This window comes from Neophocaena asiaeorientalis, unplaced genomic scaffold (genome assembly GCF_003031525.2).
Source record: "Neophocaena asiaeorientalis asiaeorientalis breed wild unplaced genomic scaffold, Neophocaena_asiaeorientalis_V1.1 scaffold123, whole genome shotgun sequence".
Lineage (NCBI taxonomy): Eukaryota > Metazoa > Chordata > Mammalia > Artiodactyla > Phocoenidae > Neophocaena > Neophocaena asiaeorientalis.
This window is the reverse complement of record NW_020173666.1, coordinates 8069210-8213388: the sequence shown is the minus strand read 5'-3', so window position 1 is coordinate 8213388 and position 144179 is coordinate 8069210. Positions and strand designations below refer to the sequence as shown.

General features: G+C 38.6%; 3 protein-coding genes and 1 pseudogene across 7 annotated transcripts in view; 3 read left to right on the top strand and 1 right to left on the bottom strand.

Annotated features, from left to right (window-relative positions):
• Positions 1-22867: 22867 nt before the first annotated feature.
• Positions 22868-24602, bottom strand: LOC112401574 (tigger transposable element-derived protein 1-like; annotated as a pseudogene).
• A 13857-nt stretch (positions 24603-38459) lies between these two features.
• RGS17 (regulator of G protein signaling 17) lies at positions 38460-123784 on the top strand. 3 transcript variants are annotated; one of them, XM_024747891.1, is made up of 5 exons: positions 38460-38606; positions 88502-88645; positions 106169-106246; positions 107703-107937; positions 116797-123783. In XM_024747891.1, exons 2-5 carry the CDS (start codon positions 88527-88529, stop codon positions 116983-116985), a joined length of 621 nt encoding a protein of 206 aa, XP_024603659.1. In that variant the 5' UTR covers positions 38460-38606; positions 88502-88526; the 3' UTR covers positions 116986-123783. The 3 variants fall into 3 exon arrangements, with proteins under 3 accessions (XP_024603659.1, XP_024603657.1, XP_024603658.1); XM_024747889.1 differs by having other exon boundaries at positions 38461-38606; positions 106157-106246; positions 116797-117663; XM_024747890.1 differs by having other exon boundaries at positions 38560-38691; positions 106157-106246; positions 116797-123784.
• A 243-nt stretch (positions 123785-124027) lies between these two features.
• MTRF1L (mitochondrial translation release factor 1 like) lies at positions 124028-138276 on the top strand. Of its 2 annotated transcripts, XM_024747887.1 has the most exons (7): positions 124034-125416; positions 128003-128082; positions 129912-130095; positions 130559-130722; positions 132284-132401; positions 133589-133725; positions 134475-138276. In XM_024747887.1, exons 1-7 carry the CDS (start codon positions 125164-125166, stop codon positions 134673-134675), a joined length of 1137 nt encoding a protein of 378 aa, XP_024603655.1. In that variant the 5' UTR covers positions 124034-125163; the 3' UTR covers positions 134676-138276. The 2 variants fall into 2 exon arrangements, with proteins under 2 accessions (XP_024603656.1, XP_024603655.1); XM_024747888.1 differs by lacking the exon at positions 134475-138276 and having other exon boundaries at positions 124028-125416; positions 133494-133719.
• A 3776-nt stretch (positions 138277-142052) lies between these two features.
• The window catches only part of FBXO5 (F-box protein 5), a 10445-nt gene continuing 8318 nt past the window's right edge, over positions 142053-144179 (top strand). The window contains exon 1 of one of the 2 annotated variants that reach the window (XM_024747961.1): positions 142053-142233. In XM_024747961.1, the coding sequence (XP_024603729.1) occupies positions 142131-142233 (103 nt within the window). In that variant the 5' untranslated portion in view covers positions 142053-142130. The remainder of the gene's footprint in view (positions 142234-144179) is intronic. The other variant, XM_024747958.1, reaches the window with a different exon arrangement.

Genomic DNA, 144179 nt, shown 5'->3' with positions numbered 1-144179 from the left:
GTGGGAAATACTGATTTGCATAAAAAAGTCTTCTCTCTTCCCTCCTTCCCTCTACATCCCACTCAAATTAACGTATTTCTACTTCCTCAAATGTGCCATATTTTCCTCACCTCTGGCCTTTGCATATGGTATTCACACAACCTAAAGTGCCCTCCCTCCTTTTTCCTACCCTTTACCTGGTTAGCAGTCACCTTTCAGCATCAGTCACGGTTCGGCCTCCCCAGGACGGCCAGAGGCGTCCTTCCTTGTCAGCTCCCATCATGGCACTTCATTCCCTAGCATATTTGCCTGTTTGCTCGGGGGCCACCCTATAAGCAAAGCAACAGTAGAGCCGGGGTCTCGTTCACAGCTACCTGTACCCCTAGCACCAAGCCTTATATTCAGCACCAAATGCTTATGGTTCTTCCTAAATGGTTCATTGCTAATTTCGTAGCAATTTATGTCACCTGGTATTCTAGGAATTAACCGTGTTCTTTTCTTCTGAGGGACAATTTCCTTTTGCATTAACACCATCAGTGGAGAATAAGGAAGTGTGCTGACAGGGCACGGCTTGTTCTTTCTTCACATCTTTGCTCGGAGCTCACCTTCCAGGTGAGAAATTCTATAAACACCATATTTAAAATCGCACCGCCCACAAGAACATCCCTTACTTTTCTCCATAGTACTTATTACCGCCTGAAACATCTTGTCTTATTTATTAATGTATTTATTATCCATTTATGCTCACTGGAATACAAATCCCGCAAGGGCAGTGTTTTTGTCTGCTTCGTTCACCACTGTCTCAGAACTTAGAGCTATGCCTGCCCCATAGTAGATGCTCAGTAAACATTTGCTTACTCTCTGAGAACTGAGCAAGCAGGTCCTAAAGATTAACTCCACGTTATTGAGCACACAGTCGGCAGCTGTAAATGGGCATCTGTGTAGATTTCCATGGGATAAACTGATTCTACACAGCAGAGCACCAAAGTGAGAATACAGACTTTTTTTTTTCTTCCGGTACGCGGGCCTCTCACTGTTGTGGTCTCTCCCGTTGCGGAGCACAGGCTCTGGATGCGCAGGCTCAGCGGCCATGGCTCACGGGCCCAGCCGCTCCGCGGCATGTGGGATCTTCCCGGACCGAGGCATGAACCCGCGTCCCCTGCATCGGCAGGCGGACTCTCAACCACTGCGCCACCAGGGAAGCCCCCATTGTGAAATTTTAAGAAGAATCACTGAACCCCTTGAATCTCAGATTCTTCACATGAGATGGAATAATGATAATAATAGTAATAGTAATAATACCTGCCTTCCAAGGTGGCTGTCAAGAGCAGAGACAGTGCAGGTGAGCACAGAGGCCAGTATATACACAGTGCTCACTAAATGGGAGCTATTGCAACTATCGTTATCACTGTTATTATTATTTTGGGGGTTGGAGTGAATGAGAATAACTTCTTGACATGGACGGAAACTCATTCTAAACCACCTGGAAACAGAGCAATTGTTCCCCACTTATTTTGTGTGAGTTGGGAAAATGTATTCTCCAGAAGAATTTTTGTTGTTTTGTGACCCAACAGAAATGTCGAAGACATGGAGCCAGGAGCACTCTATTTCTATCCTAGGTTCTCTAATCTGAGCAGTGAGGGCAGGAGTGGAGGATCCTTGACAGTTCACAGCTTTCTTTGGTTGCCTGGGTAACCAAAGCCACCTGGAAATCTCACCCATGAGAACCTGACCACACTGAGACTCTGGCACCATCCTGCCCACTCCTCCCTGCTGGATATTTAAGGGATCTTTACGACAGCTGAGGCTTTACTCCGCTGAATAAAGTGGAAGCCAGGAAAACTGTCACAAGCTTTAACAGGATAAACTGCTTTTAGTGAAACTATTGCATGCCAAAATCAAATCATTTTTATAACAGAGTAAAATATTACAAAGACCGAAAAGAAAGCCCGATGGCTTAAAAAAATAAATCTCTTCCATTAGTTTGGATATTTCTGACCAAACATTTAGTTGACCTCTTTTACATACTTCTCTTCATGAGAAACTGTGTGGGGACTTCCTTGGTGGCGCAGTGGTTGAGAGTCCTCCTGCCGATGCAGGGGACACAGGTTCGTGCCCCGGTCCGGGAAGATCTCACATGCCGCGGTGCGGCTGGGCCCGTGAGCCATGGCCGCTGAGCCTGCGCATCTGGAGCCTGTAAAGTAAGATCTTTCCTTCCCAAAGTAAGAGAGGATTATTAATAATGCATCAGAAAATGTTCTCGGGACAGTCCGTGTTTTCAAGATAAAGTTCTCTTTACTTGCCTGTACTTGGAGCACACTGGGTTTACATTTTAGCACCTGAGCCACTTCGGGCTTCATGGCAACAAGCACAGCCATGTGTGAGGGAACTTCATCCTCTACTAGAACATAATTGCCAAGAGGGTGAAACTTGCATTTAGTAGGAGAGAAGATGTGGATAAACAATGTGAATTCTGTGCACTGCTGTCATGGTCATTCACGGTTGCACCTTTTCTTACACTCTTAATAGGTGCTTTCATGATTCTACCCTGATCGAAAATAATTATTTTAGGAAGAAAATGTGTATTAGCAATGGCAACCAAATTTCAATCCTCAGAGCATTCTTTGTTCTGGACGATCTTTATCAAAATCCCTGAATCTTCTGCTCCAAGTTCGCCAGCAGTGTTCCCAATTTTGTTTGAAATCTCACCTAATGCAGCCACAGCCTCTGCCTCCCCTCCCACCCTCTCTGCCCTGTGACTTCTCCCTTCTGGAGTGACCACCGGGCCTTAACATCCCCATCCACACCGCAAGCTGGACACAATGCTGCTCCTGCCAGGGCCTCTGCCCTGAGGTGGGTGTGAATGCCTCTCCCCCAGGGTATGCAGCTTAGCATCCTAGAAAAGCTAGATTTATGATCCAGACATATTTTCCAAGACAGTTCGTTGTATTCCCCCCTCCCTTTCTACTCTCTGAATACTGCATCCCAAAGCAAATAATCTAGTTGAGATTATTTGCTGTCAAGTGAAGCTATGCATCTTTTGGTTCTACAAGAACCAAGTGGGCCTATCAACAGGTTACATGAGTTTATAGGTTAAACCGTATCCCATTTAATATAGAGATAGACATAGAGGAAAGGGAGAGAGAGTGATAGTGTATGTGACTATGACATAGTGACAGCAATTTACAAACTTCATCAAAACTCATTCTAATTTCTGTGTGTTTCTGTAGATGTCTACATTCCCATACTTCCTCTGTGTATGTGATGTGTATATGTGTATATGTCCATACGTTTGTATACATGGGTACTGTGCTGTGCTCTTCTTACCATAAATTCTCTCTCTGGCAACACCATCCATACTCATGCCCTCCATTACCACCTGTAAATGGTCACTCACAGGTGTATATCTCCATCCCAGATATCTCCTAGGCCTGTCTATTTGATATCTTCTCAAGCTGAACACATCATTTTATCATCTTCCTTCCTCTTCCCTTGGGGAAAGCTGGGATGAAGAGGAGGCTTGGTCCTCTTCCAGTGTTTCTCTCACTCCACCACTCACTGGGGAGTATAAAACATAAATCTGTGTTGCCTTCTTCCCTGTCTTCTCCTTCACCCTCAGTACCCAATCTGTCACCAAGTACTGTGTTATTTTATCATGCCTTTTGCTGGCCTAGCCATCATCTCCATTTCCTTTAACACCGTTATAGCCCAAGCCACACAAGAGTCCAAAAGAGATGGTTCCCATTGTAATAGATCAAAGCAGGAGCTAAAATTGGGAATATAAAGTAAAAATTACCGCACATTCTAAAGATACCAGAAGACGTGAGGTCCAGATACCTCCTCGGGGTTTATTAAGAAGAATTCAGACCTACAGCCATGATCTTAACTGTCTCCCTCCAGTCTACAAAAGCTGACGGCTATGGGGAGGGAGAGGATTCAAGGAGGATAGTATTGAAGAGAAGTCATGATAGAGGAGAGTTCTGCAGTTTGTGAATCACTGACCATCCCCCCAACACCATCACCACCCCCAGAAAGTCAGGTGAATGGATCAGAGGATGGCTTCTCCCTGGCTTCTCTTTTGCTGGTAGACTTGTTTATAGGCTACCTGTGACCATTTGAGTGAAGAGAAAAAAGAATCGGAAAGGGATGTCATTTCAGAGATGCAGCCACACTTGTTTTGAATTCCCACATTTATTAGAGTAAGGATGAGTAAGTGTCCCAGTGTCCAGTAAACACCACGGAAGGTACTTGGGTGTGAGTCATCTAGCCAGCACCTTATGCAGGAGGACTGGCTGCTGGGCAAGGAAAAGCCAGCAGCGCAAAGATGTGAGCGGGACATGAGAGGTGGAAGAAAGAAGAGTGAAGCAGCTAGGTAGCGAGGAGATGCTCAACATACCAAAGGGAGAAGGACTAACAGAAAGGGGAGACGGTGCGAAAGCACAGGGAGCCCCCCATCATTACTGAAAGTTCTTCAGGCCAAAGTCTGGGTGGTGTGGAGAGCAAGGGGCTAGGAGAGTCTGAAAGTGACAAGAGATTGAGGTGTTAAACGGGCCCAGCGTGAACTGGACCAAATGACTGAAAAGTGTCCAAAAGGTTTGCATCTGTTCTGATGTCATGAAGGGATGGAAAAACAAGATCTGACAGGGTTTAGTTGAAGAAAGTAACAGGAGAAAACAAAACTGTTATCTTTCATATTTATGCTTAATGGAGCATAGACCTTTTAATAAACTAGATGTGAAAGCTACCAACATCATTCAATTAGACCACTATATTAAATTACTGACAAGCCTACCTGCATCCACTCTGGTCTCCATCAAATGTGATCTTGCAAAAAAATAAAAGTGTATCTAACCACGTCACCCTCCCATGTCTAATTAAAACCCTTCCTTTTTTTTTTTTTTTTTTTTTGCAGTACGTGGGCCTCTCACTGCTGTGGCCTCTCCCGTTGCGGAGCACAGGCTCCGGACGCGCAGGCTCAGCGGCCATGGCTCACGGGCCCAGCCGCTCCACGGCATGTGGGATCTTCCCGGACTGGGGCACGAACCCATGTCCCCTGCATCGGCAGGCGGACGCTCAACCACTGCGCCACCAGGGAAGCCCAAAACACTTCCATTTTAATACCCATTATTTTGAAGACCAAGACAAAATGGTTTAGCTTGAACTATGAAGGCCTGCAATACCCAGATTCCATCTAACATGCCTTATTCCAGGTTCTTTTCTGTAGCTATTTATCCCTGCTTTCCTTCGATGCCTTCTACTTGCCATGCTCCCCATGCCACAGGACCTTTGCACCTGTACTTCTCTCTGAATTTGTCCCACATTTTGCCTGGTTAACTCCTAAGCTTCCTTCAGATTTCATCATTTTCTCAAAGCGTTTTTTCCTGTCCCTGCTAACTAGGTTACAAATACCTCTGGTATTTGTCAGAGGTGCACTTTTATAATAGTTTGTACTTTTTTAAGTTATGTCTCTCTCTGTGCTCTTCATCCACCTTAACCCCCAACATTATGCTGTGATGGCAAAGACCGTGTCTGTTAATACTCATTTTGTATCCCCACTGTCTAACACAGTGTTGGGCACATAGTATAAAGTAAGTCAAAGTTTAATGAATGAATAAATTATAAACTTTATGTATTATAATCATAAAAAATAATAGCTGCTAAATTAAAATCCTGGAGTTCATCAGCAGCTTTTCTCTTGGTTAATCTGGATTTTTTAATTGAATATGCCAGTGATTTTCAATATTTTCGCTAATTGGTCCAAAGCCATAATGATAACTTTAAAAGTTGATACTGATACCCCAGATGCAAATAAGATCTCAAGTTTCAAGCCATGTGTCTCAGGTCACAGCAATGCTGCTCCCTGAGCATCCTCAGGTTAGACCCGGGAAGCACTTGGATAAATCCACTGGTGAATGAAAGTAAAGGACAGAAAACGAAAATATACAGACCCCCTGACAGGATCTACCTCCCAATACGAAATGGAAGGGAAATTATACCAACAAAAGCACTACAACAGTGAGTACATAGTAAGGCCCCACTAAATGCTCGAGAGTTACTATAATTATTATAGATATATAACACTTTGCCAAGAAAGTGTGATCATGCCCAAAAGTTAATTGCAATTTTTTCATGTTTAATTTTTTTAAGTATAGTATTGTTTTTACAATTCCGACCAAACTATTTTTTCTATACTTTTAATAACCGACTTGTCAAAAGGTCCAAATTTTCTTACATTTTAATTTCTATTTTTCTTACATTTTTAAGGAATTCACGGTACACTGCTTGATTAGAATTCAGAGACAGTATTAAACTGACTTAATTCATTTTCTATTTCAATCTGAACAGAGTTGAATCTTACAGACATACAGCAGGCAACCTTCCCAGCACCAGGCATCACATGGAAAACTACTCAGATTTCTCTAAATTGTTGGTTAATAGAAACTGTCATGGCTCAGTAGTACTTTGTGTTTCTGATACTGAAGCAATGTTAGTCCTAGAGGAGGTTATTCTGAATGTGAAATTGGCTGCCCACCTCTGGGAATACCATTTGACAAATAACCTAATGTTTTTAGGGTTATTCTTAGAGCGATTAAATAATTTCCAAATGCCTCCTCCAGCCTGGAGAATTTTGTTCTTTCTAGAAAAACTTCACCAATTTTCCAACCCCAGTATGTCATCTTTAATCTGCAAAATAGATCATAAACTAAAACATTAAAGTAAAAAGCAAACCTTATATGTCCATCAAAGATTCAGCCTGTGCCAGAGAGTGACAAGCTTTAAAAAGGAAAGAAAGAAAAAAGCCAGCACTCTTTGGAATATAAGTGCTCTAATTCTTCACTAGAAACTCTTTGATTTAAACATGTGATCTGACCACTGTAGGCCCAGGAGTACCATATAATTAAAAACATATTTAAGGCAAGAGTTTCTAAAAGATATATTTATGTAATCCTCTATCTTACTTAATTTGAAAAGAATGTAGGTAATCTTATTTTATTTATTTCTTTTACTGAAGTATAGTTGGTGTACAATATTATAGCAACTTCAGGTGTGATCACGAAAACTACGGCTTAGCTCTGGCAGTGATGGTTTTTCATTAACTTTTGTTGAGACTAGCAAGGTTAATAAATTAGAATTTCATTGAAATGAAAATGGCTCACTGCTTCTCAGTCCTTTTCTTGAATTTCTGGGTAAGCAGTAATCCAAAATGACTATTCCATGCTATTATTCACCATTCTCCTATCTTATGAAGTTATCAGTATCATTTGTGTGTTGCTGTGGTTCCTGCTGTATAAAGCTATTAAATATCAATGCAAGTGAAAAAACATGATAAAAATGGCATGTTCTCTTTCTACAAGTGAAGTCTGCAAATGAATCCAAATAATACGAAGAGGGCTGGGACGGAGTGGGGTGGGTAGAGAAGTGGCTGAGACCCCTGCCCTTTGTATGAGAATATGATGTTCATGACTCATTGTCGGGAAACCATGCTCTTTAAATTTCAATAATGGTGATGGGCTTGTCCTGAGTCATCCACACTCTTGCCCAGATGTTTCTGTGACTCAGCGCTTAATTTCTAACAAGTGCCTTCCAGCAAAACAAACAGCACAAGATATTTATATTAATTGATAATGTTGATAAAAATCAACAATATATCAAATTACTATAATTTCTAAACCATCTCCTAGAAATATGTGCAGATTTGCTCCACGAAATGATTGCAGCCATCAATATTTTTGAGCACTAGTGATTAAACACTCTCCCTCTCTGGCTTCATCTCAGCAGGGACTCTAAGTCACCAAGAGCTACAAGGACAATGTCATAATACCAGTCACTGGGGTCATTTTACCATCGTTCCCAATCCATTTAGGACCACACAGATTTTTTTCCCCCTTCATTTCACAAGACAGGAAACAAAAAGGATTTTGCACCTGGCTGCACACTTAGAGAGAGTGTTGATGTAAGCTAAAGCCTTCTTTACACATTAGGTTGCATGGTTTCCCGTTAAAGGAAACATGTTCAAGGTTTGGGTCACGATCATGAGTACTTTTTCACTTTTTAGCAGTATGTTCTAACCAATGAAGCCACGAGATGGTGCATTAATTTGAAAAATAATCCCCAGATTACAATCCGTAGCTACAAAAGTCATACATTCTTTTATGAATACAAACTTTATAAATAAAACACTTCCTGAAAACAGACTAGCACTGTTTCCTTAGGTTGATGTGCAAAGGAATACAAACCAAGGCAGCAGAGTCTTTTGGCAGGGGGACGGGGACTGAGGCTTTAGGACAGAGGACAAGTCAGTGCTGTATAATTATGGACACTGAAATATTAGGCAAGCCTAGGCCACATCATTTTTGAAGGACTATTACAACCAAAAAAGGGCTGCCTCTTTTCTGAAATATACCCTGGGGAAACCCTAGCCACAGTCAATCTCTCTACAGATTTCACAGTTAGTGAAGAGAACTGTGGAAACTTCGGAAGGAGAAATAAAAAACCGCAGACATGGAAAACCAAGTGGGTCATCTCTGAAATCATTATGTTGCAAGAAAACTGGTATAAATTTTAGGAACCCTGTTGAAGACCATTCTCTAGAAGGCATAGGGGCATAAGCAAACTGACTTATTTTATTAATATCGAGTCTCTGAAGTCATCACATGAGATTCTCCTAAAATTCAAGAACTTTCTCATTTTGTCTCGCTCTCTTGACATGGATTGTGCAATAAGCAGAGATGGTATAAGATAAAAATCAAGATATGTTTAGCATAGTTGATCCCAGTAGTGACTTTGTAATAACCTGCATGTCCACCTGATTTTTCAAAATAATACCTTAAAATGAGTAAATTTAATTTTGGAAAGAAAGTGGCTTTATTTAGAGTGGTAGACACATCATGGATAGGTAATTCCTCTCCCTCCATTATTTTCCTATTACATTAAACAGAATACACCATTATAGAGATTCATAAAAATAATTTTAAACAGAGGGCATTATCACATCTGCATTTTGAAAAATCCTTTGGGGGAGGCAATACTGAATGTGGCTTCAAGAGTGAAGAGCACAAAATCAATTAAAAGCCTATTTCAGTGAACTCAGACAAGTAGGAGGCAAAGACTGGAGGCCCAGCTGTTTCATTTGTGCCCTAACCCACCACCACTCCTTACCCTTCCACCGCGCTAGACCCTAGCAGCGAGCACTTTTTATCAGGGCCATGAGAATATCCTGACTTCAGCGGCAGGTGGAAAAGAAGCTCTCAAGAAGAGAAGATTTAAAGAAGAGAACTTAAAAAGCCATAGTACAGACAAGCATTGATGCGGGCTGAAAGAATCGTTGCAAATCAAGGCAAATTTGAATAACTGATATACCATTCACTACAAAGCTAAGTATAAAATGATTCAGCACACAGGCATGGGATGGGAGAGCTGGGTGTCATACTTTTACTCGTCTCCATTATTTATTTACATTCCCAGACTGCCAGACCTACTCATATTCATAGGGAAATTCAGAAACACAATAACAAAGATAATTGATTTATGCGTTATCCATTTAGGATTATCTGTCCTATTACCTGCTCCAACTATGCAGATAATTTGAAATAGAGTAAATAGACTAAACCGTCCTTTCAACTCTTTCCAGTTTTTATATTTTGTAAATTTTCAAGTACTCACCAAGTATCAAATGTTTAGGATTTCATTACTACATAAATATTCTTTACTTTTAAAGTTACTAAAACTAGACTTTGTTGATGTAAGTTCTCACCATGATTTCTTCCTGATGTTGTAAGAATAATTTGGAAAGGGCAGGGATCCAGAACACTAAGCACAGCTTTAGGGATACATACTTTCATCTCATGTGAGACTATATTCAGATAGAATCCAGTTAAATATCTCAAAGAAATTTTTATGCTACATGTGAGAGTAGCATAGGAAAACATTATCGTATATAAGGAAGAACAGCATCTTCACAGAATTAAACCTCAAATGGGGTCAACCCTTTTTTTTTATCATTACTCTCCCATACTGTTTCCTTCTTTGAGAATGAACAAAAACAATACTCTGATTTAAACGTAAATGTAGCTAATTTATTTTAAATACTTTTATTGTGGTAAAACATATATATAACATAATATTTGCCATTAGAACCATTTTTAAATATACAATTCAGTGGCATTAAGTACATTCATAGTGCTGTACAACAATCACCACCCTCAAGTTCCAAAAAGTTTCCATCACACCAAATAGCACTCATTAGACAATAACTCCATTCCCCCCTCTTCCATCCCCTGGTAACCTCTAATCTGCTTTCTGTCTCTATCAAGTTGCCTAATCTAACTATTTCATACGAATGGAATCATACAATATGTTGTCATTTTGTGTCTGGTTAGTTTCACTTAGCATAATATTTCCAAGGTTCATCCCTGTTGTAGCGTGTATCAAGATTTCACTCATTTTTATGGCTGAATAATCCATTACATGTATGTATCATATTTTGTTTATCCATTCATCTATTGATGGACATTTGGCTTGTTTCCACCTTTGGGCTGCTGTGAACAATGCTGCAAAGAATATTGTCATTCAAGTATCTGAGTCCCCGTTTTCAAATTTTTGAAAGTGGAGTGGAATTGCTGGGTCATTTGATAAGTCTATGTTTAACTTTCTGAGGAACCACCAAATTTTTCCACAGTGGCAGCATCACTTTACATTCCCACCAACAATGTATGAGGGTTCTAATTTCGTGATAGTCTCACCAACACTTGGTATTTTCTCTTTTTTATTATTATTATTATAGTCATCCTACTAGGTGTGAAGTGATATTCTCATTATGATTTTGATTTGTATTATGACTAATGCCAATTTATTTTTAAAAGCCCCATTTAGTAAAATAATTAATATTTATGTTTCTAAATGTTCATTCTGGTATTTTATTTTACAAGGTGGTCTTTAAAACTTTGTATCATTTAATCAATATTTTAAAATGTGTTGTAAAAAAGAGAATAAACGTACTGACTTTTTTTCTATTTGTAATGTAATCTAGTATCAAATTCAGCAATGCTTGGATGGAAAAATATGGTCTTAATTTTTTAAGTACAAACATTCAGGGAGCATTTCAAACAAAACTGATAGCAGCAGAGAACACATTCAATGTCCAGATATTTTTAAACCCTTTAATAAACACTTCTTATTCATTTAATTTAAATAATCTATAACACTGTTCTAATTCTATGAGAGACTCTCTAACATATTATGTAAAGGACTTTTTCCTTGTATTATCTTTTTATCAAAGTACATGCCCACTTATTTAAAGATGTAGCTTTGTTTAAAATAACTTCAGAATGTTATCTGATCCACATGACTTTGTAAGACATAAATAAAAATATTTGCCTGTCTTCTTAATCCTCTTTCTAATTCATTCTTGTTTTCATATTCTTATTTTGTTTCTCAAAGTGTAAAAATTGAAATTTATTTTCTAAGTGCAGTTGGATATGACAACATAAGAATTATCATATGGTGATTCTAAAAATAATATAGGTAATTAACCTATAATTTAGATATCCAGTGGTTTTGAAGCATTAAATTCTGTACTCTGTGTAGACTTGCAGAATTTTCCTAATATTAAGTTCTTTCCAAATAATTTTTTTTATTTCACAATTTGTCTGCCATAAAAGTATGTATTAATTTGGCATTTCCTTCTCTAATTTCCTAACTCGCATTAGGGTACAGAGAAAAATGAGTAATGGATCAATGTACCTACTATGACTAAATTATATTCAATAGTCCAATGACTATTAAACAAATATTTCTCATTTCTAAATAATATTCCATTAAAAGTTATAAAATAAGGAGTAATAGAAGCTTTTCTATCTCCTCTTTTTAAATGAGAGTCATTTAGGAAAAGGATTGCCAATTTATCTTCTAAGTTTTTCTCTTATCTGTTTCCAACAAGCCATGCTCACCAACAAATGTCTCCCACTCAAAAGCATTGAAATAGACATGCTGAAAATGTGAGAAGGATACATATCTGTGATATGAAAACAGGAGTGGGTTGCTTCACTTTCATCTCCTTCTGGAGGATTAAGCTGATACTAATCCTGAAAAGTACGCAAAGAAAATCTCCTCTCCCAAAACATACGCTCACACGCAAGTCATTCTAGTAATAGGGGGAGGGATTCTAGAACAGCTCTAACTCTGAAAAAGGGGAGAGCAATTTTCAGTTAATAGTTTTCAATTAAAAGCTAAGTTATATTGTTATCTCAATATCAGTATTTAATTTAAAATTAATTAATAACGATTTTTAATTAATAGCTAAGATGATAGTTTAAAGCATAAATGATTATTGATAGGTTGGGAATATTCATTGTCCAGAAAACCCTAATAATGCCTTTTCTTAACAATTTTTTAAATAATACTAGAAGTAATTGACAGAACATTTACCAAAAAGACAGAAAATATGCAGAAATAGCTGGTGGAGAAAACTGACAAGCGTTGAACTCTTGTCTCAGCTAGACTTACTGCTACCAAGGAAGAGAAAATATATCTGAACAGTATGTAAACTTTTGAGTTCCTGGATAGCATATGTAGTCTTATTAACAACAATAAAAAATAAGCAACAAAAATGTAATCTTAGAGTAACGTTTGTCTTTGATCTTAAAAGAAATGTTTAAGTCATGTCTGAATCTGAGGGACTGAACCCACGAAATGGAATAATGGAACACAATACTGCCCTACACGCTCCCCTTAGGGTTCTTTTAAGGTCTGAGCACATGATGTACTGAGCAGAGTGCCCCCAACCATGCCCAAGAGAAGTATAACACTGACTGACCCCCAACACTCAAGTAGGGGTGTGTGTGCTCAGAAAGCTCCATCTCGTTTCTTTCTCTTAAGCATGACCACAAGTCCTGTGGAGCAAAAGCAGGAAACTCCCGAACAAGAGCTCTTCACTAATTCACTGCCTCTTAGTTGCAAAGAAAACATCTAAGTGATAAAGGGTCCTGCTCTCAGCTAAGTATGGGGGGTATCTGAGAAATCCTGAGGAATATGTGGGCACACGCACACACACACACACATCTTTCAAAAGCTCATCTGAGAGAAAGTGGCTGTGATAAGGAGTCAGCTCACTAGTAAATATTCAAACTGTTCTCTATCAAAGAGCAGTGCTTGAATTCTTTGATCAATTATAGTACATCACCTGGAGTTTCTCATTTGCCATAAATAAAGAAAATCAAAATAATGGTGTTTCTAAGCATTAATCATACACAAATACTTCTATCTTCTCTTGATAAATTGACATAGATACCTTGAACAAGAATGTACCTAAATGTATTTTGGGTTTTTAAGGCACAGCAAGGAGGGATATGTCTATTACCTAGGAAATCCTGCTGGGTCCCCCCCAGTGCATCCACATGCAGTGGTACAAGAGCAAGAAATAATTCAGAACCCGACTACAGGCAGGATCATCAAGAGTTCAAACCTCTCAGGAATAAAGTTCAAGTCACCTGTCAGCTAAAGAAACTGTCCAGTGAAGGTAATGGCTAAAAACAAAGGAAATATGAACTCAATAGTTAAGAAAATATTATATATCAAATATGACCTTGTGAACAGCTTTATAAATGAAGACCATAGTGTTGACCCTTATTTTTTCTTTGTTCTGGAATGTTCTTATTTGCATATGATTTTTTTTCTTTTCCACTCTCACTTTTATCTATGGTACTATACAGGTTGTGCTGGTAATGATACCTCAGTGCAGAGATCACAGGATATCAAGATGCTGCTGAGTTATGAACAAAAGGGGAATGAACATAAAGCAGAAATTAATGCAGGAACTGATGAGACTTTGTGCCATCACTTTCAGAGAGAAGATTTCTTTTTGTTAGTACAGGAACGAATACATTATGTTAGACAGTAGCAATTTGGAGTTACTATGAGGTTATTTGCAACTTTAAATATTAAAAGATGGGAAGAGGTTGAATGTTGAAAACCAAAGGGGTGTACCAGGCAAAGAATGATGCTCACTCAACACCCATTCCAGTCTCCCTTGATCTTGTCTTCCTGTATTGCAGTGATTGGAAGTAGAATTTGTATATTAACATACCAAAGGAGAAAAGAACATTATTTCAGTAGATGCAAAAATAACATTCTGTAAAAATCAACTTGTATTCATGATTGTTTCAAAGCTCTTAGCCAACAAGAAATAGAAGTTGACTTCCCCAACCTGATAAGAGAATTTGCCAACCACTGCAGGAAAAATCACCTCATGTTGAAATATAGGTGCATTCCTACTACCACTTATGATATTCCAAACTAACACAATATAACAGGAAAAAGAAATGAGGTGTAACTATAAAATAAAACAGAAAGGTGTGTCATTATTTGCAGGTGATAAGTTCATCTTCAAAAAAAATAGTAATGAAAACATTTATAATACTAACATTTATTAAGCCTTTATATACCAGCTACTTTTCTAAGCTGTTTGTTTACATAAAGTATCTTAATAAAGAGATTACTGACAAAAACTACATTCTTTACCAAAAAAATAGATTTTTTGGATAAAATATTGTAATTTTTTAAAGTCCAGCAAGCAGCTGGATACATGAATAACATACACAATGTACTAATGGTCCTGTAAATATTGAACTCTAAAAAAGAAAACATGGAATTTAAAAGTCTAGTCTCAGATATAAATGTATAAGTAGTCTAGGAACAACCAAATAAATAACATCTACATGGAGAAAATTGGAAAATATTATTAAAAGACATAAAAATATAAATAGATATGCAAATGTCCTAGAAGAGAGGATTCAATATGATTTATATTTCATTTCTCTACAAATTTATCTATAAATCAATGTAATTCAAATCAACATACTAATAGGACTTTTGCTAAAAATTGACAAGCTGATTTCAAAATGCACATGAAAAAGTAAATGTATGAAAAGCAAGAAATCAAAAAATAAACAGCAAAATGAGAAATCAGGATTTATTTTGAAACTATGGAAACTAAACATTTTATTCCACAGGGATAGATAAATATATCAACGGAAATAATTGGAAACAAAAAACTGCACATAAATGAAAACTTGATATATGGCAGAGGTGGCATCACAGATTAGGTCAGATGGAAAAATAAAACAATATATGACCCCAAGTGAATTTAAATAAGCAAGTATTAAAACAAACTAAATAATTTAGAGCTCTTTGAAAGAAACATAGCAGAATATCTTTATGACATCAAGAGAAGAAGAAATTTCTTAAGACGTAGGAAGTGCAAATCACAAAGAAAAATACACTACAAAAGTAATATATCCCATATGACAAAAGTAACCCTAAACAAGATCAAAAAGCAAACAATAGACTGAGGGGATGTTTGAAATATATATACAACATGCAATAAATTATTTATCAGAGTATATAAAGAGTTTCTACACATAAAAATTGAAAAAGTAATAAAGTGTTCAAACAGGATTTCACTAAAAAGAAACTAAAATGGGCAGCAGGTGAATTTTCCAGCTTGTGTGCATTTAAGGTGGGTCCATGTAACAGGTGGATGTGGGCAGAAGTGATGAATGCCACATGTGCTTCTGGGAAAAAAAGAAAATGAAATGGAGGAGGAGAAGGTGGAAGAATAAGAGGAAGAAGGCGAGATGGAAGATGAGAAAAAGGAGAAGCAGAAAGAATAGAAAGAAGTAGAAGGGGAGGAGGGGAGAAGGAGGAAGAGGAAAAGCAGAAGCAGCTGCCTCACCCCCTCTGTGAACCTCCAGCTAACTTCCCCCTCCTACGACCAAAGTTAAGTTGTCAGGGCTACAAGAAGAAGGAAGGCCACTTGCTATTATCTTATTTATTTTTCAAGAAATTGAGAGTTCAGTGTTCATTGCTGCAGCATAGCCTAATCTTAACCTATTATGACTCTCAACCCACTTTAGCCACAGTTTCTACATCCCAGTTAATGACAACTCCATCCCTCAAAATGTTCTACCTCCTTTTTTCCTTAATATCCAACATCCAATCCATCAGTGAATCTTATGGCTCTGCCTTCAGAAAATCTAACTTTGACAGTCATTTTCCAAGCGACCATCATTTATCACTAGGGTTATGCAGAGGTCTAAAAATTACTCTCCCTGCATCCTTATCATTCTCCTGTAGTCTGATCTCAACACAGCAATTGTGATTCTCTTGATATGTATGCCAGAATTTCTTAACATGATGATGTCAGCAATGCAGTTGTTTTAAATCTCCCAACCAGCTCCTGAAAACCAAACAGAAAAACCAGTATAGCTAAAGAGAAAGTAGATAACAGATCAGGAGATATGCTGGTGACAAAGCAGCAACAGGATGTGCACAAGATTAGCAGCTGTGTGACAAGGGGGTAAGAAGTGAAAGACAATGAACCATACCTTAAGCCAAAATTACTATATTTTGTAAATGAGGTGGGGGGGAGGGAATCCCTTTAGTATCCAGACAAAAGTAAATCAACTATACTTCAATAAAATTAAAATTTTTTAAAAAATCACTCATAAGTGGACAACTATCAGATTGATATGAGAATTCTCCAAAGGAAAGATTTTATTAGAAAAGGAATGTAAAAAATTTTAAAGGAAAGACAGTGTGAGATAAGGATTTTATGTACAGCCAAACTTTTCTTCAAAATAAAAGCCACAGGGCTTCCCTGGTGGCGCAGTGGTTGAGAGTCTGCCTGCCGATGCAGGGGACGTGGGATCGTGCCCCGGTGCGGGAAGATCCCACATGCCGCGGAGCGGCTGGGCCCGTGAACCATGGCCGCTGAGCCTGCGCGTCCGGAGCCTGTGCTCCGCAACGGGAGAGGCCACAACAGTGAGAGGCCCGCGTACTGCAAAAAAAAAAAAAAAAAAAATGTTCCAACTTTTTCTTCGTTTTCAAGATTGGTTTGTCTAGTCTAGCTCCTTTGTATTTTCATATAAAGTTTATAAAATTGCATTAGAAATACAATTACTTTTCCAAAAATGACTTTGTATCCTCAGACCTTGTCAAATACACTTACTAATTTAAATAGCTTTCTTTTCATTTTCCTTAAAGTTTACCATGTACACAATCCTGTCATCTGCATAGAAACGATATTGTTTCTTTCTTTCCAATCCTCATGCCTTTATATCTTTTTCATAACTTGTTGCTCTAGGTATAGGCCCTCCAGCGCAAGATTGAAAAGAACTGGTAATACTGAATTTCCTTGTCTATTCCTGATCTTAGGAGGAAAACTTTTAATATTTCACCATTAAGGATAATATTTGCAGTAAGTTTGTCATAGAATCTCCTATCAAACTGAGGAAATTATTTTTTTCTTCTTGGCCAGGAGGTTTGTTTTTTTTTAATGTATTTTTTTAACATCTTTACTGGAGTATAATTGCTTTACCATGGTGTGTTAGTTTCTGCTGTATAACAAAGTGAATCAGTTATACATATACATATGTCCCCGTATCTCTTCCCTCTTGCGTCTCCCTCCCATCCTCCCTATCCCACTCCTCTAGGTGGTCACAAAGCACCGAGCTGATCTCCCTGTGCTATGTGGCTGCTTCCCACTAGCTAGCTATTTTACAGTTGGTAGTGTATATATGCCCATGCCACTCTCTCACTTCGTCCCAGCTTACCCTTCCCCCTCCCCGTGTCCTCAAGTCCATTCTGGCTAAGAGTTTTTATCACGAACAGTGTTGCATTTTGTCAAATATTTTGTCTCAATTTATTTAGATGAGTATTTCTTTGTTCTTTTTTATTCTGTTACTGTGGTGAATTATATCAATTGATTTTTCTAATGTTAAACCAACTTCACATTCCTGAGCCAACTTTTGTGATGTGTGTATTTTTTTTATTGATTGGTAAATTAGATATATTAATAACTTTGCTGAGGATTTTTTGTTTATATTTAATGAGTGTTATTGGCATGTAATTGTATTTTTCTTAAATATAATTGTGGTCTTGTATCAAAGTAGGTTTACTTTAGCCAAATAAAATCCAGTTGGAAATAAAGGAAAATCTTCCTTTATTTTCTGAAAGCTTTAATACAAGTTTGGAATTTTTTGTTTCTTAAATATTTGTAAAATTCACCAGTGAAACCATCCAGGAAGATATTTTTAGTGTGGGGAAAATTCTAATTATGAATTAAATTTCTTCATGAATTATAGGAAGGTTCTGATTTTAAATTTCTTCTCATGTATGATTAGATATTTTGTGTCTTTCAAGGATTTTGTCCATTTCATCTAAGCTATCAAATTCATTGGAAAAAATCATGTATTATATTCCTTCATTATCCTTTTAATTGCTGTGCATCTGAAATGCTATCTCTGCTTTCCCTCTTAATTTTGATAATTGTGTTTTCTCTCATTTTTCATTGGTAAGACTTGATGGTAGAGGTTTATCAATATTATTGATGAATTCAAATTACTTGTCCTTGCCTTTGAGGGTCTTCTCTATTGCTTGTTTTCTCTTCCTTAGATTTTTCTCTCTAGACTTTATTGTTTCTTTCCTTTCTACTTTTGGTTTATTTTACTCTTTTTTTTTCTGGCTTTTTAAGTAGAAGCTTATTTCATTGCTTTTACAAATTTTCTTGGTCTGATAATGTTTCCTGACCATATCTACTGATTCCTTAGAAAAGAGAAGTTAGGACTGAAAGGCAGAAAGAACACATGCAACTTGGGACATTCTCACAATGCCTAGAACCTTAAGCACTGCAGAAAAGGTAAAAGCATGGCCAACTGACTGCACTACAACAAGATCAGGGAGATTAACCCTTCAGTGCAAGCTAGGGGATGGGCTAGTAGGGGATCATTCCAATGTTATTAAAGGTGGTTACCCCCCACACACACACTTTAGCTTCCAGACATAGGAAAGATCTCTCACTATCTGGAAAATATATCCAAAAAAGGTATAACTTAATCTCCACTATTATTTTATATACTTCTGATATGAAATCAAATATCATGAGACATGCAAAGAAGTAAGGAAAAAGAAGCTACCACATCAAAATATTATATCTAGCAGACAAGGACCTTGAAAATACTAATACAGATCAATTATAATAAAAGATTGAAAGAATGGGCAAACATATATGGATAATCTCAGCAAATCAATGGAAACTGCAAAAAAAGATACAATGAAAATCCTGAATCTGAAAAATACAATATCTGAAATCAAAAAGACATTAGATAAGTTTAACAGCCTACTGAACCCAACAGAAAAAATTAGTAGTGAACCTAAAGACAGGCTAACTGACATAAATTATCCAAAAATAGGGGAAATAAAATAATTGAAGAAACTTAATAGAAAATATAAGCAATGTTCATTAATCTTATATACATTAAATTGAATTTACAGAAGATTGGGGTGGGCAGGGTGAGACTAGTGGGGAGAAAAAGAGTTAAACAAATAGTGGCAGAAGTTTCACAAATTTGATGGTAAAAATCAACCCAGAGACACAACAAGCTCAGTGAAACCTAAATAAAATAAATACAAAGGAAGCTACACTTAGGCACATTACGGTCTATTTGATTAAAACAAAAAATAAAGAGAAATTCCAGAAAGTAGCCAGAGAACAAAGACACACTACTCATAATAACAACAACAACAAAAAATGACCTTCCTAATTTCTTATCATAAGCAAAGAGAGTCAGAAGACAATGAAATGACATTTTTAAAGGCTGGAAGAAAATTCTTTATGAACAAAAGATAATCTTCAAAATAGACTAAAATTGAAACATCTTTATATAAATGACAGCTGATAGACTTTATTAGAAAGCTGAACTACAAGAAATTCTTTCTATATTATACATAACTAGTATATAATATTAATTTATTGTTTTATTTTATACTGCAACATATTAAGAATATATGTTGTAGTTCCTAGAGAAACCACTGAAAAAATATAGAAATAAGAAATGAAAAGCCAGTAGAGGAAAATGGCAGAGTAAGAAAAAGTGAAATTTTGCCATTTCAAAAAGTAACCAAAAAATGACAAAAATTGTCAGAATCAATATTTTCAGAACTTGGCAATTAACCCAAGGCTTACAAAAAGCCAAGGAACACTTATTAAAGAAAAGTGGCTAAATTGGGGTAAGAGCAGTGAACTTTCTGACATGTTAACCTACGCTAGTATGATTCCCACTAACAAGTTCAGTGGTAGTCTTAAAAATAACAGTCTTTATTCCCAGAAACAGGGGAAACAGAATAGATCTTGAGTTCTTTCAATGCCTCCTTCCCAAGGGATTGTCATAATTTGACCTGCTTGTTGTTCTCTGGAAAAACCTACTCAAACAGCGTGTTTTGTTTTTGTCTCACCAAATAGAGATTAATGATAAAAGAAATAAACTATAAAAGGATATAAAAAATGAATTATGGAGTTGAAAGTACAATAGCAGTGCAAAACTCAGCACAGAATTTTAACAGGCAGAGGGAAGAGTTAGCAAATTTGAAGATAGAACAATTGAGATTATCTGATATGTGGAAGAAAAAGAAAAAAGAATAAGGACAAGTTGACAGAGCATTAGAAATTTTTGGAACACCATTAAATGTATCAACATACACATAATAAGACTCCAAAAAAGAGAGGAGAGAGGAAAGAGGCAGAAAAAAAAGATATGAAAAAATAAAGGCCATTAAAAAATAATAATAAATAAATAAAAATAAAGGCCAACATTTTTCAAATTTGAAGAAACCATTGATCTACATTACCAAGAAACTCAACAAACCCAAAGAGATTCACACCTATAACTAAAATGTCAAAAGATAAGACAGAGAAAGATTCTTCAAAGCAGCAAGAGAGAAGTGACTAATCATGCACAAGGGATCCCCAAGAAGATTGTCAGCTGATTTTTTTAATCAGAAACAATGAAAGCCAGAAGGCAGTGGAGTGAGATATTAAAAATGTTGGGAAGGGAGAGAAAAATCATCAGTGGAGAATTCTATATCTGACCAAATTATTCTTTAAAAATTAAGGAGAAATTTAAACATTCCAAAATAAATAAAACCACAGTTTGTCATTATCTGACCTGTCATTCAAGAAGTATTTACAGGAATCCCTCAGGCTGAAGTAAAAAAACAAGAAACAAAAAACAAAGATGGTAATTCAGATCAACATGAAGAAGTAAAGAGCACCAGTAAAGACAACTGCATAACTCAATAGTTATAAATCTATGTTTATAGGCGCACTAGTTATAATTATGTAATTTGTGACAATATAACATAAAGGAAGGGGTGGGTATAAATTATGTAGGAAAGATTTTGTATACTTTTGAAATACAATTGATATTAATCTGAACTAGATTGTTGTAGTTAAGATGCTAGTGGTAATCTGCAGGACAATCACCAATAACTCAATATTTACAATATATACAATACAATAACTCAAATTTACAATAACTATAGTAAAAGAAATGAAAAACAAATGGAAATGATACACTAGAAAGTATCTTTAACACAAGATAAAGACAGTAATGGAGAAATTAAGAAACAAAAAAGATATAAGGCATGTAGAAAACAAATATATACAATGGAATATTACTTGGCTATAAAAAGGAATGAAATTGTGCCATTTACAGAAATGTGGATGGAACTAGAGACTGTCATACAGAGTGAAGTAAGTCAGAAAGAGAAAAACAAATATTATATAATATCAATTGTATTTGGAATCTAGAAAACTGATACAGATGAACTTATTGCAAAGCAGAAATAGAGACACAGATGTAGAGAACAAACCTATGGATACCAAGAGAAGAAGGGAGGATGGGGTGAATTGGCAGGATTGATATTTATACACTACTATGTATAAGTAGATAACTAGTGAGAACCTACTGTACAGCACAGAGTACTCTAGTCAATGCTCTATGGTGACCTAAATGAGAAGGAAATCCAAAAAAGAGGGGATATATATATATATATATATATATATACATATAGCTGATTCACTTTGCTGTAGAGCAGAAACTAACACAACATTGTAAAGCAACTATACTCCAATAAAAATTAAGTAAAAAAAAGAAAACAAATAGTAAAATGGAAGATGTAAGCCCTAACATATCTGTAATTGCTTTAAATGTAAATGCATTAAACTCTCAAATTAAATGGCAGAGGATGGCAGAATAAATTTTTAAAAATAATCCAACTGTATGCTGTCTACAAGAAACAAATTTTTCAACATAAATAAGTTAAAAGTAAAAGGATGGAAAAATATATACTGTGTAAAGAATAACCAAAGAAACCCCAAAAACCCCACTGGTGTGTCTATAACATGAGAAAAATAGACTTTAAAACAAAACTTGTTGCTAGAGACAAAGAAAGACATTTTATAATGATATAATCAATACAGCAGCCTGGATAATATAAATTAGACATTATTTTTAAGAGCTGAAAGCAAAACTGAAAAATATTCAAAAAAGAGAAATAATATAGAAAACATTCTTTTATCATAAGGCAGTAAAGACAAAATTGATAACAATACTAGTAAACAAAAAGTCTTTTTCACCTATAAATTCTTTTTTCCAAGGGGAAATAGAAATTTAAATTACAATTGCTAGAAAAACATTGCATAATATAATGTTTGGGAAATATGTGCTCACACAAATCAGGGAATATTTATAAGAATATTCATATCAGCAATGTTTTTAAAAGCCCCCAACTTAAAAATACAGCTGGCCCTGTTTATCCAGTTACGCCTCTACAGTTGATTGACTCTGTGAGTGCAAATTTTACAGGCATAACTTGGAGATATTGTGTGTTTGGTTCTAGATTACCATGATAAAGTAAATACAGAAATAAACCGAGTCACATGAATTTTTTGGCTTCCCAGTGCACATAAAAGTTATATTTACATTGTATGTCTAAAAAATAATGTAATACTTTAAAAATACTTCATTGTTAAAAATTTTTAACCATCATTTGAGCCTTCAGCAAGTTGTAAACTTTTTGCTGGTGGAGGGTCTTACCTCGATGTTGTTGACTGATCAGGGTTGTGGTTGTTGAAGTTTGGGTGGCTGTGGAAATTTCTTAAAATAAGACAGTTATGAAGTCTGCCACATCAATTGATTCTTTCTATTTGGAACAATTTTCTGTAGCACTCAATGCCGTTTGATAGCTTTTTACTTCTTTCAGAACTTCTTTCAAAATTGGAGTCAACCCTCTAACCCTGTCACTACTTTATCAATTAAGTTTATGTCATCTTCTAAAGTCTGTGATGCCATTTCAACGATCTTCACAGCATCTTCACCAGGAGTAGTTTCCATCTCAATAAACCACTTTAATCATCCATAAGAAGAAACTCCATGTCCATTAAACTTTCACCATGAAATTGCATCAATTCAGTCACATCTTTAGGCTCCACTTCTAATTCTAGTTCTTTGCTATTTCCACCACATCCACAGTTATCTCCTCCACTGAAGTCCTGAACCCTCCAAAGTCACCCAGGAGGGTTGACTCATCTTCTTCCAAACTACTATTAATGTTGATATTTTGACCCCTTTCAATGAATCACAAATGTTCTTAATGGTATCTAGAATGGTGAATTCTTTCCAGAAGTTTTCAATTTACTTTGCCCACATCTATCAGAGGAATCACCATCCTATGGCAGCTATAGGGTTACAAAAAGTGTTTCTTAAATAATAAGACTTGAAAGTGGAAATTACTCTGACCCATGGGCTGCAGAATGGATATTGTGTTAGCAGACATGAAAACAACATTGATCTCATTGTACATCTCCATCAAAACTCTTGGGTGACCAGGTGCTTTGTCAGTGAGCAGTAATATTTTGAAAGTGATCTATTTTTCTGAGCAGTAGTTCTCATCAGTGGGATAAAAATATTCAGTAAATCATGTTGTAAACAGATGTGTTGTCATCCAGGCTTTGTTATTCCGTTTCTAGAGCACAAGCAGAGTAGAGTTAGCATAATTTTTAAGGGCCCAAGGATTTTTGGAATGGTAAATGGGCACTGGCTTAATTTAAAGTCACCAGCTGCATTAGTCCCTAACAAGAGAGTCAGCCTGTCCTTTAAAGCTTTGAAGCCAGGCATTGATTTCTTGCGTCTAGCTATGAAAGTCCTAGGTGGCATCTTCCAATAGAAGGCCATTTCATCCACATTGAAAATCTCTAATTTAGTGTAGCCTCCTTCATTGATTATCTGAGCTAGATCTTCTGGATAACTTGCTGCAGCTTCTCCATCAGCACTTGCTGCTTCTCCTTGCACTTTGATGTTATGGAGATGGCATCTTTCCTTAAATCTCATGAATCACCTCTGCTAGCTTCACACTTTTCTTCTGCAGCTTCCTCTCCTCTCTCGGCCTTCAGAGAATTGAAGAGAGTTAGGGACTGGCTCTGGATTTGGCTTTGGCTTAAGGGAATGTGGTGTCTGGTTTAATCTTCTATCCAGACCACTGAAACTTTCTCCATATCAGCAGTAAGGCTGTTTCACTTTTTTATCATTCGCGTGTTCACTGGAGTAGCACTTTTAATTTCCTCCAAGAACTTTTCCTTTGGATTCACATCTTGGCTTTTTGGCCCAGGAGGACTAGCTTTCAGCCTATCTCAGCATTAAAAATGCTTTCCTCGCTAAACTTATTTCTAGCTTTTGATTTAAAGTGAGAGGCATGTGACTCTTCCTTTCACTTAAACATTTAGAGGCCATGATAGGGTTATTAGTTGGCCTAATTTAAATACTGTTCTGTCACAGGGAATAGGGAGGCCTGAGGAGAGGGAGAGAGAAGGGGATGGCTGGTCAGTGGGTCAGTCAGAATACACACAACACTTACTAAGTTTGTCAGGTTCTATGGGCACAGTTTGTGGTGTCCCAAAACAATTACAACAGTAACACCAAAGATCACTGATCACAGATCACCATGACAAGTATAGTAATAATGAAAATATTTGGTATATTGCAAGAATTACCAAAATGTGACACAGAGACATGAAGTGAGCAAATACTGTTGGAAAAATGACACCGATAGACCTGCTTGATGCAATGCTGCCACAAACCTTTACTTGTAAAAAAATGCAACATCTGTGAAGTGCAATACATTGAAGCACAATAAAAAGAGGTATGCCTATCTACAAGGAACTTGAGCATCCCTGGATGTTGCTATCTATGGGCATCCTGAAATCCACAGCCCCATAGATACTGAGGGATGACTATACTAAAACGTCTATTAGCAGCAGAACAGATACATAAATGGTATATTATATTCATTGTATTATGGCATAGTATATTCTTACAATAGAATACTATACAGTAATGAAAATAAATCTACATCTCATGCGTCAACATGGATAAACTCAAAATCTAATATTACGTGAAAAAAGCAAGTCACAAAAGAATACACACTGTTTAATTCTGTCTGTATAAAGTGTGAAAACAGGCAAAACTATACAAAATGTTTTCAGCAGTACATATATGTGGTAAGTAGAATAATGCCCCCTCCAAAGATGTCCTCCAAGGATGTAATCCTCCAAAACTGTTAATATATATCTTACTTGGTAAAAGAGACTTGGAGGATGTGGTCAACTTAAGGACCTTGAAATGGGGCGATCATCCGGGTGGGTCCAATCCAATTACATGGATATTTAAAGGCAGAGAGTCTCTTCCAGCTGTGGTCAGAAGGAGACTAAGTGACATAGTCACTTAGGGGGAGACTAAGTGTGACCAAGGAAGAAGGGTCAGAGAGATGCAGCATTACTAATTTTAAAGATGGAAGAAGGGGCTTCCCTGGTGGTTGAGGGTCCGCCTGACGATGCAGGGGACAGGGGTTCGTGTCCCGGTCCGGGAGGATCCCACGTGCCGCGGAGCGGCTGGGCCCGTGAGCCATGGCCGCTGAGCCTGCGCATCCGGAGCCTGTGCTCCGCAGCGGGAGAGTCCACATCAGTGAGAGGCCCGCGTACCACAAAAAAAAAAAAGAAGATGTAAGAAGACGACGAGCCAAGGAATGTGGAGGTGTAATAGGGGCGGGGACCCTAGTGCAGCAGTTGGAGGTCCCTCTCTGCCAACTGTCAGCCTTGCAGGGGTCCTCAGGGCAGACAGTGTGGTGAGAGGCGGATCGGGGTTCCTCCCGGGGCCCTCCAGGCCCTCTGGCCTCGGGTTGGCGGGCGAGCTGGGGGACCCCGGGCACAGGCGGGAGGCTGTGTCCTGCAGGGCTCCGGAGGCCTGGCCACAGCAATCCACGGGCCGGGCCCAGGCCTTGAAGCAGCAGCGAACCTCTTCCCCAGCCCCAGCTCTGTGACCTGATGGTAGTGGCCGTCTCCATGGGTCTCAGTCCGTGCAACCCAGCCTGCATTTGGGCTACCCGAGAAGCCTTAGGGCCGGCGGGGTCCTGGGCGCCTGGCTCCCTCAGTGATGACGGCTGGGTAGAGTCTGGGGACCTGGCCCTGAGGGAGCCAGCAACTGAGATCTGCCTCTTCAGCTGGGCCTCAGCACTGGCGGGAGGATGCAGACTGGGTGCTGGATGACCTCTCCCGGGCAGGGTAACCGGCCCTTGCAGGGACCCCCTCTTCTTAGCCAGGACCTGGACCTTGGAGGGCGAGCCTTGGGACCTTGCCCTTTTTGTCAGAACAGAGAATAACATTTGTTTTGGTGGAGGTTTACAGGAACATCATGACTTGACCTTGACCTGACCTCAAGAACAAAGGATCTGACACCAAGAAGTCTGCAACAACTAATCACGCCCCTTCCTCACCTTTCCTGCAAAAGAGCTTTGCTGAAAGCTTTCGGAGAGTTCAGGGTTTCTAAGGCATGAGCCACTGTCTCCTTGCACGGGCCTGCAATAAACCTTTCTCTGCTCCAAACCCCAACGTTTTGGTTTCTTTGGCCTCACTGTGCGCTGGGCCCATGGACGTGCGTTTCGTAACAGCTGGTCTCTAGAAACTAGGCAAGAGAATGGACTCTCCCCTAGAGCATCTAGAAAGAAATGCAGTCCTATTAAAACTTTGATTTTAGAGTCAGTGAAATCCATGTCATAACCGAAACCTACAGAATTGTAAGATAATGTATTCGGTTTTTTTTGTTTTTTTTTTTTTTTTTTGCTGTACGCGGGCCTCTCACTGTTGTGACCTCTCCCATTGTGGAGCACAGGCTCCGGACGCACAGGCACATCGGCCATGGCTCACGGGCCCAGCCGCTCCGCGGCACGTGGGATCTTCCCGGACCGGGGCACAAACCCACGTCCCCTGCATCGGCAGGCGGACTCTCAACCACTGCGCCACCAGGGAAGCCCTATTCGTATTTTTTAAGCCTCGAGTTTGTGGTAATTTACTATGTCAGCAATAGAAAATGAACACAATATACAGGTGCTAGGAATTTCTTTTAATATATAAGAATGCATTAACACAAAATCCAGAATCAGAGAGCATACTCAGGGACAGCTGAGGTACTGGGAAATGTTTTAATTCTCAAAATGGTAAATGCATGGCAGTTACATTTTTATTATTGTTAATTAAATTGTGCATATATGTTATTATGAATGATATATTTTATGTATAAAAGTATTTTTAAAGGCAAAGCCATAGACTAAGGGTGATGCTGTAGGAGGAGCACCACCTTAGTACCCTGATTGGACATCTGCTAAGGTTGTAGATTTGCTCATCAACCCCATGACTAGATGGATGACAGAGAGTACGAGTGACAGGATACCTTTCTGCTCTCTCTACCCTTGGGGATAACAATATTGCGTGAATTTCTCATGATCGTGTGGACATCGTGAAACTTACCTATGTGGGAGCCAACTTGCTGGCATCCCAGCCAAGAGGACTTCCACTCAGTGAGAAGATTCCAGCCACAAGGGTCTGTGGGGAGACCATCAGTGGCAGGACCTGGTGTGAGAGGGGTTGTGGAAGTGCTGGAAGAGATATAAGGGAACTGTACAGTGGGTGTCCCTGCACGGCCCTCCTAAGAACCCACATGTGCTCACAGACAGCAGCATCTGGACCTGTGCCATCCAAATGAAAATGCCAGCCCATTCGTGTCTGTCTCCAAAGCACATACACCAACAAGGAGAGCACAGCAGCCAAGACCAGTTAAGTAAAGAGATGTGTGCCCTTTTCTCTACACTTCTCCTCCCTGACTCCTTCCAAGCCGGTGGCTCCTTGATAGGGGAGGTTGCGGACGGAGTGCCAGAGCAGACTGTGCCCAGTCTCCATTCCAAGTCTCTGGTGCCAAGAGCCTGTCCTGCCTGGGAAGAAAAAGGGTTTTGAAAAAGAGAAAAACTTAAACTGGGCTGGGTGAGTTTAATAATGGAAAGTGACCAGGTAATTATGGAATCTGCCCAAGATATCATCAAGGAATGGTAAAAAGGGATTTGACACAGAAAGGTCAAATAAAAAACTGTCAACCTAGTATTCTACCAAACTGATACTGCTTAAAAAAAAAAAAAAAAAGTAAATAGTGAAGTGTAGTGTTCAAGCTCAAAGCCAGTGGGGATTATAGACCCTGCATCAAGTGCTATAGTTCAGCCACTCTTTGACCCTAGATAATTTATCTAGGATTCTTTTTTTTTTTTACTCATCTGAAAATGTAGACTAAATCCCCCAAAAAGTATATCAGTTTTCTCAAATTCTATAAAAGATAATAGCACCTATTTTATAGAGTTTTGAGGGCTACATCAAATTATAGACATAAAGTAAACACCAGGGTGCTTGACAAACAGTGGGCACTCATTGAATGTGAACTCAGATGACTGCCTGAGAGTTAGGGAACTCAGAACTCGGGAAGACTTTCTGGAAAGGGTGACTTCTGGGCTACAGGATGAGTAATAGCCTGCAGAGAGGGGGCCCTGGGGGCCCTGGGGGGGTGCTGGTGAACAGGGGGAAGTGAGAACCACATAAGCCAAGAAACAAAGCAGGAAGCAGAAGCACTGTGATGTGTGAGGGGTGGGGAAGGGAACAAACATTTTCGTGTTCCTGGAGCATAAACTGTCAGTCAAGGAGAAAAGGCTGAAAAAGGGAAGTAAGGACAAGATCATGAAAAGCCTCAGGGGCCCCACTTCATATCCTTCCATGCTCTGCATACCATAAAAAAGTCCAAACGTTTCAGTCATTATATATACAAGGTCCTTTGGGATCTGGCTCTGCCCACTTTTCAAAATTCAAAAGCTTAGGCCATGCACAGATAGATAGAGATTCCAGCACACCTGAGATTCCCTGAATGCATCGGAGGTGCCCTGTCACAGAGCTCTGCTCACATCGTTCTCAATGCTTGAAGCAGTCTTATTCCTCTTTCATGTGGTAAATTCCTTCTTGCAAATTTAATGCAGTTGGCACCACCAATGGGAAGCCTTGTCATCCTTTTTTTTGTTTGCGGTACGCGGGTCTCTCACTGTTGTGGCCTCTCCCGTTGCGGAGCACAGGCTCCGGACGCACAGGCTCAGCGGCCATGGCTCACGGGCCCAGCCGCTCCGCGGCATGTGGGTTCTTCCCGGACCAGGGCACAAACCCGCGTCCCCTGCATCGGCAGGCGGACTCTCAACCACTGCGCCACCAAGGAAGCCCCATCCTTTTGTTTTAATTCAACAAATATTTACCGGTACTTCTTCATATGTGGCACTGAGCAAGATGCTGAGGAAGCCAAGTCCTTGCCCACGAGAAACGAAAGGCTCATGAGGGAGATGACCAAATAAATAGGCAATGACTAAACAATATTATGACTCAGATCAGTACAGGGCGCTCGGAGAGTCCTAGACATCTAACCCAAGCCCCTGAGATCAGAGAATGTCTCCCTCATGCCAAGGATTCTCTCCCTGGTTCCTATCACTGCCACTTAGTCTGCTAGGAGATGTAGGAGGGGGAAGAGAAGAAAGTGAAGGCGTGATAAAATTGATTGTGCTTTAGTATGTGTCAGAAGCTATGATAAAGCACTTTCCATGAACGTCTTATGTAATCCTCGCAACAATCCTATAAAACGTCTAGCTATTATTCCCATTTCAAAGATGAATACACTCAAGCTACAGAGGTAAATCAACTTGCCAGTGTCACCCAGCTAGTGAAGGGGAGAGCTGAAACTCTAGCCTCCATCAGATTAATTCCAATTCCCGGCCGTAAAACACTGCACCGTGCTCTTTGTATAGCAGCAAAATGTCTCCGTTTTTAAAAGATGATTGTAGATGGAGGGCGATGATCACAATTCACTGTAAATATGGTTTACGTGTCTGTCTTCCTCATTAGGCCACATCCTTCTAGACTCTGGGAGATTCTCTAGGACATAGGAAATAGAGCTTACGTATTATTCACCTATTACCTATGGTCTCCAACAGGTAGAGGACTCAGAGTTAGCCCTCAGTAAATGTTAATTTAATGCATGAATGCAGATATGAATGAATGAATCCTTGAATGAATTATCTTAAGAGCTGGAAAGACGTGAACACATGGGAAAAGCCACAGAGCTTTAGGGGATGGTCACAGCAGGGAACAGGCAAAGGTCCAGGCCAAGATGGCAAGTTGCTAGCGTCAGAGAGGTCCAACGGTAGACAACAGGCAGATGTCCTGGCTCCTAGGCAGATCTCGGTGTCAAGAACCTGGCAATAGGAAATAGATGGGCAAGCAGACTGGCAGGTGGTTGGCAGCAAGGGCTTTGGAAGCAGGTAGCAGGTAAGCAGCACGAAAGCAGGACCTCATTTCTTTTAAGAACTTGAGTAATAGAGTGACACTCCTATTCTAGACCGCCAAAGTAGGCATTCAGAGGCAAAAGGAGCAAAAACAAAAGGAGACGATCTGAAGCCAGGATTCAAGGTCAGAGCTGCACCAAGAGAGGCTATAGATGCAGAGCCAGCAGGCTCTGCCTACAGGTCTCTCAGTATTGCCTCTTTCCAGAAACCTCTTGCTCTTTGGACCAAGAGGCCCTGTTGGTTAAGCCTGTTTATAGTAATTTATTGGTCTCAGCTGTGGGGATAGGCGGGCTGTGGAAGAAGGATGTCCAGCACATCATTATTAAAGGAAAGTTTCAGTGATCAGGCCAAAACTAGCGGAGTCATCCTTGATTCCTCAAATTCTTTTATACCACACATCCAAACAGTCAGCAGATCCTGTAAACTCCACTTCGAAAGTGTATCAAGCGTCTGACTGCTCCTGAAGACTTCCGCTGGTCCGACTCTGGTCCACACCACCATCATCCCTCATGGAGTCAACTGCAATAGTCCCCTAACCCCGCTGCTGGCTTCTGCGCTTTCCCTCCTGCCCCAGGCCATAGCCAGAGCGGTCCTATTCTCATTTTGCCCCATTTTCTATTTGGTTGTTGTCTTTTTCTTATTGATAATTAGCAGTTTTTTAGGAAGTTGTGTTATATACACATTGCAAATAATCTTCTCAGAGGCTATGGCTTCCTTTGTGGCGCTCCTTTATTCAGAACCCTCTGATAGCTCTCCAATTCTCCAAAAGTATAAGCCAACATCCTGAGCTACGAGGCAGTACATGATTACCTTCTCTTTCTCTTTCTAACCTCATCTCATACAACTCCCCCCATGTGTTCATTGCTGTTGTGACTATGACAGACATACTCTCACCTCAGGGCCTTTGCACTGGCTGATACCTCTGCTGGAATGTTCTTTCTCCAGGTATCCACTAACTCAATTTCTTGCTTCCTTCGTATCTTTTCTCAAATATCACCTTCTCAGTGAGGCCTTTTTGCTACCCTATGTACAGTTTCGGAATCCTTTCCAACTCACATGCCCACACACAGTCCTCTTTTACTGATTTACTTTTCTCCCATATCACTTTTAATTATCTAACTTACTATACATTTTATTTATTTACCTTGATTTGTGTTTGTCTCTATTACTAGAATATAAGCTCCATATGGTTAGGGATTCCTATTTGTTTTGCTCCTTGCTTTGGAACTTGTCAAGGAGCTTTTCAGAGCCTTTAATATGCATTTATCAAATCCCACGAAAGAAATTCAGAGATCAATTTGCATTATCCCAGCTTATTTATCAAGTGAATTTATTGTTTCCAGAGTCCTGACTTTAAAGGGAAAACAACAGTTTGAGAGTTCTTCAAGAACTGTTGTCCTGAATATAGACAGTTCCCCCTTTTTCAAATTCCTTTGACTCCTAATTGACTAGAAGAGAGATTTCAAATACTAGACAAATATAAGATATCAGATATTGCTAATAATCACCATCATATTTCTTCCTAAATCTTAGATGTGGTCTCAGAATTCTACTGAACACAGTACTAGTAGTAGTTAATTAGAGTTGGTGTGGAGATGAAATGAATTTGCCATATCTGAGATTTTAACTCCTCTCCCACCGCAGTGTAGCCTCAACTGACATTTAGAACTTTATTACGTTATATAACTAAGCCACAGTAATCAAGTTTTCCTGTACATATCCTGTAACTCTCACTGAGCCAACACACAATCTCGATACCACAATGTGGTTTCCAACCCAAATGCCCTTCTGCACATCTCAGCGTATACAATCGGTCTCTATCCTTTGCCGGTCACTCAGAGGGCCACAGTCACTCATAAGCGCACGAGCGTGATCTCTCTGGACTCTATGCTACTCACCACTTCATTTCTTATGTCCTGATTCGTCTGCGCAACCCTCACAGAGCCCTGCATAACGCCTTGCACGTTGAAGGTGCTTAATATTTTCTAAGTAGCCGTCAACCAAAAGTATAACCGGTAACTTTCTATTTAAATATGTCATATGCTCAATCTCTCCTTTGAATTCTTATTGCAAATCTGCAAGCCATTCTAAACCGGTCCCGTGCAATACAAAGAAAGTTTTACGTGTGCAACTCCGTGGGCTGCTTTGATCCTGTGTCATTTCTATGTTGTGCAGTTGAGAGTTCTGACTGTAAAACATACAATTTCCTTTTTCATCCTTCTCTGGCCTACCTCCTGGAAAGAAAAGATAAAAGCGCATTATCTTACGTGTTCTCATTGATTTCCTCTGGCAACTTCATGTACGTAAAGCCTATCTCACTTGAATTATAAATTCTCAATGAAAGGTACAATATTTTCCACTGCATTTCTATTCCCCAGAATGTCAATACAGATGCTTTCTAAGAGCTTTGTAAGTGAATGGGTGAATGAATGAATGAAGAGATGGAAGAAACTCGAATAGGCAATCATTCAGGATTAGGTAAATGCTACTAATATTCAAATGTGAAGACAGGTGGGACTGTAAAGTATTTTCATATCGTATGTTAACATATTCACACTGTAAAACTAGTTCACAGAAAATCAAGAAATCATGGAGACATTAAGAAGCCTTTTGCAATGCGAGTATAGATTTCTCTGATCTGCAACTTATGTATATTTCAATATGGAACTCAAAAATTAGTCACCTGGGCCCTTCTGGATACTAGACATCTTTAGCAAGCTAGCCCTCTCCATACACATATATACAAAGATCTGTGTTGACTTTATGCACCTCTGACTTTATACTTGCTCTGCCATGAACCAAAACATAGTAAAGATGGTGAGAAATTAAACCACTGCCTGTCTCCCCTCTTCCTTCCATCCAGCTCTGGAAGTAGGTCTGACAAAGCAGAAGCCTATTCCATAATCCCACAACCGTCATTTACGGGCCTTTAAAACTCTCAAAATAATACAACATTGACCATTAAGTTCTGGAACTTTTCTCCATCCACAAAGAATCTGACTGTAATCATTGATCATCATCATATTCTCTAAGTGAGATAAACATTTCACTCTTTTTCCACGGAGGAGCAGAGGACTGTTGTCCAACATTGCATGATAGATCTGTTGTACCAAACAGAGCGTGAGTATGCAGAGTTCATCTACTGAGAACTTCTATAAAGTACTTAGTGTGACTCAAAAACAGCTCTATCTTGTCAAGGCATTGTGGGAATGGCTTGACGATATAGAATTTATGGTGTACAAAATTGGGCATAACTGATAAAAATCACATGAAGGTGTTTATATCTACTTCAGTGGACTCATTGAATTGAAATGTGAAAAATGCCAATTACCCTATAAAATCACTAATGCTATTCCGAAAGAATAATATTGAGCCCTTTAAGTTCAATGATGGTCAGTTAAACAATTAAGGAGACATTAATAACTAATGATGTATATATAAAATATGTAGCTCTAATTATATCTCATTTTATATATTTGGGAGGCAGACTGTCTTGTCTTTCTTTCCTTTCTCTCACCTTCTTCAAATGTTAATGAAGAAATACAAGTATTTGTTTTTTTGTCTCCTCTGATTCTGCACACTTCTTTTTTTTTTTATCACTTTTTAAAAATTGAAGTATAGTTGATTTACAACGTTGTGTTAGTGTCAGGTGTACAGCAAAGTGACTCAGTTTCCATCTAAATAATTTCCCTGAGAAGAGCCTGTCTCCAAAGTTTGAATGAAACTAGCTGAAGAAACATGAGGAGCCCCACTTACTAAAAATAAAGAAAAAGCATGTGTAAGTGGTCATATTTTAGCTATCCTTCCACACGTCACTCTGGAGAAGTCTGCCCAGATGGCGCAGTCAGTGTTTCCTACATTCAAATGAACTTCTCCCTTTTCCCTCCACTTTTCAAAGGTAAAGCAGATGTTTTTAAATAAATGAGCATGTGGGAAAAGAGAGAATAAAATGTAAAGATGTTACATAACTTCCTTCTGAAATAACCTTTGGAGGATACTGAACTAACTGAGGTAGATTCCATGTCTCCTAATGATGACAAATACCCTTAATTATGAGTAAATGTGCTATAAATATTATGATGCTCTGTGTTTTTCCAGTATCTCGTCTGCACATACTTTGTCTTCAAATCTTCTGTCTGCCTCCTATAGCAAAATCTGCTGCTGCATCCAGATTCTCTCTACTTGAAAAACACATTCGTAATATCATGGAAATATTCATGATCAAATGCTGCTTTTCATATCTACCGCACAGCTGTTTAGTGATGAGCTCTGAAATTCTGTATAAAGAGAAGAGAAGGCATCCCCATGGCCAAAATAAACTGAAATCCATTTCTGAGTCACTTATAATCATTTTATATAACATTTACGTTTTTTGCAAAAAACTTGAAGACATAATGCCAGGCTGTAGTAGACATTAATAAAGTTTATTGAGTTGAATTTTTGACCTATCCCTCATTTGATATCATTGGAACTCCAGATATTTCCTAAGACCCAGATATACACACGGAGGCTGCAAGTGAGGAAGGTCATTAAAGCAGTGGCTGGTTCCACCCATCTCTCTAATACTCAGAACATGTCGACGTGTCCAGTTCCTAGAGTGCTACCACTGAAGATTCTGGCTAATACACAAAGGATTACACAACAAGTTACAACTAGGAAAGAAAGTCACCAAGAGGTTACATTTGAATTCAGCAAGTAAATGAGTAGCAGAACAGCCAAGTTGTCATAGGTGCAAACAATTACCCCAACAGCCATTATTACAACGTAGGGAAGTTCACAGAAGTAAGATGTCTTTCTTATCAGGTATGTTTGTTTTAAAGTTGGTTCTAGGAACACTACTTTGGCATCTAGTTGAGATGTGTATCATTCCATGGAGCCGTCTTTGACAGGATGGGCAGGGGAAACAATATGGTCTACCTGCGCACTTCTGGGAACCAACAGATTCTGACAGGCAGTAGTGAGGTCCAAGAAGAAGTGTCAGGAAAAATAAAGAAAACTTTTTAAGTGTGTTATTTATTCATTCAGTCATGCATTCATTCACTAAATACTTACTGAGTATGCACGATGTGTCCAGTCCCATTCTGGGCATTAGAGATAAAACAATGAAAAATGTAGGGAACCCTCTTGAGAGACTCTATCATAGAGGGGGATGAGGAGATAATAAACAAGTAAACAAATGCAAGCTGATTCAGATAGTGAAAAATGTCTGGAAGAAAATAAAGCAAGGGGATCCAACAGAGAAGAACACTGGAGCAGATTACATTGGGTGGTTGGTTAGATAAGGCCTATCTGAGTAGGTGATATCTGAGCGGAGACCTGTGGGATATTTAGGAACCTACTATGGGGGATGGGGGGCGAGCAGAGGATTCCAGACAAAAAGAACAGCAAGTACTGTAAGTTAGACTTATTCAAGAAACACGCCGATGTGGATATAGAACACATAGACAGGGACAATATTAAATAGATACTTCTATGCTGTGCTAAGGATTAGGGTTTGTACTTAAAGTGCAATGAAATCTCATTGGGGAGTTTAAAGCTGAAGCATGACGTGATCTGGTTATGTTTTCAAAAGATCACACAGCTATTGCTTGGAGAACGTGTTGACAGAGGCTTAGACTAAGGTTATACCAATGGGAAGGGAGAAAAGTAGATGAATTGGGGCTACATTTTGGAGACAACATGACATGCTAATTAATTGGATGTATGGGTGAAAGAGACAAAGCAAGGATAACTTCTAAATTTTTGTCTGGAGTGACTGTGTGGAAACAGAAGAGAAATGGGTTTGGAGGGGTTAGATATTTGGAGTTCTGCTTTTGAGGTGCCTGTTAAACATAATAATACTATCTATCTTGTGGAGAAAACAAGAAATCTATGTGAAACATTTACCCCAGAACTTGGCACACAGTAATTGTTCAGTAAAAGCTATTATAATTATCTTCAAGTGAAGATGTAAAAGTAGTTGACATAAAAGAGCTCTGGAAGAGGTCAGGTGGAGATATAAATCTGGGAGTTATACAGAATTCAGTGATGCTCAAACCACTTTTTTTTTTTTTTTTTTTTTTTTTGCGGTACGCGGGCCTCTCACTGTTGTGGCCTCTCGCGTTGCGGAGCACAGGCTCCGAACGCGCAGGCTCAGCGACCATGGCTTATGGGCCCAGCCGCCCCGTGGCATGTGGGATCTTCCCGGACCGGGGCACAAACCCGTGTCCCCTGCGTCGGCAGGTGGATTCTCAACCACTGCGCCACCAGGGAAGCCCCTCAAACCATTTTTTTTTTTTTTTTTGCGGTACGCGGGCCTCTCACTGTTGTGGCCTCTCGGGGTGCGGAGCACAGGCTCCGGACGCGCAGGCTCAGCGGCCATGGCTCACGGGCCTAGCCGCTCCGCGGCATGGGGGATCTTCCCGCACCGGGGCACGAACCCGTGTCCCCTGCATCGACAGGGGGACTCTCAACCACTGCGCCACCAGGGAAGCCCCCTTAAACCATTTTTGATGAAGGACTTTTTTATTTTCAATGCACCGTGCGTGGACCAATACTTCTGTAAAATCCAACAAAAATGAGTTACTTTACAAATAAAATAAAACATACAAAGTCCAACTAGCTAATGTGCTTGGATGCCAAGGCAAAGCCAAACTGCTATAAAAGTTTCTAAGTCTTCCTCTCAATTTCTAAACATATCTCTCATTAGAGAGCAATAAAGAACAATTTGCAGACCAGCACAAGCCCGGGGAATACACTTTGAAGATCACTAGTACTCAGAAGCAGGGTGTAGCTAGAGAGGAAGGCCCTAGAGCAAGCAGAGACACAGTGCAGTCAAGTAGGGGTGGAGGTGGGGGAAGTCTAGGAGGGTGTTCAGTAAAGGAGCGTGAAATAATAACGCTGTTTGAATGCATAAGCACACAAGCATTGGGAAACCATATACATTTACAAGTAATCAGTTTTAAATAGGTATAAGAAAAAAAGCCTAATCATTCCTGCCAGGAACTCTATTCTCTTCCCACAGATGCCACATCTGAAGAGAAAGACACCCGCTTCCCTAATTCACGCTCACAGACACTTCAATCTAATCATCGGAGATGCAATCTAGCGCTGAGGATGCATTAAGCATCCAAAGCTCCTTCACTACCAAGCTGGGCTCCGCTTGGGAGCAGCACAATTATCAGACCTGATCGCTACGGAGCTGTCCGCGAAGGATGCTTCAGGCCCCAAGCATCAACATCTCTGTTAGTAAGTCACTACTCTTGCCCTGTCATCAGCATCTCTCACTCAAAACTCTGGCTCCAGGGGTCCTGACGTCTGAGACAGAACATATGCCCCAGACCCGAGAGCATCTGTGATCATTCTTAGGGAGAAGGGTCAGATTCTGGCTGAGGACTTCAATAAAGTAAAGAACCCTTGTTAAAGTCGAGTCTTCTGGTAAGCAACATTTGCTTAACTTCCTACTTCTTTGAACCCTCACGCAGGGACTGCCTCCACTGGGACCCCGCCGCTGCACCTGTTTTGTTCCTTAAAGACAAGATTCGGGTTTCAAACATTCGCCTGAAGCGCAGGGTAAAATAACGCGGGCTGCGGGTGAACGTGAAGTTGAATGAGCCTGGGCGCGAGAGCCTCTCTCATCAAGGGAGGTTCCCAGGTCTCCAAGGTGCCCGCGAAGCGGCGGACCCCCGGCGCCGGAGCCCGGAGCTGCAACCGAGCCCCTCCGCGCCGTGGGCGCCGAGCCGAGGCGAGCGCGCGTGGGCCTGGCGGCCAGGGAGGGGCGGAGGCGCGCCGTGACTCAAGCGGTCGCACCCCCAGGGAAGAAGCGGCACCTCTGGCCGAGCCGGGCGAGGGGCTGCGCCCGCCCGCGGGGCGCATGCGCGCTGCCGAGAGGCTCCCGCTCCCTCCTCCCCCTCCCCCACCACTCCCTCCTAGTCTCTCTTCCCTTCTCCTCGCCAGCGGGGAGCTGAAGTTGGGCGGATGGCAGCAAACCGGCTCCGCTAGAGGACCGAGCAGCTCAGCCTCGCGCCCCCGGACCCATCGGTGCACTGCCCACACCTCCAGGCGACTGGGTAAGATGTTGCCTCTGATACCGAGCGGTGCTAAGTAAATGACATCAAAATGTCTGCTCTGCACCGATGGATGAATCTTTTAAAGGTGTGTGGGGGGGTGCGGAGGTGAAGGAAAGAGGGGGCGGAGAGTGCAACTGCCTGTGCCCGGGCGGGGCAGTCAGCCGGCGCGGGGGTCTCGGCGCTGCCCGCGGCGCCGCGGGAGGAAGCCCGGGCCGCGCCGCTGGTTTGGGAAGTTGGATCCCGCGTTGCAGCCTCTGCGCGGTCCGCTCGTCGCCCTCCGGCTGCTGCGGACCAGCTGGGCGAGTGTCCTGCCGGCCCAGGGAACCTTCAGTCGGGTCCCCGGCGGAGAGCTGGGCGCCTTGGGGATCCGGCAGCGAGGGCCGGGGGCGGCGGGAGACCCCGCGGGGCGCGAGGACCTGCCGATTGGGGTGGCTGTTTGTTAGAAAACCGAATGTGAAATTAACAGTGTCCAATCGACCGATCACCTCGGGGTGCTATTTTCTCTTGCTTCACCTTTGGGAAAATGCAGGTGGTGAAGGTGTGAGCCAAAGGGGGTGCAAAAAATGCATACCTTGAGCATCGATAAAATATCGGAGGTGTGTGGGTAGGGGGCGGGGGCCTCTTTTGTTCTTTCCCCTCCTTCTGGTCGGAGGGAAGGGAGTTCTAGTGTGCACGGCTTGAGGTAGGTTTCACAGCCTTCGAGAGGGCGAGGAGGTGGAACGCCTGCCAACCCCCTAGCCGCTGCCCGGGTGGGTGTATCCGAGGCTCTCTTGCTAGAGGTGATGATGATTCTTTTCATTATCGATAGAATTACAGTTTAACAGCGGCTTACCCGCCAGCCTTCCTCCTCTCCCTCTTCTCGTGCTGCGGCAGAGGCTGGGTGCAGACACTCGGCCGTTTCCTCTACTCCCTACCTCCCTTTCTCTGTGAAAAATGTCGGAGGACTTGAGGATGGCGGAGAGACAGAGCTGGCCTCGGCAGCCGCGGAGGGGAGATGCTCCTGGCGAGCGGGAGGCTGCTGGCAGGGCGTCCCGGGCAGCCCGCGCAGCCTCAGGAGTCGCTGGGCTCCTGGAGACAGAGCAAGGGTCGCCCGGCCAAAAAGATGCCAGCCGTGCGGGGACCCGCCCTGCGCCCCGGGGCACCCACTCACCTGGGACAATCTCGGTCGCTCCTGGCTCCTGGCATAGTAGTTTTCCTAACCACTCTGACCCTTCGATAAACGTTTCCTTACTTAAAAGAGTCACTTGAAGGTTTGTCTAGAGAACTTTGCAATCTTCCCACAGTTGTTTCTTTTTCTTTTTAAAAATCGTTTTACAGCCAGACTATTTCCATCATGGGGTGGCTATCACAAACAATAGAGAGAAATCTTGTAGTTGGATTCCCATTTAGCATAAGCGTTTCTGAGACTGCCATCTGCATTTCCGGCGTTCATACATACTGGTTTTCCTGGTGATGAACCCTCTGAAAATCATTTAATTGGAGAAATGAGAAACAATTTTCACCCCTGTAATGAAAAATAATGTTTTTCTCTCGGTTTCATAGCTGCTAGCCATTATGTGTGTTTAATACTTTTGAAAGCTGTGGAACACTTTGGGTAAATTGTATTTGTTTCTAAAATCCTTTGTGGCAACAATAGCAGGTATCTATGAAATATACACTTTGCACTGATATCTAATGAAAAGGTGGTTTGTACTCATAAATTCAAATGAATGAGCAGTTTGACCTCCTCCAGTTAAGTTACTATTATTAAGCTGTTTCTTCTGTTAACAAGAGCTAAAACAGTAATTAGCACACTCATGGGAGAGGAGACTTATTCACTATTTTAATAATCTTAAAAACTATATTTAAAGACATCATGGTAGGGTAGTTTATTTACAATTTTTAGAAATGAGAAAACAAGTGTTTATCACTACAAAGGATTAGATGGTATCATTTATTAAATAAGATGAATCGCCATGGCAATGGCACCTGATCTCAGAGCCGTGGGCACTCATCCTTCCTCCTGAATTTGTAGTCTGAAAGATTAAGAGAACCACCTAATTTACAGAACAAACAACATAAGGTGTCTGTTGTGGCAGATTCTACCCTTTTTGCTCTGGTTCCTCAACTACTCCTTGGTGTTCAGTGGCCACAGAAGGGGATTAACAAGGAGGTTAATTTGCTCTTCCTGTTCATTAATAAGGCATCCATTTTCCTGCTCACATAGATATCTCTCTGCTTTTAGGGATCTTCCTACAGGGTCCTAATTTATTTGAACTCATAATGTTGAAAGTCTAAGTCATTATCATTTCTATGGACTTCGTATAATTTTTAATAATAATAATTTTTAAAAAAAACCAAAACATTCCTTAACATTTCTTACCACTAGGGCTAGGAGCTTTGAAGAAAAGGAGACATGTACGTATCCTCACCCACATGACATTATTATAACAGCCAAATCTAAAACTAAATTGATAAAAATTCTGGTTGACTCACAGACTAAAAAGCAAGAAAGCATTTACCTGTTAACTTACAGTTGTAGAGATAGTGGCCTTCCTAGTAGAAGCCCATTTGCTGCAAGGCATGGGCTTTTCTGGAAAAGTGAAAGGTGGACGTGGATAAGGAAATGTGGAGCGAAGATGGACGGGAACCCATCCAACGGCATTTCTGCTGAGAAGCTTTTTTCTGATAGTGCATCTCTGCTAACTTAACAAGGAAAATATTGCACCACCCAGCAGGGCAAATGCAAGGACCACTGTATACCCAGTGGAGGAGAATAATCCTATGTGATGTTAGAAAGCATTTTATTTCATCTGATTACTACAGGTAGAGTGTAAGCATGAATTCATTGTAGAGGCTTAAAACTGTATGACATTTCCAGGGGGTGTCCTGGATCCTCGGAAATATTATACGTTTTTATGGAAGGCTTAAAGAAATAAAAGTGTCCTTAGATGTAAGTAGCTAGGTCGTTGCTTTTTGTTTGTTTGTTTGTTTGTTTGTTTTTGCGGTACGCGGACCTCTCACTGTTGTGGCCTCTCCCGTTGCAGAGGACAGGATCCGGACTCTCCGGCTCAGCGGCCATGGTTCACGGGCCCAGCTGCTCCACAGGCATGTGGGATCTTCCCGGGCCGGGGCATGAACCCGTGTCCCCTGCATCGGCAGGTGGACTCTCAACCACTGCGCCACCAGGGAAGCCCTGCCAGGACGTTTGATATTAGATTGATAGATACTCTCAGCCTCACTATCTCTTCCCATCTCCACTTACCCCCCAAAGACTTCCCTAATATCCAAAGAAATTCCTTTATACTGTTATTCCTGCTGTGGTGCCGATACCTAGCACAATATCTGGCAAAAGGCAAGTGTTAAATAAGAACTTATTCAATTAATAAATTTTGCAGAACTGACATGGTTCACAGAAAACTTCCAAGATTTTTACATTTTTTTTTAGAAGCGTGATCATACTCATTACCAAATATACTACATCTTTGGAGGAAACCATTTTTAGAATTGTCACTTTGTGAATATGCATGTTTTTCCTATAATATTTCTATTGTTGATCTGTTTCCAGACAAAGTTTAAATTACCTGTGGGCAGGCATGGACATGATGAACATGAGCTTTGGGTCAAGTTGACCTTAGCTTTTGTCCTGGCTCCTCCATTGAATAGCTCTGTCGCCATGGTCAAGTTACTTACCAGCTCTGAGCCTCAGTTTCTTCAGATATAACAGCAGGGATAGAGACCCATTTCCTAAGATGTTTGCAAGCATAAATGTGGTGCAATGTGTATAAAGTGCTGAACATGGGCCTCGTGTGTTTCCCAATATCTAAAGAACCGCTATTGAACATATGGGGAAATTTACCACAGGTTCGTTTCCTATGAATAAGTGGGACATTTTTTAAAGAATTAGAATCATATTGTAGAGCTTCATACTTGCTTTTTTAAACAATTGACATTACTTTGTTGACGTTTCCCAAGAAATTGGAATTGGTATTTTTAATATAATTTAGTGACTGCAAAAGAATTCACCTTATAGCTGTCAATTTATTTGGCTATTCTTTCTTTTTTGAATGTTGACATTATTTACAATATTTCACTGTTTTAACTGATGTGCATGCTAAGGTGTAGGCTTTGTCTGCATATCTATGGCATTTTTTCCTTTAGGCTTGCTACTTAGAACATCTAGTTCTCACCAACAAAATATCATTTTTTAAAAACTCTTTGCTGGGCTTCCCTGGTGGCACAGTGGTTGAGAGTCCGCCTGCTGATGCAGGGGACACGGGTTCGTGCCCCGGTCCGAGAAGATCCCACATGTCGCGGAGCGGCTGGGCCCGTGAGCCATGGCCGCTGAGCCTGCGCGTCCGGAGCCTGTGCTCCGCAACGGGAGAGGCCACAACAGTGAGAGGCCCGCGTACCGCAAAAAAAAAGAACAAAAAAACCAAAAAAACCTCTTTGCTAAATCTAAATGCCAATGGACAGATGAATGGATAAAGAAGATATGATACATATATGTAATGGAATATTACTCAGCCATAAAAAGAAATGAAATTGGGTCATTGGTAGAGATGTGGACGGACCTAGAGTCTGTCATGCAGCGTGAAGTAAGTCAGAAAGAGAAAAACAAATATCGTATATTAACACATGTATGTGGAATGTAGAAAGATGAACCTATTTGCAGGGAAGGAATAGATACGCAGACATAGAGAACAGACATGTGGACATGGGTGGGGGGGAAGGGGAGTGTGGGATGAATTGGGAGATTAGGTTTGACATAAATACACTACCATGTGTAAAATAGATAGCTAGTGGGAACCTGCAGTATAACACAGGGAGCTCAGCTCCGTGCTCTGCGATGACCTAGATGGGTGGGATGGGGGGGAAGGGAGGGAGGTCCAAGAGGGAGGGGATATAGGTATACATATAGCTGATTCACTTCATTGTACGGCAGAAACTAACCCAACATTGTAAAGCAATTATATGCCAATAAAAAATAAATAAAAATTTAAAAATTGTGCTAACTTGATAGATGAAAATGATTTTTCAAATTTTTAATTCCTTGGTTACTAAGAATGCTGATAACTTTTTTGACACGCTTATAGCCATTTTTTTTTTTGTCTCAAAGATCGCTTGTTCAAGTCTTCTGCCCATTTTCCCATTGTATTCTGAATGATTTTATTATTTGAGTGCGAATGTTAATATTAAAAGACAAGGCAAAAGCAAAGAAAGGAAATGCTTAGTGACAAAGAAGACACGCGGCAAAGACTACAGAGATCTTTGTGGTTGAACGACTCTAGCTCAAATGGAGTGGCACAAACATTACCAAAGGCTGGAGATGGATCAGCCACAGCATTAGGGCTGCTATGTTGTCCATAACATACTGCCACCTGCCACCATGCTGGGGCCTTCCAAAGTGCACAGTTCCTTTTACTAGTTGAAGTCTGTCATTTTTCTGTTTGGCTACTATGCACACACACTCACACCTTACTAACAAGAAGCATGTACATCACATGACAAGCTCTCAGATTTTCATTGATTATTTCTGCCAGTTTTGAGTTTTCCTGAGATAAATGAGATTGAAAGGAAATATGGGAGTAGATGGAGGTCCTCTAGACCATTAATTGAAGTTTCTCATCAGAATGAAATCAATTAAGCTTCATTATAAGGCCATGTCATATTAGAATCCTGTCATCTCATTTTTAAACTGGAGGTGAAATTTAAATATTTAAAAGTTGAGACTAATCTAGTACCTTAATGAGTTCTGTATCTGTAGTGTTTCACACGATTCAGTGCTCTGATAAGTTCCCGGTTTTGAATTTTTAAATTCTGTGGCTGTTGACAAATTTGGTTTCAGAAGCTTAAATATTTAGCTTGGAAAATCTATAAAGTCCCTTAGATGTTAAACTACCTAGAAAGTGTAAAATTTTATAATTTTTGCTGGTTCCAGTTTATCAAATATAGTAAAGCCTCAGTAATTCAGAATCAGCGAACCTGGAATCTATAATGAACAGGAGGCCCCTGTAGGAGGAGCAGTGAGCTCTGGTGGAACAGAAAAGCTCGTTTCAAATAGGACTGGATTTGAGTTCTTGCTCTACTGTTTTCTAGATATGCAGGCTTTTTCATTGAATTATATAAATGCTTTATACTTGAAATTCTAGAATGAGTAATAAACATCTAAAATCTCTCTGAATTCCTTAAACTTTGTATTTTTCAAAAAAAATCTCTGTGTCAGTAAATATAACTTTATTATAAACAATGAATGTGGTTCACAAAGCAAATATTTACTTCCTTGGATTAGGTCACAGCCTTTTCACAGCACTTCTGATTGGCTATTGAAATACAAAGGTTTTAATTCAAGAGCCATGGCATTAAAAGAAAACAGACACAACCCAGGGGAAATTATGACATAAATGAAACGAGCAGGTAAGTGTTTATTTCATTTCTTTAATTATCTCGGGTCTTCCCAATGGCATCGTGAGTTAAATCCAGTGAGAACCTTTTGTGAAAGTTGACAACACTGTCTGTATCTCTAGTATCAATAAACGGTAGGGGCTTGTTTTTTTGGTGTATTATGACAGGCTATCTAGAGATTTTAGGAGTCCATTTTGTTTCTAGGAAAACTACCCCATGTCTCCACCCTGTTTCCCTCAACACTTCTACTTTTTTCAGGCTTCAATTAATCAAAATCAACAAATATTTGAAAGTCTGCTATAAGAAAAGTGGCAACTTACGCGATTTAATTTAGAGGGTGTGAAAAAGCATATGGAAAATTGCCCTTGAAAAAAAGAGACATTAGAAGCAGCTTATGCAATTTGGTAGAAAGAGTGCAAATTTTGGATTCAAATAACCAGAGATTTGGCCTTAACTTTGTTGAGCCTTAGTGTCATTATCTGTAAATTAAAGACCAATTGTACATACCTTAAAAATGTTGAGGGAGTAAGTGAAATTATGTCCATAATTTGTCATGTATTGACAACCACTATGCAACTGTTATATACTGTACTAGAATTAAATAATGAAAAACAAACCCAAGAATAATTAAAATAATAAATAAAATAATTAAAATTAACCCAAGAAACATCGTGTAGATAAGTGCTTGAAGGAATTTTCATTTCTTACCAGTATTTGTCTTAACTAATGGGTCCTTATTAATGTTGAGGCTGCTCTCCGTGTGTCTGCTGTGTAATTCTTTCCTGACCAACTTGTTTAACCAACCTGTTAAGTGAACACTCATTCATTCATAAAATTCTTGAGCACCTACTACCTGCCAGGCTCTGCAATATGATTTTGGATGCAGAAAAATGATAAACATGGCCCCTTTCCACAAGTTCACATAGAAGCTTCTTCGACTTAGTATTATTTTGCTTTCATCGGGTGAGCACTGGTCATTCTAAGTTTACAAGTCGTAACTAGATACGACATGGAAGTAATGAGCAAGGATCTCCTTCGGATTTAGGAATTTTAGGCCCGTTGACCTCAAAGTGTAGAAATATCTGCTCCTTCTACACTGGAGGTCAGTGAGCCTAAAAGCTGCTAAGCAGAGGCTCAGATAAGGGGAAGGGAGAACAGGAAGTGGCTCTGCTGGTGGATGATTTACCATCCACCACCATGTCCAAACAACAGAAGACTCGAGGCTCAGCCCTCCCCAACTCCCAATTCTCCCTCATTAAAGTGAACAAGTTGTCTGCATATATGTGCACTGTGCCTTTTTCCCCTTCACTTAAAGGCTACCCTGGGTAATCATCATCATATAATTTCAGGTATGCTAAAATGTTGGGTGAGGGTGTGAGCAAAGGGAGATAGCGAAAGTGATAGCCCCACCCTTCCTAAGGATCTGCATTTCCCATACAATAAAAATATTATAATTTTTTTATCCCGATATTATTGCAGTTCTTTCATTGATAACAATCTTTTTGTAATATAGTAAGTTGACCAGAAATCCAGAATAATCTTTTCAGATATGAAAAGAAAAACCACATTTGATTTTGAAGAAAACCATCTTCAGCACCTACTTGTTGAAATCACTAGAGTGATCTCGAAATCCAGCAACTGGATTTATCCTGATCTAGGATGATTTGATGCCATTTATAAAGTCAAAGTAAAGACTTCAAGTCCTTCCTAGCAAAATGTTGTGAACATACAGTTAAATTGCCTGTATATGGTGATGAAAGATATTGACATTATGAATGAATTAACTTGAAAGTAAGCTAAACCCTCATTTCAGCCACCAAATTTAACTCACTAATCATTAAACCTTTAATTAGGCTGTCAATAAGTAACTATATGTGCTAATTTGGGGTTTCAACCTATTTCTTTCTCAATTTATTTCACTCAGCACCACCATACAGCATTTTGCTGGTGACCTATGAGTTTAGCATGGTCAAGACTCACTAGATAAAAGCACAGGAAAAATGAATATCTTTTACTCCTGTGTGAATTGAAATATAAAATTTTTCCTTCCCTACTGTTTGGGTGGAATGTAACATTTCACTCCCCCATTTGTCTCTTACAGTGTTACTAGCAGCAGCAGTAGTAATAGTAGTAGAGATATTTCTACAGAGATAAATTGAAGAGGCAGGAATATAAACTCTTTTTTTTTTTTTTTTATATAAACTCTTTTTGTACATCAAACACTTTACAGAAAAATAGGTGTTTATGTTATTTTATTTAATTTTTGGGATAGTCACACAATTTTGTGCCTGAAATTTAAAACATATCAAGAACTCAAATGTTAAATCTGTCAGGGCAAAACACGAAAACAAAAAAAACCCTGCTGTTTTATTTCATTCTGCTAGTCAAGAATAAACTGGCCTACTGTTCCTATACTAATTCACTTGCTTCTCAGAATAATCCTATGAAGTAGGTTCTGTCATGTTGCTCTGTCCCTCTTCATTTTATAAACAAGGAAACTGAAGCAAAGAAAAGTTAAATAACTTGCCCAGAATTAGTCGCTATTAAGTGGCAGCCTGTGTCTTTAACTTCATTTCTGCAGATTCTAAGACTTGATCCTCAAGACCAGGGGTTGGCAAATCACAGCCAATGGGCAAACATCTGGCCCACTGCCTATTTTTGTTAATAAAGTTTTATTGGAACACACACACACACACACACACACACACAAGAATAAACTGGCCTGATTGTCATATCTCTGCTAGTTTATGAGTAAATGATGTTGGCAATTTTGATTCAAGCTATTAGAGCCCATGTTTTCTTCATCAGCTCATGTCCAGTAATCTGAATTTTTGCTGTTGAAGAAATATTTCAGACTAAATTACTTTTAGTAAATCCAGTGTTTAATGACCCACCTGTATTTATATAAATGATGGATTTAGTTGAAGGATATATTTATGTATAATTTTTAATGCTGAAAACCAAGGGCTAGAGAAATCCTTGTATACTGGAATTGTTGCCAAAATTTAATATTTTGAAAAGACGTTTTATGTGTCAATGTTTGAGAATATGGGTGTGTTTTCCCTTTTTGTTTATGGGTTGAGAGCAGGAAATAACTGACCTGATGCCTGTGCAATCATAGCCAAGCGCTGGGGAGGGGATGATACATACTTGAGAATCCAAGAGGAGACACCAGTGATGTAAGAAAGAAAATCAAGTAAAAAGCAGGAAGGCTGGACTCAGAAAACGAGACTATTAGCTAAAAACTTATTACATCTTAATGTATAATATCATTCAGTCATTATTATGTAACTCTGCTGTATTATGTAACCACCTCCAGTTTCATAAATTCGTGTGACTTAATCTTAAGATGGTAATTTTTTCCATTAATTCAGTAATTTCATTGACTGAACATCTGAGTAATACAAGTGGTGTTTCGTGAGGTAGAATTTCATTAAATAAATGTTAATTCCAGGAAGGAAAAAATGTACAGCACTTTTCTTGACCTGACTTAGGTTATGTTGAATAGTTACAAAATTCTTGTAGGTGATACCCCAATTCAACCACATTGATAAAAAGATCTGCTCCAAATTTTCTATTTAATGTAACTACTCCTAAATCCATCTTATATAAAATTAAATTTATTTTTGTGACATAAAGGGATCTTTACACTTTGCTTTATAATACCAGCAATGAATAAATGCACATGTGAAGCTTTGTTTTATTGAGCCGTGGGCAGTACAATGACTTAATGTCTAAACTATTTATTAAGACTTCGGGGGAGTGACAAGTGTGCTTGAAGGAGATTATTTTTAAGGACATGTGGATTTATGGCTTAGTAGGAACACTGAAAATACTTATTTAGTGAAGCTGCTTATTATAGCCAAAATCAGCGTTGGCACTGAGTGTACTGGCCTCTGACCACTAGCCCCAGGAAAGTCCCAGTCTGGTTAGATCTCAGGAAAAAAGAAGGAGGTCATGTGCTTGAAAGTAGAGCTCACAATCTAAAACGTTAAATTATGAACAGGCAGAAATGATGGAAAGAGAGAGTAGTTTTTTGGTGCACCTATAAATATGCCTGCGCGGGTCTGATTTTCAAAGTGTTTGCGTTCAATTCACAACTTGCCTTCATGTTCAGCTACTTATTCCTTTCACCCTTTTTGTTTCCTGCCTCCTTATTCACAATTAATGCAACTAACTAGAGCCTTACTCCGGAATTGGGAATAGTATAATTAAATAAATCATAGCCAAGCTAAAGGAAACTAAAGACTTGTTGAAGAAAGAAAATATGTATGTAAATTGGGATTACTGTTATATTCTAGGAGTGAAATAAAATGCTGTGAGGAACTTTAGATACATTTTAAATGGCCAGACCAGGATCTGGCAAAAGTTTTTTTGAGGTGGTAATATCTTCTCAAACTATTGAAAGTCGGAAAATTTTTTAAACATCTTTATTGAAGTATAATTGCTTTACAATGGTGTGTTAGTTTCTGCTGTATAACAAAGTGAATTAGCTATTCGTATTGTATATATGTGCCACATCTTCTTTATCCATTCATCTGTTGATGGACACTTAGGTTGTGAAAGATGGAAATTTGACAGCCAAAGAATGGCCTTCCAGACTCAAAGATAATGTAAAGGAAAAAAAGCACAGGACTAGGAAAAGTTGAAAAATACTTTGTGGCACAGTTTTCCAAAAATATATAGTACATGCAGGAAATCACAGGATAAAGCCAAGAAGGAGACAGATACTGGCAGGTGTTAATATCCAAGTGAAAAGCTAGCATTGTCCTCGACAGACCCAGAGTGCCATGGGCACCATATGAGTAGGGGATTACAGGGTGAGGATTGCGCATGTCAGGTCTGGACAGTGGGGAGGAGAAAGGCAGCAGGAAGACAGGTTCAGCTGTCCAAGCGAGAGAAGATGAGGCCTGAACTGGGAAACGGCCAAAGGCCAACCCAAGGCAGTAGGAAGATGATGTCATGAAATCACGTTCCGCTCAGAGCCTTCAGGATTTGGTCACCAATGAGATTTAGAAGATGTGAAAAGACCCTTAAAGCTGTTACAGAAGACTTGAGCCTGTGTATCTAGGTAATACAGATGCCATTAAGACCTGGAGAAACCAAACTGATGAAGAGGTTAGGGAGGAAACAAGCTGAGTTCAGCTTGGGGAAGGGTTTGCCACACCCATTAGAGTTCTAGCAGATGTTTCCCAGGCTGTGGATTAAAAGCCTGCTTGATTCAGTAGGAAGCAACAGGTCTGCTCTTAAGCTATGTCAATAGAGGCACAGAGTGTCTAGAATGAAGTTGATGACACTTCTGCAGTATTCTGCATTTTCCAAACCATAACTAGAATACTGTTGTGAACTTCTTTCCTCTGGACACCGTGGTTAGAGGTTTGCGATACAAAGCCAGTAATTCATGTGAGAAGTGACTATTGGAGGCATTTGTACTTTCTTAAGCTGGAATAGAGTGGTCCGCCTAGAGAATATGTGTGTTTCTCCATTTGGAGAAGAGCCATGTGAAATGATCAGACTCATTTTAAATTGCCCCAGTGACATAACGGGAATAATAAAACCATATGGCAGAGTTGTAAGCAGAGAATACGGGCAATGCCCTGGCACACATTTGGCATTTAATGTATCTTAGCTCCTACTGCTACTCTTAAAAATAGCATTAGAACCAGTGGGCACATGTCACTGAGATAGATTTTGCCATCCTGTTAGGAATAACTTTTTAAAAGTCAAGGCTGGCTTGGTAGATGGGCTGCCTTGAAAAGTGGTAAGTTTACTGTCAAATGCTCAGTGGACAAAACTGGCAGAGATGTTATAGAGGAGAGTTAAGGGGTTAGGAGGGGAAAACTGCAAAAGGCTTCATTCTGACTCCAAGGTGCAAATCGCTCCAGGGAATTTGGAATGCAAACTCAGGAGAGAGGCTAAAGCTAGAAATAAACCTTGAACATCTTTTCCTTAGAGGTGACAGTAGTAAGTGATTGCCAAAGGAAAACGTGTAGAGAGCAGTGAGAGCTTAGAATAGAATCCTGGAGGATATCTACATTGAATGAGCATGTGGGAAAAGAAGGAAACTAAAATACATACACACACACACACATATATATATATACATTCATACATAAGATGGTCAGAGTGAAAAAAGAAGTGTTAAAAAGAGAATGAAGACACTGTAGTATACCACGAAACCAAGGAAGTGGAATTGTTTTTAACCAATTTTCTTCATATTTATAGTAATCTTCTAAAAAGGTCGGAAAAAGGAGACAGTTTAAAGAAGGAAGAGCAGCTGAGTTATGTCATGTGGCAGAAAGGGTAAGTTCAGGACCAAGGCAACACGTTAGATTTTGCAACGAGGAAGTTACTTGTGATTGTCTGGAAAGCACTTGTGATTAATGATTTATACACTTTCTATTTCCAAAAGGTTTGAGGCAGCTTAAATAAAAGCACTTTCACAGAGGGCAATGAAAATTAAACAAAACAAAGATAAGAAGCCACAAAGAGAAATAAATGGGGGGAGGGGGTGAACGGCCACAAGACATGGGTAGGATTGTCATCATTACAGGAGCACTACATTTCAGCTCTGAGGTTCCAGCAGCCAAAATAAAAGGGTTTACAGGACAGGTTACCTAGAACCCGTTAATGAAAGAAAACAGTTTTTCAGGAGTTTTGGGTTCTTTTTCCCCCAGCACTAAGTTTTGTGAATTGTATATTCTGTGGATTCTTAGATAAGGAACTGTGACATATTAGACAGTGGGGTCAACAGTGGTTCTGCTGAATCAGGTGCAGGCTTGCTGTGAATTGCTGTTTCTTTTTTAAGCCCTTGAAGGTCGAGTATATAGTATTAAGATGAAGTCTGTAAAAGCCAGTAAGGCACTGATCATTTTAGACGAGCCGGACATCTGGATACTCCTGAGTCTGAAAAATCACATATAAAATAGCATTAGAGATGAGGGCATCCTAGACAGGAGATACGAGGACAGTTCCAGGTACGTGGCGGGGAGAGGGCACTATGTGCCTTGCGACCTCAGGTCCTTTGCACATCCCACCCCCTCTACCTAAACAACTGTCCTCCTGATCGTTCTCATCACCCACATTTCAGTTCAAATGTCACCTCTTTAAAGAGACCTTTTCTGTACTCTCTAATGTTGGCCCTTCTTTATTCCTTCCTTCATCTGTCACTTTTTAATAATAACCTGCTTTATTTAATTCATAGCACTTACTGCACTAAGTTATTTTATTTATTACCAGTCTCCCTCCTTCCAACAGAGAGGATGTAAATTAGTACACCAGACAATGCCAGGAACAGAGTAGGTGCACCATATGTGGAAGGAAGGAATGTTCTGTGGATGGGGGGGAACTCAGTTCAGTATCGATGTGATAAACTAAATGGATGGTAGTTCTGGCAGTGGAGTAAATTCTCCCTGAAGTGCTAGCTGAGAGGAGGAAGATGATTATGATCGTGACACATTTCGTACTGGGAATTTTAAGAACACTGGGGCTTGGGAGAAGAGCACAGATTCTCTGTACATTTTCCTTTCCACTCACGAAGAAGGGGTACTGATATGAATGGTACGTTCATGAACATTCATTCATTGATCAGGGTTCTAAGAGGAGGAGCTTAGGGAAGCATACAAAGGGCCCTACACTGTGGCAAATTCCCTTTTCTTCTACTTTTGGATAAGACTGTTTAACATTTCCCCCTTAACTTTTTTTTTTTTTTTTGCGCGGGCCTCTCACCGTCGCGGCCTCTCCCGTTGCGGAGCACAGGCTCCGGACGCGCAGGCTCAGCGGCCATGGCTCACACGGGCCCAGCCACTCCGCGGCATGTGGGATCTTCCCGGACCGGGGCACGAACCCGTGTCCCCTGCATCGGCAGGCGGACTCTCAACCACTGCGCCACCAGGGAAGGCCCCCCCAGTTAACTTTTGAAGAACATCTTTCAAAAATATCGTATGCTATTTTAGCATAAATAACAGTTGCAGGACTCTTTCTAAAAGTAAATAGCTATTAGGTGCCTCTCCTGTTATGATCCCTCCCGACAACGAACAATAAAACCCCTATTGTGTTAAGGAGTGTCATTGTTGGGGGAGGGGGCATGTGTATGTTGGCAGCCCAAGGAATGCATCAAAAGGTAAGGTAGATAGCTAGTGGGAAACAGCCACATAGCACAGGGAGATCAGCTCGGTGCTTTGTGACCACCTAGAGGGGTGGGATAGGGAGGGTGGGAGGGAGGGAGACGCAAGAGGGAAGAGATATGGGAACATATGTATATGTATAACTGATTCACTTTGTTAAAAAGCAGAAACTAACACACCATTGTAAAGCAATTATACTCCAATAAAGATGTAAAAAATATATATATGGCCTCAAGTATAAACCAAGTCTCTGACATACAAATAGGAAAGCAGAGGTGCCCGTTGAGAGAAGCTCCTGCATACTGGAGAGGAAACCGGACCCAACTGATGCAAGACTGAGGCCAGAATAGGAGGTGAGCCTGAGAACACATGGAGCATAGACTAGTTGTTTGAACGAACTATGGAGAGGAGAGGACTAAATAGAGACGAGGTCATGGCAGCTTGAGGTGGGCAGCAGAACCCAGGAAAACTTGTTTTCAACATTTATTTTAGGTTTGGAAAGGACTAGGGTTGTTGGCAGTGAGAAGCAAAATCATCAATGGAGAAGGTTTGGGGAGAATGCCATGAAATTTCTTGGAGCACCGATTTTATTCATTCCTGAGAAATGTAAAATGTTTCTATGTCAAAATAAAAACAAATATTAGGAAACAGCATATAATATTTATCATTCATTCATTCATTTAATGTTAGACCTAATGCTTAGAAGGAATTTTGATTATTTGAGCCCTATTTTGGGCTTTGCTTCCAGACTCAAAGGTACAAGTTTGGCATTTTAGAGGTAGTGGAATTTCCCCAAAGTTATGGACAGGCAAGGGATTTTAGAATCATAGAGCATAATAAGCTCAAAAGGCACCTTGAAACTATCTGAGTCCACAAAAATAATGGGTTCTTTTTTTCCATCATCTCCTCATCTCAAATATTTTAACTCATAGGCAGAAGAAAGATGTCGTGGGACAAATATTACAAATTATTTTTTTTTCCTAATGGCTTTACTGGAAGCATCCAAAATGACAAAAAGTGTTTTCAGCTTAGAAGAAGGCAGAATAGAAAAAATAATCTAGTTTTCCTTGCATACTGAATGAGGAATTTTGATCATAATATTAACTATATTACTTAGTCATTGACCAAATGTTTGGCTGTTAAAATAAACAAGTAAACAAAGAATTTCCTACTTATAGTTTGTTAAATTGTTCCACAAGGGGATGTTGATCTAACAAGTGTTGCCTTTGTGTAATGAGCAAAAGTAAATTACTGTAGTTTTGACCAGGTATGAATCCAAGTTTCAAAATGAAAATGAGTGTCCAGAGACGTCACAAATTCATTGGGAAAGCAGCTTTTTGAATGCAATATGAAATAAGGTTGATTTTCATATATGTTCATTCTCTTATTTGAAGGCACAGTAGTGAACTGTCATTCAAAAGTAGAGAGATAAACAGGAAATTGAAGTTCAGATAATAGAAATTAAAGGAAGAAATCAGTGTTTAACTGCAGCTCTTTCAGAAACCAAATTTGCCTTCTGTAATGTTTTGTGGTTGGTTGTTTCTAATGTCCCACTCCATTTGGCTTCTATAGGAAAATCTGTGAAGGAAGAACAAGTGATTTTGGAAAAAAGTTGTAAAGTAAAAGGAATTGATGCTGAATAAGAGGCAGAATTTTTACATATGGTTCATCCAGTGAAGTTTCTCTTTTAACAAATGCTTATTGAGCATCTACTATGTGCCAGGCTCTGTTCTTGGAGATTCAGATTTATTAGAGGACAAAACAGACAAAAATGCCTGCTTCCATGAAGCATATATGTTTGATCTTTGATTTTTTTAATTGACTGATAGAGGGAATCCTTTGTAAAAGCATTCAGGGTCCTTTGTGAAGCTGGGTTATCAAATATATGTACAGACAATGTATTACTAATAGTATATAGTATATGCGTATGTTATATATATATTTTTTCTTTTACTCCTCCATTAATTGCAAATAAATGAGGCTAAATGAGAGAGTACCAAAGGCATAGTGGCTGTATCAGACTGAAATATAATGGGAATTTTCTATATTTAATTCTTTAAGAAATGGACATGACATCAGTCCATTTCAAATCAATATATTGTACTACTCCAAATATATTAATTGCAGTTCAGAAGATACCAGAATGAGAGGTCAGAGGAAGGAGAGTCCACTATCCTGCCTTCTCTCATTCAAGGAAATATAGAGCTGATAACATCGCAAGTTCTGGGCACCAGGGGGAGAAGTGAGCTCATTTTTCTTAGACTAGAAATCTGACTTCCCTCCAGGAATTTCCCAGGAGTGAGCTGCCTATTTCATCCTTATCCCTTAGCTGTTTCTTGCATTTGCCTGCCAAACTTGCTTCCTAGTGTTCTGGGCTCTGAGGTATATTTCAGAGAATTTAGAGCATAATTCACTAATGTAGAATTTTGAGGAACATCAGAAAATTTAGATCACATTTAACAGAGGTAGAAAACCGAAAGGAATATGTTCCTGAAATGTGTATTTAGGCAATAAGATAGGAATGCAGTTTTACTGTGTCTGAGCTCTCGGGAAAAATTATATATGGAAGGAGCATAACGTGCAGAGCCAGAATGGGAGAGAAATGAATGAAAATGAATAAAGCTGTAAAAGAGAAGAGGCAGCTTAAAATTATGAGGAAGGATGTGGTCCTTTTTTTTTTTTTGACAGGTGTTTAGCAGATTGCCCTATAAATGAGTTTCCAATTATGTTATAGGAGAAACAATATTTTCTAAAAGAACTCACATGAAGCAATCTGACCTCCCCTTTTACCTGTGATTTGTTTTAGTTCATAATGACATATGCAGAATCACAGAATGGCTTTGTTTTCAAGGATGGCATTGAAGCAAGAACTGATGAACTATCAAGAGCTGTTAGGGATTTGATCGCTACCAAGGGGAAATGATGGAAAGATGTTAGGGATTTGATCGCTACCAAGAGGAAATGACGGAAAGATGTTAGGGATTTGATCGCTACCAAGGGGAAATGATGGAAAGATGTTAGGGATTTGATCGCTACCAAGAGGAAATGACGGAAAGATGTTAGGGATTTGATCGCTACCAAGGGGAAATGATGGAAAGATGTTAGGGACTTGATCGCTACCAAGGGGAAATGAGGGAAAGAAATCTGAATGTATTCCAAGAAAATAAGCACCTCATGCTCTGGTTGGTATTGTATTTGTTTTGCAATGATGGGCTTTACAAATTTACAAGTATTCCACCTCCACTTGCGATAATTTAAGGCTGAACACAGCAAGTGATATTTTTACAGCTGAAACTTTTAAATAATAATTTTTAAAGTTATGTATTTTTGGATGGCATTAAAATTTAATTATCATAGTGCCTGATATGATAGAAAATATAGTATAGACCTTAAGAAGTTTATTTTTACTAGTGATTGTTTTATACAATGTGAAAATTTTATTACAGAATTTATTTAGTTTAACTTAAAAGAACAAGTAAAGACTTCATAGTGAGATGAAATCAATTGAAAGTGTTAAACTTGTGTTGAACTTGTTTTTTGACACTTTACATATAACTATAATATTAGATGTTTGCAAAAACCTTGGTGCACCAGTGGTTCTGAGTATACTGCTAAAATGATGTTTAATCTTGAGACGGGATTTAGGAGAACCGAGTTCTGGCTATAGCTGTAGAGCTGCTCAGTGGACTTAAGAATCCTGGCATGACAAAGAACTGTAATATTCAGACAAGATCACTGTCGATGTCATCATGATATTTATGGTGCCTCTCACTAGTCACCTGGGATTGCTGATCAACAGTGGACCCTGATGCTTCACGAAGTAGTGAATTCTCTCTCCTAAAGGAAGATTTCAGATGCAGACTCTATATTGTTTGAGGATGAACCTCTCCATTCCCTTTCTTCCACCACTGTCCTACTTGCAAAGACTAATATACATACTTACCTCCAGAAAATGGTTTCTACTATGCCACTTCTGTGCCTTTGCTCAGACATTTTTTGCCTAGGATGCTGTACATGTGTCCCTTCACTTTTCTAAATCCGACCATCTTTAAAGGTCTAAGCTCAAGTCCTGAGACCTTCATAAATCCTTGTCTGGCCACCTCCAAGTGGCCTCTCACTCTACGGAAACTTTCTACATCATAACAACGACACCTGTATTCTTATCTTCTCCATGAGCAAAATCTTTCCCTTCCCATATTCTTATCAAAAGGTGGCACCTACACAGTCACCCATGCTGGAACACCAACAGTCAACCTTGACTGCCCCCCACACACCCTGCTCATATCTAACCTATCCCTAACCTAGGCTTAGTCTACCTCTTGGTTACTTCTTACCTCTGCCCCATTCTCCATTTTTGCTCTTCCAGTTAACCATCAGCATCTTGCCTGGACTACTGCAACAACCTCCTTGCCAACATTCTCACTTCTCTCCACCTGTCCTTCACACTGGCACCAGAATGACCAAACATGTCACTCCTGATGCTGCCTTATACTTAGGAAGCATGCACTGTCTCCCCATCATCTGTGGATAAAATTCAAATACTTTGCATGGCTCTGTTCCTGATTCCTCCCTCCCTGTCTGCCCCATTGCTCTTTTTTTTTTTTTTTTTTTTTTTTGCGGTACACAGGCCTCTCACTGTTGTGGCCTCTCCCGTTGCGGAGCACAGGCTCTGGACGCGCAGGCTCAGCGGCCATGGCTCACGGGCCTAGCCGCTCCGCAGCATGGGGGATCTTCCCAGACTGGGACACGAACCCATGTCCCCTGCATCGGCAGGCAGACTCTCAACCACTCAGCCACCAGGGAAGCCCCCCCTGTTGCTCTTTTATTCTCAGGTGCCTAATACCCCAGTCACATTGAATGAATGAACGAATCTATCTTTAAAAGGTAGGTCAAGCTATTGTAAGTCTCCTGGTTTTCGCTCATGTTGTTACGTCTAGATGGAATGTTTTACCTGCCTTTATGTACTTGGAAAATCTCACCTCACATATTGCTTTCAATAGAACTACCTCTGGCTACTGCAGGCATAAATCTGTGAAAACTTGATACAGACTTCTATGATCTCACAGCCAAGTCATAAGCTTATTGAAAGTAGGGATCATTTTTTTGGAGGGTTGCAGAAGCTTTTCTTAAAAAGCCCCACACAAATAATAGGTCTCTAATAAGTATTTATGTGTTAGCTCTCTGTGAAGCTGGAAGCTGACCTGTCAGCACTCTTTGAAATGTCATGCTTTATAACCCAGCAACAAAGGAGACACAAAGTAACATCTGTTTGCCAGGTAGCCCAAGATTAAATCGGCCTGATGCAGTAGGCATACCTGGGATGCCTAGGACGGAGTCACTGAAATTGACCAGATTCCGAATTCCATGAGGCTACTCTGCTTAAGATTATTATCTGGCTTTGCGTGAATCCCCACATCCTCATGCTGGCCTGCAAGGCCCCGTGTGATCTGTCCACACCTCCCTCTCCAACCTTCTATGCCTACCCCATACCTCTCCGGATCCATCACTTTCCATTCTCCCCACTTGCTACTTGGCCCAGACATACAGCTTCTTATCCGTTCATGCAGTGAGCCAGAGTATTCCCAACTCAGACCCTTTGTTCCTCCTGCCTGGAATGTTCTTCCCACAGACATCCATGTGGCTCACTCCCTTACCTCCTTTATCTTTCTTTGTTCAAATGTCACCTTTCAGGGACACCTTCCTTGACCACTGTTTAAAATTGCAAGCTGCTCCTCTCTTTCACCTTGTTTCTCTCAATAGTACTCAGAAGTTCTGTGTGATTGTTAGGTCTTTTATTCACTACTGTATCCCAGGTACCAAACAGAGCCTAGCTCAAAGTAGCCGTTCAATAAATATTGGTTTAATAAATCAATGAATCCATGTGACATTTGCAACAGCTCTTCCTATATATCCAACAGATATATTTCTCTTTGAATAAACTTTATGTCCATGATCCAATTTCAGGCCTGGTAGTTAGTTAATGTCTGACCTTAGTCAAACATGGTTTGGATTAAGAGTCATTTATCTTGGGTTTCACTCCTGGCTCTGTCACTTTCTAATTATGTGACGTTGAACAAGTCATTCCGTCTTCCTGGGTACGGTTTGTCTCATTTTTAAAACAGGGCTAATAATACCTAATGAATTACTAGGAATAGGACAAACTATAAACTTCTGTGAGCGTGTTAGTTGGTAACTGTTTTTATTTATTATCTGTGGGAGGAGCTGAAGAGGCAACATGGCATAATGAAGAGTTTGAACATAATAATCAAACAGATATGGATTTGAATTCTGTCTCCGGCACTTATTAACTGTATGACTCTGAGAAAATTTGCCTCCTTTTCTATAAATAGGGAAGATATTTTATTCATTTCAGAATGGATTGAAATACCAAATGAAGTAACATAGTATACCATGTTTCAACAGTTCTAAGATGCACATTTTTTCACATTTTAACATTTCAGAAATCAGTATGCACTTTACAACTGATGCTGTCTTCAGTGATGTGTGGTAGGTACTTCAAAACTTTCATATGTGAAGCATGATGGTAATTATAGCTCAGAATCTTTCAGGTCACTGACAATTTTAAGATATTTTCCTCTCTTCCTTTATTGGGAAAAAGTGGCCTTCAATGAATAATGATAAAGTGGTCAATTTTGTCTTAAAATATTTAATAGCCATTATTTTGACAGGTTGTCTTTAAACTTTGATTTTCTGATTTTACCCAAAAGAAATTATAAATTAACTTAAAGCATTAACCACTAAGTAATTTTCTCAATTTATTTCCTCTTAATAAGAGGAAGGCACTTTGTTTTTCTGTGTCCCTCTCCCTGTGTCTTCATCTCTAGTTCGGTTTATGCTTTCTCTCCCCTTCAGTTTGGTCATGAAGGGCAAGAATAGAAGAATACCCTGGCAACCCAGTGCCACACTGTAACATAATACGGTTGCTAGGAGAAGAGAGTAGCAGCTGCACTTGAAAAGAACACGTGGCTCTCTCATCCCAGAGGAGCCTGTGGGCTGTGGCTGAGACCCACAGATCGAGGCAGCCCTCTCCACCCCGCCTTCTGCAGAAGGGCATGGAAATATAACTCTCCTATCATGCCCTACATAAATGGCAGGAATATTTTATACCCCATTTTAAATCAAGTATAAATACGAAGGGAATAAAAAAGTTACTACTAACGATGTCATCATAAAGATATGTAACATTTCAGCCCATTATTCCTTATACACTCTTCTCTTAAACTGAAATGACTAATCCAGTTTTCTAGTCTAGCAGTAGGTCATTACTCAATGTTATATCATCCTATATACCTTGTGGCTTGTGTAGTGTCCTGGTTTTCAGTTAACAGAATTAGAAAAGAATGAAGGGTGCTATATGGGTTATTGCAAGAAATTCTGCACACATTAGCCATATTCTTTGTTCACTAAACTATATAAATTCTGAGATGGATGTAGTAAATTTCCATAATGACTTTCAATCGAGAAAGCTCATTGCACAATTCATTTTACTCATTCAGCAATTATGGTTGAAATTCTACCAAGTACCAGCCAGTAGGTGTCAGGGCTGCGGCTAAAATTAAATATTTTAGGATAGAACGCATAAAACAAGACACATACATGATGAAACTAGAATGCCTAATGTTTGCATTGTACTTTTCCTTTATGTGAGGAGGGCACCAAAATGTTTTGGGCTTATCCCTCATTAGCATTTGAAAGAAAGTTAATATTCAGAAAAATAAATATTTGGGGAACAATCCATATAAGCCAGCCCGCAGGTGGCGACTGTGATTAGATTCCTTCACATGCACAGGCCCTGGAGGCACTCTAAGGGGCACTGCTGTCTGTGACATTGGGTTACAGCCACAGGAGTGAGATGGGCTAAAGAAAGCCAATGAACTATCCCTGAATCATTTCAAGGAAACCTGGATAGTTGTCCAACGTAATGTTTTCATTATGTGCTTAATGGGCCTTGGACAAAGTCCAAACTCAAATGTACATCTATTAGATTCTATATCTACATTTTTTAGACTCAGGAACATCTGATTCTGTTCATCTATCTGCACGGCCTTTATAATTCAGCTACTTTCATTTTTCCTTTCTCTGAAGAATTTGTTAACCAGATCAACATGTAGGAAACCCTTCTAACTCATGAGCCGATGCCAACTGATTCTTTGATTCTTTTTTTCCCTTTGATCCGAACATTAAAAAATGAGAGCATTAGCTTCCATTTGGGTATGCTTCCATCCAAAATAAAAATGGAAATAGATTACAGAGTGATTGGGATATGACTTCAGCATGGAAACTAAAGACATTTTTTTTCTTTGATTAGGAAAGACTAAAGATTTATCCAATAATATCCAATAAAAAGTTCCAGTACAGCTCATTATTCTACTCCTTCAGAGCCCAAATCACATTTCTAGGAATGTAACAACTCTAGAACTGGTCTTTCTGTGTGTTCACATATGTTTGTACACACACACATTGTATTTGTAATTCTACTTCACTTGAGAGATGTCTGAGTTTTGCCAGTTTTACCCCTAGAAAATGACGGAGTGTGTCTCTGGTGTATTGCATTTCCTATCCTCCCTACTGGTGTCCCATCAGACCTTTCACAGCATCATCTCGTGTCTACTGTTAGGACTTAATGAAGGACTTAGGTGATAAGTCTTATCACTTCCCGTAATAGAAGGCTGCGAAGGAGCAAAATGTCTTCAAAGTACAAAGACAGGTCACTGCGTTGATGGAAAGCCAGACAACGAATTTGATCTTTCACTGGTAGTTACCACTTCACAACCACCCAACATAAATAATCACCAAGGGAGACATATACTGTTAACTGCTAAGGTCAATCCTACCCGTTTCCATTTCCATTTTATGAAGGGATTCTGCTGTATACAGCAATGACATCTGCCATTACTTTTTTTTTTTTTTTTTTTTTTTTGCGGTACGCGGGCCTCTCACTGCTGTGGCCTCTCCCGTTGCGGAGCACAGGCTCCGGACACGCAGGCTCAGCGGCCATGGCTCACGGGCCCAGCCGCTCCGCGGCATGTGGGATCCTCCCGAACCGGGGCGCGAACCCACGTCCCCTGCATAGGCAGGCGGACTCTCAACCATTGGGCCACCAGGGAAGCCCTGCCATTACTTTTAAATCAATAGCATACAACATAGTCACGAATAGAGTAGAATAAGCCTGAACTTTGAAATCTATAAGACTAGGTTCAAATATGAATTCCAGCGTTTAGAGCATGGGCAAATTTGCTTAGATTTTTTGAAGCTCAAATTTTCATTTGTAAAGTGGAGAGAATATGTACCTGATAGAATTATAAGGAATAAATTAGGCACGTTAAAACATTGAGCAATAACGTCCCATATGTATTAGTACTTAAACTATTGTTTCTAGAGAAACATTGATATGGAGAATTACATTAGAATATAAACAAGAAAGGACAGATAAACTGTGACAAATAGGAGCTTATTATGGCCTCTTAGAGAAAAAAAATAAAATAAAATGTATACAATGTGGCAGTGTATGACACACAAATAAAAATACTGTCTTTAAATACATAAATTGTCTGATACTACTTTCACATAAAATTTTGATTAATTAGAACACTCAGGAGACAGGAGCCTCTAGGTAAATGATCTGCCAGGTTAATTAAGGCTCAACAAGTTGCCTTTAATTTCATGGGGAAAAGTCCTGTCAAATTGAAAATGTGTTCGTTCACTTTTCTGCCCCCTCAAGGAGACTGTCCTGAATGTAGATTGAGTTGGGGGCTGGTAGCATCTCGAAAATACCATTATTAAAACTAGTTCTCGTTTAAAGGGTTATAGACTTAAAGAGAAGAAGCTGAAGGTGGAGTAGTCAAGTAACATTTGAGGAATGTTCCAAGCACTTCCAAGGGCCAAGTGCTATGACAAGTCCTTTTGTGAATATTTTCTCCTTGAATCCTCATAATAATACTCTGAGAGTATTATTCTCCTTGTGGAGTAATAACTGGACAGATGAGGAAACTGAAGTGTAGAGAATTTAGGTAATATGCTTACAGTTATTGAAGTAATGAGTGGTGTAAGCGGAATTTGAATCCAGGACTTCTGGTTCAAAAGCCTCATCTCTTTTTTTCCACCCACCCAATCCATTCTTTACTTTTCTTTATAAAGCTACTCATAAAATACAAAATCACCTGGATTCCAGCAAGCGAGAAACTTGATGTGGGCAGAATGCATATTTCCTCTAAGGACAGATACAGCTATTCTTTTTTATTTATAAATAAATTTTAGAAGAGTTTTTCTCATAATTATGCTTCTCTAATAATAGGGTAGAACCATAATTCAAATTAAGTCAGGATTATACCTATTTTAACTTCATCCCTCCCCACAGGTACTTAAAATTTAGTCCAAATCTTCTCCACTAACTGTTTAAAAAAATTAATTAAAAGTTCTGAAAGTACCTAAATGTAAATCAATAAATATTAAATATAAAGACAAAGTCACTTTTCACTAAACTCTGCTAGAAGAAAAGGAGAATGAAAGGTATTAAAGCCATGGCTTCATTTAAAAAGTGTGTACAAGGGAAAGGGTGGCTTAAACTTATTTCAGTTAAATGCCATGTGGATGTGTGTGTGTTCATCTTCATTCTGCAATCTACTGCGTCTCGATCATATCATAAAATTTATCATCCAACTCAGTTTCACTCTAGAAAGGCTGTCACCTTGAGCTAAGACATGTGAATATGGACAGTTCCACACAAATCAGAATGAATGGGCCCCCTAACAGTGACCCTAAGAAGCTTCCACTCTGGTATTTTGGGCCTTTCTTTCTCTCACTCCCTTGGTGCACCTCCTTATAACTCTTCCTAGGAACGTTATGCCTAGGTCATCCTTCTTGCTCACCATTGCCCCTTCCAGACCAGTCTCTCCCCGTCCTCCTCCGTAAAAATCTCCAAATTTGAAACTCATGTAATCAGATAATATCACCCTATACCACTCATTATTGCTGTCATCCACCTAATTCCTGTGTCACTCCCCCTCATTTCTCACCAATTTTCACTCTTGGTGTACTGTCACTCTCACAGCCTTACTTCTAATCTTAATAATTTTAGAGATTCATCCTAGGGTTCCTTGCCCTCCTTTTTTCCTGGTGATCCTGTTCTCCATCCTGTGCTAGACATTCACTCCCTTGTCATGCCTCCTTATACTGACACATGGCAACTTTCTGCAACTCCCCCATCATCTCAATATTGGGCATCAACTTCTCTGACCCCCCTGACTACATTACTCGCTCATTCTCCCAGATTTCAGCAATCCCTTGGTTAATTCACCATCCTTCATCCCCTTGATGCCTCTCACTCCTGGCTGCTGAAGCTTATTAAAAATTCATCTCTGGATCACTATTGTCTAAGTCCTACTAAATGCATAATAGTTGTTCAATAAACATCTGTTGAATTAAAGAAGAAGAAATGTGTGTAATGAACATTTAAACCCGCAGATCATTTTCCTTTGCTTTTGTTCCTAAGAAACTTTTGACCATTCCCTCATGCAGTTACAATGCATATTTTATCAAAAGCCACAAATTACAGCTGACTTGTTCACTGCTTTTTCCATGATTTGCCAAAGGAACAAATAAGTCAAAGTGCCCGTTAAGCTATTACATTTCATTCTTAAGTTACAATCCGACAAGATACTGAGTTGGAACAGCCACAAAACAAACAGATTCTAGATGGTTCTCCTGTCACCATTGTTATATCTAAGGAGACTCTCATAAAGGGACAGTCTATACATTTGGCCACGTTTTTCAGATGTTTTCTATCATCTTTCTGAAATCCTTCAAGAAAAGTGAGTTTATCTGAACTAAATATGAAAATCAGAGGTTTTCAGCTTTAGTCATTCAGACTGAAGACATGAAGGCCAATTTTTTTATCTGTCAAATTTGAATGTCAAAATTTTATAAAGGAAATTTTCTTTATAGAAACAATGTTTTAAGTTTTAGGTGTTAAATGAACTATTATTTACATGGCAGTGGCCATAGAGCTATGGTAACCTGTGACGTGGGAGAGACTAGAGGTCAATGTCTATCATCCAGTTTGATCTTTCTCCTGTTAAAGAAAAGGAAGGGGAAACCCAATGAGATTAAATGGCTGACTTACTGTGATAAGGAAATGAACCCAGGTTGACAGCCAGGATCTCCTGTTGGCAGCTGCCAAAGCTTATTGAGCGTGTAAGTGGGGAGCAAACACTTTGCCAGCATTTTACATGCATCACAAAATCCTCACAATAAGGTAGTGAGGTAAGTCTTATTATCGTCAAATCTGTTTTTCAAATGAGGAGACAGCCCAGAGAGGCTAAATAACATTTCGATATTACTCAGCAAGTGAGATTCAGCCTCACTGAACTCGTTTCCCTAACACTTTATGTCTTTCGTAACCCTGTGCCTTTGCATATGATGTTTCTTCTGCCTGGCAGTCCTGTTGGGTTAGCTCTATTTCCTCCATCCTTATCACCCAACTGAGATGTCTCTACTTTCACAATCCACTCCAGCCCTCTCCTCTGGGTTCCAGTTACACTTTGTTCACACCTCTATCAAAGCCCTTATTTTGTAGCATTATGAATTATCTATTCACGTGTCTTTCTTCTCACAAGACTATTAGCTCCTTAAAGACCCTGTCTTATTTTTCTCTTAGATTTCTTGGACTTAACAGTTATCTAAGACATAGAAAATGTCTAACAAGCGTTGGTTGGATGACTAAATTCTACGACAAACTATGTGTTTTAGAGACCTGAACTGATATATTAAAATTTTCAGGGCTGAAAGCAATTTGGATTTTAAGTATTGTTTGTAGTTATTTGCAAACCAAGCTACAAATATTTCTCATAGACTAAATAATCAAGTGCCTTCCCATATGGAGAGTCATGCATTTCCTTTTATGACTCAGCAAATATGACTAATATATAATTAGATCATTTTTCATAATCTTCCAATAAAATTGGAGAAGTGGCATTCTGGTAAAACCAATTTGAGATTCTTTCTCTTAAAATACTTATTTCAAAGAATCACTTGGAGTAGTTTTAGAAATTCAATTCTGCATATCTGTAGAATAGTGTGTATAACTCAAAAGCCTGCTGTACTACAGATTCAATTATTAAGTAGATAGATTTTCCTAGAGTAAATACATCTTATATTCAATTTCAAAATCATTTATTAAATGGCAGCATTTTTCCAGAACACAAAGTAGAAATATTTAAAATTATTACTATCACGATACCATTTCAGAAATGTGAAATGTTTCTCCTGTTTTATTCATGTCTTTTTTTGCTGCTTCTGTCTTGTTGTTGTTGTTTTGTAAATATCACATGGTGGCCAAGATATACCCCCTTAAATTCCTTTTAATAGACTCTTTAATATCAAAATATATTTCATTATCAAACATGATGATTTTCTCTCTCTGCTACTCAGGATCTCTAAATAATTTGCCAGTAATTGAACAAAACTGAATTTCATAAATATTGTTTTCCCTCAGAGAATAAGTCAGTTAAATTTCTATTTTCCCCAAATTATTTTAATTATTTTTCTTAAAAAATACAATAATTACTAGTAGTCAAAATTATAGAGGCAGAAAGTAAAATGGTATTTGCCAGGGGAAAGGGGGAACGAGAGAATGGAGAACAATTATTTAGGCACCGAGTTGCAGGTTTTCAAGATGAAAGAGTTCTGAAGGAGAATGGTGGTGAGGGTAGCACATTGTGAATATATTTAATACCACTGAACTGTACACTTGAAAATGGTTAAGATGGTAAATTTTATGTTTGTATATTTAACCACAATTTTAAAAATTGGGGAAAAAGATAAAGTTGTAATAGTCACCTGAAAGTTTGTTCACTTTGGAAAAAGTGTTAACATGAAATAAGAGTTGCTCAATGATATTTCCCCCAAATGTTGTCAGAACTTCATTGAAAACAATTCAAGATTATGGTGCTCTACTTTCAACCCTGTCATCATTAACTCAGTTTATTTATTGAACGCCCACCATATGTCCCGCTTTCTGCTTAGATCTTAGATGATAGTTTAATCAAAAAACATGTTAATTACCTCATTGACTTCACATTCCATGACAGACATATTACTAAGGACATAGGAAAGCATAAACAAAAATAAGTAGCGTATCCATGATGGATTAATAAAAATGATATGCATATTTTAAAAAATACAATGACTCTAAGAAATTCCCACAAAAACATACCTAACAAGTATCAAACTATTCATGAACACATCTGAGATACTGCATTATTATTAAAATTGTTATTTTTGGAGATATGTATTGTATTTCTTTTATTTATATAGATTATGTTAACCACAAAATTATATTCATCTGTGAATGTGGTAATTATTAAAAAGGTTAAAATTCTTTTTAATTGAACATCCTAATTCAAAAATATTTAACAGAGCTTTAACTGATAACACAACTGGATATTCTATTTGGGAGAAGGTATAAAAGTCCTCCACTAAAAATATATGACTGCGAGTAGATAAAGAATGGGAAAAGAAAATAAGAAGCCAGAAGATTATTTTGAGACTTCTGCCCTTCTCCCATAGATTGCTTATACAATTTTTAAGTTACCAATATACTGAAAACACCTCAAAGAGCTACAAAAAATATCTGACAAAGAATTAAAGTAATTAAGTTGAAGCTCATCTGTATTCTAGTAACACAGAGCCAGGCTTCCTAACTGTGTTCAGTGCTCTGAATTTTCTATATTTCATTTTCAAAGAATGAGTGTCATGATGAAAACATGGAAATTAGGTACAGAAGCGCAGAGAACTCAGAGTTGTTCCTAATACAATGGGGGTTTTCCCCTCTAATCATCAACTTTAAATGGGTATCACATAGATAGTTCAACATACCTACCTTAATTCATGAGTGTGTATAAGATTGTGGAAGAGCACATACAGGGAACCTCACCCCTTGATGAAACCAGATATAACATAATCATATTTATATAATGCATTTTCATACACATTGTGACATCTGGGCCTGAGAACAACCCTTCAGGTACTAGAGGATTTTGTTCTTGTTTCACAGACGGAGAAACTAAGGCTCAGCCACATTAAGTGACTTGTCAAATGTTACCCAGTGATTTAGTATAGGTAGGGCTGAAGCTCAAGTCTTCTGGTTCCAAGACCAATGATCTTTTTTTAGACCACTTTGAGTCCCCAGAAAGCTATAAATTGAAATTTGTTGTATATTTATCCCCTTATCTACTAAGTCAAGACTGCATTGGGTAGGTGCCCTTCTGGGTATCTCTCTGTTCTCCGCATCTCTATAGTCTCTGTAAAGTATATGCACCATGTACCCTACCCTTTGATGACCTTCTCACAATGTGTGCCAGTGTCCCTGCCACTTGTCCGCTTGTTTACCCCTCATCCTTGGAAAAAGCTGAGGAATGGTCATAATCAGGAGTTGGTAGTTAAGGAGTTTGTGGAAGATAAAGTGAGCTTTCTCCTGGGAGAGAAAGAAAGATGAGCAAAACCAATACTTGAATCATGCATGCTTTATTAACTTAGAAAAAGAATCACCATACTGTGTATCAGTGAGAAGACAAGCCTGGAGAAGAGTGAGTTTCAGAGATACAGAAGGAATCAGGTCAGATTACCCTGGTAATCTAAAATGCAGTTCATCTGCCTGTAGATAGCGTGAGGATACCATAGAAATATCCATTGTTGAAGGACACCAACCTCAAATCTGGAATCAAATGAGACACTACATGTGCAATAGTTTTAAAACTAAAAAGAAAAAAAAATGTCTCAAGAACATAGAACCTGGTAAGACTAATTAATTACTGTTGATAATAACATTTCCTAAGTAACATCTTCACATTTCTTCATTCCCCCGTGTTATCTGTTGTCATCTGTAGGGCTCTCTCCCCTGATAAAACGAGAGAGGAAATTTAGTACTCTGAAGCCCTGATAATGTCAGGAGTTAGCCAGTCCATTTCCCCCCCTTTTACTGGTTTTCAGATGAAAGCAAATCATACAGGGGAAATTGAGACCATAACTGCTTCTGTAACACTCTGTTCCTCAGGGGGTACTTGGACTAAAAGGAATGCACACCAGCAAAACACATTTAAGGTACAAGTTATGTGAGTCATCAGATGCAGTTTGTATAATTCCAAAACATTCAGGAGCTAAATTGTACTGGGATAATTTGTGAGCAATGTTCTGACCTGTAGCATTTCCAAGTCTCACTTGACTTTGTAGCTTAGCGGTATTTTTTTTTAAGAGGACTGCGTCACTTTAATTTTGTGACATCCCAAGCCCATTCTGCTCCAAGTCTTGTATAATTGTACATTTTTTATTCAAAAGGCAGAATGAGTAAAGATGGGGTTGAAGGTGAGTGAAGACAAGGAACACTTTATGACAAAACAACCAAACTAATGGGGCATTACTTTAGAATACTGACACCAAAATACTGTAATTTCTTGGAGAGATCTTAATAAAACAGATATTGATAAAAGCCTCATTGTCAAAAACCAAACAGCAAGACCCCTTTTAGCCGTCCTATAGAAATGTTACCTAACTCTTCAACTAGTGCCATGAAAATCATAAAGTTAAAAATTGCACTTTAATGTTTAGCTGTAACAACAAGGCAGCATTTTCTTCAAACAAAGGAGAATTTTCCAAAGTGAATAATCATATACCATGGGTTAAAAGAAGATGAATTGTGTCTGGACTTTTTAAAAGAAAAATATACAAAAAGTAAATCCAGTAAATTTTTGAAATTTTTTTAATGATTGGCTTAAATTAAGACTTTCTGTACTGTACTAGTAAATGTCAGTCTTAGGATATTTCCCGCTGAATTGGACATTATATTTCGACCAGTTTCCCTGACACACTCTTTCTTTTTCGTCTAAAACTCTCATAGCCTGATCTAAAAGAGTGTCTTGTCAAATACTGATTGAAAATTGATTTTCATTATTTTAATTGCCCCAAATTTACAGAATATTATTATTCCATGGAAACAGCGTTTTGAACTCAAATATTTGCATTTGAATCACTATACTTAATGTGTTGATTTTAAGTGTTGTGTCTTTGCATAATATGTAATTATGGGGATATTCACTCAACAACTATTAATAAAGATATTTTTCTCTGAAAATATTCATAGATTTACACTGGATAAAATCATATAAGACAGTTCTCCAGCTTTATTGAAGTGTAATTGATATATCAAAAAAGTACATTTCATGCATACAATTGGATGAGTTTGGATATATGCATATACTTGTGATATCATCACCTCAATCAAGGTATCAAGCATGTCCATAACCTCCAAAAGTTTCCTGTGCCACTTTTCTAAAATTAACTTTTATTGGAGTATAGTTGCTTTACAATGCTGTGTTAGTTTCTACTGTACAGCAAAGTGAATCAGCCATACGTATACATCTATCTCCTCTTTTTTGGATTTCCTTCCCATTTAGGTCACCACAGATCATTGAGTAGAGTTCTCTGAGCTATAGAGTAGGTTCTCATTTGTTATCTATTTTATACATAGTATCAATAGTGTATATATGTCAATCCCAATCTCCCAATTGATCCTACCCCTCCTTCTCCCCGTTGGTGTCCATACATTTGTTCTCTACATCTGTGTCTCTATTTCTGCTCTGCAAGTAAGATCATCTATACCATCTTGGTTATTTAGTAGTGTATTGTTTAGCCTCCGTGTGTTTGTAGTTTTTACATATTTTTTCTTGTAATTGATATTTAGTCTCATAGCATTGTGGTTGGAAAAGACACTTGATATGATTTCAATTTTCTTAAATTTACCAAGGCTTGATTTGTGACCCAAGGTATGAACTATCCTGGAGAATGTTCCATGAGCACTTGAGAAAAGAGTGTATTCTGTTGTTTTTGGATGGAATGTCCTATAAATATCAATTCAGTCCATCTTGTTTAATGCATCATTTAAAGCTTGTGTTTCCCTATTAATTTCATTTCGGATGATCTGTCCATTGGTGAAAGTGGGGTGTTAAAGTCCCCTACTATGATTGTGTTACTGTCGATTTCCCCTTTTATGGCTGTTAGCATTTGCCTTATGTATTGAGGTGCTCCTATGTTGGGTGCATAAATATTTACAGTTGTTATATCTTCTTCTTGGACTGATCCCTTGATCATTATGTAGTGTCCTTCTTTGTCTCTTGTAATAGTCTTTATTTTTAAAGTCTAAGTTGTCTGATATGAGAATTGGTACTCCAGCTTTCTTTTGATTTCCATTTGCATGGAATATCTTTTTCCATCCCCTCTCTTTCAGTCTGTATGTGTCCCTAGGTCTGAAGTGGGTCTCTTGTAGATAGCATATATACAGATCTGGTTTTTGTATCCATTAATCCACTCTGTGTCTTTGGTTGGAGCATTTAATCCATTCACATTTAAGGTAATTATCAATATATATATTCCTATTACCATCTTCGTAATTGTTTTGGGTTTGTTATTGTAGGTCTTTTCCTTCTCTTGTGTTTCCTGCCTAGAGAAGTTCCTTTAGCATTTGCTGTAAAGCTGGTTTGGTAGTGCTGAATTCTCTTAGCTTTTGCTTGTCTGTAAAGGTTTTAATTTCTCCATGGAATCTGAATGATATCCGTGCTGGGTAGAGTAAACTTGGTTGTAGGTTTTTCCCTTTCATCACTTTAAATATGTCCTGCCACCCCCTCATTTTCTCCTTTTTAAAAGAGCTTTTTATTTATCTGGAAACTAAACCTTTAAGCTACAAATTAAAATATTTTCTCCCACTTTGTCATTTGTCCATTGATTATGCTTATGATGGTGGTCTTTTTGTTTTGTTTTGTTTTTTGGCTTCACAAAGTCTCTTATTTTTTCTTAAATTTGATCATGGTTTGTAAGACTTTCCCTTCTCCCATGTCATAAAGGAATTCACCTATGTTTTCTTGTAATACTTGTATATTTTCAATTTTTGCATTTATGTCTGGAATATATTTAGAGTAGATTCTGATATGTAGTTTGAAGATTTAATTCATTTTATCTCTTTCCAAATGGTGATTCATTTCTTCTAATACTATTTAAAAGAATCCTTTTCACTTTTATTCTATATTAAATTTCAATTTTTTTCTCTGTAAATGGGATCAATGTTGACTTGCTTTACCTGTGAATGCCAAATAAGAACGAACTTTTACAAAATAACAAGTCAAATTATTTTCAGTTTATTTAAAGCTAAGTTACCTAATTTGATTTATGTAAACCTTTGTAAATACAGCACAGTATAAAATGTGTGAATTTATTTATATTGCTACTTACTCATCATTTTGTAAATTCATCTAGTTGAAATAATCAGCCCAGTTTTGCTCTCTATTCTGATCAGCATCCAGGGAGGGCTGCTCATGGTTTCATGCTGAATTGCACTAACAGGGAAGCAGACCATGGTCTCTGCCTCAGGAAGCTTTTTTTCTTAATAGTGTATTTCAAAAGTAAATCTCAAAGAATAGATTTTAGTTCTTTTCCCAACCTGAGGTTTCCATACGAAAGGCAATCACTCAGTCAATGAACAATCTATCTTTGATACAAACAATGGATGGCTGTATGTACAAAAATCCTTTTTAAAATACTACCAATACAATTAATGATGAGACTAAAGATGGCTGACGATATCCAATTAACTAAGCCTAAGGGGGAATTTCTAATAAACTGCATCGTGTTTATAACATCCATATACCTGGCAACTAGGAAGGCAGCCTTTTTCCTGACAATTACAGAATTAAGGAGACATTTTTTTTTCATTCTACTCCACAGTCATTTCAATATTGTCACTAGAGAACTTCAAATATTTCTGACATCCGTTCTGCTTTAACGGGGAGTTTTATTGTGAGGAAGCTGTTGAAAATGAACAGTGTTCTTAACATATTTTATGTTACTAGTTGAAAAAAAAGGCACAGAGCCAAACACAATGAAAGGGATGTATTATTAGGAGAAATGCTACTCATGTTGAATTAATTTTGTCTATGTGTTAAAACTCAGAAATACTGACTTGGGAGCAACAGAACACTGCTGACTTTTGGCTGTGCTGGCTGTGTGTGAATGAACAGCCAGGAGTAAATTGTTACACAATAAGCCATAGAAAATACTATCAGTTTTGGAAATGTAAGGAATTGTGTAAATTTGTCTTATACATAGAGGCAGCTCTTTTCTTGAGGATAGCAGAGTTCATTTCCTCCTCAAAAGTTTTTTTAATGCTGAAAAAAATGCCTTCTTTGTATATTTCAAGAATGACATGAAACACTTATCTTAATAGTAGCAAAATACATCTGAATTCTAGCACACCTCTTAAGGTATATCCAAGTTTCGTTCCCATCTTATATTAGGTCAGGGTATCATACTTAGCAACAATAAGTAAAGATAAGAACTCCTTTCAGTACATTCTGTCATCAGTCAATCAGTACACAGAATACACATGAAAATGGGCCAACAGAGCAATCCTCACCACTGGATAGCCATCATTTGCCCAATATCATCTCCCAACAAAGCTAGTTTTGACATTTGGTACAGACAGTAAGTGACAGAACATCACTACCCAATGTGTGGCCACATGCAATCCATGTGCTGATTTGCAAAACATTTCTTACTGGTTCACAACAAAGTAAGTAATGAAATGGAGAGGAAGCATCTAGAAATGTTCACAGCAATTTGAAAGAGTAAGTTTATGTCTATTAAATCTAATAGTAAAAACTAATTGGGGCTTGTACATTGCTTTTTTAAAATTTATTATTTATTTTTATTATATTTGACCAAAGTATTGCTCCAAGGCTGATTGGAAATTTAAAAATGAAGAACAAAAAAAACACACCCTGGTCCTTTACCATCAAGTGTGAGAGTCACTATTCTAAACCAGAGGATTAGTGAGCTGGGAAAGTGTCATAGATGAAGTAGGAATTATGATGGCAATCTGGCTAGCTAATGACACTTGACTGCCTACTATTGTGTCTATCATTGTGCTTAGTTTCTTTCTCTCTCTCTCTCCCCCTATATATATATATGTATCAATGTACATATGTGAATACATTTTACATACATATACATATACCATATAATGTACATATGTGGTATATAAGCATATATATATATATATATATATATATATATATATACAGCACCATATATATACACATATATGTATATATCTGTGTATAGAGTATTTAATATCTTCACAATAACCCTGAACTTTGAAGTCAATATATATCGTGCCCATTTGACCTGATTATGTCCTGGATATTACTGCCAATGTCCACTTCTCCCTCTAGGGTTATTCTTTGTTAAAAATTAAACCAACAGAGTTTCTTTCATTACCAACATTCTTCCACGAATTTATGAGGATGGAGAATAATTATGGTTCCCCACCCCCTCACCCCCCCAAAAAAAATAAAACCTGTTATTTCCTATCTCTTTTCTGTATTTCGGAGGGTACTTGGTGGGCAGCTGGGAATAGCTGTGTCAGTGGCTCCTGGGGAGAGCCTTTATTCCTTCATCATTGTACTCAGCTGCTGCCCACTCTTCCTGGAATGAGTAAAAATGTTTTCCTGTGTGAATGAAGAGAGCTGATTGAATTGATTCCATCACTGGTGCACTTCCTGGAGATTGGTGTGTTTATTAAAAAAAAAAAAAAAAAGGCTGAACTGGTATGAACTTTATAACAGCCACCAGTTTGCTGAGTGAAAGGAAGTAATTATTTTGATTAAATAGATATAATGTGCTGAAGGGAAAGATGACCATAACCCTCTCTGACAAATTTTCACCTTGAGTACAACAAGGGCTTTTGAACGGTTTACTGGTTACCTGATTGTCTCTTTAAATGTTCTTTTAAAGATGTCTATGAGTATAAGACAAAATATACAGAATGTAGCTTTGGAAAGAATAGGTAATATATTACCTCATATGCTGAATATGTCTGAGGAGTTGGCAAAGTAGAGCTGTAGTTCCATATAGACGTGTTATGAAATGCAACAGAGAATCAGAGATAACCCACACTGGCTTAGTTGCAGAAAAAGATTTGAATAACATACAGGGATACGACATTAAACACAAACATAAACGGGATATATTTTGTATGTTTTAGATCCTTTTGGGGATGCTTCCACATGGCATTATTCTCTTTATTCCCATTTAATGTGTTTATATAAACAGTGCTCTATGTTGAATTTCCATAGCAATTATCCCTGCTTGTGTAACTATCTTAAATAATTACATGAATAATTACTATTAGGAGAAACAGTCTCTGGCACACCCTTTTTCCAAATGTTGTGATTTTGTTTTCTCTACTGAATTCTTTTTCTTTTCACATTTTAAGTCTTTTTTTTCTTTCCTTATGTTAACTTGCTTATCTTCTTTATGTGAATTGAAATAATGAGCATGTCTGCTCTCTGCAAACCAGTTTGATGAATCTCAAAATGAGTATGTCACAGAGAAGAAAGTGCTATCAGTACTTTCCTAAGTAAATACATTATGACTGCTCATTAATCACTGGTATATTCTAGAATGGCACAATGACAGTAATAGACCATGCTAAGGAGTCTCATTGTCACCAGGCAGTGTTTATGACAAAATTGCTCTTACTGTAATGTAGTTTTGGTCCCATTTCTGAAACATTTACCTTAAGCTAATGCTACTGTTCTAAACTAAAGCAAAGCCTGAATGAATGAGGCAAAAATTGGATTTTTTTTTTTCTGGTACGTGGGCCTCTCACTGTTGTGGCGTCTCCTGTTGCGGAGCACAGGCTCTGGACGCGCAGGCTCAGTGGCCATGGCTCACGGGACCCAGCTTCTCGGCGCACACGCGGCACGTGGACTCTTCGCGGACCGGGACACGAACCCGTATGCCCTGCATCGGCAGGCGGACTCTCAACCACTGCGCCACCAGGGAAGCCCAAGATTGGATTTTTAAAAGTGCTACTTTATCTGTATTGGTCTTCTAGAATTTCTGAAATTACCAAGTAATTGAATAACCTTCCCCTTCATTTTAACTGTGCAAGTCTGGCCTCTGTCAGAGAATCTATCTACTCTCTCATGCTAGAAAAGCCTTCTCTTTCTCTGTTTCACTCATTTAACAAGTGTTGACTGACCTCACTGGTTCTCAAGCTTATGTATGTGGTGAAATTCCTGGAAAATATGGTGCTTTTTACCACCTATCATTTTGATGATATTAGCATCAAAATAACTAATTTTTACATTTATGTATGGAATTAAGTACTGGCTTATATTAGATTCCAAAATACACAAACATGAGTAGGTACCAACATTTTAAGAAGAAACAAAAGGGGGATAAACTTTATGAGAGAAATTTCTCCTCATTAAATTAACACTTTCCCTTGGAGCAAAATAGAGGGTTGTTTCTATGACCTGCTCCAGCTCACAAAGTATCAGTTCTTAGTGGAATCTTAACTGAAACACATAAGTATTATTTCATGTGTATCAAAAGTACCAAGGTAAATGGCCCAGACTCTGCCCTCAAAGAGCTCACAGTCTTGTAGGAAAAACTCACAAATGGAAAAGCTATAAAACAATATGGAATTACAGGTCAGAGAAGGTCAAGCAGTGCTGGGCACCTTCCCACAGGCTGGAAGGGTCTGCAAAGATTGCCGTGAGGAAGCATCTCCACCAGCTGCTGGGGATGCCAAAACAGGTGAGACTCTTTACGATGTCAGAGTCCGGTTCTAATATAAACAGGCTTGTACACAATCACAGCTCAAAGTGGAAGGTACACAGTACTGTGTGACACTGAGTGGGGAGAAAGGAGACAGAGAGAGGACGGCAAGTGAATGAACCTGACCGAGGAGCAGTTCAGCAAGCCTTCTGTGGTCTTTCCTTCCACCGGGTGCTTCCCTAGAATACACGATGTCTTTCCAACTCTCATGAATATACCTCCTCTACACACTGATCACGATGCCTCAAGTTCACAACTTAGCGTGGCCTGAACCGGCTTTAATGTATATCCATCACTTGTAAGTCCGTATTGTTCTGTATTGTTAAAATGCAAAATCAGATCCAGTACATCTGAGGTGGGACTTGACATCCTCATTCCTATGAACCTCCCAGGGAATGTGATGCTTCTGGCCCACAGCCCACATTTTGAATGGCAAGGGCCCAAGTTTTAACTCTTCATATGAGAACCTTGGCAACTGCCAAGTAAATCTATCATCTTTGCAATTATATTTAAAATGTCATCATACAATTTTGAAGAAAATCATCAGGTATTTTTTGGTAAATAAATATGAAGACAGGGGCTTCCCTGGTGGCGCAGTGGTTGAGAGTCCGCCTGCCGATGTAGGGGACACGGGTTTGTGTCCCGGTCCGGGAAGATCCCACATGCCGCGGAGCGGCTGGGCCCGTGAGCCATGGCCGCTGAGCCTGCGCGTCCGGAGCCTGTGCTCCGCAACGGGAGAGGCCACAGCAGTGAGAGGCCCGCGTACCGCACAAAAAAAAAAATATATATATATATATATATGAAGACAGGTCTAGAGGTAATAATAATAGGAACAATGATTGTGATTACAGATTATTGAGTGCTGTTTCCCTGGCACACTGCTAAAGTTAGTCGTTATAATAGCAATATATATGTTTTCTATCCTTACAACTACTGAGTGAAGTATCACTCCCCATTTTACAAAATGAGGCAGACGTTAAGTAACTTAATGCCTTGTGGCCAGTACAAGGCAGCCCTTTGTGACTCCAGTCCAGATCTCTCTTACTGCAACACTCTAAAAAACATGGTCAAAAGAAGAAAATAGGAAGTTGATAGAAGTGCAGAATCACAAGAGTAGAAATTGTGATGTTCTGTGGAATGGAAATGGCTGAATCTTCTGGGGACAAAACGTAGCAGCTGAGCTGCACAAGGTGCCCTTTGCAAACCGCCCTGTCAAATAATGCTTTTCAGCTTGTCCGACAGATGCTCAGGAGCCAAAACAGGAAGAGGACTGACGTGGCTCTGATTCTGTACTTTAATGATAGAGGAAAGCACAGGAGGAACGAATTTTTAGTCTTTTTATATATTTATATGTTATGATACATATTTATGTGTTTATAAATATGTATGAAAGTATCATGAACATGGAGAATTGCTGACTCAACATAATGTGGCATTTTTAGCAAGCTTCATGGATAACCAAGGGAAAGGAACTGCATGGATGTATTCACTGATGGAACCAGATTCTAACCACCAAAAGAGCGGACCAAGTCCTATTTTTAGTAATTATTTTCTCTTTATGCACTAAGAGTTTACTTCTTGAATTTTTCATAGTTTAATGTAATCATAAAATGGTGATTTTTGAAAACAGCACACTAAAAACTATCCCTCTCCGCAACCCCCCCCCGACAAAAAAAAAAGGAAAACTGGTTTGGATGCCACTCTTTTTAGTTCATCATCTTTTTAGATGAACAAGTCATGAGACAGGAAGTGACACTGAAAGCTTGCTCCGTGACATAGATATATGCTGGCTTAGCTGAAGCAGGGTAGTTATCAGACATTTTAAATTGAGGAGTGGATTGTTTTCCTTCACAGGGAAAATACGTCACAACTAAGAATAAATATCAGTACGTGGTGAATTGCTTCCTTGTCCATCCCAGTGCTAAAAAGGGCCTCACAAATTTGGCTTATTTAGCAAATACCTTTGGGGGGCTAAACACTGAATCAACAACTATATGACAAAACTGAATGCTTTCACTAAACATGACAAAATGGCTGCAATTATAATGAAGTGTGATTGTGGGGTAGGAGTTGATTGTGGATACTGTGAGTCACGTGAGACTCGGTTCATTTACACGTGATAAAAATTAGTGTTAGTGGTGAAATGAAAATCCAACCATTTTTCTTCACTGAATAAGCCTTTGTATAGATCCCTGAGCTAGAAAGAGTCTAACCAATGGACACAAAAACTGTACAACCCATCCTATAAGAGGTGAAATGAGCTCTCAGCAGGAAGAAAGTGTGGAAATCTTCAACATCTGTAGCCTGAAAACATTGTACCACACCAACTTTTGGGTGACATCATGAACAATGCTCTCCAGCATTACCTTGAGAGAGCTGTCACTATTAAGTACTTACTGTATGTACAAGGATTTTTTCCAAGTATTTTACATGTTCAATCCACTTAACCCTTATAGTAGTAACGGTGTACTGATGTGTCCTATTATAATCAATAATTATCTGCAGATAAGGACACTGGGACACAAAGAGATTAAATAACTAACCAAAGGGCATCCAGTTGATGATAGAGGCAAGATCTGGACACAGCCCAACTCCAGAAGTTGTTTAATCACCGTATTGTAGCGCAGCTTGGCGGTGGGGATGGAGGATATTGTCATTGGTGTATTTCTAAGTTTGAGTTCTAGAAATATTGTTACACCAAGAGTGAGATGATAAATCACTAATATTGAGTGCAGAGTCAGTTCTTTTCCAATTCAGCCTAATTTTCCAAAATTGGTAATCTCACAGCAGCAGCAACTTGACCATTAAGAAAGATGTAGGAATATCCTTTTTCTTCTAAAGTTAGGATATGTAAAATAATTAGTCTTATGTTTATGCATTAATATATCAAAATACCAAGCAAATTTTCTGTGGGTCTCTAAGATAAAGTATGAATGTTTCATCTAAGATAAAATGTAAATGTTCTCATTACAGTGGGCCATTCAGGCTTCAATTCTCTAGACGTCCTGAATATGAGTTTACTCCCATCCTCTGTGAAAGATGATTTGGGAAAGGACTTGGAGTCCTCTTGAAACTTAATAATGTGTCTTAGAGCTATAAGAATTTGTATGCAAATCTACCATATTTCTGCCCTAGGTAACTTCCGAAACTTCCCAAATTTCTGCCTTGGGAAAATAGATATTTTTAATAATCAGAGAAATCATTCGTACTCACCATCATCAATACTCAAAATTTATTGTGCATCTAATATTTTGTATTGAGGTATAGTTGATATACAATATCATGAGCATCTATTGACAGAAAACATTGCTAAATTGCAGGAAAACCAATATATGAGAAATATATTTTTTCTCTCCTTCCCCATTAGAGTTTTACAACCCACTTGGGAAACAATACGTAAACAAAAAAGATGAAGAAATACCAGGAAATACTCAAGGACTGACAATATGATCGACAAGAGTACAAATTGAAAAAATAACAGGGGTTCCTCATCTCCCTCCCAACTGTATTTTGAAGAGAGTTCTCAGCTTGGGCAGCCCATTTTAAGAACAGTAACTTCAGAACTAAGAACAGTTCTCTCAGTCTAACCATCCATGTAAATTTAAGACCCCTGTAGATCAACCTCTTTCCGAATGTCCAGCCTTGGCTTGAATGCTCAAGAAAGCTTGACTTGATACTAACCTCACAGGTAAATTAAGATCTTGCCTGAGTATTGGACAGACTTTCTATTTGTGAAAGCAAAACTCTCTCAGTTGCTTCTGTTTATAAAGCCATCTTCTAACATTTGGGATCTTACAAAGCAGACTGACATTGTCTTCTACTTGGTATCACTTCAAATGCTAGATTATTATGATTCTGATTATATGAATCTCCTTTAAACACTTTTGTTTCTAAGAGTAGTATTCTTATGAGATTTTCTTTTTAGTTTTGTTTTTTTTTAACTCTCCTTCTAGTTTTCTAAGCAAATTTCATTTTCGTTCTTAAATTATGGGGGCCAAAATTGAACATAATCATTTAACCAGCCCAGAGAAGACTTATCACCAGTTTGTTTTAGAAAACGTGTTTTTATTAATGCATTTTAAACTTCCATTAACTATTTTGTTTACATCATACTGTTGATTAATACTGAATTTATTGTCCAGTAAATCACCTAGATATGCTCCTATTAAGCCATGTTTCTCCCATCTTAGTCTTCTGCAGTTTTTTAAAATCTAAGTTCATATCCTTATATTTATCCTTTTAAATTTCATCTTGTTTTATTTGGCTCATTGCTCAAACTGTAAAGATTTTTTTTAATTGAGATATAATTGACGTATAACATTGTAAATTTAAGGTGTACAGTGTGTTGATCGGATACATTTATATGTTGCAATATGATTACCTCCGTAGTGTTAGCTGACACCTCTGTCCCATCACATAATTATCATTTCTTTTTTTGTGGTGAGAAAAGTTAAGATCAAGTCTCTTAGCAACTTCGAGATATACAATACAGTAGTGTTAACTATAACCACAATGCCATGCATTAGCTCTCCAGAACTTATTCATCCTCTTACTTCAAGTTTGTACCCTTTGACCAACATCCCCCCAATTCCCCCCCCCCCCCATTTTCTGGTAACTATGATTCTACTCTCTGTTTTTATGAATTCAGCTTTTTTGGATTCTACACATAAGTGATATCATACAGTATTTGTCTTTCTCTGTCTGCCTTATCACATTTAACATAATGCCCTCAAGGTTCATCCATGTTGTCGAAAATGGCAAGAAGTCCTTCTTTCTCGTGGCTGAATAATATTCCAGTGTGTGTGTGTGACACCTTCTTTATCCATACATCCGTTGATAGACACCTAGGTTGTTTCCATATCCTGGCTTTTGTGAATAATGCTGCAATAAACATAGGAGTGCAAATATCTTTTTCTTTTTTTTAACATCTTTATTGGAGTATAATTGCTTTACAATGTGGTGTTAGTTTCTGCTGTATAACAAAGTGAATTAGATATACATATACATGTATCCCTATATCCCCTCCCTGTTGTGTCTCCCTCCCACCCTCCCTATCCCACCCCTCTAAGTGGTCACAAAGCAACGAAGTGAGGGAGTGGTATTAACATATGTACACTACCAAATATCTTTTTGATATCATGTTTTCTTTTCCTTTGGACATATACTTAGAGGTGAGATTGCTGGATCATATGGTAGTTATGTTTTTAATTTTTTGAAGAATCTCCATACTGTTTTCTATAGTGGCTGAACCAATTTACATTCCTACCAATACTGCACAGTCGTTCCCTTTTCTCCACATTTTTGGACAACACGTTATCTCTCATCTTTTTTTGATGACAGCCATTCTAACAAGTGTGAGGTGATATCTCATTATGGTTTAGATTTGCATTTCCCTGATGATCAGTGATGTTGAGCATCTTTCCATCTGTTTGGTGGACATTTATGTGTCTTCTTTGGAAAAATGTCTCTTCAGTTCATCTGCTCAATTTTTAGCCAGATTGTTTGTCTTTTTGTTATTCAGTGGTATGAGTTCTTTGTGTATTTTGGAAATTAACCTCTTATCCATATATGGTTTGCAAATATTTCCCCCATTCTGTAGATTGACTTTTCATTTTGTCTATTTTTTTCTTTTGATGTGCAGAAGCTTTTTAGTTGGATGTAGTTCTGCGTGTTGATTCTTGCTTTTGTTGCATAAAGATGGTTTTGATCATTGCATCCAATCCTGAAAAAAGGGAAGAAGCCACGTGGGGTAAAATTGTGCACAACTGGAAGTGAGATCAGAATTTTCTCTTCATTTCTTGGAAGATACAATTAATTCACAACAGAAGGAAAACCCTCTCTGATCACTGTCTCATATAAAGCTATATTGTATGTGTGTGTGCATGTGTGTGTGTGTTTAGAAAAATATATATGTAAGTACAAAAGACAATAAAAAATACTCCTGCATCCAATACCCCAATTTAACAAATATTAGTATTTTGTTTTGCCTCAGATTTTTAAAAAAATTATCAGATAAAGTTAAAATTCTGTCTCCTCCAATCACCTTCCCATCATAATTCCCCAGTATCAACCAAAGTCATGGATCTTGTTCATGAGTTTTTATCACTTTGCTGTATATATTACCCAGAAAAAAAATACGATTTACATTTTGTATACTTATGAAAATTTTGTTAATGATACAGGCTATATCTAATTTTTGTTTTTAATTCTTTTTATTATTATTATTATTTTTTTTTTTTTTGCAGTACGCGGGCCTCTCACTGTTGTGGCCTCTCCCGTTGCGGAGCACAGGCTCCGGACGCGCAGGCTCAGCGGCCATGGCTCACGGGCCCAGCCGCTCCGCGGCATGTGGGATCTTCCCGGACCGGGGCACGAACCCGCGTCCCCTGCATCGGCAGGCGGACTCTCAACCACTGCGCCACCAGGGAAGACCTGTATCTAATATTTTGCAGCTATTTTTTCCATTCAACATTGTTTTACAGTCTTCCCAAATTGTTTCATATAGATTTAAATTATACATTTTAAGTGCTGTTTTATGTATCACCATACAGTGACTTCACCATTTTGTATTCATTCCTGAAAAGATGAAAATATAGATTGTTTCTAATTTAAGGTAATAAAAATACTGTAATTAGTGTCTTCATATGCATATGAAGACACTAATTACAGTATTTTTATTACCTTATACAGTTTCAAAGTATAAACATGAAAGTGGAATTTGTTATAAGTTATGTATATTGTTAACTACATAGTTACATAGTCAATGTTACTCTTCAAAATGATTGTATGAGAGCTTTTCATTACCCAAGTTCTCTCCCCAGATTGGTATTGTGTGCCTTTTTACCTGTCAGAAATTTGGATATGAAATAATTTTTTTAATTTAAATTTCCCTAGTCACTAGTTTTGACCATCTATTCATCTAATCTGGGGTATTTGTATTTTCCTCTTCTGTAAACTGTCTGCACATTTCCTTTGCCTATTTTTCTATTAGGTTATTTGTATTTTTAAACTGTGATGTGTTACGTATATGCTATAGATATTAGTCCTCTGTATTTTCCAGTCTGGTTCTCATTTTTTTTACTTTATGTTCTTTTATTTGTTCAAAGGTTTTTGATAAATCAGCTGTATCAAAAATCATCTTTTCCCTTTTGGCTTGGTTTTGTAAGAAATCCTTTTCCTGCTCTGAAGCTAGTAGTGCTTTCTTTATATTTTTTCCCCCAATAATTAGATTACATTTATTTTTAAAAACATTTTAAAATTGAAGCATAGTTGATTTACAGTGGTCTGTTAGATTCTGGTGTACAGAATGATTCAGTTATACGTGATTCAGCTATACATACAGTTATACAGTGACTCTGTTATGCATGTACATATATTCTTTTTCATACTCTTTTTCATCATAGGTTATTACAAGATATTGAATATAGTTCCCTGTGCTATACAGTAGGACCTAGTTGTTTATCTATTTTATATATAGTTTGTATCTGCTAATTCCAAACTCCTAATTTATCACCCCCCTTTTCCCCTTTGGTAACTGTAAGTTTGTCTTCTATGTCTGTGAGTCTCTCTGTTTTGTAAACAAGTCCATTTGTATCATATTTTAAATACCACATGTAAGTGATATCATATGATTTTTGTCTTTCTCTGTCTGACTTACTTCATTTAGTATGATAATCTCTAGGTTCATCCATGTTGCTGAAAATGGCATTGTTACATTCTTTTTCATGGCTGAGTAATATTCCGTTGTACATATATACCACATCTTTATCCATTCATCTGTTGATAGACATTTAGGTTGATTCCATGTCTTAGCTATTGTAAATAGTGCTGCTATGAATATTGGGGTGCATGTATCTTTTCAAATTAGAGTTTTGTCCAGATATATTCCCAGGAGTGGGGTTGCTGGATCATATGGTGACTCTATTTTTAGTTTTTTAAGGAACCTCCATACTGTTCTCCATAGTGGCTGTACCAATTACATTCCTACCAGGAGTGCAGAAGGGTTCCCTTCTCTACACACCCTCTCCAGCATATACTGTTTGTGGACTTTTTAATGATGGTTATTCTGATTGGTGTGAGGTGATACCTCACTGTAGCTTTGATTTGCATTTTTCTGACAATTAGCAATATTGAACACCATTTCATGTGCCTATTGGCCATCTGTATGTCTTCTTTGGAGAACTGCTTATTTAGGTCTTCTGCCCATTTTTCGATTGGATTTTTTGTTGTTGTTGTTTAGTTGTATGAGCTGTTTGTATATTTTGGAAGTTAAGCTCTTGTTGGTCGCATTGTTTGCAAATATTTTCTCCCATTCTGTAGGTTGTCTTTTTGGTTGTTTATGGTTTCCTTTGCTGTGCAAAAGCTTATAAGTTTGATTAGGTCCCATTTGTTCATTTTTGTGTTTATTTCTATTGCCTTGGGAGAACGACCTAAGAAAACATTGCTATGATTTATGTCAGAGAATATTTTGCCTATGTTCTCTTCCAGGAGTTTTATGGTGTCCTGTCTTCTATTTAAGTCTTTAAGCCATTTCAAGTTTATTTTTGTGTATAGTGTGAGAGTGTTCTAACTTCATCGATTTACATGCAGCTGTCCAGCTTTCCCACCACCACTTGGTGAAGAGAAAGTGGCCTTTCTCTTATATATCATTATATATCATTGCCTTCTTTGTTGAAGATTAATTGACCTTAGGTGTGTGGCTTTATTTCTGGGCTCTCTATTCTGTTCCATTGATCCATATGTCTGTTTTTGTGCCAGTGCCATACTGTTTTGATTACTGTAGCTTTGTAGTATTGTCTGAAGTCTGGGAGGGTTATGCCTCCAGCTTTGTTCTTTTTCCTCAGGACCGCTTTGGCAATTCTAGGTCTTTTGTGATTCCATATAAATTTTAGGATTATTTGTTTTAGTTCTGTGTAAAATGTCATGGGCAATTTGATAGGGATCACATTAAATCTGTAGATTGCTTTGGGTAGTATGACCATTTTAAGAATATTAATTCTTCCAATCCAAGATCATGGGATCGTTTTCCATTTCTTTAAATCATCTTCAGTTTCCTTTATCAATGTTTTATAGTTCTCAGCATATAAGTCTTTCACCTACTTGGTCAGATTTATTCCTAAGTATTTTATTTTATTTTTTTGATGTGATTTTAAAAGGGATTGTTTTTTATGTTCCCTTTCTGATATTTCATTGTTAGTGTAAAGAAATGCAACAGATTTCTGTGTGTTAATCTTGTATCCTGATACCTTGCTGAATTCATTTATTAGTTCTAGTAGTTTTTGTGTGGAGTCTTTAGGGTTTTCTATATACAGTATCGTGTCATCTGTATATAATGATAATTTTACCTCTTCCCTTCCAGTCTGGATAACTTTTATTTCTTTTTCTTGTCTGACTGCTGCACTATTTTGCTGTCAGTGCTTGTTACTCCTCTGTGGGTAATTCAGCTTATATCTTTATTTTGGAGTTCTGTGGTTCTATTTTTATGCATATATGTGTGGATTTACTTTTATTTTATAAATCCTGCTGAGCATGTGGTATGCTCTTTCAATGTAAGGCTTTTGTTTGTTTTTTCCTTCCAATTCTGGAAAGTTTCCAGCCAGTATCCTTGAATATACTTCCCATTAATATTCTCCGTTAATACTCTACTGATGATGAAAATCTTGTTGGACACATAGGGGAGTCTTTCAATGTTACTGCTATGCTTGTCTCAATTCCCTTTTTTATGTTTCATCTTTTTATCTCTTTTCACTGGATTCTGGGTACAGTCCTTGACACTTATTCTCTTGGGGGTGGCTTTGGGAAATTATTATTCCATCTGAATCTTTTCAATGGCTATGTGTTTTGTTTCTATATTTTCCATTTTTCATTCTGTCTATTCTTGTTTCATTTTTGCCTATATTTGTTCTTATAATTTCTTGTTCTCTTATATGAACAGTTTTTTCCTTTATCACATTGTTTATATTAAACATATGTTTATTACACTTATTTTGGATGATTCTGTTATTTGCATTTGCTCAGGAATATAGTCACTTCATGATTGTTGAGTTGGCTTTCTGTTTTTAGTGTTAATTGGACTTTTTGCTTTCAGGCAACACACTGAGTAAGAGGTGTATTTCTCACTCTCACTCTTTATAATGCTTCTCAGTTGTCTCCACTAGTCCCCCAAGACGTTCAGTCCCAAAGTAGCTCTTTCACTGGCATCTCAGGATTTCCTCCCATCCAGGAATGGCTTTAGAGACATCCTTGGCCCAGTCACAGAACCTGTGGGCTGTTTGGCTTAGGTCAGGTTTCATTGGCTCTCTATGCATCCCCTCTCTCCTGCAGCTAGGTACCATTGATGGTACAGATAGCTTTTTTAGCATCTTTTTATGAGTGGCAGAAACCCAGCCGCTGATTTTATTCAGGTAAAACTCCGGTCTGAACTGTGGTCTCCCACTACTCGTGGTGGAGCATTTTTTACCCCACTAGAGTTTTGAACCTTTGCACCTTTCTGTTCCCATAACTGAATTACAAAATGACTGTGACTTTACCCCCATTTATCTACCATTGTGGTTTTCTCATCTGTTTCTGGTCTAAAGAGATGTTTATCTTATTTTTAAGAATACAGTGTTTTTAAAAGTATCTATCATTGTATTCAGAACTGAAAATGTGTTTTTTAAAGCATGAGCTCACACTGCCAAAAAAGCTCAAAGTACTTTATGTTTTTAACAAGCATTGTTCTCAGTCACACATATGACAATATATATGTGTGATTTACATACATTGCGTATTTGTGAAAATATTATTCAGTAGAATTCATTCCTTTTTCTAAAAGTTCGTGCTAAATTTTATATTAGTCTACTAAATAAAACTTTATTTTTTTATCATCAACTAACTCCTAGATCAGTGTTGGTCTTATAAATCTGTAGCAACTCACTTGGCTGCATCTGTAAAGTCACAGGTAGGGCAGCCTGCACCTCAGTATTTTTCTTATCTGCCATGATATATAAATTCCACCAAAGTGATTCTCCTGGATTTGATAAATGTTTAGTCTTTCCACGGTTATCTACTAAATGAAAATAAATTTTGAGCAGTGCAGGACAGGGAGGTGATGCCTTTGCTACAGGGACACCTAACACAGAGTAAGGCATTTTGCCCATACTATCAAGAGAAGGCCCCTGGACGGTGAGCCAGAGTACCAAAAAGGAGACTGTATGTTTTAAAAGGAGATGAGAGAGGACCAAAAACAAACTATTCTTCACCATGTTGTAGAGTTAGAAACCTTGCAGCAATGATTTGTAAAGCTCAAATAGCTGTATTGTAAATAAGAACAGAGAAACGAGTTATTCATACCCCCATAACCATTTAAAGGTGTTCATAAAGGCAAGCAGGTGTAATCATCCTTGAGTACAGAAGGAAGTTAAAAATAAATTTTCAAACCTTATCATATTTACCTTGCCAACTGATTCTGATTACGTGGCAACACTTACCAAGATTGTATGTAGCAGATAATGGTAGAAGTTCGTTCCCAAAGTTTTTAGAATGTTCGCCTTAAAAATTTTCTGGGGAATTTTCAACTTGACTGCTAACACTTATTCATTTTTACCTTTTCTCAAACGATCTTTTCCTGACCCCTCAATTAAATTATGCTTCCTTCAGCACAGGCGACTTACCCTTATCATAATTTTTTCAGACCTTATGTTTTCTCTCTTCTTTCAGCCAACTGGGTACTGCAGTAGCTGAAATGCGAAAAAGGCAACAGTCACAGAATGAAGAAACACCTGCTGTGTCTCAAGCACCTGGAAACCAGAGGCCCAACAATACGTGTTGCTTTTGTTGGTGCTGTTGTTGCAGCTGCTCCTGGTATGTCTTCTTATCCGTGTGATACCACACCTGAGCTGGGTCATAACTGGCGTGAACCTGCACGTCAGCTCTCGGGACCATAGAAACTTCTCAATCTGTCCTTTTTTCTTCCTTTACAAGTAGGAATTACTGGAAACAATCGTTGGTTTAATGCACACATTTCCATAAGCAAAGTATCATATTTCCTCAAAATCTACAATGAAATTGGTAGTAAGGTAAAGAGTGAAAAATTGTTTTATATCATGGTTTTCTCCACCCGTGCTTCTTAAAGGTATGGGTAAAGATAAGATTATGGCTATATATTTACTGAACAGTAAACAACATTCTCCCATGTTACAGAAGGTACAAGAACATTAATATAATCTCTAGTAGTATTGTATGTAGTATTCAGGGTAGTGTTTTAGTTCTCTGCTATTCCACGTGGTGTTGATTGTTCTGTCACAGAGTTGGGTTGCAACTTCAGCCATAGACTCCTGAAAAGGACATTAAAAGAAGTGCCACAGACTCATGTCCACAGATCTAAAAGGCCAGGGGCTATGATGGGTATGAAGGCCAAGTCAGTTCATTCAAAACTCTGAACTTAGAGCCAGAGAACCTGCTTTCCATTGCGGTTTTGTCCCTGACAGGCTCTGGGACATCAGACAAAGTTGTAATCTCTGCTTTTTGGTTTTCTCACCGGCAAAGTGATGAAGAGCCAGACAAGCTGGTTTTCAAGGTCCTGTCTCGTACTAAATGTCCATGGTTCAGGCACCTTAGAAAACCTGCTTTAGTTCCAAATTCCCAAAGTCTTCAAATAAGAAAATCAGTGAGACCCAGAGTCCTGAGATTTACAAAGATGAGATTCCTTGGGGCGGGAGCGGGGGGGGGATGCTAGACTTAATGGAATTTCCATAGAACCACACGTTTCAGGGTACTGTAAGATCCAATTCACAGGTGGATCTTTTGGGTTAGCAGTGGTCTGTTGGATCTCCATGGCCTGTTTCAAAACCCTAAAGAAAGGCCCAGATGCTTGAGTCATCTTCTCACACATGATCTCTACACTTTCTCAATGTCCATATTATGATGGTTGGTGTTATGATATAGTGGCATAATGTTCTATCACAGTGGCCAAAAGAGAAGATGAAATATGTAATGCTCCAGTGGCAGCCTTGGTGTTGAACAAGCTCTGAGCTCTCTAGGAAACTTCATTTCCAGAAAAACCATCCGATACTGTAGCAATCTGGAACGTTTAAAGTAGTTTTTATAGATATCAAAATTGCTTCCCAGATGATGATTCTTTTTTGGGGAAAGTCATGTACGATTCCTTTTTCTTTCATTCTTAAGCCTCAAATTCAGCATTTCAGATGGAGGCAACACAGTCCTAGAGGAGAGAACTATTTCAATGCAACTGTGTCATATTTTTCTCTCTCATTCCTCAAGAGATCAGCTAGCTCTGGTCTTAATCTGTGCAATACGGGGTAGTGACTTAACATGGTGGTTCTGGAGTCAGACTGCCTGGGTTCCAGCTCTTCATCTTTCACTATTTGTTTGACCTTCAGCAAGTTGCTTAGTGTCTGCAGATTCCTCATCTATCAAATGACAGTAATAAGAATCCCTACCTCATAAGATTGCTTTAAACATTAAATGAAGTAAAACCCACACAAGCTGAGAACAGTGCCTGACCCATAGTATGCATTTAATAAGAGTTAGTTACTGGGCTATGGAACACTTCATATTGGGAAAATAAAATCTCTTTAAAGAAGATCTGGCTTCAAACCATGTATATTTTTTTAAAAAGATCAGCTTGTAGATACAATACAAAAAATTATCTTGGAAAGGAAAACTTTTATTTTAAAGTTCATATGAAAGGTCACAAATATATTGTTACATCGTGTTGAGGATTATATTTCTAGTTCTCACTTGCTCTGCGCCATGTTCCAGTAATTAGTATATGATTTTGTTTGCCTGCAAAAACGTATTTCTGAATTAATGCTTCAGGATTAACACACCAAACGCTGAAGGTTTTTTGTGCAATATTTGCTGTCAAACAGATGTGTAGTGAGATTTGCTTTTATCTGTCCTACAGATATTTAGCAAGACTTGCTTTTATTAATTCTTAAAGTACACATTAAATAACAAAATAGTCAACATGAGCTCGTGAGCATCAGATTGTCACAGAACACAGACTATGGATGGAGAACAAAACAGCTTTTGGAAGCTGCATTAACTCTCCACACGTCTAGGGCGACAGGTATTTGGACCCTAAACACGTGGTGCCTTGGATGCATGTTCTATTAGTTTTAGACGAGAGAGTATTTTTAAGAACTATGTTTGCTAATAATGAGTCATGGACACTCAAGTCCAGGCCATAAAACACAGAGTCTGTAAACGTATGCCTTCTTTACATGATAAATGATAGGTAAGGTAATTTCTAACGTAAGCAACTATTTTAAAAAACAAGAATGAAAGTGAAATTGCATTTTAATTGTAACTCTGTTATCTCAGTATAAATGGAGATGTCCTTTACACATGCATTTTTAGAGCATCATAATTTTTGCATTTTGAGTTTAGGGGGAAAAAATTGTAAAGTCTTATTAGAGTGGAAAAAAAAGAAAGAAAGAAAGCAATGTTCTTCAAATTTTCCAGGCTAGGGAAAAGGAGTATAACAAAAAGAAACACTAAAAAAATAATGTAATTTAGGGACAAAAAGTTAGAAATAAAAGTATGAAGTAACTGTCATTCGTAAATAGGAATAGTTACCATGTAGCTGATTTTACCTCCTTTTAAGGGAACAGAGTGCTAAGAAAATAAATTTCTATATCTAGTAATAAATATAAATACCTCACTCAAGCCTCACATGATGGGTTTTTAAAACAACTTAGTATTTTCCTCAAATTTGCATTTCTCATTCATATTTCATCATCAGCTCCTCTCTCATGTTTAAATTTATTCCTGCCTTTATAAAATTACCACTATGCTTCATTTTGGGTGGTGATACAGAGCATAAATACATAACTGCTGAATAGTTCCACAGTTTCCTTCAAAAATCTCAAAAGTTAGGATTACTTCACGAGGTCCTCTGTCCCTGTCAAGGAGCCACTTCCTTCCCCAAATCCATCTATCTCCCTTTTCTCCCCAGAGCCCTCCATTTCAAGAAGAGAAAGCAAAGGAATGGGGTTGAGACCGTTTAACCTGTGTTACACAAATAAGTCATGGATGCCCGAGTCTTGGCCATCAAGCAGACAGTCTGTAAGCTTGCAAGCCCTTCTACACATGGGACAAAGCTGTTCCCAACCAGGAGAGCTTTGTCAAGATCACGTGTCTAGAGATTCAGAATTGTCAAAACAATGTTCCCCTTATATCAGGATTCAAAGAGAATGACCTGCCTTTTCAGGTTGTTAACCCTCTTCCCTTTTCTTTATGAGAAAGAAACCTTTCAAAGATGTGGGATCCTTGCAAAACTGCCGACAGTGTGAATCCATGAGGTAGTTCAGACACCTGTGAAAGTGTGTCGGAAACCAGAAATTGCGTTGTGCTCACAAAACAAGGTGCCACAAAAAGGAGGTAGAAAGGGAGAGCTTCCAAAACGCATTGCGAGCTTAAAGCTAATTTCCAACTTGTCCCTTGAACCCTCCTCTCCTAACATCAGAGGTTAAACTAAAATAACTCAGAGTATTTTTTTCAAGGAAATCTCTAGGTGCTAATCCACTTCTGCTTTAATTCCTCATTGCTCCCAGGGGTGTCCTAGCAAGAAAAACAGATTGCTTTGTTTACTTATAAAAAATGAGAACTCAACAGACTTCAGACACCATGCCTCCAAAACGTTCCATTGGCTTCTCACGCTACTGCATGGTGGTGAGGGCATCACTCGGGTGGGGCAGCCTTAGGCTCGCCACCTGCAGTTTCCGAGGGAATGGGTTCTCTCTTTCGCTACTTTACTTACTAGATTAGTGTATAAGCTTTTGTTTGGAAGAAAAAAATGTCCTCACTTAAAAACTAATGTTCAGAAAACTCTGTGCCTCATTTTACAGATAAGGCAACTGAAGACTTGCCTACTGTCACTAAGCTCATTCACGACAGAAGTGGGACTAAAATGCAAGTCTCTTAACATCCCAGTCCATTGTTTTGTCCATTTTAAGAGAACACTTCCAAACTTTTCATTTCCAGGCTGGATATGAACTGATTCCAAAGCTTTTTACTTTGCAAACTCTTCAAGAATTATATTAAGCAACACTTTTCAAATGAAATTCACAGTCCCATGCACTACTATGTATTGCCTACAAGATTTCATCCACTGCATCGGATGGTCTCCATTCTTCTCGGGAGAAATTGGCCAGAACGTTACTACATTAAATAGTCCTGTGAAAGCTAAAATTATCTCCCTTTTGACACGTTAGTTTCCAGACCACGGAACAGATCTAAGTAAACTTTAAGCCCTTCATAAACATACTTTTGGTTGCCCCTCCCTCCATTTTTAACAAGTACCACAGCCTCTATAATTCAAAACAGTGCAAAAATAATGTCCTATTTTATCCTCTGACACTGTCACACTTTAGCTCTTTGCTAGTGGAAACACTAAAACGCATGCTTTAAAAGCCAAAGGATATTTTTTCAAAGGAAGAACAAAATCTGCGTCTGCTCCATGGTAAAGAAACCACCCCCTGGAAATAAATCTGCTCACACATGCAAGTTGAATCATTTCATCTAAGGCACCAGTGAACGAGCAGTCTTTTCTCTAGCTGTCACCCTCAGAGACCTGATTCATCTCACATGGGAGCACAACTTATCTGCATAGGATTTCCAAAGGACGTGTAACCAGACCATCAAAAATATCACTTACAAAGAATTCTAGTTTTGAAAACTCTATCTCACCATGTCATAGGTAAAATTTGTCAGTAGTTTCTATAACTTATACCATCTTTTAAAGGCACACAATCAGAAGACATGTACCAAAATGAACCCAGGTTTCCCAGGCCATATACACAAAACCAAAAAGTGGACGTTGGCACAATGGACCATCTCTGTGTCATGCACTTGTTTATTCACTCCTTTACAGCTGATTGAATGCTAATTATTGCCTGGTACTGTCGATGTCATTAGCTTTCACCAGACTCTCCCTGCCTCTACATTGACAGGGAACAAATGCTCAACAAGCAACTGAACCTGGACATGAACACTTGGTTTACTCCCTAGGTCACCCTCCAGAAAAGTTTAAGATTCAAGCTGCCTCTGCCAACAGAATGCCTCGACCCTTTTCCAAGGAAGGCACACCGTTCTTCTTTTTTAAATTTTATTGGAGTAGAGTTGATTTACAGTGTTGTGTTAGTTTCAGGTGTACAGCATAGTGATTCAGTTATACATATACATATATTCATTCTTTTTCAGATTCTTTTCCCATTTAGGTTATTACAGAATACTGAGTAGAGTTCTCTGTGCTCTACAGTAAGTCCTTGTTGGTTATCTGTTTTATATATAGTAGTGTTTGTATTTCATCCCAAGCTCCTAATTTATCCCTACCCCCTATGTTCCCCCTTTGGTAACCATAAGTTTGTTTTCAAAATCTGTATGTTTCTGTGTTGTAAATAAGTTCATTTATATCATTTATTTTAAAATTAGTTTCCACAAATGAGTTATATCATATAATACTTGTCTTTCTCTGACTTACTTCACTTAGTATGATAATCTCTAGGTCCATTCATGTTGCTGCAAATGGCATTATTTCGTTCTTTTTACGGCTGAGTAATATTCCATTGTAGATATGAACCACATCTTCTTTATCCCTTCCTTTTTGACTCTGTTTACTGTAAATGTACATTTTTTCTGAGTGTCACATTGCAGTGCTTAGACCATCAATGGAAAAATGGATGTGAAGAAAACAAAATACTAGATGAAAATATTATACCCAATTTCATTTAAGAGAGTAGAAAGAACCAAAACAGAATGGAGAAAGAAGATTAAATTAATTCCAGCTAGAAGAAAGCAAGAGCCAGCCCCCGCCTGGCCCTGTGGTGAGTGGAGAGGAGACGCCTCGGAAAGACGGAGTGCCAGGTGGGGCAGGGAGAGGACGTGGGCCTTACCAGGTCGAGATGTAGGAGAGTTCTGACATGGAAAGGGCGTTCCAAAGAAAACAAAGATGGGTCCTCAGGAGGGGAGAGGATGGATGGTGAGAGGAGCCTCGCTCTGTGAAGAAGCCCAGAATTCTAAAGTGACAGGAGGAAACAGACTGTAGGTGAAGAGACTGGGCAGCGCGTCCAAGGACAGCACTTGGCACCGAGACTTGAGTGCCGTCCGCGGGCCCACATACCCCAGTTGGCTTCGAGTCATTTCAGGGTCATATCCGGGGAGGATCTCTCAATCTCAGCTGACTGACTGTATGTTGTGGTGGGGTGGGTGAGGGCCATCTGGGTCTCAAAGGGCAGGATGTGGTGGAGCTTCTCAATGACCTTGGCAATGGGCCGATGCTGGTCATCCCCATGGCCACGCCTCCCTCTGCCCTGCACAAGGCTGCACACCTTGGGGGCTGGTCTGACGCCCAGCTCACTGTGCTGGTTTTCATACTAGTGACTCTTCTTCTGTTTGACATGCGTTTTTGTTTCCTAGGTGAAGGCCTTCAGTAAAATTATGCTATATGGATTTTATAGTGGAATTCACAGCCATTCATATCAGTCAGTTGGCACTGGGCCTTTTCCTAAACGTATACTAAAGTTTTAAAATAACTAAAAGTATATTTTGGCTTATAACATAGTATTTGGCACATAGTAGGTGTTTAATTAATAATAAGGTATTGAATGGTTGATGGAATTTGGATTTTCCAATTGAGTCTACTTTATAAAATATGGAAATTTGTATCACAGATTTTGTTTCTCAAAAATTACAGGTACATTCTCCTCTCATTAGCATAACGATGCAGCAGCTAACGCATGTTAGGGAACCACCAGATTTCTTCTTATGCACCATGTTCTTCATTGCCGTGTGTGTGTGTGTGTGTGTGTGTGTGTGTGTTAGTAGCAGTACTAGTACTAGTAGTAGTAGCAGTTAGTAGTAGAGAAAGGCCAGGATTCCAGGAGGGAGTGCTAAAATCTGGTTAGTACTACTGGGATATAAAGTCAAGAAGGACAAAATAGAAGACTAGAGACACAATGACAGGTAATAAAATGCCTTTTATGGCATATTAAGACGTTAAGACTTTACACCTTTTTTGGTTATGGGAAGTGACTGAACATGCTTAAGTGAGAAGGGGACAAAGTCCATTTTATGTTTGAAGTATATCCCTGTGGAGACAATGGAAAGTGTGTGGAAGGACAGGACAGAAACAGGAAGCATGTTAGAAGACTTCTGTAATAGTCTTGGTGAAAGATGCAAGGGGCTCAAAATGAAAGGTGATTAAAAGGAATGGAGAGATTCCAGTTTCAAGGAAAAGGAAGTACTGTCAAGAATTTGCAGTAGACGTAAAGGAGAAGTGAAGGATAACGCCATTGCTTTGCTTGAGGGGCCGGGTTGATGGTAAGCCCATCAGATGAGAGAACACTGGAACAGGAGGTGGTTTAGGCCAGGATAGGATGGTGGGTTGGGCTCGCTCCGTGTGTGGTACCCAAGGATTAGCTGTGGAAATGATTTTGAAGCTTGCAGGGCATGTCTTGATTAGATATAACAATCAGGGAGTCATCAGCATACAATATACAGGAGATAAAAAGGATGGCCCAGCATGAAGAGCAGTGAGCTACAGGCTGAAACCTCAAATGTAAATCCTTAAACCCACTACTGGGCATATATCCAGGGAAAACTATAATTCAAAAAGACACATGCACCCCAATGTTCATCACAGCTCTATTTACAATAGCCAGGACATGGAAGCAACCTAAACGTCCATCAACAGAGGAATGGCTAAAGAAGATGTCATACATATATACAATGGAATATTACTCAGCCATAAAAAGGGATGAAATTGGGTCATTTGTAAAGACATGGATGGACCTAGAGACTGTCATACAGAGTGAAGTAAGTCAGAAAGGGAAAAACAAATATCGTATATTAACACATATATGTGGAATCTAGAAAAATGGTATAGATGATCTTATTTGCAAAGCAGAAATAGAGACACAGACATAGAGAACAAATGTATGGATGGATACCAAGGGGGAAGCGGGGAGTGGGATGAATTGGGAGATGGGGATTGACATATATACACTATTGATACTAAGTATAAAATAGATAATTAATGAGAACCTACTGTATAGCACAGGGAACTCAGTGCTCTGCGGGGACCTAAATGGGAAGGAAATCCAAAAAAGAGGGGATATATGTATACATACAGCTGATTCACTTTGCTGTACAGTAGAAACTAACACAGTGTTGTAAAGCAATTATACTCCAATAAAAATAAAAATTTTTTAAAAGCCTTTAAAGAGAAAGCAGTGCAGCTCTGCAAACACGGAATGCAGAGACTAGACAGTCTGGAGGTAACATACAAAACACACCACTGCGCTGGCACAGAAGCCCAGACAGTAAAGACTTTCACACAGAAGGGAATGATGGATGTTGTAAACACACGAAGGAGGTCTGATGCGATAAGAATCATAAAACTTCTTGTCATCTGGCCTACCAGGAAGTTATCAGTGAACTCTGTGAGAAAGAAGCATCTCCTTAGGGTGCACGAGGAAGAAGAATTCGGAGAGAAAAGCTGCTGAGTGCAGCCCTTTTCAAAGGCGCTGAGACACCCTGATCTTTGTGGGGTGAAGAGTCAAGTTGAGGGAAGCCAGCGTTCCCTTTCTGATTTAATCAAAGCAAATTATTCAATTTCTAAAACAATGTGAAATCCAGCCCTTCTAAATCCTGGCCAAATATATTAGCTGTCCGGACAAAGGTTAAGAACTGCCCACCCATCCCAGCCTCTGCAAATCAATAATAATACAAAAACTGAGTTTATGACATTTTGCTCCCCCTAACCTATCTATAAAATGTCATAGTTGTGCTACATCTGATTGAAATTAATAATTTTCATCTCTCTCATTGGAACTCTTTTTTTTTTAGCATCTTTATTGCAGTATAATTGCTTTACAATGGTGTGTTCGTTTCTGCTGTATAACAAAGTGAATCAGTTATACATATACATATGTTCCCATGTCTCTTCCCTCTTGCGTCTCCCTCCCTCCCACCCTCCCTATCCCACCCCTCTAGGTGGTCACAAAGCACCGAGCTGATCTCCCTGTGCTATGTGGCTGCTTCCCACTAGCTATCTACCTTACGTTTGGTAGATACTCTTTATTAATCCTTTTAAGCCTAACGTATTTAGGTCTAGGCCAGGTAGACCTATTAAAATCTGCCTGATGTTTTAGGACATCACTCAAGAATTACTAATTACTTGTCAGATAAGACAATAAAATCCACTTCTAGGGCTTCCCTGGTGGCACAGTGGTTGAGAGTACACCTGCCGATGCAGGGGACACGGGTTCGTGCCCCGGTCCGGGACGATCCCACATGCCGCGGAGCGGCTGGGCCCGTGAGCCATGGCCGCTGAGCCTGAGCGTCTGGAGCCTGTGCTCCGCAACGGGAGAGGCCACAACAGTGAGAAGCCCACGTACCGCAAAAAAAAAAAAAAAAAAAAAATCCACTTCTAGCAAATACGAAGTTGACTGTATAATAATTCTGCTTCATTGGGTTTTATAAATATTATAATTTTCGATGCTATAAAATTCATATCTTTGTTTCAAATATCGATATACTATATATTAATGTACATTTCATGCCTGGGAACATGTGCTCCTAAGTAGAAAGCAAATTTCTGCCATTGCTACTTTTCTGTATACAGAAACGTAGCACAAAACCCTTTTAATTGACCAATTTCATAATAGTTGAATAATAACTTCATATGTTTCATTGTAAATAGATGTGGTCTTGCCATATTTAAAGATTACACACAAATTGTAATAACATGCCTTCCTCATATAAAGCCTACTTTCAAGAGGCAGCACTGGGGAGGGAAGAAAACCACACTGGAGTTAGACCTGGATGCATCTCAGTCTCATAACACATAACTGTGAAATGTCTGGCAAGCTGCTCAAGCTCTCTGAGCTTCAGCTTCTTCATCTGTAAGATGGGATTCACAACAGTTACTTTAGGGTGCAGTTTCTTTCAGGAACCCCTGAATAATCCTTTATTGATAGATATTATTTGCAAGTCTCAGGCTGAAAGGAAATTACCAGACTTTGGCCACTGTATGCTTAGCATGTTCTATTTCCATGTTGTCAGTTAATGTAACAGAACCTGTTTTCTGCATTCGGTATCCCTGGCCCTTTCTCCCCAACTCTCACATGAACCAGCACAGGTATAACTTGGCATTCCCGGAGCACGGACCACACGCTCATTGATACACAGAGCGATGTGAGTTCATCACATCCTGGGATAAAGTCTCCCCACAGATCAGGACTGTTGCCTTCAATCATAGTTGTTCTCAAGGATGCTCCCACCTCAGCCCAAACATACTCACACACACAGTAACTGGAAAATCCCCAGGGAAGAATGAATGGGTGGATGGGTAAGTGACCCTGCCAGCAAGCAGATGTTTTTCTGAGTCAACTGCTAGGGTTTTAACATTTTCATTGTCCTTTTTATAATAGAGACACAAGTTAACTAAAGCTAGAAGCTTGAGCTCCAACTTAACTGATGCATTTAAAGATCTGGATGATTACATGCCATTTTAATAACAGTGTCTACTAACTAAATAAAAGTCCATTTGGCTTTTTCGCATCCAAGATATTTGCTTTCCCACAAAAGCATCCACTAACTTAATTATGACTTACAGGGAAAATTACAGTGGGTTGAAGGAAGAGCTTAAAATAGGATTTCAGTCAACCTGAGAACTGAAGTAGAGGATTCTGTTGATTGGTATATGTTATAGAAAGTACATCTAAATATTCAATCCTATAATTCTCTTAACGTTAAGGCGGAAAAAAAGAAACTCTATATATGCCAAATAGGAGGCTTTGGTTATTTAACTGAACATCAGCTGACATAGTAGATCCAGATTTTAATCAGGTAATAACTTGTTAAATGCAGTTGGCATTTTAGACCAAATGAATATCCATGAACTTAAAATACATGGCTTAGAGTTTGAAATAAAAATTTAATACCAATAGAAAAAGGGAGTTCTTGAAACCCATCCTTTCCAACTGAAGCACGTATAGAGGGAAATTGGTAGCGCAGAGGGCGAGTATGAGAAGACAAAGTGATTTTGTTTTCAGTCTCCATGCAGCAAAGGAAGCAATTAGCATTTACATACAACCCAAACTGGGATTGAAATCCTTTAGAGAATCCACTTTCACAGTGGCTCTTTGAAAACATTTTAAATAACAAAAAAATGTCCTGCCTGTTGGTAGCTAAAAACCTTTTCTAATTAATTTGTTCTAAGAATGTATCACCCAAGATCTATATTACCCCAGCAAGAGGCATAATTAGAGTTCAAACAGCTAATTATTGGAAAGGATAACTACGATGTTAATAGGATTATGCCTGACCCTTTTTTAAGACTAAAGTATTCCTATATTAAATGACCCAGGGTGGGAAGTATCCAGAACATTTCCTAAATAGCAAGAAGGAAAGCTGGGTGTAATTACGCACACCTGTCAAGATTAAATTTATCCCTTTTGAGTATATTTCACTCACAGAAAATTTGATGACTCTTTTCAAAGTCCTTAGAAAGATGTATTTATCAAAACCCCATACATGTAAGAATAGATTTTTTTTCCAAACAAGGGTAAACTTAGAAACTTTCAGTTTTATTGAGTTGATTAAAATATTATATTTATAAAGGCAACATAGCCCTCTAGTGGACAGATTTTTAATATCGCGTTATTTTACTTCTGATAGGCTTTAAATCTATGAAATAAAAGCTTAAACGAAATGAAACATTTGTTTTATAATATATGATACACGATTATGAAAAATAGGAGTACTTCTAGGGGCAATGTCTTTTGGGTTTTTTTGCAGTACGCGGGCCTCTCACTGTTGTGGCTTCTCCCGTTGCGGAGCACAGGCTCCAGACGCGCAGGCTCAGCGGCCATGGCTCACAGGCGCAGCCACTCCGCGGTATGTGGGATCTTCCCGGACCGGGGCACGAACCCGTGTCCCCTGCATCGGCAGGCGGACTCTCAACCACTGCGCCACCAGGGAAGCCCTAGGGACAATGTTTTTTGAGACAAGTGTTGTATAACATTCCAGACACACATTTCTAACCACCATTCCCATCCTTACATACCCCATTCAAAACCAAGCTGTTCTACCAAAATGTAGAAATGAAAGAGATGAGGTTCAAGACATAGGTTTGATTATAACTGAGTTTTTATATGTCTGAAATTATAGATCGTATATGGCTGTCCCGCCTTCTGCTCCCTTTTTTCTTCCTTTTTATAGCCCTTTCTAAGCAATGCATCAGTGCACCTCTCCTTTCCCTTCTTCCCAAAGTTGTCTTTGCCAGTGGGAGCGAGTTGTATGTCCCAGGGATGCTCTTTGCAGTAACAACATCTGTTCTGGAGTCATGAGTGGCACCACCTCTTCTTCCCCTTGTCAGGTTTTGTTGTCAAACCTTCTGTAACAGCTCCTTTTTCCCTGGCAATCTCAAGTTCCTGGCAATCAAGAAGTTGCTCCTTGCCAATATCTGCTGTATATTCAGTCCTCTGGGCAATACCTCCTGCAGACTGGCAGCTGTGGGGTAATGTTGTTATAAGGGGCTGTGCCCTCAAGACATGGGTTTGTGATAAGAGGTTTACCCTTCCCAGACATTTAAGAGCAATCCATTTCTCTAAATACCTGAAAAGGTAAAATACCACAATTAATTCTTCTATATCAAGAGAAGAAGCATTGCACAGCGAAAATGAGCATGAAATAAGACGTCGGAAGGTGTGAGTTCCATTGCTAGGCCTGGTATGTTTTAGTTGTGGGTATCGAGTAAGTCAACCTCGGTGACTGCTTTTCCTTAAATCAGATGGGAATGATTAATAACAAAGCCCCTGCTTACCTTACAGGACTGTTGTGAGGAAGAAATGGTAAGGTGTTGTATGCGGAAGTGTTTTATAATAACAGCACGGTGTAAGTTTTTATTCCCTCTAGTTGAAATAAAAAACTCTTCGGTAAACTTGGAATTGCCATTTTAATATGCCACCAATTTTCCCTTCCACTGAATTTAAGCATGTGTAATAATTTTCCTTTTTGTCACAAGTGTTTAGTCTTTGCTTTCAACCTTGTGTAGTAGGTCACTACCTTTGTCCCCATTATGAATGGGGAAAATAAAGCTTGGAAAACCAAAATCGTCATAAAGGAGATATCTTTGAGATTTGGAGTCCACTTCATTGTTTTCTTGGCCCATTACATAACCACACCTCACTGACTATTCTAATTTATTGCTTCTATCCTGAAACGTCTGATTTGTCCATTTTGCTCTGCATTGATATCATGCATTTTTACAACTCTACACGATTTTACCCCCTCTGCTTGGAATTCTCCTTGTCTAGGTCTCCATCTGGCCAACACATTTATTTCAACTCTCATTGCAATGCTCTGTGATGCCTATTTAACTGTCAGAGCTCCTCAGTTTCAGAGCCTCTGTCTTGTTCATCTTGACTTTCCAACCCAGACACCGTTGCATAAATCAGGTGTCTCATACATATTTGTAAATCGTTGTTGACACCTAAATAAAGCTGTAGTATTATTTTACCATGGTATTTTGACTGAGAAAAATGACACATTTAAAGAATAACTTACCAATTTTTTTCAGAACCTGAAGGAAGCTGATTCCATTTTTGCACTGGGAAATTTGAGGTAGAATTGTTAAATATAAAGGAAAAGCTGATAGTACAATGTGAGAATATTAAAATAATGAATTGCCTTTGCCAATGACAGTGGTTCTTTCTTGAGCCTATACTTTAATACAGTATAATACAGTCATACTGTATTAAATTTAAACATCTTATTAATTCCTCAGCTGAGTGTTTGTGTAAAGATATGTGGTTTTGTGATCAGCCTCTACCCCAGAGTTACCATAGCTACTGCAAAGTTTTCATCTTATTTGCAACCATTTCAAGGATTCTCCCTAAGAACCAATTGTTTACTCAAAGTAGACTGTCTTCCAAAAGAGTCCCCACACATAGCCATGATGATGAACCAGTAGGTAAGCTCGTTAAAGGGCAGTAGGCAATGTTTTCCGTACCCCACTGCCCAAACTCCCCTGTAAACAAACCAAAAAAATCCACCCCCACACAAAGAGGGCATATTTCCTTATTTTCTGAAGTATACCAAATGTATTTCTCTCTTCTCAACGTCACTATTCGAGACAATCTCTAATAAGATTTTATATGCTTATTTTAGTATTCTTAGCATAGGCTATTGGAATTTTCTCCCATAAAATATTTCAGCTTTGATCAAGACTCCCACAGTAAGCACTGTATATGCATTCTGTTCTCTTCATGGCTTTAGTTGTTTAAAAAGTGGAATTGTTAGTTCAAAATATTACAAGAATTGTATAAGTGAAAAAGAACATGTCTCTACATGACCCCTCACGTTAAGCTTGATGTTTTCCTTTTAGAGCTTTTCTCCAGCATATATATATATATATATATATATATATACGTTGATCCAGAGCAAATAAGTCCTGTATTTTATTACCTTAAATGAACCCACTGTATTACTTAGAGCAGGACCAAGTAAAATTGGGGACAGACATTAGTCATGCCTAAGACAGATGGCAAACAGTCTAGCACCAAGTCTCCTATCATTTTCTCCATTTCTCTTCATCTTAAAATGGCATTATTTTAATGGTTCTTGATAATGGAAACTCTGAAACCAATTTTTAAAGAACAGTCCTAAAGGACAGTTGATTAAGAAGGACACATCAATTGCTAAAGGTCAGGTTCTTTCTACAGGGCAATGTTGTGTCCAATGTTAGATCAAGAAATGGAGGAAACGGTGAACAGTTAGGCACTTACTGAATGTCTGTTATAAGTAGTTTTAGTACAAATGTGTGTCCATATTTTACCATCTGTAGAAATCAAAGATATAAACACAACCCAATATTTCATAAGGATCACTCTGATATGGTGGCATTTGGGATGTTTGTAAATATCACAGAAACAGATACAAGAGCCAGAATTCATCTTCAGAAACTTGTGAATCATGTATGTAGATTCCAGATTTGTTGCTCCACAGCAAAGACACAATGGAGAACACATTTTTTCAACGATGTTGTGTTTTAAAGTTTTTCAAATAAGGATACCTGCATTGGTGTGGCATGCTCCATAGGATACTGTGTGGAAATGTAACTGAAACAAATTCTCAAGGAGTTTATTATTTAATCAGCAAAGCAAGCTCATTTTCCAGTCTTTATATAGTCCCTCAGTATGCGTGCACACACACATATGAGCTCGGTGAAGCTTGGCAGAATGAGTACTAATTTCCTATTTAAATGTGATCTTTCTAGGATTTACCCCCCAAGTTGCATATTTTATACATTTGGCATCATTAGTTTCTCCCAGGAAATTTCACAGAATATTGTCAATGGTGTCTTCCTATCTCCTCCCACCCACTTTCCCATAATTACCGGAAATACATCAAATTCCAGAGAGGCACTCTTACTCAGAGACACTTTGAGAAGTTAATGATGCTGCCCTCCAACACATTCCTAACCTGCAGACAGAGTCACAGCTCGGCAGGCAGAGACTCAACCAGCCGCTCTCTGAATCCCCACTCGCTGCTTCCTCGCGGCTCCCCACGCTGAAGGCTGAGAGGGGTCTGGAATTGCTGACTACCATGCAGAGCCATCCTCAGTCTTCTGGACATTTGAGTAACAATCAAACTATAGTTTCTGCTTCCCAGAATTCCTTGGGCCATACCACCTTTGTGAGAGGTTTCTCCTTTTCTACACCAGTAAATCTGCCACGTTCCCTAGAAACTGGTAGAGGAGAACTTAATTTACTTCCCTCTGACATTTTATTTTTTTCATTGACGTGTCCTGCTTCTGACTGAAGAATCCTTTCCACTTCCTACTGAGTTCTCTTTTCTCCAGGTGGTCCAATTTCACAACTGAATTTTCCATCTAGTCCCACTTTCAGTTGTAGATTGACCCCTTTGCCTTCCCGTCTTTGCTACATTCTCTCCATCCTCACCCTTGCACCTGAGAATGAATGAATGAATGAGACATCTCTCCTCTTCCCTTACCGGATGTTCCAGATCAATAATAGCTAATTGTTGGAAGCTTTCGCGCACTAAGCCACAGCCATGTTTGGTGCCGCTTTTCTGCATTCACATAAGTACTCTATTGCCTCAGTGCCTATCAGACAGCATGGTTCATAATAACAATTACAGGGTGGCTGAAGAGAATTGGGTTCAAATTCCAATCATACCGCATATTTAGTGCCGGCCTTTGGGCCAACCTACCAGACAGCTTTGTGCCTCACTTTGCTCATCTGTAAAACGGGGATAGTAAAATTAAAGTAAATTAAAGTAAAAGAACAGCACCTGGCACGCAATAGGTACTAGGAAATAATAGTTTCCATTTCCCTTTGTTGAACAGATAATGAATGAACAACTGAAAGAGACATCATCTAACTTCTTTTGCTCTCTGACAGGCTCTCATGAAGCTTCTCGGCTTCTAGACAGAGGGATCAATTTGCTAATTCAGTAGCTTGGCTCTTCCAAGGCCACTGAGTTATCCTCCCCACCCTGCTTCTTAATATCTGCCCTCAACCCCCTCATCACGTTGTCTGCACCTAGAACCCCACGACCCTGCTCAGCTACCGTTTACCTGAATCAGACAATTCTTATTCTTGTTCTGGGTTACTAAAGCCGCTCCTGTAGAATTCCCAAATTTATGTCCCAGAGACACAGAGACGCCTCCCACTCAATGCTCTAATATCCAAACCCCAAACCCTCAGAGTGACTGGCTTTTCCCTCTTGAGATGTTGGAGGTCTACTTAAAGGGATGAAAGGGCAAAGAAAATCAAATATAAATCCCGTTGCTCGAACTTGAGTGGATGGAGGAATGATGACAGAAAACCTGGTCTGCAGAGAAGGGTGATGTGAACTTAGCGAATTCTGTTGTAGACTCTGATACACTTTATCTTTTCAGCAATCAATGGGGGAAAAATCAATGGAAAACAAACTATGAATAGAACTAACCAAAAATCAAAATGGCATTACACTAAGGAGTAATGTAATGATATATATCAAATATTAAAGCATATAATCATGTAAGTTATCTCAGAGATTTTAAGTAATTTGAATTATGCATGGATGAAGTCCGAATGTATAACAGTATCCATTTTCTGAGGTTATGATTTACTTTATTTTATTAAATAATGATTCTCTTTCCTTTAGTTGACATGGGCTTACCCAACATTTAAAAATGGTATTGCTCTTTTTGTACTCTAAATACTCTCACATAGTTGAAAATAAAATTCTTCCATGAAATATTTTCCTGGAATATTTTTCTTTTCTTTAAATAATTGGTTTTCCCTCGACAAAATAAAGTGTTATACTACATTACAGCCTCACTGTTAGGAATGAAGAAAGAGGGGAAAATGCAGGAAGACCCACACATACCACAAAAATGGAGAGTATCCAGGTCCTAGAGGAATGGTGAGTGTGAATCACGTTGTAATTGTGTCTTGCATGTATGTGCTGTGTACATCTACCCAATGCTTAAACATAATCTCTTGCTTCCCCGTAACTCCTCAAAATGGTTTTGTGAAATGAATGCATACTTAGTCTGGGAGATCTTATTTTGTGATTGCAACTGCTTTTTATCCCTTTTTTTTTTATTAGCTCTGTTAAACTATCAGCTAAAACATTGCTTAGGTTTATCCTTCCCTTTCAAAAAACAATGATTGATACATGAATTAACCTCCCCCCCTAAACTGCCCTAGTTCTCTACTTCCCTTTTCTAAGAATATTTTTAAGTTGTTCTCTTTATAGAAGAGTCTAAAACACACCAAAAAAAGATATGGAACTACCTAAGTCAGTGAGAAAGGGCACCCAGCTCTTCCTCAGTCCCATTTCCATTGGAAGGGACTCTAAGTATTTTCTCCAAACTGAGAAGTTGAAATGCAGTATCCACAGAATAGAATTAAAATACAAGCAGATTATTTGTATAATGATATGTGTTTTCTTTTTCTACTTCTTATGAGAAGGTTTTAATTTTGATGCTTCATAGTAATTTTTCTGTCTTTTATACTTTTTTTTAAACAAATGAGGAAGTTCAGACATTTTGGAATAATAGCAAATCTATATAAAATATTTGGTCAAAAAGGTAAGAAAAAATACAATATAAGAATTTTTTGACCAAGCGTATTTTAGGTTGGAAAATTATTAAACAGACGAATGAATGGCAAAGCAAAATCAGGACCAATTTAACCATAAGAATCTCCAAGCTTCTCTCCTTTACGTCTTTGAGGTAATGACTGGTGGTTTCTGCAGGTAAGTAGTCGCTGAAAACCTGAATATAGGTATCTAAAAAGTCCCTGATGTCATTATAATTGTCCTGTGCTTTTTAATTGTGATAACTCCATTCATAGGTAACAATTCGCTCATAAGTTACCAGAATAATTATTAAAGTTTAGGAAAATATGTGACAAGTGCACACAATGTATTCTTATTTTGATTCAGTGAAAAATGAAAAGACAGCGACCAGAGATGAAAAGAGAAACTGTATCTTATGGCTTGGAAATGAAAATCTACATCAGATGCAAACAAAAAAGTTCAGTTTGCCTTTCAAAGTAATGCATAGGCTTGCAGTCGATTGTTTGGGTTCAAAAATGCCCAAGCTTCATTAGGAATCTATGATGACCACGTGCAGAGTGTGTGTGTAGCCCCTTGCTACTTGAATGCTTGACTCCCTAACACATAGCCTGTACCTACACGAATTTTTGTCAAGACCCAGAAATCTCTAGCCCAGTCCTGGCAGATGTTTGCCAGGTCAGGCTGGACTGAGTCTCAATGACCACTAGATGGCAGCAATTGAATGGCATTTCTATCTGCAGCTCCCCATCCCCGCACCAAAGTTGCTTTTGATAACGGCCCCATTCTGTCTCTGCAGCCAAAACCCCACTTCAGATGAAGTCTTGTCCTGGTCTCAAAATTTTGACAAGATGATGAAGGCCCCGGCAGGAAGAAACCTCTTCAGAGAGTTCCTCCGAACAGAATACAGTGAAGAGAACCTACTCTTCTGGCTTGCCTGTGAAGACTTAAAGAAAGAGCAGAATAAAAAAGTAATTGAAGAAAAGGCCAGAATGATATACGAAGATTACATTTCTATACTCTCACCAAAAGAGGTAAAAATCTGGAAAATATTGATGTGAGCTTCTTAGACCAAGGATGAACCTAAAAGGACTTCTGTCCAAATTGAGTAATGAATGCATGGGGTGTGGACAAGCTAGAAGGCTTGTCTGGGTAGATAATCTATATTCCATTCTACCTGAATCTACCTGAACACGTGTTTCAAGGTTAGGTCTCCCCAGTATGCTTTGATCATTTATCTCTAGCTGAATCATGTGATAGTCTACTTGCTTTTCAGAACTACCATTAGGAAGCCTGGTTAATACAATTTGCCGTGACTTAAAGTGGAAAAGAAGAACTTACTTTGGGGCAGTGTTTCTCAAAGTGTGATCCCCAGATCACCTGTATAGGAATCACCTGGAGCATTTGTTTGAAAAGCAAATTCTCGAGGCTGACCCAGGACTTCTGAATCTGAATTTTGGGAAATAGAGCCCAGGAATCCATACCTTTAACAAGTTTTCCACATACGTACTAGTTTGCAAACCTCTGGTATAGGGGAAAAAAACGAAAACAAAAGAAACCCTGCCATGTTGATGCTTATGATAGAATTTTTACAGAACTGAAGTATGACCCTTTAGGACCCATTAATATTCTTGGGGGAGAGATGTGTAATGGCAATCATTTTACTTGTTCTGGTTTTCCTGTTATTTATAAGTGCAAGATATTTTTCCCACTGCCAGAATGTACCTGATAAACAAGGAACCTTCCAAGCAACCGGATTGACACCGTTCCATTAGCTTTCTAAAAATCAGTTTTCTCCTGAGAAACGGTCCCGCTACCAGAGTTAACAAGCATTTGGTGAGGGAGGGGCTGAGAGTGCGCCTGGCCTCTGAAGTGCCGAGTGACTGAGTTCCAGCAGGGCTTTTCAGAATTTGAACTTAGAATTTCCTAGAATGCCTTCTCTTCTGCACGCCACCCTCTTGCTGTCTTTTCTGTCTCTCTTAAGCCACTGTGATTTTACCTGTGCATTTGACCTGGTGCTGTCTGCCTCCGGACTTTATCCTCCACACCCCTCTCCTGCACACGGACGTTTATTACATCCCCTAGAGACAGGCATCTGTCTCCTTCAGCGTTTGGTGTGGCCCTTACCTTTAAATCTGTAAGATGAGTTTGCGTCTGGTCTATCAGCTCTGTGCTTGGGATGCTATATAAGCTATTTCACTTCTAATCAGATATACCTAAGTAATTTTTTAAAGATGTATCCGTTCGTGCCATTGGTATTCCAGAGTACTCCAATAGCACTGTCTCTGCAAAATGAGAAACCTTGAATTGGATACACCAAAGATTGTCTTAATTTTTATTTCCTGCACTAACACAGAAAAAGTATTCATAGAAACAAGGTGGGGAGAAATTTTTCTATAGCCTCAATACATTTATTACTGATGCCACTTTGTATTTCTAACACCATTAAAATTCTGCATCCTAAAAATACATTCTTCAGGTTTCTGGTCTCTCTAGAACCTCAGCATCTAACCAGTTCTACTTGAATTTTATAAGTATATTAAGCTCACCTTCATTTTTATTTAATATTGCAATACACGGCAAATATATCAAATAATCCAAATGTGCCCCAAGATGTGCTTCTCTTGTCCTTAAGTACACATAATTACAGAGTCTTTGGGAAGATTATCTATCCCATTTCTCTCCCCCAAATATGTAACATGTATCATTTGAAAATGATTATTGTTTAAATTATCTAGTCCATTCCTTTGTACTATGTATCCTCTTAAAATGATGACTGTCCCATTTTAAAATAATGTTAGTAGAAAAAGTGCTCTCTATATTAAGTACATACAATTCCTTTATTTTACAGTCTCCATTTTCTAATTTTAAGTTTTTATGGGAAACACTTCCCCACTGTTCTCACAGCTCTTGAGTTTCAGATGTCACTCATTGATGGAGCTTTGTAAAATACTTAATTTTCACAAAATTACTTCTTCTCTGGGCCACAGTTTAGAGATATCATAGTTATTGATTACTGAAATATAAATTATTGGATTTTCATTATTTTGCAAAAGTAATGGAGTTTTGTTTTAACCAAATTTCTTTACTTTGAACATGAGTTTCACCGAAAAGTCATTAAAATATTATTTCCTGAATAAGAACATGACCTTTCCTAAATTAAATAGACTAATATTTAGTGTAATAGCCTCTCTCCTTTAATATTCTCTAAATACCAGAGGCAGAGGTAAAATTCAAATTTTTATCATTTGGCTACTTGTTTGCTGATATATAAATAATTCTCAACATAGAATCTAAGTGACTGGACTGTATGAAGTACCTCTGTTTAGCCAACTGATGGCTCTCCTGTCAACATAGTAATTACACTTATTATTTAGCAGCAAAATTGAATAAACCCAAAGTAGGCAATTATAAAAGATAATTGTCAAGAAGTTATATTTTAAGCCCACGTATAGATATATTTACTTTTGAACCTAGCCAGATGACTTGACTCACTTATATACTCCAAAAATGGCACTCACCTTCTAGCTATCCCAGGGCCCTTTCCAAAATATTATATCTCACTGACCTTCTATGCAAAAACTTGTCCATTTCTAATCAACAATACACTGCTAACCGTTTAATGATACTGTGTTATCACCCTTCAAGTTTTGTTTTCCACCACTGGAGAGAACACATGTCCCATCCAGAGAGCCCTAACTATATAGTAGTAAGAACACTGAACTAACACTCGGGTGGACAGATTCTAGTCCATGCTCAGCTCCAACTTAATTGTGTGGCCTGGGATAAATTAGTTCACTTTTTCTGGGCCTCGGTATTCAGTTGATTTGTTTATAAAAATCAAAATTCAAAGGGGCACAGAGGATAGTAAACCAAGTCCAGAATGGCAGCTGTAAGGCCCTTGTGGTACTACTGCATTCTCCCCTCCAAATGTCATGGCCAATCAGTCACGGTCTTCCTCACTGCTGTACCCAGCTTCAACCTCAGAGCCTGTCTTAACATGGTGCTCAGAGCAACCACTGCAAGGCCATCGGAGCTGGGAATCTACTTCCCACTTTGGAGCCAGACAATCTGTTTCTACTTAGAATATTTTTGAAGAATATGAACATTTGAATCATTTGTAAAATGGTAATAACTAAATAACTGAAAATTGTCAGGACTTTATTCTTAACCAGAACCTCAGTTTTCTTCACTAGACTTTCATTTTACTTTAATTAGATTGGGTCATCGTGTTGCCCTTTGTTAAATGTTAAGGAGGTCTTTAAATATATATATATATATATATATATATATATATATATATACATAGCATATTTCCTTCATGAAGCCAGAATGCTACATTTCGTTGCTTTAAGATCATGTTATATGCATTTTTAATAATTTGGATGTTATGTTATAAAATAGATGTTTACAACCAGGAGGCAATATAACTTCCACTCTTGGCATAGCATGCATTTCAAGAGGGGAAATGACCAAATTTTAAATTAAAAAAAAAAAAATCTAAAAACAGACAAAAATAACATTTCTTTCAAAAGTGAATTTTCTTTTTTGTCCTCAAAGGGAAAACAAATGGACGTAATAAAGAGGAATTTAAGACTAATAGTAGGCTTGCTATGCATCACAGATGCCAGTGGCAACTTATATTAAGTATTGAAAAGACAAACCCAGCAAAATAAAGAACTTTAATAAAAAGTTTGCTTAAAAGTTATGACCAACTTAAACAGCATTGAGCTGTTGAATAAAGAAATATCTATAAATGCTGAAACAACTGTAAGACTTATTGGAATTGAAGAAAACTATGTGTGTTCAGATATCTAGTGACAGCATTGTCCTTAACCAGGGCTGCAATCCAGCCCTGCCACTTAACCATCTGTTTAACACTAAGAAACTCACTTCAGTGCTCTGCAGCCTTAGATACCTTGTTCTGTAGAATGCGGGCATGGAAAAAGCTCAAAAACCCACTAAATCTATGACTTTCAGGCTCTGCTGAATGACAGTTTTTATAGTAATAGGAACTGTTTGCTTCTTCTGATTTCACCCTAAACTTCCAGTTGCTATCAGGGAGAAAAAAGCAAAAAGCCTATTTAAACACCAGAATTATCTAAACATAATGCATATGTGAAAGACACGTGGGTCCTATGTGTGCACATAGACAGATGTTTCTTCGTGCAAAATCATGTGAATTTAGCACTCTCAATAATTTAAATCAGTTTTTCTAAACAGGACTCGTGATTGTACTTTCCTAGATTCATTTCTTTGTGCATGCATATTATCATTCAAAAAATATTTATTGAGTACTTCCTATGAGCCAGGTACTGGGCTAGATGTTAGGGATATGATGGTGAACATTGGCCTATACCTTATGGAGCTTTCATTTTAGGAAGACAAACAAATCATGTCAAAAACAAGTAACTAAAAATCGTGATAAACATTATGATGGGGGTGGAGGTCAAATGATGTAGTTAGAATAGGGTTAGTCAGGTAAGGTCACTCTGAGAAGGTAAAATTCAAGTTGATACAAAGTCTAAAGACATTGGGTTTGAGGTGTCATTATACATATGCTCAATTATTATTATCATTACTATTATTACTTTACACTGGGCTTAAACTTTGTTGTTGACAAAATGGTCTTACGTATATTATAACAGTATAAGTCTCACAAGAATCCTTTAGCCTCTAGGACAGATGGCACCATTTTATAGGAAAGGAAATTCATTTTCAAAGAAGTAAAACAAGGATATTAGCATTATATCTGGTAGAGAGAGAACACAACCCTAAGATCTTCTGATTCCAAGTGTGATGCTCTTCCAACTACAATATGCTGATGAGTTATTCCATTCATGATACTACTATGGATTTCTATGAACCCAAACTTGAACTTGAGACACGATAAGAACTAGTAACCTTAACCACATGTCTGAACTCTCCTTCAGAAACAAGATTAACTTTCCCATCATTTGTACACCATCAGAAATATGGTTACTCCACTTTATCCTACCAGTGATGTTTGGTCCAAGAAACACATTCCAATAATCAATCTTATTTGTAATTTATAATTATTTTCAGTAGAAATAACCAACACAAAATAATATGACTAAAAACACACGTGGTAAAAGTGTATTAAAACAGATAGGAAAACCAGATAGCCTTCAGATCTGTAAAATTTTACATGAGAAGACCTAATTTAGTTAAAATTATAAAGAACATTTCCAATGGCAAAAACTATAATTGGTAAAATTGCACGTGGACTTATAAAGGAAAAAGAAAAAAATTAATCAGAATTTTACTTAGAAAATAATCCTAAGTAAAGCAGCTTCAGTAAAATTAAAAATAAAGTGGAAAAAATGGGAGAAAAATTAAATCATTATGTGTAAAAAAATTGTTCAAGATATTGACTTAGGAGGGTCTTTATGAGAGTAAAAGACTTTTAGTGGTAATTCATCATCTTCAGTACAATTCCACCGAAAAAATGTCCAAAGAGTCAAAATTTCCACGATGACTAGAAGAGGAAGACAGGGTCAAAACTTGGTGTGCTCCCTTTTGCCAATACTGACCTATTTGACATGAATTGGCTCCATTGCTAGGAAATCTATCAAGCATAATATTTAATTCAATTTGACCCAGGTTTTCCCAACCACACTAGAAAGATTTCTGTTTTCAGCCTCCCCACTTTACCCCCTATACTCTTGTTGAACCTTTAGCTTTCATTTCGTTTTCCCCCCAATTAGTTTGTGGAGTTGCTGGTGCCTATTTTTATGTTTGCAAGCCACGTGTTTTTCTTCTTCTCTGTCTCCTACTCCCTGTGGGAATGGATGCTTCCAAGTTCATTGAGTCCTGTCACAAAGTCACTTATGCCTTTTTAAAGCTTCAGTTACCACCTCTCAACACTGCCAACATTTCCAGCACTGCTAAAACTGCCAGTTAAATGCTGCCAAGCCTCTCAGTGCCCTCTTGTGCCCTGTCCCACAGTAGTAGATCGTTTTTTAACTGTTATTGCTGCACTGCGTCCCTCCCTTCACCCCACCTATATGGGAGTCTGTGAGGACTGAGTAAGAAAAGAATTTCCATTGCCCAAGGATAGCTCTTGTCTTGTGCTACTCAACTTTCTCTTCCCCTAGCATGAGTTCTTTACAGGAAACTCCTCAGTCCTATGCATTGGCCTTACAAGCCATCCAATCATGGGTGAATCCTAGGGTGACAATGGCTCAGGCCCATGCTGGGATCCACCCACACTAACTTGTATTATAGATGTTCCACAATCGAAGCACAAAGATCCTACAAGATGAAACTATAGACTGTTATGCTCATGGGGTTTATCCTTGTTGTTTGACACTTGTTTTGACTGACAGACAACGTTTTCAAACAAACAACCAGATATTTAGGAAAATATTTTATTTTTCAAATGGAAAGAGCAAATGTGTTTTTGTTACAGATTACTAATGTTGAATGGTACTACTTTCTGTACTGCATTTCACTACTGCTTTTAATTAGCCAAAAAAAGTTTTAATTATACAGTGAAGACAACACATTTACTAATTTAGATTATTTTATTTCTCTGTCTTCAGATAACTAATATTATTCCAGCTACTGATAAACTGTCACCAGTTTATCACATGTTAAATATGTTAATTATATGTGTTAGGGAACATATATGTTAAATAGAATATATTTCATTATGCTATTCTTTAAGAAATAAATGACCTCTTTATCACTAATCTAATGTTTCTCTCTCCAATGAAAGAAAAATTTCCCAAGTTTGAAAGTAAGAGCACAATTTACAAAAATAATAGAATATGTTTGTTAAGATTCACTTGACCATAACACCACATTTCAGAATAAGATCTATCACTTTAAACTCCAATGTCAATATTTTCCTTTTGAGTAGAAAAACGAATGATATTTTTAAAGAGAAAGCTTAGATAAAAATTCTGTACTTTTTATTACTTGGTACTTGAAGATGACCTCTTATGGCAGTAACACAGAGAATAAAATGTAAACGATCCATTTCCAGAACATCTTTTCTTTTTTTCTTTAGAATTTAGAGAGAAGAATATATAGTTCAGCCAAGAAACATTTAATTTTTTCTATATATGTTAGTCTAGCTAAACCACAGAAATTTAGTCTGGATCACCATTTCCCGACACATCCTCCCTTAGCAGCCATCCCCGGTGTATATCAAGGAACCCAACACCACATGGGCTGCTGAGCTCAGGCATCTGGGGACACCAAATGGAATACGAGTGGCTTCCGTCATTGGGACTGTTTCAGATCCCAGGCTTAGTCCAAACAGTGGGTGGGAAAAGAAGCCGAAACCAAAAAGGCTTTTGCAAAATGCTTGTGACAAAACGTTCAGCTATAAATACGAAAGGTTTGTATAGACTTGAGTACGTCATGAGACAAATAACTGTGGATCACAATGCCCTAGTCTTTGTTCAACGGTGAGAACTATGGACACCGATCAAGACTCTGAGGTGGTTTGCCTCTTAGAGGGTGTTGCTAACATGTCATTTCAGAGCAGACCTTAGTTCTTTTCCCAGAGTGTGCATTTATTGGTATTTAATTTCCCCCCCTTCCCATTTCAGCATGCTCTACCAGTTCCAACCAGATTAGCATTTAGGGAGGAAAAAACCGAAACAAAACAAAAAACAAAACTGAATCACTTGCAGAATTTAATTTCTTTACACTTTTCAAATAACACTGTATGATTAATGGGTACTCTGAATTCCTACTTACATTTCTCCTTTCAGAGATTGAATTTCAAGTAAATATTCTGCTTAATCTTTAGTACAGAGACCTTTGGATGTATTCCTAGGTATGGGCTACAGAGTGTCCTATGCCATGCCAGGTAGATAGAAGAGCTGAAGAGTGTGTGCTGTCGTTCTGCTCTACTCAGCCCTTCCACATTCCTGGTGTCCTTCTGACACGGGAGGACTTGTTGGGATTTGAAACTATTGGGAATCAGCACTTGATATGCGTGTTAAGTTTTGACAGAGAACTACTCTCCACCAGATTTTTGCCTTGTTCCATCAAGAGAGTTACCCCAGCAGTCTCATAATAGGAGGACGTCAATTTGTATTCTGGCCAGGGAATTCTCTAGCACCGCAACAATGAATAGAAATTGTCAAAAAAACTCCTGAGTGAATGCGTAGAAAAGATACATCCAAGTAAGCCAAGATATCTGAACTAAAATTCTGGTTTAAAAGTTGTTTTTTGTTTGTTTAATTCAACTTTTGAAGGAGAAAAGTATGCAGGGTTATTACGTAACCTTTGAAAACATAACCTCAAGATTTTGTTTTTCTGTTGTTTTTTTGTTTTTGTTTCTGTTTGTTTTGCGGTATGCGGGCCTCTCACTGTTGTGGCCTCTCCCGTGGCGGAGCACAGGCTCCGGAAGCGCAGGCCCAGCGGCCATGGCTCCCGGGCCCAGCCGCTCCGCGACATGTGGGATCTTCCCGGACCCGGGCACGACCCCGCGTCCCCTGCATCGGCAGGCGGACTCTCAACCACTGCGCCACCAGGGAAGCCCCTAACCTCAAGATTTTGTTTTTCTGTTGTTTTTGTGTTTTTGTTTCTGTTTGTTTTGCGGTATGCGGGCCTCTCACTGTTGTGGCCTCTCCCGTGGCGGAGCACAGGCTCCGGAAGCGCAGGCCCAGCGGCCATGGCTCCCGGGCCCAGCCGCTCCGCGACATGTGGGATCTTCCCGGACCCGGGCACGACCCCGCGTCCCCTGCATCGGCAGGCGGACTCTCAACCACTGCGCCACCAGGGAAGCCCCTAACCTCAAGATTTTAGAGTTATTCTGTGAGGTTCCTCTGAAATGTCATGAATCTATACTTACTTAGTTGAGATCTTTTGAAAAAATATTATTTAATGTATCTGCTCTTATTTCTTTTTAGGTCAGCCTCGATTCTCGAGTTAGAGAGGTGATCAACAGAAATCTGTTGGATCCCAATGCTCACATGTATGAAGATGCCCAACTTCAGATATATACCTTAATGCACAGAGATTCTTTCCCAAGGTTTTTGAACTCTCAGATTTATAAGTCATTTGTTGAAAGTACTGCCAGCTCTACTTCTGAATCTTAATTTTTATTTTTAAAAAATCCTTTTGGAGGGCTGGGATGAGAAATAAAAGTAGTTAAATAACACCTGAAACTGAGTTCCTGGAGAACTACAGTTTAGCATTCCTCAGGCTACTGTGAAAATACAACCATATGGTCTTTGTCTCCATTTTGTATCAAGGTTATCCATGGTTACGTTTGGAGAAAATACCACCTGAAACAATGAATTGCCAAATTAAGTTTGTTTCATTCAACACGCATTCTACTTGCAAGCAAACTGTATTTGTAGTCCTATGAACAGTCTCCTAGTGTATCCAGAGACTGCATGTGCAAAGTAAAACTGCTTCATTTGCCATGTAGTTGTTGTTAATATTTAAGCCAATGGCATAACTTATATCTGTATTTAAGGACTTTCGTGCAATATGGTCTTATAGAAATAATTGCCAAAAAGTTGGCTGTGGTTTGCATTTTTAAATATAATCTAAGACAGAAAAAGCCAATTTTTAAATTGTAACTATGATATTCAACATGCTATATACTGTGTTCAGTACACTAATTTTGAAGCCAATATTTCTGTACATGAAAAAAGAGCTATTTATCTCTGTTTGTTGGAAAATCCTAATGGGGAATTCCTCTGGTTGTTCACTGCCAAAACTGTGGCATTTTCATTACGGAAGAGTTTTCTTCATATATATATATATGAAGAAAAGAGAAAAAAAAGCACAAAACAATTTTAAGATATTCTATCTCAAAGACAAATCAAAGAGTGATATTGTTTTTAACTGTAATAGAGGAAAATGAATCTATGTATCAGATGTCCAATACTGTAATTAATTTATTAAAGACTGGCTCTCCAGTTCTAAAATGGTTGTGTAAAGTATGTACTTTAGCAAAAAAAAATAATAAGCTTGATAACTTAGTTTTGGAATATAAAGAAAGGATTTAATAAAGGAATGCCTATATGTAGCATCATAAAACTTTTGATGAATAGCATCTGTGCTGTGGCATATTTTCCTTGAAAGTGAAATCCAAGAAAAGCTAAGTTTTTAAGCAAGAAAAGTTTTATAGGGGTTCTCTAGAAGACAATTCTCTACTTCAGACCTTAACTGTTTTCACATAGTATCTTAAAAATGACTTATTTAAAAAATGTTAAAACCAAACCATCCTGATCCATAATTGAAAGGCAGTACAGTGCTCAAATCTTTTAGCTGCCGTATTATTTTTTATATGTACTACTAAATCTTTAAGACAAAAAATACTTGCCTGACATTGGCACGTACTTTTGACATTCAAGAAAACAGTATCCCATCTCGCACACACACACAAAAGTCAGTGTCATATTTATATCAAGGTGTTACATTTGAATATTAACATCCCCTGGAGGCTATTTTTTTAATCTTAAACTTAATAAATATTGAGTAACCTAAAATGAAAGTTTTAAACATATTTATATCCACTAAGAATACTGGCCTTATATTAAGGATATTAAAATTATAAGTTTCCTTTGTCATTTTTTAACTACCTCTCATTTTTTTAATTTATTAAAGTTTTTTTAAAAAAATCAAGTTTGGGGTTTTCTTTTTAACATTTATTTTACTTGAAAGGTTGACATCGTAATTTTCTTTTTCCATAAACTTAAAACATTTCAAGAATTGCTTTTTTAAGTGAATTTGATTTTCTAACTTATACAGAATTCAGGAGATATGATTAAAAGGGCTATTATCTATTCCCTATGCAAATATTTTAACTGTTGCAGTGTTTGACAAAATGGGATTTAAAAAAAAAAGTTTGCAGAGTAGAAAACAAAACGTTTCTGTTTACACTGGCGTTGCTGACTATCCTACTATATTCAGCACTTTTAAATACATTATTTATGAAAATGTAGTTAAAATACAAGATAGAAAATATTTATAATAATTATTTCTTTTAACAAATGCGTGTTTCTGTCTGAAAGTGTTAGTGTGTTAAGACATGCTTTATCCATGTCAATTAGATATTAACTATTTGAACAATAGTTTTCAGTAATATGGTGAAAAAGATAGCTATGAAGATGTTTACAAAATGTCGTATTTTTTTCCTAACGAGTGAAGAAAAAGCTAAAATAATCATCACTTCTATTGTGAAGTTTATTGTTCCTAAATTATCTAATTTTTTTCTTGATTAGAATTATGCTACTATGCTGTATACACATATATGTTGTAATATCATACTTGTTGCTGTGTTTGAGGCACATGACTAGAAAATATGTAATATGCTATGATACACTGCATGCATCAATCTTTTTAAATGTAGACTTTATATTCTTGTTGTTACTATATATGATGGTGACTTGCTAGTCATAAGTTATCTTTATAAGATACTTTGGACTATTAGATGAATTGTCTGTTTGACAATACCTTTAATATTTTACCAAATGTAAAAGATAAGGGCCCTTATAAAGAGTCCTAATCTCTAACTCTGGGCATTTGTAGTATACAGATTTTGAAGCTAGTATATCCTTTTGAAATCTGATTAGGAAGTTGTGTTGAGAATGATTCTAGAGTAGATTTACACATCAGATGTTACATGAGATTTCCCTGCTAAATTCCTATTTTCAGGGGAGGGGAGTGTTTCTCTTTTAATTTCAAAACGTTTAAAGTTTCCATGTAAGAGTATGTCTGTGTACTTGCAACTCTACCAATTTTTAAAGTATGGTATAATCCTTCAGTTTTAATTACAGAGCTATAATAAACAAAAAAAAGCCCTCAACTGGTGTCTATGCTACCATTCCAAGAGCACAATATTTGTTTTGGTAGAGTTTGATTTTTCCTAGTGAGTAAATTCCTCCCTGGGGAAAAATTAGCACTTTAGAAAGTACACTTTATATTTTACATTGCCAAGATATCTTTGTATACTGTTAGAATCTGCTAATGCACACAGAAAGAGGTTAATGCTCTTTAAATAATGCCTAACTTCAGATGTGTCTATAATGGAAAGAAAAGTAGAGGATATAGATTATATATGAATATGTATACATATATTTATATAAATTGGAGAGATTTCTTCAGAGATGGATCTGGAACATAGATCACACTAATAATGAATGCATGATGCTTCTTTACTCTGGATAACTATTATTATGTTACCTAAAGGTAATACAGATGTCCCGACAGTGTTATAGGGCAGCTCTAAGCACAGCAGGTGCACTGGCAAGAGAACAATAGCAAAACACAATCTTGATATCAACACTATGAAGTGCAAAAATCAAGACCATAATGTGGTCATTTTTTTTCAATTTTAAAATATGTACATAGGATGACCAGTTCTGATATTTGGTCATGGTGCATGGGGTGTTTATTCGTATCCTTTAATGCTGCCTAGATTCTTACTTGTGGAATGAAATGTGTATCATATATTTACCTGATAGTTCAGTTTTGCAAAAAGATTGTAGAAATAAGTAAATAGTATTTATTTATTAGGGGCAAAAAAATACACTTTCACCCCATTAAGCTGATTTAAAATAATACCTGATTCTTATTTTTTGAATTTATCCATTTTTTTCTATACACTTTTAACTTACATTGGAAAAAATGTCATATTGTAATTGTAACAAACTACATTTGCAAAAAAATGCAATATACCAGATGTGTTGAGGAAGAAATATACAAGGAAGAAATTTAACATACAATCAGAAAATAGGAAAATAAGCCACCTAAAATTTCTTAGGTCCAAAATGTCTATAGATAGAACCCTGTCAAACTTGAGTTTTGAAAACTTTGCATTAGATACATTGGCAAATTATTTTGAAAAGTGGTAAAGATATTTCCAGAATTTTTTTTGCCTGTGTATTTATGTTGACAGTTTATGACCTTAATTTTCATAGTTTTCAGACACTTATATTTGCATGCTCTTTTCAGTTTTTAAAAAATTTCTGACCAATATGTTTGTTCTCCTGAGAAAACAATACTCAATCTGCAAAAAGTTTAGTTATTCCTTACTTGCTGCAACTTCAAATATTTACCAATGAAACTGATACCAAAAACTTGCTTCAGATCTTCTCTGCAACACTCTTAGTAGTATCCTTGCAACACACAACAGTGCACAGAGCGATAAGTTTTGTTTCCAGATACCAGCCTTTAATTATAAATTTGGTTTCAAGTTACATTTCTGTCTCATATGACTTTGGGCAAATCACTTATCCTCTCTGAGCCTGTTTCTTTATCTTCAAATGAGGAATATAATAATTTACAGGATGGCCATGGGAATGAAATAAACATGGAAAGAGTGAAGTGTTACATATGATATTACTATTTTATCAAAGTTCTCCAGCTCAATAATAATTCCTATTTTCAAGAATGTATGTATTAAATGCCATTTTAATGCACTTTCCCCCGATTTTTTTCAAACTATACTTTAAAAATCTGATTTAATTATTCATTAAAAAATACAACCAAGCTTATTTTAAGACAGAGGAATATATGAATATGTTATTGCTTTGTTCAATAATGTGATTCAAAATCACTGTTCTCAGTTCACCAACATCACACTGAAGCTACAAACAAGAAGTATGTTTCTTTCAATGACACACACACAGATATATTTAGATGTGCATATGCATATGTGTGTGTGTATAATATTGTAGGTTTAAATCAAAGTTTAAATAAAAGAAATCATCATTTGAAAATTTTATTTCCACAGGAAATAAAACATTCCCAAGGATAGGAAGAATATAAATATCAGTTAATTTGCCAAATAAATATGTGGTGGTTAGAGGTAAAACTAAACCAAGAGATTGGCCTGTAGAAAACATGGACTGGCACGGAACAGAAAGCATTCTTTTTACTATTAAGGTAGTATGATTTTTAAAATAATTTTATCATGAAAATAAGTAAATAAAAGAATAAAAGGCAGTTGTATGTTCATCAAAGTTTTCATTAAACCTTTTATTTTAAAATAGTTTTAGATTTACAGAAAAATTCCAAGGATAGTATAGATAGAACCCATATATGACACACCCATGAAACATTTGTCACAATTAATGAAACAATATCAATGCATTATTAAGTCTACACTTTATTTAGATTCCCTTAGCTTTTAACTGTCTTTTTTCTGTTCCAGGATTCAAGATGCCACATTACATTTAGTCATCATGTATCCTCTTAGCTGTGACATTTTCTCAAACTTTTCTTGTTTTTGGTAACCTTGACAGTATTGAGGAGTACAGGTCTAGAATTTTGTAAGATGGCCCTCAACTGGAATTTGTCTGATCTTTTTCCCACGATTAGACAGGTGTTACCAGTTTTTGGAAGAAAGACGGCAGAAGTGCCATTCATATCACACCATTCAAAGGTACATACCATCATTCATTACGACTTATTATTGTCGATGTTGAACTTCATCACCTGGCTGAGGTAGTGTCTGTTAGGTTTTTCCACTGTAAAGTGATACATTTTTTAAGAGGGTATACTGGACGTAAATTTACTGGACATTTACACTGAGATAAAAATATTCTGAGCAGATTCCTCAGCATTGCTACTAGGTTCCATTAAGTGACTGCTAACCAATACTATGAAGAAAATATAATGAACTGGAAATTGATATGGGAAAGTAAAACTCCAAAATGGTGTTAGCTTGAACATTCACTTAAAGGAGGTGAAAGTTTTTTTCCCTTGAACTACCTGTATGATTACCTTAATCCTCTGCATCCTTTGGATAGTGAAGATTTTAGTTTTACTGTCATAAAAGGTAATCTAAATTGATGATAATTTTGCTGAGTACTTTTCTATATTGCCTTCCACTGAACAATGAACACTGAACACTGGAATAATGTAAAAGGCTTGATTTTTCCCCCCTTGCTTTAGACTATTTGTCATAAATACAGTGTATCTTGTATATGATTTTAGGGTGTTTGCTAAATATTAAAAAGTATTTCAATGTGTTTGGTTCTGTAAAATTTATATTGAACGTGTGTAATTTTTTCTACCATGTTCATTGTACTTAATAATCTATATCCCTATCTTGGACTTCACCAATATTTATTAGTGGACCATAAAGAAATTTTGAATGCATGAATATAACTTGAGATGCCATGTTTGGTTATTTTGCAATGCCAGAATAACTGTAGGTACTTATAAATTGAATAGATAATCCAGATTATTTTTCCACCAACTTAAGTTGTTTTGGGTTTTTATGCCCCCTTCCTTGAATCTATTTTATTATTTTACCTATGTACAATATCAGACTTCCTGAAAATGCCGGAATTTTCAACATGTAATAGAATTTAAGCATGACCATAACGGAGAAAAATGCAGAAATCTCGAACAGTGTATATTTCTTGGAGTTTTCAAAGTAAAACTAAAGCTGTTTTCATTTGACTATATTGTGGAAACCTATGGATATTATTGTAAAATGCACATGCATTACACTGACTTTTAAAAAATGTTTTGAATAAAGAATTCACCAACGTATCCTTAGAAAAGTTACTGTTTCCTCATTGGTGTAACACTATAGGAGTAAAGGTGCACTTAATTATGTTGCTTAAATTGCTTACACATCTGAGGGAAAATAATTGCTGGCAGGATTCTTTACATTGTTCTATAAGGTTATCACTTGTTACATTTTTGCACCTTTTATAAATAATAAACTATACTCTTGAAATAACTCGTTTTGAGAATTCAGCTGAGAGATTTATGTTGAGTTCAAGTAGCTCCCACAATTTCTATGCTTAAACTAATATTCAAAGTTGAGTTTAGACTTGGAAAAAAACTATTCCTAAAAGAGATACAGACAACCTAATCAGTCCTGTTCTATACTCGGATTAGAATTTTTAAAATTGGGTTTGGATCACTTTTAAAGCAAAACAATTTTATAAAGTAGTGTGGCTTAATACACATTCAAAGTGAAAGAAGATTTGAGTTAGTTGAAGCTTCTAAGTAGCAAAACCTATTTTTGTTCTATACTATTTGGAGAGTCAGCTCATTCTACTTTGCATTTGTATAGAGAGAGCAAAGAAACGATGCAAGCTCATTTTATAAGAATTTATACTTAACCTCAACAATTCTGATTAGATGACTTAAGAATGACTTAACCTTGTCAAGGGCTCCCGTATTTTACCATTTTTTTACAAGAATAAGTAAGAAGATTTTGGGTATATTAGGTCTCTGTACAGTTACACCACCACTCAGTAAATCCTGCTCAAACCAGTTAGGTAGAGGGAGTTCCCAGATTGGACGTTCAGCCCTTGCATCCTCAGGCCTGTCTAGATTGTATTATTCCCTCATGTACATTCCTCTGGTGGGCTATGAAAAGGTCTTTTGAAAAATGCAAAAGCATTATACCAGTAAACTTCAGTATTCCTGGCACTAATCCACTCTCAAGTTTGGGGGTGGAGGTTGGTGGTTTTGGGGAGACGGGGCTACCGGAGGCGGGACTCTGAAGGCTTTGCTGGGCTGTGATTAGTTGCAACATGAAACGGCTCAACCACCTTAAAAAGTAGCTGAGTAACAAGGAATAAGTGAGAATGGGCATGAGACTCGGTGTGGAAGGAAGCCGTTTTAAAGCAGGTAAATTAAGTGGCAGATAAAGGGCAGGAAAGCAGACTGCTAAATCACTCGTGGTTGCCTTCGAGTCTACCTGTCACGTCTTTGTTAATACGAACCTTAAGCACCGTCGAAAAGAGAAACATGAGCAGGAAAATTGTAAGAGTAAACACACGTACACACTGATAACCATCCTATAAGTCGCTCTTGGAGACGACAGTCCAGGCTGGCAAGAGAGAGGACAACCGTGCTGTGACCTCAGCCCCCATAGCGGACAGTAGGCTGCCCTCCATTGCTGTACTTTAAATCCTGAGAGCCTGGGAGACAAATCTTCGACGTCAGAAAACGTAATGACAACCTATTGCTTTCTCCTTCCGGTCTAACACTCCGCCCCCGCTCGTTCAAGGAGGCGTGTCTGACCTTGCCTTTAGAGGAGGTGCCCGAGGTCTCTCGGACCCTCCCCTATCGCTTCCGGCTCTGCCCCTCAACTTCCGGCCTCCCCAAATAATACACCGTTTAATAATAATTGGCCGGAAGTTCCCAACCAGGCTTCCGGGAGGCCCTTTTAAACCTGCGCGTGCGCCGGACGGTGCTTGGCTAGGTCTCGCCCCTATTGCCAAGCTGCGCGAGACTTGCTCCGTCCGGAACTTCCGGCTCTTGTCCGCTTCGGACATCCGGCTGTAGCTATGCGGTCAAGGTTTCTTTGGAGCGCTTTTCGGTGGGCCCGGCAGGCTGCTGGCCCGGCCCGCCGACACGTAAGCTGCGGTAGCCTTCCACTGGAGGAGCTATTCGCCCGCGGCGGACCCCTACGGACCTTCCTCGAGCGCCAGGTAGGGTCTGAAGTCCAGTTGCAGGTCAGGCGGCCTGAGCTGGTGGCGGTGGCCAAGCTTCTGAACGAGAAGGAACAGGAGCTGCAGGAGACCGGGCACCTGCTACACGGTAAGGGCCGTGCCTAGGGGAGCGGAATTCAGAGCAGACTCTTGACTCTTCATTTGCCCTTGCCACTAAGCCGCTGCTCAGATGTCCACACTCGCTCCGAGTCTGAAGTCTTTGCTCGGTTGCAGCCCTTTTTGATTGCATCAGAGATCAAGGCATCTGAGTTCTTGTCCCATCCTCTCCTTGGGCTCCCTTGACAGTGCTCTGCGCCCTTTTACAAAACTTAAGTTGACCTTTATTGGTTGCGTATTTAATAGCAGGAGATTAGCTCGCCAGACAAATAAGGCACTAGTCCTGTTATGGGCTCGAGAGCAGCGTTTCTAAGTGTGGTACAGGGACCACCCGCAAAAGTGACAGAAGAGGTTCGTGCTAAGTAAACCCAGACTCGGAATCTGAGACCTAGAAACATGCGGTTTTAACAGATTTCCCAAGTGATTCATGTCCATTCGAATCTGGATGGGGCCTATGTTTCTGCATTTGCACAAGCTTCTGGGGATGCTTAGTTGCTGGTCTGTGGCCCACACTTTGGAAAGGCTCTAGAGAGGGTCACAATCTATTGGGGGCAAGAAAGTTAATTATAATACAGATGATAAGTGAAAATATGTATCAATAAAAACCTAGGAGAGCAAGGAGAACTTGTTGGGAAAGACTTGTACAGGGATAAAGGCCCACCCTTAGATGATTTAATAATAATTTAACCTTTACTGATCCTTTGCCATATTCCAGGCTTTGCTTAGCTTCCTTTATCTAATAACTCATACAATTCACGTAATAAATTATGAAGTAGGTTCTATTAGCCTCATTCAACAGAAGAGGAACCTGAGACATAAAGATAAAATAACTCAGCTCGGGTGACACCGCTTGTAAGGAATGGAGCTTGGATAGGACTGACCCCAAATCTCATGCTCTTAATCACTGAACTCTATGTTAACCAAGAAAGGGGAGGTTGGAACCATTTTGTAAGGGGGCTCAAGTACTAACCTACAAAGTTTGATTTCATCCTGTTGGCAGAAGCCAGCCAGCAGAAGCTTTCAGATTCGGAGTGAATGATAGGAATAGCTTTCTTGCTTAGGAATCTTGATTGGTGGCAGTTTAGAAGCAGCCTGGAATAGGACTGAAGATGCCATGGAAAATGGGAGACTAATGCAGTTGTATAGTTGAGACATAGTATCCTTTGGGAAAAAATTAAATCGGTTTCATTCCTTAAGCAAAGCTTAAAGTCCAAGTAGCAGCCACAAAGCCTTAATATTAAAAAATATATTTTTATATTGATTACATGTTGAAATTGGTAGTGTTTTGGGTATACTGCATTAAATAAAATGTAGTATTTAAATTAGATTACTTCTACACTTTAGTTCCAGTCTCCTTAGCCTTACCAGAACACTGCATTTCAGAGCTGAAAGGCCCCTTAGAGATCATCCAGCTCAGATCTTTCATTTTATTCTTGAGATTACTGAGACTCAGAAGTTAGGTGTATTGCCCTAAGAGAACCTTGGTGGTTGAACTAGGGCTAGAATTCATTTTTCCTTTTTCTAATTAAGCACATTTTACATTTCACCAAATTCTTGCCAAAATAATTCCCTGCCATTCCACCAACACTCCCTATATTCACCTGTCTCAGTTTTGCTGTTGTCATTCTCTCCTTAATTCTTTCCTTTTTCTGCCCATCCCCAAAACAAACAAAAAATCCTTCAGCATGCTGTTATTTTAGTATTTAATCACATAATGTTTTAGCTTATTTTTTGTGAGTTTTTCTCCCCTAGAATAATATAAGGAAAGTAAAATGATCTAAAATCCTGCCTTGAGGGCAGGTCTTAACATATTATCCCCAGCTCCCAGCATAATTGGCTGTTAATACATGAATAAACATTCCAGCTGATAGAGTTTGTTCTTTCAACAGAAACAGAAAATTGTAATAGCTAAGAAAATTTCTGCCTGTCTCCTTTCTATAGGCTGCATGTGGTCCATAGGATAGAGGAATGAGGAGGTATATTTTGTACGGTAAAAATGAAAACTGAAAGATGAAATAAGAATTAGGTAAAGCCTGAGAGAGAAGACTGCTTCATGTAAATATTCTGTCAGTATTAGGTTGGGTCTAAATGTTTATTTAGGTGGACACTTTTATATTAATGAAGCATTTACTAGTAAGACAAATAACTTCCTACTTTTTAACTCAGTTTTGGTCTAACTGGTGGTACCTTCTCTTCCCCTTCCAGTCTTTCTAACTAGCTCAGTGTATTCATTTGTTATTGTAGAGTCTGAGTTGGAAAACTAAAAGCATATTTGTTAATATGAACATTTTGGGGAGGCAGAATTACAGAAAAGCTTTGTAGCTTCTTTATATTTTTCTATAGAGATTCTTTTTATTTTGAACATATTGTCATCAGGAAAAACTTTAAAAAAATTTTTTTTAACTACATGCTTTTGAAAACTAATGCATAATATGCTTTAAATTAATAAATTATTAAAAGGACAGGATAATTGTTATTTTTCCCTTAAGCTACAATAACAATAAAACTATTACCTTGAATTCTGTTAGCAATTTAATACTAATTAAGGAAAAGTTAACCTGCTGCCTTTTTTTCTTAGATGAAAATGAAGACTTAAGGAAACTTGCAGAGAGTGAAATAACTTCATGTCAGAAAGAAATAGCTCAATTGAAGCATCAGGTATGGTATTTGTGCAAGGAATAAAGCATCCGTGCATGCTGTTACTTCTAATGTATTTTATTAGAAGTTTATAAAAGCAAGTCAAGAACTAAGCAGCTTGCTAGTATTTATAATTATAAACTGGTTTTTAAAGAAGGAAAAAGCATACTCCCCATGGCCCTGTTTTTTTATCATACTAAAAGGATTGTATTGATAGAACTCTGAAAGAAAGATGACTGTCACACTAATAGGATTTGCCAGAAAGGCAGTGAAATGTTGGTAGTATATTTTCCTTCTTTTGTTTTTTGAAGAGAGGTGAGGATGGGGATGGACGATGAGAAGAAGAGGTTATGGAGCGATGGTAGGAGGAAGCAGGAACATTTCTTTATCTTTGTGTCTCTGACACTATTACAGTGCCAGCCTAGAATAGGCCCTTAGAATTTTTAAAATGGAATTGCATTGCTTTGGCTTTTTATCTAGGAGAACTGCAGAACATACGGAGTTAGACGAAGGATCATGAAATTAGATCCACTCTTCATTAATTCTGTAAAGCATAGCTTAAAGGTTTACAGCAGATATATCTGGAAATATAAGTGAAAGAACATGATACGGTGAGGAAGGATCCTAGAAAGGAGGTGCTTAATTTAGAGATTCCCTTTATCCAAGTGCAGAACTTACCAAAAATTAATGTCCCCACCACCACTCTAGAAGAAAAGTTCCACTATAGAGTGAAAGATTTCATGTAGCTTGCCTTCTACCCATTTTCTAAATTTTTTGTGACGTAGAAGGACATACGTATTAATGGTTTCTGTTCATTGGCTAGTAATTAACAGACATAAACTCTATCATGTTAGTTCAAGATTTGAGTGGTCACATTCTATTGGCACAGGCCAGAGAGATGGAAAAGTAGGAAAGCAAGTATAACTCCTGACCAACACAAAGTGATACTTCAGAACTTGGGTAGCCTTGGGTTCAAATTCTGGCTCTTCCGCTTTCTAGTTGTAGGATACTGGGCAACTAGAGTTAAACTTCGTTTTCACTTCTTAAGGTGGAGCTGTTAATAGAACCTGCCCAGGATGTTTTAAGAATTAAAGTACGTAGAGTGCTTAGCAGAGTGCCTGTCAACATTAAAGAACCAATAAATGTTGGCAGCTTTTTTTCTTAATTCACCTCATCTAAGAAGTCTTTTTTCTGTATCTCCTTAATAAGAACATACTGCAGTGTGAAACACAGAATTGTAATGAAAGGAAGACTGATTTAGGCACAAGGGTCTGAGTTCTTGTGCCTGTTAGGGCAGTGACTAACGCGTGGCTCTTTAACGAGTCATCTCACTTCTATTCTCATTTTCTTTTACTTGTAAAATGAGGGAATTGGACCAGATCTTCTCTAAAGGCCTCTCCAGTTCCAAAATTGCAAGTTTCTCTTCCATGTTAAAGAAGCTTAGAAAAAAATACAAATGCAATTTGAGTGTTTTTTTCCTGCCATACTAGGCTATAAATTTCCAGGGACAGAGCTAGAATCTTTTTGTATGCTGTACACAATATAGTGTACTACTCACAGCAAGCACTGAATTATTAACTGAGTAGAGAACAGATATGTATACATGAACACCAGAAAGAAACAGAAACACCTGTAAGTGTCAGCTGAACATGTATAGCATTTATAATGTAGTTATAACATTAATATCTTTGGAAATTATGCATTATATGGTTCTAATTGGCAAGATAATTGAACCGTAATCAGCAATATTAAATTATTTGCTTAGGGAAACTCTAAATATTTAAAATCCTACATCTAATCATTGAGGGTTTTTTTTAATTATAGGAGGGGTGATATTTTTGTATTTGCAGATTATCTTACTTTTGGTTCCCTCAGAAGAAACGGATGAAAGTGATTTGATCCTGGAGGTAACTGCAGGAGTTGGGGGTCAGGAGGCAATGTTGTTTACCTCAGAGATATTTGATATGTATCAGCAGTATGCTGCATTTAAAGGATGGCATTTTGAAACCCTGGAATATTTTCCAAGTGAAATAGGTCAGTAAACTGTTTTGAAAAAGTAGAGATTTATCTATCTACATATATTTTAGGAAAGGGTTGGAAAGTTCATGACTAGGCTTTATAATATATAAGGATGCTTAAGTAGTTTTATGCTTATCATTTCCTTAATAATTTTGAATGCAAATATATCAAGTTTGAAATGGCCTATAAAACATTAGTCATTCAGTACTAACCACTGAATGACTAATAGTCTTTTAAAAGTGGTCCTTTAGAGGTGTTACTGAACAGTTAACACCATAAATGCTTTATGTTTAATAATTATATGAAATAAAGATATTAAGTGAATATCATAGACTTGTTAAAGGTTTTCAGTATGTTTTATAATCAATATGCTTATTATGTAGCTCTTTTAAATATATTTCAAGATGGTAGAAGTGATGGTCACTTGTTATAAATGGTAGGAAAAATAAAATAATTCCCTTGCCCCAATGTTTTCAAGGTGGCCTTAGACATGCATCTGCCAGCATTGGGGGTCCAGAAGCCTACAAGCACATGAAATTTGAAGGAGGTGTGCACAGAGTACAGAGAGTGCCCAGGACAGAGAAGCAAGGCCGCATCCACACCAGCACCATGACTGTGGCGATCTTACCCCAACCCACTGAGGTGAGGCACCACAGGCCCCTCTCCTTGGAATCCTGGGACCAGCACAGTGCCTTGCCCCCAGAGTAACACTCACTTTACTGAATTGAGTGTCTCTTTTGCATCATGTATTTTGAGTTGTTTTTACAAATACATTCTCACAGTCCAAAAGTATGATTTTAACAGTAGATGGTAAGAATTAAGGATATGTAAGTGATCTAATCTTACATTGCCTATTTATTATTTTTTCTCCACCACTAAGCTTCAAGTAGCTATTTTGAGACCATGTACAGGAGAAACGATATTAAATAGAGTTCGAGAGTGATTACCTTTATAAAGACTTTTGCTTTGTGTGACTTGTTCCCAGAACATTAACAGCGAGAATCCTGTTTTGACAAAGGATAACTATTACTTAACAAAATTGCTGCTTTACAACCCAATCATATTAAAATGGAAATATATTGCTACAGTGTTCATAATGAGTATACTTTATTTTCACAGATAAATTCTCAGACTGTATAATATTTTTAAGGTAGCTTAGTTGGGAAGTTCTATTTTGCTTATATCCCTTCTGCTGAAAAGTGATAGGAAATATATGACTTGTTTTTCAGAATGGAGTATGAATGATTTGAGAAGGAAGTTTGAGGGTTTCTCTCTAATAGGGTTAATGGAGTTCCTTTCTTCATGTCTAAGTTTTATGTGAAGCCTAGATGAGCAACAGAACAGTTAAGGGAGAGAGTGAAATGGGATAGATGGGAGGAGCCACACCTAGATATAGTCACTTTGGCTTAAGCATCTTGGAGATGTAAGGAGTTTTCAGAAAAAGATGGAGACTGAAGACTGAGGTCCATATGTCATTTCATTTCACTCTTCCAGCAGCGGTAAGAAGGAGCCACCCTGTGAATGATAGGATTCCTGCTGTGATAGGATTCCACCCTGTGAATGATAGGATTCCTGCTCCTGGGGTTGTGGACATCTCACAGACTGGGCTGTAATGGTTCATGAAAGAGCTTTTTAAATACAGTGCTTTGGATGGTGACTCGCAGGACAGAGCATTATCCTGATGTCAGACCCCAGTGTATTTATGAATTGAGTCTATACCCTTGACTTCTTGGCCTTTAACATTTCCGTTTGTCTCTCCTCTGCCTCTAAATATGTTTAAATCCTCCTTCATTTAAAATTAAACAAAATAAAACCTTCCTATAGTTCTTAAGCTAGTGTCATTTTTTTCCCCCTCTGCTAAAGTCTTTTTGCTCAAATCATTTAGCTATTATATTCACATTTCTATTACTCACATTTCTGAGTTCTGCTCTTGCTAAGAAGAGGGTAATTACAGAGAAGTCCAGTTTTTGAGGATGAGGGAGGGTTTGTTTTTCTTTTACCTTATGTTTTGATAATGTGCTCTTCCAATAAGAAAAGTTTAAAAAATGGTATCCTTCCAACTACTTTCTGTTCTTAAAATTAAACCTTCTGTAAACCTTATATAAATTCTATACATGACATGTATTTATAAATAGACAGTTCTTCTCTTTGAACAGATCATACATGTAATTTTTTTAAATCCCAACTTTTCTCTTACATATAGATTAATCTGGTGATTAATCCTAAAGATTTGAGAATTGATACTAAGCGAGCCAGCGGAGCTGGGGGGCAGCACGTAAATACCACAGACAGTGCTGTCCGGATAGTTCATCTCCCGACAGGTATGTACTTATTTCTTCAACATAAAACAGTGAAGAAAGAAATTGAATTCTGAATGACTTGATTAATTTTCCACTGACACAGGTCATCAGTTATCAGAGGAATACAGTTATTATTTAATACTTGATTTATCTTGAATCCTTAGCTGAAACTCTGCAGGATAATTACAAAGCCAGAAAGAGGGAGGGATCTAAGGCCAGGTAATTTCCATGTTAGTGACTATATCATTAATTTAAAAAAATCCTCACAATGACGTAATATCATGGGTTCTTCTTTATCAAAAAATGGTCTAAATCACTAGTTCTTACCCTTTTTTGGAGGGAGGAGGAGATGGATTCCTTTGAGAAAATGAAAGCTTGGACCTGCTACCCAGAAAAACATGCTTATATGCAAAGTTTTGCAGGTAATTTCAGGGGCTTCTTTCCATTAAGTCCATCTGCAGACATCTAGGGGTTCTGTCTTAATTCTGGACAGTAAGGCAATGGAGCTATAACTCAATATTCCTTAAGACTTCAAAATACTATTAGTGTACAGTACACTATTATTAAACGTGTTTTTACTGTTGATTTACATGTGAGAAAGAGCATATGGTTAACAGACCTCCGTTGTCTAGAAAGAATACAAGAACCGCCTACTGTAAATGATCTCGGTCATAATTCCTGTTGACTGAGAGTGGCTGAGGGGAGTGCTGGGTTCATTTTCTTCTTTTTTAATATGAGGAAATCCTCACATTAAACTTGAAGATGATGTCTTATGTAATACATATTATATAAACAGGAATAGAAAAAAAAGTGGATGGAAATACTCAAAAATATTAATAGTGACTAACTCTGGTAATAAGATTAACTTTTATAATTCAGTTTGTATAATGAGTAGTTATTACTTAAAAAAAAAATTATGGTGACTAGCTGAAAGTACCAGAAAATAATCCATTTTAAATGACTAATGCTTATTGTTTAGTATGTATGCCTTCAATATGGAAATACTTTGAGCTATAACTCAAATTTTCAGTTTTCCGATAACTGTAAAAGTTACTTGTTAAGTTTACAGTCTTCCTTTTTTATATTAGAGTCCTATTTTTTCCCTTTATAAAGGAAGAAGAAAAAGAATGAGAAGGAAAAGGAGTATTCCTTGATAATAAATGAAGATTTCTCTATTAAAACTCTTTAATTCTCATAACACTATTCAGGTGTTGTTTCCGAATGCCAACAAGAGAGATCTCAACTGAAAAATAGAGAGATGGCTATGAAAAAGTTACGTGCAAAACTATACAGCCTGCATGTAGAAGAACAAACAAGTAAACGATACAATGCTAGAAAGATTCAGGTAAAACTGAAATCTTACAAATGCTTCTAAAGGATAAAAATATTTTTAGATAAACAAGTTTTTGTATGTGTTAAAATCACTTCAGTGTATTTGTCGAAATTAGAGTATAATTCAAGTAGCTCAACCAAGGGCTATACTTGTTTTATAGCAATCTTACACCTCTGCCCTGTTTTTTATATTCAGAGGTGTCTTTCTCATTCACCAAAGTTATTTTTAAAAGGTATATGGAATTCCCATTCATTTTGAATCCTTTGAAAATTATGGAAGAAAGTTGCAAAGCAAACTGAACTTACTTCCTGTTTGACATTTGACTTTATGTTAACTCCTTATTATAACTTTGTCATCACTGATGACAACCACATTAGTTCACAGAGGTTATATGTGTTCAGCTATAGCATCTGAATATCAGCTGTGCGCCAGGCTGTGTGTGGGCACCATCACTGTGCAGTAGGTATTGTCTGTATTTTACAAACGGGGAAAACTATAGAGTTGAAATAAATTACCTGAAGTCTTAAAGTATTAAATGGCAGAGGGTTCAAAATTCAAATACTAATCTGTCTGACTTTAAAGCCTATATTCTTTTTTCTCTATCAAGTTCCCATGTTACTTGAGGATTCAGAATGTTTAAAACTTGCTTTTTAACGTTGTAAATTATAAACCAAGAGCTTTATCTCCAGGTAAGTTAAATTTGTAGGTTTAGTTGCCCTGAATTTAACTGTATTTCATATCTCTTTTCTTTTAATATATAGATTGGCACTAAAGGAAGGTCAGAGAAAATAAGAACATACAATTTTCCACAGAACCGGGTCACAGATCACAGAATAAACCAGTCACTTCATGATCTTGAAGCTTTTATGCAAGGAGAGTACCTACTGGATGAACTTGTACAGTCACTGAAGGATTATGCTAATTATGAATCTTTGGTAGAAATTATTTCCAACAAAGTTTAAGTTGACTTGTTATTAAAGACTTGTATAGCTTATGAAAATTCTATTATAGCAAGTCCATTGTGTACATACCAGTATTCTCTTGAAACACATGAGTTAACACAATTGGGAATAACATGTTTTTAATACATAGGTAATTTATATGAATCATCTCTCAATTTATTAGTAAAAAGTATTACAATATAGTCATGACTCTGGTTGTACATTTTGAACTCTTACAAGAAAGGAAAACAGTCCTTTGTTTTATGTAAAATATTTAACGAATGATCAGAAATTTAGTTGAACTCTTAAGGAAAACTTCAAACATAAAACAGTAGAAATATGACAGTAATTATTGTTATTAGTCAAGGTTCTAGTCAGGAGACAGAAACCATACCTTTAGTTTGAACAGGGATAATTTTGATATAAAAAATTAACCAACGATGGGGTTAGCTATTAGGAGATAAAAGGTTACTACTCTAGGACTGAGAGAGAATACCCAAGGAAAGAATACCCTTGGAAAGGGCTTCCCTTCCCTCCAGGTGGAGAGTTAGGCCTGTTGGAGAGTAACGCTGACTAGAAGCCTAGGCACCCTGTGGCCCAGCCGACTTGACACATAAAATTAACCATCAGTGTCCCAAGAGCACCCCTGGCAGCTGTGCATAGAAACAGAAACAAAAGAAGCCCCTTCCTCGTGCACTGTCTGTCCACCTACCCTACTGACAAAGCTTCACATGGCACCAGCCGGCACAGGAGAAATGTTTATAGGTCCAGCTCCAGTATCACAAAGTAAGGCAGTAAATCGGTAACCGGCACAGCCATACTCATTGCTTAGTTTCAGTAATTGAAGTTATAAATGTGTTACACTTCATCCTTAAATATTTCAGCTTGTATGTAAAAAAAATGACACTGTTCTACTTAATCATATACTATCATCACACCTAACAAAATTCACAGTAATTCCCTTACATCTTCAAACACCCAATTCAAGTTTTCCCCAGTTCTCCCCGAAATGTTTTAACTGGCTTCTTCAAACCAGGATCCAATTAAGAATCACAGATGGGAATACGTGATTATATTGCTTAAATTTCCCTTATTCTAGAACAGCCCTGCCAAACGCTGCCCCCTTTTTATCATGACACTGCACTGAATTTTCATTTGAGAAGGCGAGACTATTATGGGTCACGTCATTTGTTCCTCAAGTCACAGTAGTTCCTGCAAACTGGAAGTTAAGAGCTTAAGAGTAGGTTAGTTTTGCATAGTCCTTCCCTTTCCTGTGACTTGGCATTTTCGTCATTAAAATATACAGTTAAGTAAGCCAGCCTGAATGCTCTGATATGCTAAGATGTATTAGATTCGCTAAAAAATGACTTCACCCTTGTGAAATAAGAATTTGTTGAAAGTGAGCTTAAAGCTAAATCAGTATAGTTTTTTCTATCATAACATTTAAAAAGTTGTTCTTTTTTCCCTGGCAATCCTGGTTATGATTAGCTTTTTTCTGATAAGCCTGACTTCAGAGAATTGAGCCTGAGAGGGAAGGAGAGCACAGGAATGTCTGCCTGAAGCTGCACAGCTGGTAAAAGACTTCTTGGTGTTGAGAGCAACAGCAAATAAAGTAGTGTGCTTGAGAAATAGACCCCCCCATGATTCTCCCACGGTGTGTGCTTCACTGCAGAAAGCAGTCATAAATTCAAGCTGTTTAACTACAAAAAAGGAAAAGACACAGGACATGTCAGTTACCCCATAAAAAACGTGAGAAAAGCTAGAAATGCTGGCTCGAGAATATTTTGAAAACATGAGGTAAACGAAGAACTACAATTATGAAGAGTTCTACCTAGTGGATGATGAATAAATGTCAAATTTATGGTAGTTACAACCAGGTAGGATTTCGAGAGAAACAAGTGATTTCACTATTACGGTTATATGATTGAAATGTTAAAGGGTTAGGAGACATTTAGTTAACTCTCAAAACTGCACATTTTTTCATGTGTTTGAGTCAACAGTATTAATTTTTATAAACATACTACATAAATTCAAAACTGCATTATTGTCAGGCAGTTGTTTCCTCTTTAAGTCAACATTTATTAGCCAAATTCCCTTTAAAGCCCCAGCATGTGCTAAATTTCAGAGTAATTTTATACTGATAATTTCTCATCTTATTGCTCTAAAAGGGAGGTGTAGAAAAACCGTTAAAGACAGTTAAGAATTTAAGCTGGCCAAAGGTTATCAAATACATCAGAGAATCTTAATTTGCAGAGTATCCCTCCACCCTGTAATGCTCTGCTCATGAAAGCCATTCTGTTCTGCCGTCACAGGAACAGCTGATGAATGCCCCTCTTAGTGACCTAAGCAACGCAAGAAGCAGCAAGACGCATTCATTCAGCAGTCGTCATCACCGAGCACAAGGCCCAGTGCAAGCCTGTGTCTCCCAGATTTACCACTTTCCCCTTGGGTCTTTTGGTTTCCTTTTTGAATGAAAGGGACATAGCTACAGGTTACTAAATATGACAGTATACTGTTATTCAATTTCTCTTTACCTCCTCTAACAGGTAATAATTAGAAAAGTTGCACTGAGATTACGAAAGGTCTTGAATGTTGTATTTCATTCTATGAACAAGGGAGAGCCAAAAGTCTACTCATTCTGTCCCCATGCTTCACCACTCCCTCCCTCTCTACACCACAGGAAAAGAAAGTGTGAGAGCTGTACTAATGAAGGTGGGAAGGAACCTTCCGTCAATTTTCAAACTTCCTGCCCATTAGAACATCACAGTTGGTTAGAAAAAAATTATCATAATACTTTGGTAATGTTAACAATATAACTTTAAGATATGTATCACTATGTGCCTTATGAACACCTGTGGAGTAACTGACAAATTCTGGTCTGTGAACTGACATTGGCTTACACTTCACTAATCTAAATTAGTTACTCCTGTATGATCAAACGTAATTTTTGGAACCCAGGAAAAGGTAAGAATAGAGCAACAATTTTGGCGTGAAGCTTACTAGAACCCTATGTCTAACATTTTAAGGGCCTTAGAACTTTGTAGCTGTTTGCACAAACTATGCATCTACACAGCTACCTGAATTATAAAGCACCCAATGTCGCTCCCACCTGCCTTTGCCTTCTCTGCCCTCTCTTCCTAAAACACATAATTACCTCCACAGACTTCAAGGTCCAACCCAAAGGGAACTTTTGCACCTATGCAGTCAACTGCTCTTCATTAGTATTCCACAGCCCTTTACACAACAGTATGAAAGCACTTACGGCAAGGCAGTAAACTCACTGGGTTACTCCTGTCTCAGGTTTGTGTGCGTAATAAGGAAAAGGGAAAGGGTGGTCAGGAAATGGAATGTATTATTAACCCTTTCACATCATTTCATTAGTGGACAAAACTGTTTTCTTCATTCTTGTCTCTTCAACACCTAACTTCATGGCACTAAAAAGATGTCTAAAAGGCAGTTAGATCTAAAATTATTTGTCTAGAAATCTGGTGTATTGTTCGGGAAGAACCAAAACTGAACTTCATTTCAAAACGGCCTACAACATCAGTTAATCAAAACTCATTCAGCCAGAATGGAAATTTTAAAGATGTATAAATAAAAAATCACTATGTCTAAAATGAAACGTCATATTCCTCTATAACCCGTTTCTCATTGTGTGATCTCAGTTTCTTTCACGGCACTACCATTCTCCCTCTCTGTAAATTAAATTGTAGTCATCTTCGATTCCTCTTCCTCATATGCAGTTTACTCTAATGCCTACTCTCCTAAATACCCTAAACTTCACTGATTCCGTTATCACCACCATGGTCCACAATTGCTGCTCCCGGACTACTTTAATAGTCCCCTGCATCCTAACTCTAATCCAGGTCACACATACATAACTGCCAGATTCATCTTCCTAAAATGCAAGGCTCTGATCCTGTCACCCTTCTACTCAACAACTTAATAGGTTCCCCCCGCCTCCCAGATAAAACTCCAACTCTGAAGCATGCACACAGCACATCCATGTCCCTACCCAGCATCCTTTCATACTAGCCCACTTCACACACCACCCCTCTACGTCACATCAAATTAATTTTTCTTGATAAATCCTCCTGCACTTAAGCTTGCCCCCATTTCGTTCCTATGCCAGGGAAGGCCACTCTCCTCCCCATTCCCTTAAAAGACATCCCCAGCAGCAAAGGTTCACATCTAGAGGCAACCATACTTCCCAGGGGATACGATGCTATGTTTGGAGACAGTTATCACAACTTGAGGTGGGGGGGGCAGGGGGAGTTAGAGGTTAAGGCTGCTGCTACACACCCTACAATGCACAGCATAGCCTCCACAGCAAAGAATTCTCTGGCCCAAAATGTCAGTAGTGCTGAGGTTGAGAAACCCTGTCCTACAGAGTAATCTCATCCTGGCATACAGCAGTAACTCCGCTGTTCTATAAAAATTCCCACGGTAGCTAGACATATTTGCCTCATCCAGTGTTCACAGCTGTATTTTGTGCACCTTATCTCCTCCCCCCTGTACTCATGATGCTTTTTATTCAAAGATTATTTACTGAGCATCTACGTCTATTAGGTGGCTGGCCCAGATAGGAAGCAAAGGGGCAGGTACCACGTCCCAATTATTTCCAGACATTTCCAGGATGTCTTGCATGCTGTAGATCTGCAATAAGGATTTGGTGAGAATAAGGGCAATTCTCTTTGCACTTCATTTTGCACCTAAAAACTCAACAATTCTGATTGATACTGATTTGTAGAAAAAAAGGGGTACATATATCTGTTGACATCCAGTAAAATTCAGAATATCCCTTTCTAAATTTCTCACTAAAAATGAAACTAACAGGTGCTCATGAACCTACTGAAAAAGTTAAAGTTAACTCTCAGTTAAGAATAATATTTCAACATGATTAAAGCTCTAATAGTTAAAATCAATATTAAGTAACTTAATAAGCCTAAAGAAAAAGACTCTTAACAAACTATTCCAGCATGCAATAAAACATGCTTCACTCTTTATATTACCTTATATTACGATAGTAATTTTAGTTTTTCCAATATCTTAGCCTTTTTCTGAAAATAAATTTTAAAAATAACTGCTGGAGCATACCTTTTAAGCTGTGGTTAAGATTCAAAGGTTGTAGTCCAGGTGCTCAATTAATTTAATGAGAACCCCCCCCTCCCCTCAAATTTCACATATTTGCATCTAAAAATAAAAAAGGTGAATAAAGATGATCTCTGAGGTCAAATGGGAAAGTAATATGAAAACGTACTTATAAGCAATCAAGCCTCCCACAAGTATTATTACTCCTCAGTATAACACAGAGGAAAGAGGAAAGTACATGGACTTATCCTAAGACTGGTGGTTCTGTGGGAATGAACTTACACTTTTAAGCACAATCAGAAAATGAAAACCCTAAGGTTATTGGGAGAACTAAAGGCTAATATTACAAAGTGCCTAGTAGATAAAAGCTACCATCGCTTTAATATTCATTCAACAAATCACTCCCTTGCTAACATTCCTCCAACGGTTAACCAAGTCCTACAGGATCTGGCTTCTACCTATTTGACCTCACCTCCTACAGTCTTTTGCTCTGTAGGCTCTAGACTTCCTTCTAGCCCTGGAAGAAGCTATGCGCCTTCAGTCTCTTTCCTCTGCTTACTATGCAGATCTCTGCATTGCCAGCTGAACATTCGGATCTTGGTCCAAAGCCTCAGAAACCTTCCTGACCACCCAAAGTCCTTAACCCTGCCCCTACTGCCCATTCTCTACCCCCTTATGTTGTTTTATATTCCTCTTTCATTCAATGAAATTGTTAATTGCGAACTTCTTTCCCATTAGAAAGTAAACTCCCTGAAGAACCGGACTTTTTGTCTTTTCAACCCTATGTCTGCAGGACCTAGCACCAGGGCCTGGTGAGAGACATGACTCAGGGGCAAAAATTTAAGGGGATGCCAAAAATTTCAGCAACCCAGAAAAATACTAATTTAATGCAACATTCTGAAAAATAAAAATTAACGCAAAAAAACATGAACTATCGAAAATTTTACATAAAGACAGGATCCACTCAGCACTTGCATGATTCATCCTGATCCCGGCCCTGCTTCACGCAGGACTGGCCCACAATTTGAGCGCTTACCACAAGCCAACTATTAACTCTCCCCGAGGCTGCAGAAAAGCAAAAGAAAGAGGGAAAACTGCCAAAGACAGGGATTTGGACTCTGGGGAGCTCACCTCCTGTAGCGTCACTGTGTTGTGACCAAAAGCTGGGTCGGGGGACTGCAACGTCACCACTTAAAGCACACATTCAAAGAGTGAAAAGTTCAGCATGACAAATTATACGGTACAACTTGTCACAGAAGACTTAACAATTAATACTTCCTCCGTTTCCTCCATCACTAGAAAATCAGGCCAGGAGCCTTCGGTCCCAGGGTGTGGAAATGGGAACTCCCAGGCTAGGATGACTGATTGATTCATTCATTCTAGAGCAAGGACTACTGTGTGCGAGTACAGTAGATTTAATAAGCTAAACGTCCGTAACAAAGCAGTGGTGGCTGGGGAACAGTGGTTGAAAATAAAAACACGCTTACAGGAAGAAATGACTGTCCCAGCCTCAGCCCCGCCGGAAGGCTCCTGGGAGATGCGGGCCCAGGTCTCCCCGCACCACGTCAGCGGGACCAGCTCCATGTGCCGGGAGGGACGCGGCCCCTCCCACCGCGGCCCCAAGCTCTCCTCCCCCCAAACAGAAACGCGGGGGACCCCAGCGCGCAAGCGCCAACCCGCCAACAGCACAGCTACCGCCCGCCACAAGCGCCTGCGCGAAAGCGCTGAGCCGGGGGTGGGGCGAAACTAGGAGGAGAGAGGAGCGCGCCTAAATCCTAGAGAGGCGGGCTAAGTAGGGCTGGGGGAGGGCTCCTCTTCCGGAAAGTCTGCATTCCCGAACGACCACAGTGGCTACTCACCAAATTCCCGCTTGTGAGATGACCGGAGAAAGTCGGCCACCCTTTCTACCCAGCGGAGATCTTCAGACAGAAGCCGAAGCTGCCTTCAGGATGAAATTAGGACCCGCAGGAGGCCCGTTCTCCAGACGGCGAAGGGAAGCGTGGCGGGAGCGCGCATGCGTGGTAGGCTCCCTCCACGTGCGGCCCGGCAGTGGTCTCCCTGCGCTCCGAGGTCCCGCCCCCTGCCTCAGCATCTTTCCGGACGCGCGGAGCAGCCGGGGAAGAAGGAGGTTGGGCCTGGCGGCCCGGCCCCGCCTCGGCAGCCTCCAATTGGGCGTGGGTGAGGGCACCCCCTCCCGCCGCCTTCCCATTGGAGCGCGCGTGCGAGCGGCGCGCCCCATTGGGCCGTGCGGATTTGGGCACCAAATTCAAAGATTTTAAAAGTACCAGCTGGCGCCTTTTAGAAGCTAGAGCTGAGAAGCGGGTGGCCCGTTTCTCTGCCGCGGGCGCAGCTCCCTCACCTGAGGCGGAACCCACTTGCCCTGGCATGAGCCGGTGCCCCTGCAGCTGTTCCCCACGGCCGCCCTCCGGTTCCTGCCGCTGCAGCTACGGCGTCCTGACAGCCGCCGGGCGCCCTCGCCCCTCGGACGGTGGGTGAGAGGAGAGAGTGAGTGCGAGCGGGGTGCGCCTTCCAGGAGGGGTGCCCAGTGAGGGGGGAAGACTGGGGACAGCGCCCCGGACCCGACGCGGTCCCGAATTGGGGGTCCCGGGACCGGGAGGGAGAAGGCAGGGGTCTGGGGAGGGGAAGAGGTGCCGAGGCGGGACGGCGGGCCCGGGTCCCGCCGTGCACGCGTAGCTGGGCGCCTGCTCCCGAGGAGGTGCGGGTCGCGGCCTCTCCGATGGCCCTCTCTCCTCGCGCAGGGCCACCGACCTCCACCCCGCCGGCCCGGGCGCCAGACGCCCCTCCTTCCCCTCCCCCACCCCGGGACTGCGGCTCTGACAGGGCCCGCGAGCCGGTGGCCCGTAGCCTCCGACCAGTGGCCCGACCCCCGCTTCTGTGCCCCGTTTCCCCGTGTGCCCCGCACCCCCGGGTCGGAAGTCAGTTCCCCCCGGTTTTCGTCACCTCAGCCTTCCTGGCGGGCGCGGGAGATCGTGCTCGCTGTTATCTCCCGCCTCCTCCGCCGGCCCGCGCCCTGAGGGCCACCCCTCCGACCCCTCGGGATTTCCAGGGTTCCCCCCAACCCAATCCCGCCAAATGCAGGGCCCCCTCATCGGGCCAGGCTCTGCTGGGACTTCCAACCAAAAATGTTCAGTTTCTCCCTTTTTCCCTTTACCCAGTGACTCAGTCTCAAGGCCTGGAGTCAGAAGGAGGGAGGAAGAAAGGCACTTTTTAATACAAAACCCTGAATTTGTCCAAATTGAGACGGTCTTGAAGAATTTGGGAAGCAGATTTGAGAAGTGAAGAATCAGTTATCTTTTTTCCCCCGCGCTCCTGAGGAACCAGTCTTTTATTCCACCTCTTGGGTGGAATGGAAGGCACTCAGATAAACGCTGACTTTTTTATCCTCTTTGTTGCTGTCTCCCAAAAGAGATCCAGATGCATTCATTTTACCTCAGAAATGACCAAGAATTTTAGAAATTAGCAACTTGATATTGTATATTTGGTCATCACTGAAAAGTGCTCCTTTCTTTAGAAAAGGAATGTAGAAAGCTCAAAAAATATTTTAACAGGTTAAGTCTGTTTCTAGAAAACCCTGAATCTTGAGCCCCTCTGTGAAATTCTGAAGCTTGGTGGCTCTAAGAAGGGATATTTTTGGTTGCTTAATTCCAGTTGTCTTTACTACCTTGCCCCTCACGAGAATATTTGCTGGTCCCTGGATTTTTTTTCCATATTTACAAATTTGAGGAAATGAAATTAAAAATCTATTGCATTCCATTACTTCTGAAAGTAGGCTTTTCTGAAATTTTCTCTCAGGGATTATGGCTGATTTGCAGTTGATGGCGGCAGGCCTTGGGGCTCTCTTAAGTTTTTAAGGACTTGCCGTGCCTAATTAGTGTTGGGCACATGCTGGTTGTCTTCTAGGTATTGGGGATTGTAGAACTTGATTATTTAGCATTGGGATAGTGGTAAAGATTTTTAATTCCAAGCACTGTAATCTTTTTAACTATTGTAATATGACACGTCACATCTACATTGGAAGGTCAAATGGAAGGTCAAACTTTGTGTGGTTAGCTATCATACCACTTTCTCGTGATGGGATTGTTGAGTGGGTAACTGAGGTTTTAAGAATGTCATCAACTCTCAGGTAGACATAAGTATTTCCATTTTAAAGAAACTGAAAGACTAATTCAGCGTTCTAGGTTACAAAACTAGCCAAAAGGCTGAGCAAGGATTTTCATTTGAAGTCGGATATGATTCCTAGGGAAAGTATATAATAATCTGAAATGCATAGGTCTGTGTAGGATGCATTTTGCTACTTTTAAAATGTTCGTGATTTACAGTATAAAGAATATGAAGGGATTTGGCTTACAAGAATAATATGGTGAAAATAAGTTTTATTTATTAAACTATAAGTGACAGGGACTCTTCCATACA

Coding starts and splice junctions, on each gene's coding strand:
- RGS17 (XM_024747890.1), top strand. CDS start 88,527: ATGCGAAAAAGGCAACAGTCACAGAATGAAGAAACACCTGCTGTGTCT. Junction 106,247..107,702: donor ATCCAGGTCCTAGAGGAATG/GTGAGTGTGAAT, acceptor CTGTCTCTGCAG/CCAAAACCCCACTTCAGATG. Junction 107,938..116,796: donor CTATACTCTCACCAAAAGAG/GTAAAAATCTGG, acceptor ATTTCTTTTTAG/GTCAGCCTCGATTCTCGAGT.
- MTRF1L (XM_024747887.1), top strand. CDS start 125,164: ATGCGGTCAAGGTTTCTTTGGAGCGCTTTTCGGTGGGCCCGGCAGGCT. Junction 128,083..129,911: donor TAGCTCAATTGAAGCATCAG/GTATGGTATTTG, acceptor TTGTATTTGCAG/ATTATCTTACTTTTGGTTCC. Junction 130,723..132,283: donor TCTTACCCCAACCCACTGAG/GTGAGGCACCAC, acceptor TCTTACATATAG/ATTAATCTGGTGATTAATCC.